The sequence below is a fragment of the Hyaena hyaena genome, unplaced genomic scaffold, assembly GCF_003009895.1.
Source record: "Hyaena hyaena isolate Hyena2069 unplaced genomic scaffold, ASM300989v1 scaffold_401, whole genome shotgun sequence".
Lineage (NCBI taxonomy): Eukaryota > Metazoa > Chordata > Mammalia > Carnivora > Hyaenidae > Hyaena > Hyaena hyaena.
The window spans coordinates 239,546-383,724 of NW_024081030.1; the positions used below are offsets into that span (position 1 = coordinate 239,546).

A 144,179-nucleotide genomic window follows, 5' to 3' on the forward strand; every position below is an offset into this window, starting at 1 on the left:
TCCATCTTGCACTCTCATTGTCTCTCCCCACACAGCTATCTTCTGAATCCTTCAATTAATTGCTCTGAGGTAAACCATGACATGAACAACCTCATGAAGAGGCCAGCCAACATGACAAGAAATCGAAACCTGTCAACAGTCACATGGGTGAGGTTAAAGAAGATCCTCCAGCCCCATTCAAGTCTTTGGAGACTGCAGCTCGGATTGACACCTTGACCACAGCCTCATGAGAGACCATGAGCCAGAACCATGCAGCTAAGCCATCTCCACAGTCTGAGAATTCAAGAATTCAGTGAGGTTCCAATATTCTTCCAAAAATACTGCTTTTCTGCATGACAGAACTCAAGTCCATCCAGTGCTTGCAGCCAAGAACTTTAACTGATACACAGACTGATGCCATGAGTGGAATACAGGAGACAGATACGCAGGGAAATGCTCATAACAGGAAAATTTAGGATATTTATTTAGCTCATATATGGTGAATAGCATAAAAGCCCATTGAATTCCATAATGAAAATCCAGCAACTATGACACTCAGTAAAAAAACTGATTACCTGGGATCAAGTTCCCATAAAGTGTGAGGATTTAGAGAATCCAAGGATCTCAGGGTGGCGGTGGATGCTTATGTCTCTAAAAATCCCCAAATTCTCAAGCTCAGGTCTTTCTATGATAATGCTAAAGAATCTTCTCAGTTGTAGGGCCACAACAATAAATATTCAAACTTCAAGTTTGAACCTGCCTTTATGGAATTATATCAAATGATCACCAGGTGTCTTATATGAAATTAAGACATTAATCAGGAGTGAAGATAATCCTGAGATTTTTGAAAGGAAATATTTGAATAGATTCAGGAGGATTTAAAATAGTTTAAATCCCTACTCCTCTACTGAGGCTCTTATATCTCAGAAATAAGCCTCCTGTATCCAGTTCAGAAGGCTGTTTTGCCTTGCTTGAAGATACTTTTATTTTGTAAGAGAAGGCCTGTTTCCCTCATATCTACTATATATGATTGTAGGTAGGTAGGTAGGTAGGTAGGCATGTAGGCAGGCAGATAGATAGATGATAGACAGATAGTCTCCTATATATAGGATACAATGCTATCCTTTAATGATTATATGTGTTGCAAATACCTCTACTAGTTTGCCAATTGTTTTTTCACTCTCTTTATTGAATCCTTTAAAAAAGATAAAAGTTTTTAACTTATTGACTTTTTCTTCTATGGTTAACACTGTTGAGGCTGTTTAAGATGGCTTCTTTACTCTTATATTTTCTCCTAAAAGTTCTAAATATCAGCATTTCACAGAAGAATTTTTAACCCATCTTGAATTGATATTTTTCAATGTGTGAGATAGGATCCAAGTTCATTTCCTCTCCTCACAGGTATAACCAACCTCCCAAACACCATTTTTTGAGTAGTTCCTCTGTCATAGGCCAAAATTTTATATATGTATGGTTCTATTTCTGGGATCTTGATGATTTTCAACTGGCTAATTGCTAAATCAATACCTCTTTATCTTAATTACTATAGGTTTATAGGACAAGCAACCCTCAAAACACTTTATTATTTTTCGGGAGCATTTGCCTGTTCTTAACCATTTTCTTTTCTTTCTGCTTATATTGAGAGAAAAAGAGAGTACACGTGTGGGTGGGGAAGAGAGGTGGGTGGGGGGAATCTCAAGTAGACTCCATGCTCAGGGAGGAGCCAAATGCAGGGCTTGATTCCACAACACTGGATTATGACTGGAGCCAAAATCAAGAGTCAGATGCTCAACCGACTGAGCCACCCAGGTGCCCCAACATTTTCTTTTCTATATAATTTTGGTATCACTTGCCAGATTCTAAGGAAAACCCTACCGAGATACATATTGAGTTTGCATTGAATTTAATTATGAAATATTTGACATTTTTAAGATACTGAGTTTTTTCAACCATGTATGTAGCATGTTTCTACTATTATTTAGCTACTTTTTAGTGTCTCTCAGTAAAAGTCTGATGATTTCTCAACACATATTTTGTTTAATTTATTCCTAGAGATTCTTTATATATTTTTTAGTTTATTTATTTAGAGAGAAAATAAGCAGGAAGGGGAAGAGAGAGAGGGGACAGAGGATCCAGTGCAGGTTCTGTGTTGACAGCAGAGGGCCCAATGTGGAGCTTGAACTCACAAACTGTCAGATCATGACCTGAGGTGAAGTCAGACACTTAACCGACTGAGCCACCCAGGCACCCCTTTATATATATATATGGCTTATATACATATATATATATGGTTATTGTTGTTGTCATATATATATATATGGCTATTGTCATTGTTGTCTCTTACTATGTTTTCAAATACATTTACTATAAATCAGCCTACTTAAGGTTTAATGATCTCATAGAGCCATTTCCTAAATATTCTTATTTAATTCTAATAATTTTATTTGTATACTCTTTGGGGAATTCATTATGTAAAATTATGAAAACTTTTCCCCCTTATCTTTAAACCTTCTTTTCTCTTTCTTGTTTTAGTGAATTAACTAGAACCTGGTGTAAATTGCTGAATAGAAGCAGTGATAGTTGGCTTCTTTACTTTTTACCTAATTATAAAGGGGTTGTTTCTAATGTTTATTCACTAAGATTGATAATTGTTGCAGATTTTGGTTGATACTTATAATCAGGATAAGAATGTTCCTTTCCAGGGGCTTCTGGTTAGCTCAGTTGGCTTAGTGTCTGTCTAACTCTTGATTTTGGCTCAGGTCATGATATCACAGTTTGTGGGTTCAAGCCCCATGTAGGACTCAGCAATTGGTAGTGCAGAGCCTTCTTGGGATTGTGTCTGTCTGTCTGTCTGTCTCTCTCACTCTTTCTCTGCTCCTCCCCCAGTTGTACTCTTTCTCTCTCAAAATAAATAAATAAAACTAAGAAAAAAAAAAGGATGTTCCTTTCCGTTCCATGATTACTCTGAGGTTTTCTCAGACCACTTTATCTACTGAGCTAATCATAATATTACTAAATTTATTAATTTTTTATGGATTAATGGATTTTCTTTTTTTTTAATTTTTTTTAATGTTTTATTTATTTCTAGGAGAGAGAGAGAGAGAGACAGCGTGAGCAGGGGAGCGTCAGAGAGAGAGGGAGTTACAGACTGAAACAGGCTTCAGGCTCTGAGCTGGCAGTCAGCACAGAGCCCGACGCGGGGCCCGAACCCACGAACCGCGAGATCAGGACCTAAGCGAAAGTCGGACGCTTAACCGACTAAGCCACCCAGGCGCCCCGGATTAATGGATTTTCAAATGTCAAAACCACTCTTATGTTTGAGGAGCAAGTCATTACTAGTCATGATGCATTGTTTATGTGTACTGTTATATTTTGTTTGCCATCATGTTGTCTAGGATATTTGCATCTATGTTCATGAGTAAAACTGAACTAAATTTTTTCTTTCAAATTAACTTATTTTCTGGCCTTATTATGTTTGTCACACTAGCCTCTTAAAATGAATTAAGTAGTATTTCCTGACTTTTTCTATTTTGGGAGAAATTCAAGTAGAATTGGTTCCTTGAATATTTGGAAGAATTTATCTATAACTCCAACAATTCTATACTGTCATTGTGATAAGATTTTACAAAACTGGTTCAATATATTCTAATTATATACCTATTCAGGATTTCCACTCCTACTCAAGTGAGTTTTAGGAGCTTTATGTTTTCTAGAAATTTATCCATTCCATCTACATTATAAAACTTACTGGCATATAGTTGTAGTATTCTTTTACTATTATTTCATCTCTGCTGTATCTATAGGCGTGTTCTTTTTTTTATTCTTGATATTCTTTGTATCTGCTCTCTTTTTTTCCTGATCAACCTCACTAGAGGTTTGTCAATTTCATTATTCTTCAAATAACAAACTTTTGCCTTTGTTGATCCTCTTTGTTCAATCCTCCTCTTATAGTTAATTAACTTCTGTTTTATTATCTCCTTTTCATATTCTTTGAGTTTTCTCCATTTCTCTTTTCTAATTTCTCAAGTTGAACACCTCAATCTAAGTGTTCAATTGAAAATTTAAAATTTAGTTCATTACAAAAACAACCAAAAACAAGTAATAAAATGGCAATAAACACATATCTATCAATAATTACTTTGAATGTAAATGGACTAAATACTCCAATCAAAAGGTGTAGGGTGAAAGATTGGATAAAAATACAAGAGCCATCTATATTCTGCCTACAAGAGATTCACTTCAGACCTAAAGACACCTGCAGATTAAAAGTGAGGGGGTGAAGAAATTTTCATAATGCAAATGGATGTCAAAAGAGTTGGAGTGGCAATACTTATACCGGACAAAATAGACTTTAAAATACAGACTGTAACAAGAAACAAAGAAATATAATCATAAAGGGGACAATCCATCAAGATGACAAAGCAATTATAAATATGTATGCACCCAACATGGAAGCAAGCAAATACATAAAACAATTAATAACAAACATAAAGGAACTAATTGACAGTAATACAATAATAGTATGGGAAAAGGGAAAAGCCAAGATGGTGGAAAAGCATGGAAGTTTTTTCCATCTCGCATCCATGAAATACAGTTAGATCAACACTAAACCATCCTGCACACCTAGAAAACTGATTTGAGGATCAACACAACAATTGGCACACCTGAACCACAGAACTCAGCAGGTAAGTGGTGCAGAGAGGTGAACTGGGAGAGAGAGAAGCCATGGAGGTCAGGGAGCTGTTGTTGCTTGCGGAGAGACAATGGAAACAGGGAGAGTACAGGAAAAGTACCCCCTCCCAAAGCAGCTGGAGAGAAAGTGGAAGAGTGAAAATAGCGGTGAGGGACTGAACAAAAAAAAAAGGGAGAAAGGAGAAAGCAGAGGGTTTAAATTCCATTAAGACTCTATAAACAGGGGGAGCACAGAGTCTGAAACTCCACAGCTCAGTACCTGGTGGTGCTCTGATGGGAAGGGTGAATCCCTAGAAGCAGAGTGAGGTCCAGAGCATCCTTGGGCCACATGGGGAGAAGTGGTTCCCCTGATGGAAAGACGTTAGGTAGAGGCAGTGCAGTCACCCCACAGGCAAAGTCCCAGTGGATCCTGGAGAACAACCACATTCGCTGGTGCTGGAACAAGGTTGTTAAGGGTGAAGGATGGTGCCAGATGTGTGCAGTGATTTTCCATAATCCCTGAAACACTGCTGCTACATGATGGCATGAACTTTTTCTGGGGAGAGCTGTCACCCAGCCACAGTCTCTGCATCAGCAGCAACACAGTTTCCCAAACGTTTCTGGTTGTGGCTGGCACCCAGCTATTGCTCAGTGAGACCCTCCCCCAGAAGGTCTGAGCAGGTCAAAGATGCAGTCTCTCAGAAGTGAGGAGTTGGGAAACACAGCTGCATCAGAGATAAAACTCAGAAGGGAGGTGCTGCCTGGCAACCTGACAGCTTGGTCACAGACAGTGTAAAAGCGGGGAGTGGACGGAAGCTGGAGACAAAGGACAGGTGTGTGATTGCTGATGGGGGAGAACAGAGTTCCTATACTATAGACAGGGTAGCTGGGTGATGCCATTGTCACCCCGCCCGCACATACGCAAACACCCCTACAAGCACCACAACAATCCACCCCAGTAGGCTAAGCAGCACCATCTAGAAGAGAACGAAGCCATTACACTCAGCTCCACCCAATGGGACCAATTTTACTCTTTAGGAACGAGTCTCTCCACTTGCTTAGTTTACAGACTATAAAGTACCTCGTAGTTTGACTTCTAGGGGGAAAAGATGTAATTTCAATCATATTTCCATCTGTTCGCTGGCCCATTTATTCCATTTTCTTTTTGTTTCTTTTTTGTTTCTTTTCTTTTTCTTAAATAGAGAAAAAATTTATTTGTATTTTCAATTTTTATTAAAAATATTTTTCTTTAATTTTTTCTACTATATTTTTTACTTTTGTGTAAATTTTTCAAATTCTATTTACTTCCATCATTTCATTTTGTTCTATTTCATTGTATTCATTTTTTCAAATTTTCAAATGTTTTTTTCCTCCCCCTCCCTTTTTTCTCTAATCTATGAAGCTTCTTTCAACAACCAGACCAAAACACAGCTAGGATCTAGCATCATTTATTTGATATGCGCACGTGTGTGTGTATGTGTGTGTGTGTGTGTGTGTGTGGTTGTTGTTTTTAATTTCTTAATTTTAATTTTTTTTACCTTATTAATTCATTTTCTTCCTTCAAAATAATGAAACTAAGGAATTCACCCCAAAAGAAAGGGCAGGAAGAAATGACACTCAGGGACTTAACACAGATACAAGCAAGATGTCTGAACTAGAATTTAGAGTCACAATAATAAGAATACTAGCTGGGGTTGAAAATAGATTAGAATCCCTTTCTACAGAGATAAAAGAAGTAAAAGCTAGTCAGGATGAAATAAAAATGCTAGAACTGAGCTGCAGTCTCTAATGGGTGCCACAGAGGCAAGGATGGGTGAGGTAGAGCAGTGAATCAGTGATATAGAGGACAATTATGGAGAATAATGAAGTAGAAGAAAAGAGGGAGACTAAGGCAAAAGAGCATGATTTAAGAATTAGAGAAATCAGTGACTCATTTAAAAGGAACATCAGAACCATAGGGACTCCATAAGATGAAGAGAGAGAAAAAGGGGCAGAAGGGTTATGTGAGCAAATTTATTATTTTTGTTATCTTAATTTCATTATGGTCAATAAATTGGGGGCCAAGATGGAGTAAGCCACTACAAGGTGCCTCTCACACCTATTAAAACTAAAACCTCCAGACAGAATACAAAAAGAATCTACCTGAGAGATCTTAAAAGTAGTAAGTGGCAAGAGCACCTGGGTGGCTCAATCGGTTAAATGTCTGACTCTTGGTTTTGGCTCAGGTCATGATCTCACAGTTTGTGCATTCAAGCCCCACATTGGGCTTTGTGCCTACAGCGTAGAGCCTGCCTATGATTCTCTCTCTCCCTCTTTCTCTACCCCTCCCCTGTTCGCTCACTCTCTCTCTGTCTCAAAATAAATAAATAAACTTGAAAAACATTTTTTTAAAGTAGTCAGTGGCAGGTACATTATTAGGGAGAGGGGAAAAAGAATGGCAAAAATGCCAGTAAATTTTCTGGGGTTTCCCCTCTTCTTTTCTCTTTTACATTTAACCCAAGGATTGTCTCCATCATGAAATTGTGCAGCAAGCACAGACAACAAAACTCTGAGAGAATCTCCCTCTTTCTGGCCAGAGGAAGGACAGGAGCCCCTTCAATCTAGATTTACCATTATTTTTTCTTTTCCTTTTCACTCCTGGGCCCTGTTCCAATGTCAGCGCTACCCACCCAGGGTGAAGTGGAAGTGCAGGCAGCTAAAACCTATATCTTTGACAAAGGGCACTGTAAAAGTGGATCTTTGAAGGCCAAAGTCTGTGTGTGGGGGTTTCTTTTTCCTCTTCCTCTCTTGTCTCTTGATACTTTGCCCAAGAGTAACTTAAGTTCCACCAACCCAGCCAGTGCAACAGCATTTTCTATGAGGTAATAGCAAACACTCTTAAAATCAATGAAAAGATAGCTATGAGTGGCAGAGAAATAAAAACTATTTAAAAACCGGGTGAATGAATAAACTGTCAAATGGAATATTATTCCATGCTAAAAGCAAATGAAAAAAAATGGAGGAGCCTTAAATGCATATTACTAAGTGAAAAAAGCCAATCTGAAAAGGCTACATACTGTATGATTCCAACTTTGTGACATTCTGGAAAAGGTGAAGCCATGGAAACAATAAGAAGATCAGCGGTTGTCAAAGGAATGATGAACAGACAGAGCATGGAAGATCTTTAGGGCAGTGAAATACTCCTCATGATTATAATGATGGTTATGAGTCATTATGCTCTTCTCCAAACCTATAAATGTGTGACACCAGAATAAACTCTGAGATCAACTATGGACTTTGGGTGATTATGATAGGTCAGTGTAGGTTCATCCTTGGCAATACATACATAAATACTATTCTGGTGACTGATGTTGATAATGGGAGAAGGTATGCATGTGGGGGGGGCATGAGGGTATATGGAAATCTCTGTCCCTTCCTCTCAATTTTGTTGTAAACCTAAAACTGCTCTAAAAAAATGAAGTCTTTATTTCAAAACTACAGGCATAATATATACAGTACAGAGCTATGCAAAATATACATATAAAAAAAGCAATGAAAATCACAGTGGTTGAATAAAACTTATTGAAATCTTTTATCATGTCTTGATTTTTCAGAGTTTCTGTAATTTGTTTTTCTTACTTTACCTGATTAGGCAATATCATTATGTTTACTACAGCATACATAATAACAAGCAGAATGGTATGTGTAGATTATTTGGTAATAATAATCAATAATGTAGATGCATATGGACAGAAATGAGAAGGTAATTATAAAAATAAAAGACCACCAAGTAATATTCCATTGTATATATATTGCATATTACTAAGTTATAAAAAAAAAAAAGAATCTGGCCATTTCCAATGACATAGATGGAACTAGAGTGTATTATACTAAGTGAAATAAGTCAGTCAGAGAAAGACAAATATATTTCACTCCTATGTGGAATTTAAGAAACACAACATACAAACACAGTGGGAGGGAAGGAAAGGTAAGATAAAAACAGAGAAGAAAGCAAAACATAAGAGACTCTTGAATACAGAAAATAAACTGAAGGTCACTGGAGGGGTGTTGGATGGGGGGATGGGCTAAATACGTGATGGGCATTAAGGAGGGCACTTGTTGTGATGAGCATTGGGCGTTATATGTAAGTGATGAATCACTGGGTTCTACTCCTGAAACCAATACTATAGTGTATGTTAACTAACTTGAATTTAAATTAAAAAATATAATAAATTGAAAATAAAATACTTTTTAAGGAAAAAAAAATATATATATACTTGCCAAATGACATTCCATTCCAAGCAATCCCATTCCAAGGTATTAACCTGAAAGAAATAAAAAATCATTAGTTTCCTAGAGATACCATAACAAATTGCCACAAAGTTGGTAGCTTAAAACAGCAGAAACTTATCCTCTCATTCTGGAGGCCAGAAATACAAAAATCTATGTGACAGCAGGGCTCTACTCCCTCCAGACACCGTAGGGGAATATCCACCCCCTGCCTCTTATAGCTTCTGATGGTTGCTGGCTAACTTGGCTTCCTCAGCTTGTGACTCTATGCCTCTTGTCTTCACATCACCTTCTGCTCTGTATGTGTATCTTCTCTGTTTATCTCTTATAAGAACATATCAGTGGATTTAACACCCACTTATATGATCCAAGATGACCTCATTTTCAGATCCTTATAAATTACATCACCGAAGACCTTTGTCCCAAATAAGGTAACATTCACATGTTTTGGGGATCAGAACATGGACATATTTGGGGAGGAGGAGGGCATCCAGCTCACTACACTTATTTTCACTCAAAAATCTATACACAGAGATTTATAGCAGCTGAATTCATAAATGCCAAATACTGGAAATAATCCAAATATCCTTCAAGGGATAAATGAAGCAACTATAGTACATGCCTACAATGTAATACTGCCCAGCAATAAAAGAAAACTCATTATTCATACATGCAACAACATGGATAAATCCCAAATGCATTATGCTAAGTAAAAGACTCAGAGCTATATACTGACTTCATTTATTTGATATTCTGGAGAAGGCAAAGGGATCTGAGTAGACATTTTCCAAAGAAGACATACAAATGGCCAACAGGAACATGAAAAGGTGCTCAACATCACTAATCATCAGGGAAGTATAATTCACAATCACAATGAGATATTATATCATAACTCTTAGAATGGCTGTTATCAAAAAGATAAGAAATAGGGGCGCCTGGGTGGCTTAGTCGGTTAAGCGTCCGACTTTCGCTTGGGTCATGATCTCACGGTTCGTGGGTTCGAGCCCCGCATCGGGCTCTGTGCTGACTGCCAGTTCAGAGCCTGGAGCCTGTTTCAGTCTGTGACTCCCTCTCTCTCTGACCCTCCCCTGCTCACGCTGTCTCTCTCTCTCCTAAAAATAAATAAAACATTTTAAAAAAAAAAGATAAGAAATAGAAAATATTGGTAATGATGTGGAGAAAAGGAAACCCTTGTGCACTGTTTTGGGGAATGTAAACTGGTATAGCCAGAATGGAAAACAGTATAGAGGTTCCTCAAAAAAATTAAAAATAGAACTACCATATGATCTAGCAACTCCACTTTTGAATATTTATCTGAAGGAAATGAAATCATTATCTCAAAATGGCATCTGCACCCCCATCTGCTGCATTATTTACAATACACAAGACATGGAAAAGAAATGTGTCCATGGAGAGATACAGAGAAAAGAAAATGTGATACCCACACACATTATTTATATATACAGAGAGAGAAATATATAGATATAGGTGTAATGGAATCTTATTCACCAAAAGAAGAAGAAGAAGAAGAAGAAGAAGAAGAAGAAGAAGAAGAAGAAGAAGAAAATTCTGCCACTTGTTACAACATGGGTAGACCAAATAACTAGATGATCTCACTTATATGTGGAATCAAGAACAAAAACAACAACAACACCAAACTCATAGAAACAGTAGACTGGCAGTTGGCAGAGGTGGGGGGTAGGGGAGGTTGGCGAAATTAATGAAGGGTATCAAAAGGCATTAACTTCCAGTTATAAGTTAAGTAAGTCCTGGGGATGTAATGTACAACATGACTACTACAGTTAATAACACGGTATTGCATATTTGAAAGTGGCTAAGAGAGTAGATCTTAAAAGGTCTCACTCATCACAAGACAAAATAATTGTAGCAATGTGGTGGTGATGGATGTTAACTAGACTTTGAGTGGTAATCATTTCATAATATCTACAAATATCAGATTATTATGTTGTGCACATAAAACTAATGCAATGTTATGTGTCAATTATATCTCAACTTTAAAAGATAAATATAATAAATACACTATAAAGACAGAGACATAACAGTTGTTCCCAGGGCTTGAGGGTTCAGGGTGCAATTGACTGCAAAGGAGAGGCATGGTAGACTTGTGAGGACTGATGAATTTTGTAACTTTATTGTGGTGATGATGCAAGTCAATGTATTTGTCAAAGTTCACAGAGTTGTACACCGAAAAGAGTGCAAATTTAAAATGATGTGCTTAAAAAGAGATTTTGGAGCTGGGACTCTGCAAGCTGCATTTTCCTTCATCAGGTGGTCTGGCAGAGAAGTTGTTTCCAAATTTCCAATTTGGTTCTGTTTTCCTAAGTTGGTCCGAAAGTTGTGGGTTATCGTGAAGCTGGTTCTGTTTTCCTATACTCCTCCAACAGTTTTGTTGCACCTTTTCAAAGATCCCGCATCAGCCCACCTCCCATTTCAGTGGTCTGGGCATCCTTCTCCAAGGTTCTAGATTGTCAGTGCCCCACCTACCATCTTTGTTCCTCAAGCCCTGAGGATAGTAGCTGTCTTCTTCACTTTCTATTTCTGCACTAACTGTGGTTCTCTTTCATCTTTTCTGAACCCAGTTTCTTTTTTTTAATTTTTCAAAATTTATTTATTTATTTTGAGAGAGACAGAGACAATGTAAGCAGGGGATGGTTACAGTGAGAGGGAGAGAGAGAATCCCAAGCAGGCTCTGCACTGTAAGTGCAGAGCTGGATACGGGGCTCAAACTCACAGAACCATGAAATGATAACCTGAGAGGAAACCAAGAATCGGACACTTAACCATCTGAACCACCCAGATGCCCCTATTTAGTCAGTTTCTATATTCTTTCCATTAAAATTATTTTTTACTGTTTTATTTATTTCTGAGAGAGAGAGAGAGAGAAAGAGAGAGAGAGAGACAGCGTGATCAGGGGAGCGTCAGAGAGAGAGGGAGACACAGAATCTGAAGCAGGCTCCAGGCTCTGAGCTGGCCGTCAGCACAGAGCCCGACACGGGGCTCAAGCTCACAAACCGTGAGATCATGACCTGAGCCGAAGTTGGATGCTTAACTGACTGAGCCACCCAGGCGCCCCTCCATTAAAATTATTGATGTGGTTTCTGTTTTACTGACTAAAAGTTGATAGGAAGCCAAAGTCTTTCTTATGCCGTACAAAGTCCTACATGATCTTCCCACCTCATTACTTCTCAGACCTCGCCTCCAACTTCTCTTTCTCCTCCCTCACTGCTTCACAAAAAATAAAGCAGATAAGGGAACATGTTAAACCTCACCATAGAAATGTGGTCATCACCAATGTGGTGATTGGGTGGCTCAGTCCATTAAGTGTCAAACTCTTAATTTCAGCTCAGCTCATGATCTTGTAGATAGTAGGATCAAGTCCCACATTGGACTTTACACTGACAGCACAAAGCCTGCTTGGGATTCCCTCTCTCCTTCTTTCTGCCCCTCCCCTGCTCTCTCTCTCTCTCTCTCTCAAAATAAATAAACTATAAAAAGAAAAGAAATGTAGTCATCAAAATTCAAAGCATGGAAAACTCCAGTGGACAAATAATTTCTTTCCAATAAAGAAATTGCAAAAGGGGGAAAAAATTAAGGAGGGCGACGTCTAGATTAGAAGAGCCTTAAAACATATAAAGCCAGCAAAAATAAAAGACATATAAACCAGCAGTAATGTGAAAACCTAATTCAAACCCTGATTTTATACAGACACCATACATACACATATATAATGGAGGAATTTGAACCATGACTGGATGTGAGATATAGGAATTAAGAAATTAATGTTAATTTATTTTAGTTGTTAAAGGGGACTGTGGTTATGTTTAAAAGTCCTTCCCATATATGGGGAAATAATTACGGGCACATTGATGTTATAATACACGCAGGCCGTGTAAGAGATGGTGCATAGATGTAGCAACATGGACCATTAAAGGATTATGGTTGAAGCCAAGTGTCTTTTTTTTTTAATGTTTTATTTATTTCTGAAACAGAGAGAGAGACAGCGTGAGCAGGGGAGGGTCAGAGAGAGAGGGGGTACAGAATCTGAAATAGGCTCCAAGCTCTGAGCTAGCTGTCAGCACAGAGCCGGACGTGGGGCTCGGACGTACAAACCATGAGATCATGACCTGAGCTGAAGTCAGAAACTTAACCGACTGAGCCACCCAGGGGCCCCTGAAGACAAGTGTCTTAATTAGTACGCTGGGACTGCTGTAACAAAATGCCACAGACCAGGTGGCTTATAAACAGCAAATATTTATTTCTCAGTTCTGAAGGCTGGGAAATCTAAGATCAAGGCCACAGCAGATTCTGCATCTGGTGGGAGCCCCTTTCCTCAACTCACAGCAAGTCTTCTCACTGTGGCCTCACATGGCTAAAAAAGCAAGGGAATTCTCTCCACCCTCACTTCTAAGGGCATTGGTCCCATTCAGGAGGGGATGGCCCTTGTGACCTGACCGCCTCCCCAAGGCCCCACCTCAAAAGACCATCACTTTGAGGTTAGGTTTTGATATACAATTTTCTGGCAAGGCAGGGTTGGGGGGTGGTACGGAGGGCACACAAACTTTCCAACATGTAGCACCAAGCAATGGGTAGAAGGGATCCATTTTATTACATAAAGACTAGGTTGTTTGTATGTTTTAACATTATCCATTTGTCTTCAAAATCTGAGGGTCCCTATGTGAGGCAGTTAGGTCAAAGAAGGGCTCACAGGTGTCTGGAACTCATCAGAGCCATTGTGAAGAAACATAATGCAGTGGTTTCAACTGCAGGCTTTGGAAACCAACACCTGAGTCTACTACTATCTCTATGACCTTGGACTTCACTTCTCCATGCCTTTGTTTCTTCAGAGGCAAAGTGGAGATACTAATGGCATCTCTTTCATGGAGTTGTCATAATGACTAAATGAATTAGTAGATATAAAGCACTGTCTTAGAATGTCATCTGTCCCAGTTTGAATAAGCACTCAAAACATGTCAACTGTTATTGTTATTATTATTACATAGGGAAACAAGTTGAAATGAATCACCAGGGTCTTGAAACACATGTATCCAAAATATGTTTTTAATCTTGATGAAGTTCACAAATGGTACAACATTGAGATCTCCTTAAACAAATTATACAGTCATGTTCTTAGACAACAAGGCAAAGCATCACCATTATCATGTGTCCCCAGAGGCCACAGAGGCAATGAATAATTGTCCCCCTAAGGTTTGGCAGAGCTGCCATGATCAACAGGATAGCTCTCAAAGAACCAGTCTGCTACCAGATAAGCCAATGATCGACGCCACCACCACACTTACTGCACACAGAGTCAAATATAAAAAGAATACACGATACATATGGAATTAGCTTATTTTGCATTCACTTTCATTCCTTGTAAGTGACAAAGGTGCTTTTTTTCAGTATCTATTGGGATGCAAACGTGTATCTTCCATGGAGCCTTCTCACCAACTGTTGTCAACAGAAATTAATAGAAGTGGTGAGTTCAGCTTCATGGTGACCTGAGATGGGAAAAAATAAAATAAAAAAGAAGAGGAAGGAGGAAGAGGAAGTAGAGAAGGAGAAGAAAGAGGGTAGGAGAATAAGGACAAGAAGGGAATAATCGCAATTATTATAAAAAGAACACAAAACGTACAGGAAAACAGCATTACAGCCTATGGGTATGAGATGTAGACAGACTTTTAAGGCAAATGACGGAAAAAAAAAGCAGTTATCCATCAGCAGGCATATTATTTCTCATTTCTCTTCTCAGAGAGATGACGCTGCGTGTCTGAAGCCTGTGTCAGTGCTCTGACTTCAGGCTGAGTTGTAGAAGAATCTCACTACTGAAAAAGGAAGCGTGTAATTGGAAAGAGGGGATCTAAAGACCTTACCCAGGTCCAGTGGGTTTCATAATGTGGATCATAACCCCCAAATCCCTTCCTCTCGCACTCGACAGTATAAGGGCAGTCACCTTCTTCCTGGAGTCAACTGAGCTGCTCAGGCATGAAGGTCCCTGCGGCGACGGCCAAAGGCTTCAGAGCCCACGTTGGTGGGCACGAAGTTGTTCTTCACCACACCCCCAGATCTGCTCAGCAAGCCTGCCAGCCGATGGGTCACACAGGTGGCAGTGTTGCAGGATCTCTTCTGGGTGCTGATGCTGATTTGCAAGATAGAGAAAGAAGAGAAGGCTTGTGGGTGAGAGGCTAGGGGCAGGAGCCTGCCCCCCTGAGGCCCTCATAAAGAGAATTTCAGCTCTTTGGCACACCACTTAAGAATAAGTGTTTCTCCTAAATGTAATTATCAAAGCTGTTAGGAGAAATGGCCTGGCAGCTTTTGCTAGAAGCCCTGCCCAAAGACTTTCGTGAAAAAAAAAAAACCCAGTGCCAATGTGATGAGCGCCGGCTGTCGTATGGAAGTGTTGAATCACCATACCAGACATGTGAAACTAATATTACACTGTATGTCAACTAAATAAAAACTTTAAAAAAGAAAAAAAGAAAAAAAAAAAAACCCAGTGCATGCTATGAGGCATGTACTGAAACCCGCACTTACTGTCACTTACATACAATCCCTTTAGAACCAGGAAAAGTGGTCACCAAAGGCCCAGCCCTACTGCAAGACATGCAAGGAGCATATTGAAAACATACAGAAGCCACAGGCACCATCAAAACTGCTTTCCACGGGACACGAAAGTTCCCTGATGTCTTACCTGAAAGAGGCTGAGAGAAGAGGCATGCAGCATCCTCCCCAGAGGTGTTTACCTGCTCTTCAGCACACCTGTTCTTGATGGCGGAACTGGTTCACAGAGACCCCTCCCCAAGCCCTGTATCCAGCTACCCTGAAGCTAAAGCTTCTTTTAAGCATCTGGGTACTCTCAAGCCTCTGACAGGGACCAGAGTAATGACCACCACAGTGCAAATCCTTTTAGAAAATAGGTTTATTCATCAATGAGGGAGCATGAAGGATGAAGCAGAAATTGGAGGACTCTACCATGAAATCCTCTGGGATCTCAAGAAGCTTCCCTCACTCTTACCTCTAACCTGGCCTATGAGTCCTGCTCTCTTCCCTTTCGTCCTGAGGTCCCCCATATTTTCTGTCATAAGCAAAGCTACCAATACCAGCTTGAAGAGCAATCAAAGTGGAATCTGCATGCATTTAGTTGATCAGCGGGAGCAGAAGGGAAATCGGGAAGGGGTGGAAGGAGTTTGGTTGGCATCCTGGGGCACCCCAAAGTGGGGTTACCGGCCCCTCTCCAAGCCGCTGGCTATGTCCCTTTTCTTGCCAGGTGTTTCAGCCCCGAAGCCGATGCCAGAGAATGTATGAAAGTTGTTCAGGTCCTTCGAGTATGCGCCCAGCACACAGGTACTCAGATTACTGCACCGCTTAGCTCGGAAGCTGTCCAGGCTGCAGGGAAAAGACATGCTGGACAACACCATGCACCAAGCCTGCCCCTGAGGGCAGTCATGCAGAAGGTTAGACCAGGGAGGGGGCACTCTGACTGGGGGCGGGGGAGGGCGGGCAGGAGGGCAGCTCACACATCCTCCATTAGGAGAACTCAGGAGTTTGCTGAGCCAGGGCAGCGTGGGGAAGGGCAGCGTGGGGAAGGGCTGCGGCAGGGAAGGGGTGCCCTTTTCTAGCCTTCCACGTGCTGCTCAGTCCTTCATGCTCTGCAGAGAGGTCCTTAGGGTAGATGCAGGTGCAGCACAAGCCAGGCAGTGTCAGGACCAGGCCAGGGGCTAGAGCGAGCTCCAAGCTCAGGGGACACAGGGAGATGGGGCTGGGGAAGGGTGTCTGGCCCTGCAACAACATGCATGTCTCCACAGATCCTACACATCTCAAGACCCCAGACCTACCTCAGATACTGCGCTACCTGACCCCACCCTCTGCAAGGCCTTTGGCTTCACCTTGCAAATGTGCAGTGAAGGCTCCTTGTGGGTGTGAAAGAACAACACACACAGGTTAAATTTCTAAAATATCCTGAGATATGCTGAGTCCAACCCCTGGCTTCACACTTACCAGTCCCGTCAGCTGATGCTGGGAGTTCACCTTAGGGCAAGAGCAATTCCCTGAGTAAGTGCTTCTGTACCTCCCCATTTCATTTCCTAACAGCTTTCAGGAATGGATCTTTTTAAAAGTGTCTAACCACAGTCTCTTCAGCTACACCTGGACCTCTGTCTTCCTCGGAGCTTGAGAGTGACTGGGCCGCAGGGCCTGATGAACAACCACAGCCTCCTGGTGCCCTGGCCAGACGTTGTACTTCCTGGGATAGGTCCTTCTGGATATGCCAGGGCAGGGTGGGCAGGCTTACCTGGAGCCCTCTGTCTCCTGCTCCTGCTCCTGCTCCAGTTCATTTGTCTTCCCCTGCACATAGGCCTTGACCAGGGCGGCCAGCAGGAGGCGCCCTTCCTTCTCACTGAGTTCCGTGGGGTCTGGGAGGCTCTCCAAAGCAGACCTTGAGCAGGGAAGCAAACCCAATAGAGGCTCTGAGCCCCTGACTGCCTCCACCCCATGACAAGTAGCAAGGCTTCCCGGTCCCTGTGATCTACCCTGAGGATGTACCCCCTGCCCCCGACTCCCAACCCGCAAGACTGAACCTAGTGTCCACCTGAGGGTCTTAATTCACCAGAAGCCTTGCCACCATGGCCTTCAGAGGCACAGAACTGCCTCAGCCCAGAGGCAGTAGAAGGGGAGTGCTCTGTGGCTTCAGGCTGTCTCACCTGAATGGTGCCGCCTGGAGGCTGCCTGCCTGGCAGAGGACCAGGATGCTGAAAGCCAGAAAGGGGGAGGATTTCCCGAAGCCCATGATGCCTCTCTGTAAAGAGAGAATGATATTACCACTGCACCAAAACCAAGCAAGGCCTGGAGCCTACGGACCTAAGCGACTGCTCTGCCACGCCTATTTTGCCGCCTCAGGCAGGGTATCCCATGCCTCCATTCATTTGCCAGCTGGGCTGCTGTGAATCGCAAAAGATACAGTGTAATGAATGGCTTTGTAGAGCAGAAACAAGGGTCTTAGGGTGTGGTGGAGTACTGTGGAAATCAGGGAGAAGCCACACATGACTGCATGCATGCACACAAACCCACACCTTCTTCCCTATACAGAAACCAAGTGGGGACCCCCCAAATGTCGATTTGTTCTCCCATTGCTCCTGTCTTCTCAGGAACTTAGACATCCAGGACCACCTTCCCCTTTGGCGGCTGGACTTGCTCTAACGCATGGGAGAGGAAAGCAGGAAGGGTACCTTGGAAAGGAGCACTGATCTCTCAGTAACTGGGTTTGGATTTGGGGAAAATTTTTAAGTGCCAGTTACTGGTGCCTCTGGGCCCTGCCCGCCCAGTCCGGCTACGCTGGAGAGCAGTTTAGCAGGGGATGGTGGGCGCCAGCATCCAGAGGTGAACCCCCTGTCCTGCGCTAATGACTTCACAGCCCCAGGTCCCCGCCCGTGCTGCCGGCGCCTCACAGGAAAGCTCAAGGCTGCACCGTCCTGAGAATCCAACATGATCCCTCAGGACACAGACCGCGCAGGGCACTCCCAGACCAAACTCCAGCAGGATCCAGCGCGCCCAGAGGCTCTAACGCAGGGGCCGCAGACCCGCCTACCTGGGCTCCGGAGCTGCCAGCGCCCAGGCGAAGCCCTGGGAATGCTTGCAGTTCCACCTGCGCTAATTAGAAGAAAATGCTCCGAAAGTCCCCATCGCCCTCCTTCCCCCGAGAGGGACACTGAGTTGGGAGCTCGTGCCATAGGTGGGCCGCAGTGCCCCTGAGAGGCAAAAGAAAGGCAGGTAGACGGAGCAAACTAGATGAACTAATCCAGAAGCAAGTTATTAGAGTGAGCGGAGGGGGAAGTTCCTCACCTGGAGACTGGAGTTTCTGGAGAGCGAGAGTGGCCGGTCCACCCCGTTGGACACAACGCCTGCTGCGGGCGTCTTCCCCGCGGAGCTCTCGGCTCTTATTCCAGCGACAGTGGGAGGGGGGTCCCCACGAGTCCGCGCGGCCAATCCAAAGTGGCCAGGACCGACCCAGCTCCAGTGTCGTCATTGCTCGCGCTCCCTGCACTGGTTCTCTAGGGAGGGGAGCCATCCGCTCCGGCTGTCTTTTGCAATGAGGTCATTGCTTGGAGAGCGGGAGGGCAGGGAGGGGTGGAGAGCTTTCCACGACTTCCAGAAAGTGAGAGCCGATGGAGGGGTTTGAAGTCAGCCACAGTGAGGGGCTGGAGCTTCTCACTCACTTTCTTGGTGCCTGAACTCCGGTCTTGAAGCACCCCCTGCCACTCCAGCACGGACCCCATCTGGCCACCTGGACCCCCAGGAGTCCTGGGTTCTAAACGGGATCTTAGCTAAAATAGTCCATTGTGAAGGAGTTGGATGGGGCAGAGGTGGGAGGAGGGAGGGAAGAGGGGCCCTGAAAGATTGATCTCTGGACCATCTCGGGTGCTCCTGAGGTATCCTCTGCACTCCCCCCGACCCCCCAGGCCACCTGAGCCTTGGCACCCTGTGCCACGCAAAGTTGTTTTGCTTCTAGTCTGGGAGCCTCACTCTTCTGAGACCAGTAGGAGTGATGGGAAGGACTGGGGAAGGGGCTAAGCTGGCACTGGCTACACAGTGCTAGGCATTTCCCTCCAACTCCAGAAACCTCGACTGTGGGTTCAGCATCCTCTCCTCTAACCCAGGACCCTCCACCGCGGGAGTTGGTTTACACAGCTGTCCTGTGCTTCTGGCTTCTGTTTGCTAAGCTGCTGGGCTGGCACAGCCTGTGCCCGGGTTTCTACCTGTCTCGCTCCATACCCCTTGCCCCACTTCTCTGAAGCGCGTCATTGCCGAGCAGGCGGGGGTCCTGAGCGGTTCCCGAAAAGGAGAGCCTAGGCTGCAAGCCATAAGGGGACACATCAGACTTTCATACTCGCGCCCCTCTCAGCTACAGGCCGGCTTGTGAGCGCACTCACGCTGCTCTCGGGTTGCACGTCCCGGGCTCACACACTTGGTCCCCAACCACCAACTCTGCCTTTCGCATCCACACACGGACACTCCTGTCAATAGCCGGCACTTGCTGCAACAGACGCGCCTTCTCGAGTTGTTTGCAATCGAGCGCGCGCGCAACAACCCAAACCAACTTCTTGCAGACCTGAAAGCAACCCCGCGACTTTCTGCTTTAGGAAACAGACATGTTTTACCTACACAGGGGTGCACATTGTTGCTCGAGCACGCACATCCGGGCGCATGGACTCAGCCTCTACCTTCTTTCCTGAGGAAAGGCAGTTTCTGGGGGTCGGCGCTGCGGGCGCTCACAGCACCTGGGCGGGGGAGATCCCAAGCTCTTACAGGAAGGGGCGCAGAATGGGCTGGCGGGTAGACGCAGTGGGGAAGAAGTGAAGTATCACCCACCCTCGGGACCTTAGGCTAGCCCTTTCTTGGGATGGGGACTGTGCCCCCCGAAGCGCCCTCTGGCCCCTCCTAACTTCGGGTAGCCTTTAGAGAAGCCTAGCCCGGGGGTGCAGGGCAGAAGGCGGAACCAGAGGCTCGCGGCATCCCACCCGCCGGTGCTTCCCGCTTCTGCAGATCAGAAAGGCGCTCAGAAGCTGCCCTGTGGGTCTGTCGTTTGCTGTTGCAGGACCCTGCCTTCGGAGCGACGACGGGTTGCCCTCTAGCACCTGGGCAATAGAAACTCCAGATAACATCCCAAAGAATCGTGCCCATCAAAGCCAGCGACTCTCGCCGGACCTCCTTGCTACCCCAGCAGGCAGGGTTCACAGTGGCTTCATGATCCAGAGTGGCCCCTAGGCCCCGAACGCAGCGTGGCACCTATAAAGTGGCTCAGGGCCTTAGCGGAGGCGAAGCGGGACTCTTTCCAAAGCCCTGCAATTAAGACAGACTTCTGCGTCCTTCTCTTGCGGATTTTGGCAGGAGTGGAAAGGCACGGCTGGGAGGCACTACCTGACAAACGCCTCTGCCCTCTACACTGCCTCTTGGACCACTGTGGCAGTCTCTGAGATCTGGTAGAGCCTGTGGTCCGCTCTAGCAGTTCGGGGTTTATCATACCCCCACCCCCACGCCTGAGCTCTGGCGACAGAGACATAGCTAGGCCTGCGATGGGGACGAAGATGAAGGGGGAGGGGTCGGAGAGAATATCCGTAAAGCCCCAGACCCTAGAGCCCCAAGCTGCCAAGCCTGGCCGAAGTTAGTGGCACGCTGAGCCTGGGAAGCAGGCGGGGCGGGGCCTCCCCCGAGGAGCACAAATATGAACTTGGGGGAAACTGAATCCTAGGGGTTGAGGGCTGAATTGGGATCCGCTGCGCTGCCACCGAGACGGGTCCCCAGCTGTGTCCTCTGCTGCAAAGGGGCGGTGGATGCCCCACCATCCTGCAAAGAGCTGCTATGCTGGGTACCATAGGCTGGAGTATCTTTAAAAGACTGTGGGATTCCGCTGCCTGCACTTTAACAAGAGTGTGCACCCGACCCAGAGGCAGATCTTAACATCGATATACCTGGATCCCCGCTTTGAATGTCTTCTTGCTAGCTCCAACAGGGCCGGCTATTTTAGCTCCAAGCACCCAGAATTATTTGACATAATCTTCTTCCTCCTGTCTCCGCACAGTATCTGGCGCTTAGTAGGTGTACAGCAAATGCTCAGTGAAGGGGGAGTGAGCGAGAGGATGAATGAATGAAGAGTTCCATGAATTCATTACAGTAAGAGTCAGCAAGAGTCAGCAGTAAAAGTCAGCAGCCAGGTTGAACTAAATAGACCCAATTTAGATCCATTAGATAGCAAAACAGATCGTTGATCCAAAGACGCACCTCTTTATTGAATGGAAGGAATCAGTGTCCTGGAATCTGTTAGGAGAGGAAGTACTGAGGGATTCTCTTCAGATGCTCATCAACTCAAAAAGCATACAAGGCAGTTTTCCTCACCCCATCCTTGTCTTATATCAGTGAGTGAATGGAAGAAAAAGTCAATACAATAACTTGCTTTCTAAATTGAGAAAATTACATTTTGATTTCCCTGGAACTGTTCTGAGCTCCAAGGCATCTCCAATCAAACCAGCTAGCATAAAGATTTATAAAGAATAGTTTCTTGGGAATATCTTGTGCTTTTAAATTTTCTCAAGTATTTTGATGTTCACTTTAACTATCTTATGTAATTTCTTTTAAATTTTGAAACTGCTAGTCTTACAGTTTTAGAGAGAAACAGGTTCCATGTACTAAACTTTTTGAAGTTTATTTTCATTTATTTTAACCTACCCTCTGTTTTCTTTATAATTTCCCAGGAGAAATATTCCTTAGAAAAAAGTTTCATTCATACTGCAAATATTTATTGAGGGCCTACTATGTGCCAGACATTGTTCTAGGTACTAGCAATTCATGGTGGACAAAACAAAAACTCATGCCCTCCTGATGCTTGTATTAAAATGATGTATTTAATAGAAATCCTTGTATATCATCTTGTATATCACATTCTCCCAATGTGATAATATCAGATATGTGTTTGTCAGAAGGATATTCAGGGTTTACATTATTAAACAATGTAATATTATTATTCCCAGCTAAGGCACATAGTGTACTTTGATTATATTTCCTTCTACATTTCTTTCACTTTTAGTCAGTAATTTCATCACTTTCCATTTGTTTAATTTTCTTTATGTTCATCCCAGCTTATTCTTTTTTCCATGATCCCATTTGTTCCTCATTCTCTCACTTTGGTGGAGCACATTCACCATTATATGACAGATAGATTTTCTGGAGATGGAATAGGAGGTTGGAAATCATTTTCGTTCAGATTTTGAAAATATTCTCCATTGGTTTCTATTTCCAGTGTGGAAATTCATTTCTTTCTTTCTTTTATTCTTTTTGACATAGGCATTCGAGTTCTCTCTCCCCTCCCCCCCCAGAAACTTCTCATCAATGTTTTAAAATATCATGATGATGTGCCTTGGTGTAGATCATTTTTATTTATTAGTAGTACTAACAGAACATTCATAATATGAAAATTCATGTCTTTCACATCAAGAAAAGTTTCTTGCTTTATTTCTTTGATAATTTCTTTTCATTTTGTTTGTTTGTTTCTTTTTTGTTGTGGTTGTTCAACATTCTGGAAGTATTTTTTCAAATTTTCATTGTTTTTTAAATTCTCTTGATAATATTTTTAATTTCCAAGAGGTTTTTCATTTTTATTTTGGGACAGTTACTTTTTACACCCTTCTGCTTTTATTTAATGGATACAACATCTTCTCCTAGGTGTCTGAAGCTGCTGAACATAGGTTTTGTTTTTCCCTAGGGGAAATATGCCCTAAGGAATATTTCCCTTAGGAAATTTGTAAAGAAAACAGAGAGAAAGTTCAAACCTGTTTGGTACTTCTCACATTAGAGGGTAACTTACATTTTTAGTTCTCCTTGACTGCTGATTTCTATTTATGAGGAAAGTTCTAAACTGTTAATCAGAATATGGAGATGGTGGGGTTGGCCATCAGTGGGCCTGAATATAGAGTGATTAGATGGAAACAAGCTCCCCATTTTATTGGAGGAGGGGCTAAACTATGAGTAAGTATAAGACTTTTCTCTTGGCTTTTGGTATACCCTAAGAGTCTTCCAATCTCCTGCATGGGTCAGTGGGATGGAGGTTGAGGTAGAGTATAAGCCAATGAGTAGGAAAGGAGGCTGAGTTTTACCATTCATTATGGTAATCATTCTTCTCTGGGACCCGGAAGGGATAGTCATCTCATTGCATAGGATATAGAAAGAAGTCCTGGGTCTAAGTACTCCTTCTAAAGGCTTCCAAGCACTCCAATCTTCAGCCCATCTTGTATCTCCAACAACAGAGGCAACCAACTGATTATAATCCTAAGTTTGTCCTGGGTCCTTTCTTCTTGATGGACTTCCCTACCCTACTAGAGTTTATACTAGAAATATATGCCTTTACAATGCTTTCTCTTCTACTAAGGCAGTTAAGAAGCCTGGTTGAAGAATGGGAAATCCAGACATCTTTGCAGAGCCTTCAAATTAGACTCAATTCATTGGGTACTTGACCTCAGCTGAGTCCCACTCCCCATCACAGGCCACCTGCCTAGAGGCTTTCCCCCCCCCCCCAAACCCCAGAGAAATAGAGATGCCAACATTTAACTCACAGAAGTCCCTTCTAGAGAATATTTTTAGAGTTGCCTGTCCCTGCCAGAGAATGAGCAAAGCATGGTGGCCCGGACCCAAGCTGGTCACTCTGAGAGATGGACAGACTCAGTGAATGACGTCAAGGAATTACTCAGGTTGGGTTCCTCTGATGATTAAAATTCTCTCTTGGCTCAGACTTGCAGGACCAAAATTGACTCTCTCCTTCCTGTCTGAGAGCATTGTTCCACACTACAAAGGAAGTAGAAATACAGGTCCTTAAAACTTTCTCGTAAAGCTAATTAGAGTAAAATCTCCTGCATTCAACACTTTCAGAAAAATGAGAATTTTGGTAAATTCTCAGGTAAATGAAACATACTTTAAATGAAAAATGCACCTATTTAAAAGTCATTTTGGATGGAAACCCTTTTTAATGCGTACATTCTCCTCTTAACCTTCTCTGGATGACTCACAGCCATCGTCAAAAGAACCTCGGTCACAGTGCTGCATCCTGAGGAAGGGCCTGAGTTAGGGAGGCCATTTACCTCCATACCTGCTGACCCCAAATGCTGTGGATTTTAACTCTTGGTCCATCATTTTTAGTTATTCTATATTCATCTTAGCATGTTAGTTATTCATAGCTGCCTATGAGATCTTCTTAGTCACCATCTCAGGATCATGTTTTTGATTTTTGATAGTTTCTTCTAGTCACTATTAATATATCTGCCCCACGACCCAGGCCCCGTCTACCCAAATTTTCACCACCTGAATTTTTACCCAAACTCAACACCATCAAGAAAACAAAAGGGACATACTCAGTAGAACTGGCTGTAGCAAATCAAAAGGAGGATTAAGGGAAAGATCTGAGTATCTCTCGTAGGAGTAATGCTAGAGAGCTCTAATGCATTTCCCTAACTTTTCTGGCCTTCAGTTATGTCCTATACAGAGAATGTTTCCGGGTAAGTGTTTCTATGGTGTTAAAGAAATATAAGATAGGCCATAGGTCCAAAAAGAGGGTCTTGCATAACAGTGCTGTCCAACAGAACTTTCCAAAGTAATGGAAATGTTCCATATCTGTGCCGTCCAATGCAATAGCCACTAGCCACATGTGGCTCTTGAGCACATGAAATGTAGCTAGTATAAACAAAGAGCTGAATTTTTAATTTAACTTAGCTTCAATTAATTTAAATGTAAATAGCCATATTTAGCTAGTACTGGACACCACAGTCTACAGGATCGAGTAGGGGTTAAATGCACAGATTCTACAGCCAGACTGCCTGTTGTTCGAATTCTGGTGCTCACACTTCCCAGCTGTTTGACCACAAAGAAGCCTCTTGAATCTTCTGTGGTCCTCCTTTGTGAAACGGGGATAGTAATATTGCCTATTTCATAGGGCTCCCAGAACTCTGTAGAAAGAATGCCTCGGAATTGTCCCACCCAACAAATGGTAAGTTATCTATCCACCAACTCCAGTCCATCATCAGTTGAAGGGTGCTTCCCAGAGTGCAAACTCCGCAGCACATCTAGCCAGTGCTGCATGGCCAGGCTTTCACAGCCAGGGAAAATTCCCAGGCAGAGTGTCACAGGGGCTTGCAGTGGAAACCTACAGGTGTAAATGGAACAGGTAAACAGTGGCAGGGCACAAAGACAGTCTGCTATAATCATAATAATAGTATAAAGAGTCTGCACTCCTTAATGACCCTCCCTAGAAACAGGCAGGAATAAGTTTCTCATCCATAATATGTTGTGAAAGATTAGCAAAACAGGTTGTTATATGCTGATGTCACCTCCACCCGTCTGATTTTTAAGGTCTTTTCTCCGAGTATCTAGAAAGCCCTTCGGTAGCCCCTGAGTCCTAGGACCAGTTAACTTCAGTGCCCCTTTCATCAGTAGACAAACACACAGAAAAAAGATCAGTGCTCTCTCTTCTCTTGCAGCAATAGATCAAACCCATACAGAAGCCTGCCATTCAAAGGAAAATATAAAGGACATGCTGTTAGAGACTTATTAGTTCTGGGTAAAGGCCAGCAGTGGCAGTGGGGGGAGTGGAGGTTGGGGGGACTCTCAGTCATGATTTATTAGTTTTCATGGATCAATTGGTTGTTTCTTGTTGAATAGACTGTATTTTCTCAAACCTCACATCTTAAAAATTTCCTTGGCCAGGAAATTACTGGAGTTTCTTCTGCTTATTATTAAAGATAATGATATCAGGCTTTTTTTTTTTTTTTTTTTTTTTTTGTAAATAAGTGTTTTCATCTCTCAACCTTGGTGGGTTAAAATTAAATTTTCATACTCATTCCTGAAAGGAAGGAGGGCTATGGGAGATGGTAGAATGACTCTTAGCAAAAATGTTAATTGTTAACATTTGATACTGTATTTGTCAGAGTGCATTGTGTCATATAATAGAATCCTCTAGGCTAATTTAAACAGGTTGGCATTTGTTACAGGGTAGTGAGTAGCTTACAGAATTTTTTAAATGGCCAGGAAATCAGGTCTGGATGCCACACAGCCAGGAATACACAGCCAGGAGAAACCAACCACACCATGGAAATGTTCCAGTAGGAAGTCCATTGCTGTTCACCTATAGCAGTTTTGACTCCAGGTGACTACTCTGTGACTGCCCCCAGAATATCCTGTCCCTCTTACACAGCAATCATCTTAAAATGCTCATGCTTGCCTTCTCAGTGTTCAAGAATGTCCACTTGTTCATGAATGACTGCCAGAACCTACATTTTGTGTGAGACTCTAGCTGTAAGAAGACTTGAGAGGAAATGTTTTTAATTTTCTAATCTCTAAAAGAAGCCTTGCAAGAAGGGGGTTGGGTAGATATTGAGTAAGCCACATTCAGCTTCACTTGGGTGTTTAATAATCCCCTCTAACTCCAACTCCAAAAAGAAATTTTAGGGTTTATTTTTCCTATCGAAACCTATTTGTCCCCTACCTTTACCCAGAATAGTTAGCTTAGTGTATTCAGCTCACAATCTAGGTATAATCCTTAATTCCTCCTTTCCCTTCATCTATGTCCAGTCCATCAGCAAGTCCTATTTAGTCAATTCTCCCCACCCCAAACACATCCCAAATCCACCCATTTCCCTCCATCTCCACTAGAGTCTTAGTCCATTTGAGTTACTATGACAGTATAACACAGACTAGGTAGTTTATAAAACACAGAAATTTATTTTCAGTTTTGAAAGCTGTAAATCCAAGATAAAGGTACTAACATGACCAGAGGAGAGCCCTTTTCTGGGTTGCAGACTTCTCATTGTATCCTCACATGGCAGAAGGGGACAAAAGAGCTCTCTGAGGTCTCTTTTCCATGGGTATTAATCTTATTCATGAGGGCTCATGACTTAACCACCTCCCAAAGGCCCCGTCTTCTAATACCAGCACACTGAGTGTTGGGATTTCAACATTTGAACTCTGGTAGGATGCAACAATTCAGACCATAGCTACTAGGAACCCTTGTCCAAGACACCATCATCTCTTGCCTGTACAATCTGAGGAATCTCTGAACTAGTCTCCTGGATTTGACTGTTGCCTCTGTAACCCCTTCTCCACACAACTCTCACAGTGATCTTTTAAAAACATAGATTGTACTGAGTCATTTCTCTCCTTACAACTCCCCAATATAATTAGGATAAAATGTAGATACTTTTATATAGCTTTTAAAAGCGATGTGATCTACCTTCTATCTGTCTCTCAATATCCTCTGATGGCAGTCTCCCCTCACCCACATACCCACACTGGCTTCCTGAAAAGTCCTAAGCTGACAAACCAAGACCTTTCTCACCCCAGAGCCTTTGCATTTGCTGGTTCCTGTGCCTAGAAAACTCTTTCTTATCTGTCAATCTTACCCTTCTATGACAACACCTCCACCTAATACACACACACACACACACACACACACACACACCACTCTTTTGATGTGCAGCTTCTTATCATTCCTTGGTTTTCAACTTAAAAATTTGGGGTGCATGAGAGGCTCAGTTGGTTAAACATCTGACTTCAGCTCAGGTCATGATCTCACAGTTCAAGCCCCGCATCAGGCTCTATGCTGTCAGCTCAGAGCCTGGAGCCTCCTTCTGATTCTGTGTCTCCCTCTCTCTCTGCCCGTCCCCACCATGCTGTTTCTCTCCCAAAAATAAATGTTAAAAAAAAAAATCAAATGTCATCCAATTAAAAGACCTCCCCTGATCCCCCATCTAAAGAAATCCCTTCAGTCTCTCTGTGATATTAATCTGTTTTACCTCCTTTCAGAACTTACCCTTCTTTGAAATTATCCCTGAAATCTACTTATTTGTATATTAACTTGTCTTCTTTCACTAGAATGTTAGCTCCTTGAGAGCAGCCTTCTTGCATATCTTGTTTACCAGTATCTCTGGTACCTGAAAGTGCTCAGCACAAATTCTGGCCTGATAAACATCTAAAGAATCATGGAAGCACCTGAATGCTGATTCTGCAAAACTTAGCAGTGTGCTAAGGGCTCTACTTAGATCATTTTACATAATGTGTATGTATTAGTCTGTGTTTTCCAGATAAACAGAACCAATAGTAAATATTATAGCCAATTACTATAAGGAATTGGCTCGCATGATTATGGAATCTGAGAAGTCCAAGATCTGTAGTCAGCAAGCTGGACACCCAGGAGAGTAGATAGTATAGTTGCAGTCTAAATCCAAGCTTGAAGGCAAGAAAATACTTGGATCAAAACCACCCAAGCAGAGAGAAAGAATTCTTTCTTTGTTTTTTAAAAAATTTTAATATTTATTTTTGAGAGTGACAGAGAGACAGTGTGAGCAGGGGAGTAGCAGAGAGAGAGGAAGACACAGAATCTGAAGTGGGCTCTAGGCTCTGAGCTGTCAGCACAGAGCCTGATATGGGGCTCAAACTCACAAACTGTGAGATCATGACCTGAGCCAAAGTCAAACGCTTAACCAACTGAGCCACCCAGGCACCCTGAAAGAATTCTTTCTTATTCAGCCTTTATTATATTCAGGTTTCAATGGATTAGATGAAGCCCACCCACACTGGGGAGGGCAATCTGCTTTACTCAGTCAACCAATTCAAATGTTAACCTCATCCAGGAACACCCCCATATACACACCAGGAATAATGTATGACAAACATCTGGGAAGCCTGTGGCCCAGTCAAAATTAGACATATAAAATCAGCAATCACACCTCACAACAACTCTATGAAGTAGATACTGTTATCCTTGCTTTCCATTTGCGAAAACCAAGGGTAGCCCAATGTCACTCACATCTAATAAGCTTAAGAGCAGGATTTAAGCATAGACAGCCTGACTCCAGAGCCCGCACTTTAAATATTTATGTTTATTTCCCTCTTTCATAGCAATTGTAGATATTTATGGAGAAGCAGAATGCTCCAGATAAATGGTTTCCTGAGCTCAACCAATTCAAATAGGGATGGAAAGTAGAGCAAACTCTAGGCAGACCCACCTATCTCCCCAAGTACCCAGACATAATTATTATAGAAGGCTCTTAGGGGATCACATTCACTCTATTATAGACCATCATATTCCTTTGGGCATCTCTTTTTATCTTGTCAGTATATCTGAATACCATGGCAGCACCTTTGAACTTTTCAGAGAGAGAGCCTCTAGTCCCAAGACCAGAGACTCTGCTCTCCTTAGTTGACTACCTCTCCGCTGTGAATGGATTGTGTGGGTCAGAGATGATGTTCATTTTCCAGAATGGAATCAATAAATGAGCTGTCAGGTACAGGAGTCAGAATTTACCAAAAATCTTGACCCAAGGACAACAAATGTGATATTCCAATTGAAACTAGGTTCTAATCCTGAGAAAGTAAAAATGCTATGCAAATTTCTGTTCAGAGATGGACACTGTTTAGAACAGTGCCTGGCACACAGTAGTCAGTAACTATATATTTGTTAAAATGAAAAATAGTGATGTAACAATTTTTTTTATTGTTTGTTAATTTGTTTTGTTTATTCATGATCACCAGTGCCTTGTTGGATCATTGATGTGTTTGTGATCTGAACTTAGGAAAAACTGCATTGTTTTGTACAATAGAGGGATAAAAAAAAAAAAAAAAGTTGACGTTCCCTTCGGGCAGCCTGGAAGGAATACGTGAAAGTAAGAAACAACTCAAGCCTCAGTACTCACAGGGGTCAAGAGCTAGTGAGAAAGATTTCTTGATAGTTAGGGGATGAAATGAAGGACAAAACAGGGGACCAAAAAAAGGGAAAAGAACAAAAATCCCTCATATGAAAATTTACTTTGCTTATTTGGCAAGCTATGATGTGACTTCTCCCTTTACCCCTATATCTTTAGTACAATTGATTATAATTTTTTTCTGCTTGGTTGAACTGAATATTTTTGAGAAAATCCAGGAAGAGTGTGAGCTTTATCCCAGACTCCACATGAGGAAGAATCAAAGAGAGCACACACAAAAACTTAAGCCTAGAGATGATGAGGCATGAAATCAGGGTTTGAGCTGACTCTATCATATAAAGCAGCTGGAATAGGTTGGTAGAGCTCACCTCACATCTGGGGCTACACCAGCATCAGGGAAGCCTTCAATGAAGAGATTTCTCAAGGTTATTGCCTTCCATTCGGTAGGAACAGGAGTCATCCCCCATCCTTCTCTCCTGTGAGATCCCACTGGGAGTTGTTCACTGGAAAATCTTCATGACATTGTATCAACCCCCTTGGACTCACCATGCCGTGGGGTGACGTATAGAAATCTGAGCACGGCAGTGACTTACAAGTACCTTATTGCAAAAGAAATCCAGTAGAAGGCAAAGCTCTCGCCTTCCCTTCCCTATTAAGAGCTTCAATGTTCTTGGGGCGCCTGGGTGGCTTAGTCGGTTAAGCGTCCCACTTTCGCTTAGGTCATGATCTCGCGGTTCATGGGTTCGAGCCCCGCGTCGGGCTCTGTGCTGACTGCCTGGAGCCTGTTTCGGTCTGTGACTCCCTCTCTCCCTGACCCTCTCCTGCTCACGCTGTCTCTCTCTCTCTCCAAGAAACAAAAAAAAAAAAAAAAGAAATGGCCTCTCCTTGTCCCTTCTAATTAAGACAGTTATTCTTTTCTTTTCATTGTTTATTTTTGAGAGAGAGAGAGAGAGAGCGTGAGCTGAGAAAGGGCAGAGAGAGAGGGAGACACAGAATCTGAAGCAGGCTCCAGGCTCTGAGCTGTCAGCNGTCTGTGACTCCCTCTCTCTCTGACCCTCCCCTGCTCACGCTGTCTCTCTCTCTCTCCTGGAAATAAATAAAACACATTAAAAAATTAAAAAAAAAAAAGAGCTTCAATGTTCTCATGTGTCATTTGGTAATTGAGATTGTCAATTAGTTGCCTCTTTTCTGGCCCTCATTTTCTTCCTCTCTTTCAGCTCACCTCAACCTTCAGCCCACACAATGGAAGTCAACAAAGTGAGGTAACAGCTTTCTATGTGAGTCACTCTGGGTGACACTGTGTTCAAAGAGCACTGTGGGGAGAGTAGACAGAGTCCTCCAGGCAAGTGTTTCAGCCGTCCAAGAACTGGCATGCAGCCCAAGAAACACTCTCACCTGATGACGAACTAGTAGGATGAGTCCTGGAGGAAATAGTTCCCAACAGCCAGAGAGACTCTTGGCTCATGCACAGCAATGCTCTTCACGATTAAAAATGTTGTCATCATTCACGCTGAAATGTAAAATCCTTTTACGCCGTGCTCAGATTTCTATAGGCTTCCATCTACTCTGCATATTAAAGATAGGACCCTTCCATGAAAAGGTGACATTGCTAAGTTACTATTCTGCCTGAACAGTCCTAAATAATGGACAGAAAATGCTTTGAGGCCCTCAAAGGGCAAATGCAAGGAGGGAGATTTCTATGAGCTATCTCTTTGCTGAGCACTCAGAGGAAAATTATAAGTGGTTGGAAGAAGGCTTTGTTTTCTAAAAGACTTTTAGTTATTCCTAAGAAATCCCTCTGCTTATTCCCGGAGAGAGGTCATCTCTTAGATGCTGTCAGTCAGACAGAGATCAGCAGCAAAGAGAGGTGCTCAGAGAGATTTCCAACTAATGCGGCCAGAGGAAAACTGCCAAAGAAGCAGGGCTCCTTAGGATAAGTAAATTGAAGGATATTTGGGGGATAAAAATAAATCCTTTTTGAAAATGAAAGACAGAAGGATGCTGTATATACAAATTGCCCTGAACATCAAATTCTGAACAACATCGCCATGGCTGGCCATGCAGAGCAATGACGCAAATAAAGATCTTCTCAGATATGGTTGCTAGACCTTTCCTCCAAAGGTATGTATCCTGTTTCCATCTCATTCTCACAGGACTTGCAATACAGTGCTCTTAAAGATTTCACTTTGGTCATAATCTCAGTGGATACAGGTTGGGAACTTTGGGGTAGGGACTTCTATAGAGAGACTGGGGAAATACAACCTAAATACAGAGAGGTAGGTCGTCTCGCCTATTCAGAGAGAACGCCGTGCCAGATTCTTATTTCCAGAAGTAATCAGCACTATCAGATCTCATTGGTGAAACAAGTGATAAGGAATCTACAAGGGTAGGAGGGACCACTCAAGAGTCTGAAGTTTTTCAAGTCACAGAATATGGATCACACCTCAACACCAAACCAGAAAATGGGTGAAACTGGAGCCAACCTCCCCCATCGCCACCCTGTGAAAGTGAAGCTGAAAATTAGAGTATCAGAGTTGTATCTTCATGATGGAGTAGACAGCTAGCCAGCTAATCAGTGAGGATCAACAAAGAAGTTCAGTACTGTGTAGGGTCATAAGAGAAGTAAGGAGAGTACTAATTGGCTGCTAGAGGATCCTGAAACACTGGCTCCTAGACATAACAGTAAATAAAATTAAATAAATAAATAAATAAATAAATAAGGCACTTGGGTGGCTCAGTTGGTCAAGTGAGCCCCGCTCACACTTTGTCTCTCTCGCTCTCAAAATTAAACAAAAATATTTAATAAACAAATGACCAAATACATAAAGGTGGTCTGGAAGCACCTGGTCTGCACAGTCAGTTAAGCATCCAACTTCAGCACAGGTCATGATCTCACAGTTCATGGGTTCAAGCCCTGCATCAGGCTCTGTGCTGATAGCTCAGAGCCTGGAGCCTGCTTCAGATTCTGTGTGTGTGTCTCTCTCTCTGCCCCTCCCTTGCTCATGCTCTGTCTCTCTCTGTCTCTCAAAAAGACATTTTAAATAAATGTTAAAAAAACTTTTTAAAATAAAAATAGAAAATAAAGGTGGTCTGAGGGAGAGGATCTACAAGGATCCAAATAGGAGGTGAGCAGCTGACAAGTAGTCTGAGGATCATGACAACTTCAGGCCCTCTAAGGTGGTAGGACAGACACTATTAGGATCTATTCTACCACAGTGAGACTATTCTACCGGAGAGGGTTCATAATTAAAATAGGCAAACAGGGGGGCGCCTGGGTGGCTCAGTCAGTTAAGCGTCCAACTTTGGCTCAGGTCATGATCTCGTGGCTTGTGAGTTCGAGCCCCACGTCAGGCTCTGTGCTGACAGCTCAGAGTCTGGAGCCTCCTTTGGATTCTGTGTCTCCCTCTCTCTGTCCCTCCCATGCTCATGCTCTGTCTCTCTCTGTCTCTCAATAATAAAAATGATAAAAAGTTTTAAATTGGGCAAACAGGAAATATAAGACAGAGGCTGACAATGGTTTTGTTGTAATTCTTAAAGAACTCAAGAACAAACCTCCAAAGACCCAAAATCTCCTGGTTGAGTTCTAGAGCACTAAACAAGCAGTAGGGAGTTCCTATGCATTTTATAAGTCTTGCCTACCCTTCCCTGTTACACCCCCAATCTCTACTATTCTGTCTACCAATTAGGTACCTGAGTCCCCAGGCTCAGCAAAGTAATGTGTATGTTCAGTACAAAAGTGGTTCAGCAGCAAAGCTCAAAAACAAACTGACTTCATTATTTCCCAGGGCACATAGTTCCTTTAAAGTAGGGCCACTTATAAAAGCAATAATAACAGCAATGGAAGACAATATTTACTTCATAACTTCCTACAACTAAGCTAAGGGCTAGTATTTGTTACCTATTATGTAAATCTTTTTTAAAAAATATTTATTTATTTTGAGAGAGAGAGAGAGAGAGAGAGAGAGAGAGAGAGAGAGACAGAAACAGAGCATGAGCAGGTAAGGGGCAGAGAGAGAGGGATGTGAAACATTTTACAGTTCACAGAAACTTAAGTCAATCTGAAGCAGGCTCCAAATTCCGTACTGAAAGCTCAGAGCCTGACATGGGGCTCAAACTCACGAACTGTGAGATCATAACCAAGTGAAGTCAGGCATTTAACCGACAGAGCCACCCAGGTGGCCCTGTAAATCTTTATGACAACCCAATGAGATATGTCCCATTACTGGTCCCATTTTACAGATGAGAAAAAACAGAGGCTCAGAAAAATTATGCAACTTTCCCAAAGTCACATGGCCAGTAGCTGCATGTGACATATAAAGAAAACTGGCTCATTCAATACTCCAACTTATTTCTGGTATAACACCCAGTATTATAGAGGCTGGAAAACTAGAAACTACATTACCAAGATCCCCTTGAAACTGGGCTCCATGTGCAGACTAGGTTCTCACAAGTAACACCTGGAGGCAGAAGCGATTAGGAGGAGCCTCCAGGTGTGGGAGATTGCATGTGGTTTCCTCATGTGTTTCTTCCAGAGCAGCTGTGTGGGACTAAGTTCTGGTCCCCAATGTCGTAACTACTGCACCAGCTGAAGCAATGCAATTCCCCTAAAACAGCACGTTGTGTGATGTGCTTCAGTGTTTCTCCAAACTGTTGTGTTCTTGACTATGTAGGAACCAGGCTTGGTTCCTTGGGCTCTCCAAAGTTCCTTTAACCTATATGATCTCCACTAACACTTTGTACTTAAATAGGAAAGAGTGAGTTTTCTCATCTACATCTCAAAACGCTGAATAATCACCATGAGAGCTAGGATTCAAACCCAGGCTCATCTGACTTAGAGCCCCAACACTTAACCTGAGAGACAAAGACAGTCTTACAAGAGGGGATTCTATCAAGCAACATTTAACTCGACTTTCTCTAATCACTTAAGTTTCTGGGAACTATACAATGTTCCACATCCAGCTGACCACACATGTTCTTCCTTCACATGTCAGAAGTCCCTCTACCAGGAAGCCTTCACGATGCCCCCACTCCTGTTATTTTAACCTAAGGCACCCTATGGTTTCCCTACTCCAGCATTTACCTATTGGACCTGCTCATTTCATTATAAACTGTAAGGTCTGCGAGGGCAGGGCCCAGACATATCTTACTCCCCTCTGTATTTCCAACACTTATCACAATGCCCGGCATAGAGTGGGCAGTCAATAAATATGTACGGAGTTCTCAACACCCACCTGCCACAGAAAAATAAATAAATATATCAATATGAGAAGTGGTGGGTGTGTTAATTAACTAGATGTGGAATCCCTTCACGATGTGTATGTATATCAAATCACCATGTTGTACACGTGAAACTCTAACAACTGTATTTGTCAATTATACCTCAAGCTGAAAAAGATAGATAGATAGATGATAGATAGATAGATAGATGATAGCTAGCTAGCTAGCTAGCTAGATATTGAATAAATTAATTGTGGAAACAACTCCCACCCAGTGGCACATAGCTAAGGGCTTTGTCAGGCATTGAAGGGGAGGACATCTGAATCACCACATCCTGTATTGCATACATCTGTTGCTGATAAACTCCTTGCATCAAGGATGGAACCTGGGGTAACTGCAGACAGATAGGGTGAGAGTTCTCAGTGAGAAGTGGGTTATCAACAATACCAAGAAGTATGCAGTTTGGGAGGATTGGTGTGAGTTGTAGAACATGGACTAGAAATCTCTAACTTGGTTAGTGAAACAAGAAAGGACTAGAAACAACCTGCAATTCTCACAATTCTGGTTAAGGGCTTCACTTATGCCCTATTGAGAAAGTATTGGGAGTTGGCCCCAAAACACACTGTAGGAGTGCCTAAGTAGTATTTGTAACACAAGCCAATATTTAAAATATACCTTATATATGTTGTTTATAATATAAACTACATATAGTATATATCACAAAGCTTATATGTGTAATAAACATGTAAGTAAATTCTCAAAATCTCCCATTTTCATATAGTCCACCCTTGCCAAATAAAAATTCGTTGTCTTTATTAAGAAAAAAATTTTAAAGACCTTTGAAATTGGTGTTAATGAGTAATACCTGAATGAGGTAGAACTTACTGTCTAATTGAGTAAACTAGGCAGGCAGCCCCTTCCATGTCCGTACATACCCTCACCTCTGAGAGAACAGTGAAGATCTTTATTTAATATGAGTTATTGCAGATGATTAGCACTATTAAAACAATCCCAATGACTGATTATTTTTATTTGTTATATTGATATATTAATTCTCAAAGGTTATAACTTACTGGTGTGGGCTGAATTTCACAAGATGATAGTTCAAGCACTTGAAATATTGACTGAGAAAACTGATTTATCAATGCTGGCAAGAAATGTTAATATCTTAATTGGTTGTAATATAGGATTCCCTAGTTAAAAAAAAAAAAAAGAACAAAAAGAAAGAACAAAAAAGCTTCCCCTGTTTCCAAATTCCAATCAGTATATTTCTAATGCTCCTTGGATTACCTCTTATCTTCTACCATGCCCCATTCCCCATTCTTCCCTACAAACTAAACACTAAATGTACCTACTAAACATATCTGAGTCAGTGGGTTTTCCTGCTTCTTTTAAATACAAAGATAACAGCTCTACATTATAAAAGGGCATAAGAATTTAAACACCTTAACTAGGAAACATGGCTTAAATTCCTGTATGTTAAAAGAGAAAAAAAAAACAGGGGCGCCTGGGTGGCTTAGTCGGTTAAGCGTCCGACTTTCTCTTAGGTCATGATCTCGCGGTNGGGGCGCCTGGGTGGCTTAGTCGGTTAAGCGTCTGACTTTCACTTAGGTCATGATCTCGTGGTTCGTGGGTTCGAGCCCCGCGTCGGGCTCTGTGCTGACTGCCAGCTCAGAGCCTGGAGCCTGTTTCAGTCTGTGACTCCCTCTCTCTCTGACCCTCCCCTGCTCGTGCTGTCTCTCTCTCTCTCTCTCTCCTAGAAATAAATAAAACATTTAAAAAAAAAATCCAGTAAAGTTGTTCAAGAAAGGATATAAAAATCAGTCAGTAGGTTGAGATTTAAGTTATAGAAATGAACCAGGTAATTAAATGTCTGAAATGGTGGGGTTTTTTTTCTTTCATTTTCTTGCCTGATATGTGCACTTTGTGAGAAGCCAATTCCATAGACCAGTGAGGTAATTTGTCCACTGAGTCCATCAGACACTGGAGATGGCTTCAAAAGAACAATAAGGCTTCTAAAGCCAAATTGCCCGGAGCCTTTTATGTGGCAGGCACTTTGCTAGGAGCCCTAGTGAAAGCAAGGAGTATAAATGTTTTACAAGAATTCATGCTGGAAATGTATCCTTAATTATTCCTGTGGAATTTTCCAGTCAGATAGCAGTCTAGCAGGGTGTAGGTCTGGGGCAGATTACTGTTTTCTAGTGTAAGAAGGTGCTTACACTAGACCCAGTTTATGCCTCACCCCAGATTGTTAAGGCCACACCTACTTTGCACTGTGTGTGTCCACCTCCACCCCAACCAAGCATGCTTAACACAGTTCCCAGGCTCACAAAACATGTCCCTGAAGCTTCACCTACGCCCCGCCCCACCACACACGCACAGACATGGGACTGATTGGGAGCGAGGGACCAGCAAAAGCTCTACATCCTCAACAGGCACGAGGAGAGGTAAGACAACACAACCCAGAAATGTAGAGGAAGTGATGCCTCCTGGAAGGCACTAGAAGGCAAGATGGGAGAGAGCAAATAAATTTACCCTGCATTCCCTTTCCTCCCCTTCCCCTGTACAATGCTCACACCATGGACTGTTTCAAAAGTTCAGCACAAGCTTCTTTGGCCTCTCTGAAGACATCCTATGAGGCTGCGCAATTAACTAAGTTTGTTATCCACGAGGTGGTGGCCAGCTCAGTAACATATCCCTGGGTTTGCCCTCCCTCCCTCCCCTGCATCACATTTCTTTTCCCCTCACTTTTACCTTCCTGGGATTAAACTCTTCTTTAAAATGTTAGGATGGAAATTTTGCCTCGGAGCCTGTTTTCAAAGAAACCCATGCTAAGAGAGTCCCCTGGGAAAACAACCTCACAACAGGATTTGAAGTTGGATTATTCACTGATCTGAGATCAACAGGGAGTCCAGGGAGGCAGTAAGCAGTGTGGTAGTGACCTCTGACATTTAGGCAATCACAAGTACTGACACTTTTTTCTGCCTGTGGTTAAATAGAAACAGAATAGCAGAAAATCTGGTATTGAGATTATCAAGTGGCTGTTTCACTTGACTGGTATAATATCATGGGGTTAATTTGTTTTAGGGTCTGGAGAATACTCCATATACTCTCGAGGAGGTAGCGATCTGTCCTTACAGCGATTGAGACCTACAATGGATAGGAGTCTGCCTTCTCCACTGAGCACCACTTCTCACGGACATAAGAATGCTAGATCTGGGGAGCCTGGGTGGCTCAGTTGGTTGAATATCTGACTTGGGCTCAGGCCATGATCTCAAGTTCTTGAGCTTAAGCCCCACGTCAGCCTCTCTGCTGTCAGCATGGAGCCCACTTCAAATCCTCTGTCCCCCCCCCCACACCTCCTCCACTTGTGCTCTCTCTCAAAAATAAATAAATCTTTATATATATTATATATAATATATATATAATATATATAATATAGACTGCTGGGTCTATTGATATTGTATCCCACATAATATTTCCTGGAACTAAGATATCCATGTTAACTCAAAGAAAATGCAGGATGGCTTCCCACATACCCATATCCAGAACTATTCAGTTTATGGAATGATGGAATAGCCTGTCAAAGGCTCAGATAAGGCACCAATTTCAAGGCCATTTTGCCAAGTTGGGTGCTTCCTTCCAGGATACAACATATGTATTAAACCAATAATTTACATGTTGTGCTGTGTCCTCTCAACCATTTCTCTTAGCGACGTACTTCTAGAATTTGTGCTTCCTGTCTCTGCAACCTGAGATTCTGCTGTGGATCTCAGGAAATCCTGATGAACAAAAAAGTAGATATTTGCAATGTCAGAATGACACTGCTTAAATGAGAAAAAAAAAAAAAAAGCAAAACTAAAGTGTACTGATCAATTGACATCAACCTGGAGAGAAATTTGTAGTTGCATGTCTAAGGCTACATGAGTGTTTGGATCAATGATTTGGATAGCTCTATTGAAAACCCTGCCTGACAGAGATACATAAGTATTCAGAGGGCTCTCTAGTGTTTGAAGAGATGAACACTAGATAACAGGGTTTGTCACCAGATAACAGGGTTAGTGCCAAAATGAACTTTAGCTTGATATTTTGGGGAGAGTATATTGAACTGTTTGTTTATTTTTGAGAGAGAGAAGAAGAAGGGGGGAGAGAGAGAGAGAGAGAGAGAGAGAGAGAGAGAATCCCAAGCAGACTCTACACTGTCAGCACAGAGCCCGACATGGGTCTCAAACCCATGAACCATGAAATCATGACCTGAGCCGAGATCAAGAGTCAGACACCTAACCAACTGAGCCACCCAGGTGCCCCAATATGCTTATATATAAGGACATTTTGAGCACCCTAATTTTTGTCTATTTGGAATATGTATTCTTGAATTCTCTTTTTTCATTTTATTTTTAATGTTCATTTTTTTATTTTGAGAGAGAGAGACAGAGAGAGCAAGCAGGGGAGGGGCAAAGAGAGAGAGGAAGAGTGAGAATCCCAAGCAGGTTCTGCCCTGTCAGCACAGAGCCTGACAAGGGGTTCAAACCTACAAACAATGAGATCATGATCTGAGACAAAACCAGATGCTTAACCAGCTGAGCCACCCAGGCACCCCAAACTATCTTTCTTCAGTTTAAATACTTCGCTGTTTTATTACCCAAGGAATCATTATTATTTTTGTAGTTATTTTAAGTGAATAATACATAGAAGGCCATTGACATCTTTACTTAGAGAAAATTTATGGGTTCCGTACCCATAAATTCCTAGAATATCTGAAAGACGGTCTCTGGCAAGAGTTTTCAGGAAAAAGATACATAAATCTAGTTACAAAGGAGAGCCAACAAAGTTGTTGAAAATAAAAGGGGAATTTGAAAAGTATTGCTAGTAAACATTCACTACTGAAATATTCATAGAGACAGCTGTTCTAAGGACAAAGGTCTCTTTAAAATTAAAGGATTATATTCATGCATGCAGTTCTATGGAACTTGTACTCTGAAGAATTACAGAAACCAAATATACAGCAAGATTCTGTTAATAGAATAGGGGAAAAAAATCCAAAGGACCCAGCACAAATTATGAGTCAAAAGTGTCCACACTAAATGAGTTAGTGGCCAGAGAACTACCTGGATGTCTAATCTGAAATATGAATGAATGAAAACACCTTCTGCTTAACTTGCCTTAAAGTTTCCAGCCAGAATCTTTTCCCAGAATACAGTTTCTAACTTCAGGTGCTAACTGTTCTTAGAGAGACAGGTCCTATTGGGTTCAGTGTATTGTATATAAACTCCCACTCAAAGGAGGAATTCACAAATGTATTCAAACTTTCTTAAAGCTTCTAAAAACTATTGATTCTTGGTATGAAAAGCATCTCCTTAAAATTAGGCTGTTATACAGGCTATTTTGGTAGGTGGAATGTTGCTTTTAAAGAAATTATGAATGATCCTGAAAAGACAACTTTATTTTATGTCCTGCTGCCAAATATTCTGTTCATGGGGGAGAGCTATGCTGTGGGTGTGGCGGGAGATAACCTGCTGTTTATATGAAGACAACACAATAAGTGGCAACTGATATGCCCATCCAGACCTGTCAAGTGAGAAGACACAGGACACATGGATATACTGGCTGGTGTTGCTTTCTATATCCAAGCTCTAATTCTAAGCTTTGGAGTCTAGAAATTCAATTATTTTTAGTGCACTCAGAGTCAACCACGCTTGGGGAATTGACACACTCCACTCCTGTGAATTTAACTCACCCAAGGCTGATGTATATAATTTACAATGAAAGATAGGCCTTTCTCTTCCCAAGGACCAAAGTTTCATGTCATTTTCTGGAGATTGATCTTCCTCATTAAGATACCTGAGCAGCTAAATTAGTTATTAGGCTCTTCCTTAGAAGAAAAAATTAAGGTGCAAGAAATTTGATGGCCAACAGGGATATTTCATTTAATCACTGGCAAAGCCTGGTAAGATCCTGCCTCCCAATAAAGGCCACTTCTTATTTGATCAGAGTCCTCTGCTAGATGTAGTCATATTACCCCTTGGATAATGCTGAACTAGTAATGACAAATGCTTATCTTCTAGTTTTCCTTTTTATAGACTTTCTGTACGATAATCCTACAAAACACAACTTCAAACAGATTGTAGAATTTATGTTTATGCAAATATTTAGTTTTTGCAAAAATTTGCAAGTCAAATACTCTGTTCCCTTCCTCCAAAAAAACAGGTTAATACTGTCAGTCAAAATGACAATATTTGGTGATGAGCAAGTGGTGGTTGAATGATAGGTAAATTCTAAAATAATTCTCTAGGTTGAGGTAGGACAGGTTTTTAAGTTGTTTGGGTGGGTTAGGGAGAGGAGAAAGTTAACACTCAGTTAACTTTGCAGTACAGGGATGAGCAGTGAGACTCAAGAAGTTATGTGTTGGGGCACCTGGGTGGCTCAGTCGGTTAAGCATCCGACTTCAGCTCAGGTCATGATCTCATGGTTTGTGGGTTCGAGCCCCGCATCAGGCTCTGGGCTGACAGCTAGCTCAGAGCCTGGAGCCTGCTTCAGATTCTGTGTCTCCATCTCTCTCTGATCCTCCCCTGCTCATGCTGTCTCTATCTCTCTCTCAAAAATAAGTAAAATATATATATATAAAAAAGAAGTTATGTGTCGTTTACATTTGTATCCATATTTCCCACATCTTTGACATTCTTAAATGTTAAGACTGAATGTTTGTTTCCCTCTCAAATTCATATGTTGAAGCCTTAAGCCCCAATATGATAGATAGTAGTTGGAGCATTAGGGAAGTAGTTAGTTTTAGGTGAGGCCATGAGGGTAGAGCCTCTAACATGGGATTGGTGTCCTTATGAAAGGAAAGGCCAGCGCTCTCTCACTCTCTTGCTCTCTCTCTCTCTCCATACATGAAGAAGAGGTCGTGTGAGCACACAGCAAGATGGTGGCAGATAAAAGCCAAGAGAAGAAGCCTAAGAATGAAACCTACCTTGCTAGCATCTGATCTTGGACTTCCTAGCCTCCAGGACTGTGGGAAACAAGCTTCTATTATTTAAGCCATTCAGTCTATGGTATTTTGTCATGACAATCTGAACAGACTAAGACAAATTCCACCTTCAATAACATCACACACATGGTTACATCTACCTTCCCAGAGTGGTTTTTGAAGTATTTTTTGCTGGCCCATTTGGAACAAACAGATTAATTCTTAACCACTATACCTTGGCATGGTGAGTTGGGGGAAGGTAATGCTTAAATCCACCAATAAGTCTCTTTAATGGCACGTTGGAAATCTTCCAAGAAGAAGCATAAATACCCTGGGTTCATTTATAGGTCATAATTTGTGATTTGTCTCCAGGGTTTTTAAAAAGAAGTATGTATTTATATTCAGATTGATGGCCCATCATTTTTAACCCTGATTAAATAGGTTTGGGGCAATGTACAAGCTAGTAAAATTCCTGTGCTGAGTATATTTCCTGAAAGCTGCTTTGAGCTTCCTACTCTCAGGGACCTCAGGTAGTAAATCACTGGCTCTATGGAAATTCATCAAAACAGACCAGGCTACAGATAGAACTGTGGAAATGTGTGGTACAGCTGAAATGTGAGATTATTGTTCTTATGATCCCATGAAAGATTTTGTCCGTGTTTGTTTCCTAAAATATGCCAGGCATTTGGCAAGGTTCTTTACCTACTTTAGTGTTCAAAGCCTCTGCAGTAGGTATTATTATATCTACTTTACAGTTTGGAATATCCAGGCTAAAAGACATTAATTAACTTTCCAAAGATATATATCTAGTATATGGTAAAACCAAGAAGGGAACTCTTAATGCTTCCATTCTGTTTCTCTTCTCACCAAATGCAGCTGCTTCTTAAAATCGACCAAGGGCTTAAAACATTATAGAAGTAGCCAAGTGGATATGTACCCAAAAGGATCCATTAGTTATCCAAGAGTTACCCCAGCACAACTAATTAAGAGAAAATCCTCCCAGAAAATAAGCTTCTCCCCCCACCGACTCACCTGGAACTGCTTGAAAAGACCCCGATAAATAGAGTCGAGGATATTTTAGTGAGAAAGTCAGTGCCCAAGAAAACCCAGGAAACAGAGTTAGAAGGGGTTGCTTGAGCCATCTTTAAGACCTTGAATTTGTAATTGATCTGAGAAAGAGATGGCAATCACTTCTATATCTATCTCAAAAGACTACTCCCAATTTTTTGAAAATTCCTAAAGTTTGGTTTTGTTTTGTTTTTGAAAATTCCTAAAGTTTTCTAAGTTATTCTGAAGCTATCAGTATGGTCTGTTTAACATATGGCGTGACTCATGCTGTTGACATCCTTTGTGGAAGTTTGGAAATTGGAGTTTTTGGTTTTCCTCATGGCCCTCAGTGATTTAGCTCTCAAGAATACCTTCATTTCATTCCATCCTCATGTTGACAGCAATGGCACATGATGCTTACTTGGGGTGCTTTTTCAAATGTGTGGAAACATTTTGGCCTATGGACAATAAATGGGGAAACTATTAAAGATGAACCAATAAACCAAAGACTAACATGTTTAAACTTTTCATTGCTGTGTAACATTCATTCATAAAAATTCATAAATCTCACATTTAAATCAGATCTAAATACACATCATTTCTCTTCTCTTCTCTCCAGCTCCCTTCCACACTCCCTCTTTGTCTTCCCCCACTAACTTGCCCCTCTCCACCATGAGAAATCAGTTTCCAAATTCCCAAAGAGCAGTATAAAAGTATAAAGGAAGCTTCACAAGACAGACCAACATTAAAAATGAAGCTTTTGACACGATTCCCCTGTAAGCCATATTATACAACGTCTGACTTTGGATCCCCACTTTGATTTTCATTTATGATTTCACCCTGTAACTCATGATTTACAGGCTCCTTATCTGTTAATGGACACCCACCCTTGCTTTCAACAATGTCCGTCTGAGCATGGTATTGCGGGGACTCTGGGTGGGGGGTTTCTCATGAATGTTCACAAATAAGAAATTTTAGTTACCATAGGGTATCTACTACTATTCCCCTCTGGCATCCACTTGATGATGTCTACCGCTGCTACCAATGCCCACAAATAACCTCATCCAATGGGAATCATCACCTTCTCTCTGGCCAGCATCTCTGCTCCATTTTCAGTCCACATATAGTTTGGAAAACTGACCTCACTGTGAGACCGAAACCTAACTGACTCAATTTTAGAAAAAGCCTCCATCTTGAGGGTGAACTAGGCCCGAACCCAGTTCCAGGAAAAACCGCAGGAAGTACTTAGGCAGCCTGCCCTTAGTTACTTCCCTAGCAACAGCAACAGCCAATCAGTTTAAAAGAGGCGCCTATGTCCCAAGACGTTCCTGTTGGCAGTTTGCGCCAGGCCGGATGGGCCGAGCCAATTGGGTACTGACAAGACAGCCTGTGCTAAAAACCAACCTATCAGGAGATTGCCAAGCTGGACAGCCGCGAATCCCACTGTAACCGCAATAAAAAGCCCTGCGACCCTGAGTTCGGGGCTCTATACCATCACCGCTGCATCGGGTGCGTTGGAGACCCTGCTCAAGCTTGAATAAAGACCCTCGTGTGTTTGCATCGGAATCGGCTCCTCCGTGGTCTTTAGGGTTCTCGTGATCTGGGCGTAACACTCACATCTTGATTGTGCAGTACATATATAATATATGCATAATCAATAGAAGCCTCCATCCTTCTTTAAACAGTGATTGCTTCAGAGAAGGACTTGAGACTTAACCAGTACAATGAAAGCCACACCCGACAGCTTGCCTGGAGACCCCGGGGAAAACAGCTCTTTTTGTTTGGGGAACATTAGCTGAAAGAATGTATCCTAGGACTACTGGCATACATCTTTGCCACCACACTGGGAAAAATCTGCTGAGAAAGCAGAGTCAAGTAGAGAAATAGAATCAGTCCAATGACTGTGCTTCAATCCTGGATCCAGCCATACCTGAATGCAGGGTTGCCTTCAACTTTCTAGTTAGTCAGTGAATCTTTCATTTGCCTTTTAACTATTCTGTCACTTTTAAAAGACTCCTGACAAATTTTTGGCTTGTAAAATCTGAAATCTAATATAAAACATGAACCTTTCTAATACTACAGCTCTTTAAGAAATGAAATTTATTATTACTTTAAGATCAAAATAACTTCCTTAATGTCTTTTTCACCCAAAAAGCTTCCCTCTATTTAAGGATCTGCCCAGATCGAGAATTATTTCTCCTTTCTGGGCCTAAACACACTTTGATTTGTTAAATTGCTTTGAGACAGAAATATCAGGACACTAAAAGAAAAATAAAACAGGGCAGAGGGTTTCACGTGCCTTTTATTCCATATTAAAGTTAATGTCCAATAATCCTTTTGTATCACCTTCTTAGCATTCAACACACTGCCTGGAGGCAGGAAATGTCAATTATTCAGGCAGTCTGAACCTCAAGCTAGGTGGGGGCAAATAACATTGGGTGGAATGTCTGAAGCCACAAGCCAAGCCTCTATAGGAAATTTCTGAGTCACTTCTACAGTACGGTAAAAGAGGTACTCTGACCTTTTATTACATTCTCTGAGATTGAAAACAGAAGATAAATTCTACCCATAAACTCTCCTAAAGTTAATCCCATCAAAACCTTATTTGGTTGAAGTCCTCATTAGGGGAATCCAATTTGATCTTACACAAAGGTACTCACTTCCCCTAAATATATTAAGGCAACCATTCTCAATCTGCCTCAGAATCACCTAGGGCATATTTTGTTGTTTTTAATACTTTCAAAAATAATTTTGTCTAATCGATAACTATTTGGGGAAAGGTAGGATTCTTTCAGGGTTTTGTTTGTATTTTTTAAATTTACTTTTTGTTTTTAAATCATTTTAGACTTCTTTAAAAATTTTTTTTAAATGTTTTATTTATTTCTGAGAGAGAGAGACAGTGTGAGCAGCGGAGGGTCAGAGAGAGAGAGGGAGACACAGAATCTGAAACAGGCTCCAGGCTCTGAGCTGGCTGGCAGCACAGAGCCGACACGGGGCTCGAACCCACGAACCGTGAGATCATGTCCTGAGCTGAAGTCAGACGCTTAACCAACTGAGCCACCCAGGCACATTTTAGGCTTCTTTTTTTTAAATTTTTTTTAATGTTTTATTTATTTCTAGGAGAGAGAGAGAGAGAGACAGCGTGAGCAGGAGAGGGTCAGAGAGAGAGGGAGTCACCGACTGAAGCAGGCTCCAGGCTCTATGCTGACTGCCAGCTCAGAGCCCGACGCGGGGCTCGAACCCATGAACCGCGAGATCATGACCTAAGCGAAAGTCGGACGCTTAACCGACTAAGCCACCCAGGCGCCCCAACATTTTAGACTTCTAAGACGCTGCAAAAAAAACAGTATAGAGAGTTCCTCTCACCCTTCACTGGCTTCCTCCCATGACTAAACCTAGAAACTGACATCAGTACAATACTGTTAACTAAACTATACACCTTATTCAATATCACCAGTTGTTACATGTAATCATTTCACCCAGGGCAATTTTTTTTAAAACATAGGTGTCTGTTAACCACCTCAGATTCTGATTCAAATGGACTGCGGTGGAGCCTGAGCATAAATATTTTATAAAAATTTCCCTAGGCAGCTCTGTAGTGAAGGTTGGGAACCACTGAAATCAAGAGAGACATATATTCAACAAGGTGAGCTAGCAAAATTCCTAAACAAATGAATAGAATCAAGATATCTTATTTATTTTTTCTCAGAGCAATCAGATATTTTACAAGTGTATAGTGATATTTATCCTGACTTTAGGCCCTCCATTATCTAAGAATAATGACAATAAGTTAATGACCTATATCCCCATGAAAAGAAAAAATCATTATGTGACAGTGAAATATGATGCTCAAATCCCCAACGTGAAGACTTTCACAACGATTCTGCTGTGACATCACTATGTGATATCACCAAGGCCACAGTGAATCAGACCAGGAATCAACAATAAATTGGACTCTTTCCTAAGAATCAAAAATAATGCAAAGAAGTGACTATATATTTTTTGTTATTTATTTATTTGTTTGTTTGTTTTCAAAAAGCAAAGCTCAGAAGATGTGGTGTGGTCATTTTTTTAGCCACACCTGGATACCAGGACCAAGCACATGGAACGAAGCTGTCTGGGTTTCTATCTGCTTTCCAGCTCTTGGTCCGGACCTTCCAGAAGCCTGGCTGCATTCTTGCCCTTTGGTTCCATTTGTCACACTCCATCCTTTTAAGAAAACCATTTTTGTTTAAACTCAATCAAGTTGGCATCTAAGGCTTTGTCCAAAGAGCACTAACTAATATACAGGATTTCCTGAATGCTAAATTGATCACCATTTCTTGCACACCATAACTTCATTATTCTGTGCCTTTGCTCATGCTCTTTCTCCTGGCCTGGAATTCAGCTATTTGGTGGGAATGGGGTGCGGGGGGGGGGGTGTCATTCATCTCTGATTTCCCAGAGCCCAATTTAGTGTTAGAAATAAAGCAAGTGCTTACATACTATGATACACAGAATAGAAGCTTCTCAAAAATGTCCACATCTTATTCCTCAGAACCTTACATGGAAAAAGGGACTTCGCAGGTGTGACTGAATTAATGATCTTAAGGTGAGAAGATTACCTGGGTTATCTGGGTGGGCCCAATGCAATCACAAGTGTCCTTTTAAGTAGGGAGCAAGGTGTTGAGAAAAAGTGAGAAAAGAGATGTGATCATGGAACCAGATGTTGGAGTGATGTTCTTTGAGGATGGAGGAAGAGGCCAAGGAATAGAGTGACCTCTAGAAGCTAGAAAGCTGGAAACTGATTCTTCCCTAAAGCCTCCAGAGGAAACACAGCCCTTCCAACACCCTTTTAGGTTTCTGACCCCAGCACTATAAAAGAATAAATCTATGTTGTTTTAAGCCATAAAGTTTATGGTCATTTGTTACAGCAGCAATAGGAAATTAACATGCTTGCTTTTCAATGACTGGCTGATCAAATGGTTGAATGAATAAATGCATATTGCAATGCTTTCTGTAGGGCATTTTCCCACTTTGATCCCTGGTATAAACTGAACTATCTGAGATCTACACAGCAGCAGGATCCATTGACTTCCCACTTGAGCCTCAGCGGCTGGAGCCCCATGGAGTTCAACTAACCCTTAGCTACCTGCAAAGAGCCAGTGTTTTTCCCTATGGTGGCCTATGGACAAGCTACCAATTATCCCTTACAAGAGGCTCCTCAACTACATCTGGACCAGAATTAGGTAGCCTTTCACAGGCTGAAAAATAAATATCAGTTCTTTCTCTTAAGCCACAAAATAAACTGATCAAATTGTGGTTACCTCAGAGAGGTGAGATTTTAGGTTGTTTTTATGTTCATATTAGGTTTCTCTGTGTTTTTATAAAATTTGACATTAAATGCATATTTTTATAATGAACAAAACAAGTAACACAATAGTTTTTACTCCAGAAAAAATATATATCCTCTTTTACCTAGGCTTTCAAAATGCAATTCCACATTCAAAGACAATTTTGTTTCTGGAAAACAAATCAACATTTTACAAGAACCATCTTATTTACAAAGAAATGCATATTAAGATAAGGATGGAGTGTTACATGGGAGTAGGCTGAATGTTTTTCTCTGTCTGCTCTGATTGTAATCAGCATCCACAGTCAAATGACAGTTCTGCATGTTATGAGTACAAGAGCAAACAGAACCTGATCAGATGATATAGGACTCTGCCCTTACTAAAGATGCCTGTGGCATTATTTTCTTATTAGTCTATTTGAGGGGTCAGCAGATATTTTCTGCAGAGGGAAGATAGTAAATATTTTAGGCTCTGCCATAAAATTTTTGTCAAACTATGCAACTGTGTCATTGTAGACTGAAGGTAGCCATGTACAGTATGTAAACAATGTGGCTGTGTTTCAATAAAACTTTATATATAGTGCAATTTGCATTGCATATAATTTTCATGTGTCACAAAATATCATTCATCTTTTGTTTTTTTCAACCACTTAGAAGTGAAAAAAATTCTTAGCTAACATAAGTAAATAGACAGCTGGTGAACTTGGCCCATCCACCACAGTTCATCAACCTCTGGTTTATATCATTTTTTACAAAGACTTTTACTCTCAATTAACTATGTAATATAGAATTTTATTTTGAAAAATATAGCTCTATATTTTAGAAACATGTATTAAAGCCAATGCTTGAAGTTGTTATTGTGTTTATACTATGATTATGCATAAATATTTAGAATCTTTACAGGATTAAAAGTTCCTGATTGTCACTTTCAGTTTCTGGTTCAGCATATAAGAAACTTGAAAGTTGCCACTCTATTGTAACAAGTAAAAAGCTAAACAGACTGAAAAATCAACAACTCTTCTAGGATCCATGAGACAAGTGAGGACACAGGGAAAGGTCTGCCTCCAAAACTGGAGAGACAGACAGGCAAATACAGGGAGTCACAACTTACCAAAACAGAGGCTTAGCAGGGGAAGCTACCTTGGGAATCAGTGCCAGGTGAGAAAAAAATCTGAACTATAATTGATGAATTGCTGGAGGTTCCATATTGTCAACTCTGAGTTAAAAACTCCAGGTAGACCCAGCCCCAGGAAAGGCACAATGTTGTGTGATTTAAATTCAGGAGCTTGACTAGGTTCTTAGAGTAAATATTGGGGTGGGGGGGGCGAGAACCTTTGTGCTTCTGTCAAGAGAAGGGGGAAAGAACCATTTTGAAATATATCAGATCATCCTGTTTTTCCTAACATGGACTGTCCTCAGGAGAAACTAGTTAACCAGAGCCTAACCTGCTGGGGTATTATAATAGCTTAACTGACCTAGAGGAAGAGAAATGCCCAACTATAGTCATCTCTAGCCTTCTTTTTTAAAAAAAATTTTTTTTTATGTTTTATTTATTTCTAGGAGAGAGAGAGAGACAGCGTGAGCAGGGGAGGGTCAGAGAGAGAGGGAGTCACAGACTGAAACAGGCTCCAGGCTCCAAGCTGGCAGTCAGCACAGAGCCCGACGCGGGGCTCGAACCCACGAACCGTGAGATCACGACCTAAGCGAAAGCTGGACGCCTAACCGACTAAGCCACCCAGGCGCCCCGAGTCATCTCTAGCCTTCTATTCTAGCCATCTTTTCCCACTAAGGAGGAGGAAAAAAACCCTAACAAACATTTTTGACATTCACAATCTAGAAGCACAACCTCACTAAAAGTCTGAGGCCTAATCATAAGACTATAAAACGCTTTGCTTACCCCACACCTTACCACCACATTACTAAATTTATAGCAATTACTTTTGCCTAGTACATCACATCAGGCTATCAAGGAAAAATTACAATGCATAGTAACATTCAAAAACAAACAAACAAAAAACCCATACAATATGAGTAGACCAAGCAAACATAATAAGCAGACACAGCAGGGGTGTTGGAAGTATCAGACTGGAAATGTAAATTTTTTTAATGTTTATATATTTTTGAGAGAGAGAGAGAGAGAGACAGTGTGCGAGTGGGGAGGGACAGAGAGAAAGAGGGAGACAGAATCCGAAGCAGGCTTCAGGCTCTGAGCTGTCAGCACAGAGCCTGATGCAGACCTCAATCTCATGAACCATGAGATCATGACCTTAGCCGAAGTCAGATGTTTAAGTGACTGAGTCACCCAGGTGCACCTTGACTGGAAATTTAAAACAACTATGATTAATATTCTAATGGATGCTCTAATGGATTAAGTAGACCGAATATAAGAACATATGGGCACTGTAAGCAGAGAGGTGAAAATTCTTAAGAACCAAAAAGAAATGCTAGAGATCCAAAACTCTGTTAACAAAATGAAGAATGCCTTTAATAAAGTTACTATTAGACTAAACATGGCTAAAGAATCTCTGGGCTTGAGGATATGTCAACAGAAACTTCCAAAACCAAAAAGCAAAGACTGGAAAGAAAAAGGAGAATATCCAAGGACTGTGGGGCAGCTACACAGGTGCAACATATGCATAATGGGAAGACTAGAAGGAGAAAAAAAGAAAGAGACAGAAAAAATTGAGACTTTTCCCAAATGAAGGTCAGATCCTAAACCACAGATCCAGGAATCCCAGAGAACACCAAGCAGGATAAAACAAAACAAAACCAAGAAACCACATCACCTAGGCATATCTTTTTCAAACTACAGAAAGTCAAAGATAAAGATTCTGAAAGAAGCCAGGGGTGGGGGCAGAAGAGGGGTTGGGGAGTAGGCTTTACCTTAGACTTTACTTTAGATATTAGACATTATGCCTTTTCTTTAGAAAGAACCAAGACAGGAATTACATCTGACTCCTCCTCAGAAACCATGCAAGCAAGAAGAGAGTGGAATGATATATTTAAAGTGTTGAGAGGAGGAAAAAGCAAACAAACAACTCTGGCACCTAGAATTCTGGACCTTGCAAAATTTTCCTCCAAAACCAAAGGAGAAATAAGACTTTCTTAGACAAAAATAAAATAAAATAAAAATTGAGAGTATTTGTTGCCAGTGGACCTGCCTTATGAGAAAAGTTAAAAGAAGTTCTTTAGAGGAAAGATAACTCAGCTCTACATAAAGGAAAAAGGAAAGAAAGGAGCACCAAAGAAAGAACATGTGAAGATAAAATCTGTTACCAGTTACCAAAAATATTATTTTAATTATTTAATTATTAGGTCATTTTTTTCCTTTAGTATTTTATTTTATTTTATTTACAAATAGTTTATTGTCAAATTAGTTTCCACATAACACCCAGTGCTCATCCCCACAAGTGCCCTCCTCCATGCCCATTCCCCCCTCCCCCCTACATCCATCAGTCCTCAGTTTTTGTCAGCATTCAAGAGTCTCTCATGGTTTGCCTCTCTCCCTTTCCCCCACCATTTTCCCCCTTCTTCTCCCCCTTGTTCCTCAGTTAAGTTCCTCCTAATCCTCCTATACGTGCAAACATATGATATTTGTCCTTCTCTGCCTGACTTATTTTGCTCAGCATAACACCCCAAGGTCCATCCATATTGCTACACATGGCCAGATTTCATTGTTTCCCATTGCCATGTAGTATTCCATGGTATAGATAAACCACATCTTCTTGATCCATTCATCCGTTGATGGACACTTAGGCTCTTTCCATGTTTTAGCTATTGTTGAGAGTGCTGCTATGAACATTGGGGTACATGTGCTCCTATGCCTCAGCATTTCTGTATCCCTTGGGTAAATTCCTAGCAGTGCTATTGCTGGGTCATAGGGGAGTTCTATTGTTAGTTTCCTGAGGAATCTCCACACTGTTTTCCAGAGGGGCTGTACCAGTTTACATTCCCACCAACAGTGTAGGAGGGTGCCCGTTTCTCCACATCCTCGCCAGCATCTAGAGTTCTCTGATTTGCTCATTTTAGCCACTCTGACTGGCGTGAAGTGGTATCTCAGTGTGGTTTTGATTTGTATTTCCCTGATGAGGAGGGATGCTGAGCATCGTTTCATGTGTCTGTTGGCCATCTGGATGTCCTCTGTGGAGAAGTGTCTGTTCATATCTTCTGCCCATTTCTTCACTGGGTTGTTTGTTTTTCGGGTGTGGAGTTTGGTGAGTTCCTTATAGATTTTGGATATTAACCCTTTATCCTAAAATTTGTATGGAACCACAAAAGACCCCAAATAGCCAAAGTAATACTGAAAAATAAAACCAAAACGGGAGGGATCACCATCCCAGACTTTAGCCTCTACTACAAAGCTGTCACCATCAAGACAGTATGGTATTGGCACAAAAACAGACACATAGACCAATGGAACAGAATTGAGAACTCAGAAGTGGACCCAAAAGTATACAGCCAACTAATCTTTGACAAAGCAAGAAAGAATATCCAATGGAAAAAAGACAACCTTTTTAACAGATGGTGTTGGGAGAAATGGACAGCAACATGCAGAAGAATGAAACTAGATCATTTTCTCACATCATGCACAAAAATAAACTCAAAATGGATAAAGACCTGAACGTGAGACAGGAAACTATCAACACCCTAGAGGAGAAAGCAGGAAACAACCTCCTTGACCTCCACTCCAGCAACTTCTTACTTGACACATCCCCCAAAGCAAGGGAATCAAGAGCAAAAATTAGAAGGTCATTTTATCTAGAAGATCCTAGATAGGTATCTTACAAATGCCTGTTTGAAATAACATACACTGTATATGATGTGGGTGATGTGACCTAAGTCAACCCAAGTGTTTGAGTTGCCATTTAGCTATGCAGCTATTGTCCACATGAGAATGGATATGAAATGGCAAAACAAGAATGCCCCCAAGTGGCAGCAGCCAGGGGAGATGGAATCTCAACCCGGAACCACACTTCCCAGTAAGGCGGGCAGAACTGAATCCCATAGTTGATCCTATGAAGGCAGAATGCTGATCACCCAGATACAGAAGACAGAGTACTCAAATTAGAGAAGGACAGGAAGCAAGGAAGCAACAAGACCTGGCAAGTGGAGAGATAGGTCATCCCTAGGGCAATTAGAAATTATACTTTGCAAAGTATACTGGCAGTAACAACACTCTTTAGAAGTACAATTGATAAATACCAGACTCTAATGAACTTTAAGCAGGTTCATAAACAGATTAAGAACAAATGTCCTAATACAAGGAAGGAACAACCCAGAGGAAAAATATACCCATAGACAATATGCATACGCAGAGAGTTCCAGAATGCATGGACTCTAAAGCCAGTTTTCCTGGAATTGGCCCCAATTCTGCCACCTGCTAGCTCTGTAACTTAAACATCTATGTCATCCGCATGACTGAGGTAAGAGTATCTATCTCCGAGGGTTTTGTGAATGAAAAACAAGGTAAAATATAAAAATTTCTTAGAAGAGTGAAGAATGCCTAGCAACTAAAGTAAGGGCTACTTAAGTGTTAGCTATTACTGTTAGGGCTTTAAAAATTTTTTGTTTTGAATATTTATTTAATATCAGGCACACTGCCAGTGTTGTGAGAGAGACTAACTCATTTCATTATCAGAATAATCCCATGAGTTACACAATTATTTCCCATTTTTCTGGTGACAAAACTGACCCATAGAGGTTAAATAATTGCCCAGAAGCATAGAGCTAGTAAGTCTTAGAACCAGACCTGAGCCCAGATAGTCAAGCTATAGACCCAATGCTTTGTATTGCTTCCCAGTGAGAAAGTATGCCTCAAGATAACCATGACCTGAAAAGGAAAAATCCATGCTAACTTTTCTTTTCTTTCTTTCTTTTTTTTTTTCTTAAGTAGGCTTCATGTCCAGCACGGAGCCCAACGTGGGGCTTGAATTCACAACCCTGAAATCAAGATCTGAGCTGAGATCAAGAGTCTGATGATGCTTCACTGACTGAGCCACCCATAACTTTTCTATATTAACTCCAGACTGCTCCCCCCCCCAACATCTCTGCATGGATGTCTAATAGGCCTTGTAAATTTAACAGGTTCAAAGTGAGTTCTCAAAGTTTCCCTAAACCTGCTGCTCCCATAGTCTTCCCCATCTTGGTTAATGACAACACCATCCTTCTAGTTGCTCAGCAAAAAACCCCTGGAGTTATCCTTGAATTCTCTGCCATACCACATTTCCAATCTATCAAAATATTCTGATTGGCTCCACCTTCTAATTATGTTCTGAATCTGCCATGTCCCACCACCACCACCACCCCCCCCCTACTCCCACCGCCTCCTGCCTTGATTATTGCAAGAACCTCTAATTGTATCCACTGTCCAGGACTCCCCAGCAGTCTATTCTTAATGCCACAGCCAGAATGGCCTCTTTCCCTGCCTTATTCTCTCTCAGTAACACTTATGATCTTTCATTCCATAGATTCCACTTATTTTTTTAAGTTTATTTATTTATTTTGGAGAGAGAGAGAGAGAAAGCAAGGGGAGGAGTAGAGAGAGGGGGGGAGAGAGAGAGAGAGAGAGAGAATATCCCAGGCAGGCTGCATGGCTCAATCCCAGGATGGCAAAATCATGGCTTAAGTTGATATCAAGAGTTGGACGCTTAACTGACTTAGCCACCAAGGCATTCCCACTTATTTAGTTTTTAATTTCCTCCTCTACTAGAATATAATTTCACAAGGGCAGGAATATTGTCTGTTCTATGCACTTTTAACATGCAGGTATATCAAATTACTCCTCTGCTTAAAACCTTCCCCAAATCTCCCGGTGTACTCATAGTGTTTAACTTCTTACTAGTCACACAAGCCATTACTGCACACTCCTACCTCTGCTCTCTATATCTGGGTCCTTCCTCCTCAAACCCTTCCCCAGGGAGCCTAAGGCCTTGCCTTTTCTTTTCCTTCAGTCCTTTACCATTTAAGTGACATCTTCCCTGGCAACCCCAATTTAAAATTCAACTCCATTCAACTCACATTTCCTAGCCCTTTTTTTAATCCTTTATTTTCTTTCTCGGTTGCATTTTGTATTTTGTATATTTTGTATTTACTACACTTCTATTCTTTTATTTATTTATATTGTTTATGGCCTGACTTCCCTACTAGAATACAGGTTTCATGGAGGGAGGGATTTTCGTCTGTTTTGTGCACTTTGCAGTTGCAAATGCCTACAAGAGTCTCTGGCACATCATGGGCACTCAATAAATATTGATTGATAAATATCCACAATTCATGTATGAATGAATGAGTGGGTGAATAAATTAATGACTGATCAATCAATGGCTAAAGAAATCAAAATGAATATCAGAATCTCATTTTATAGTAACCATGGTTATAGATTAACATTAGAATTAAATCAAAATATCAATCAGGTGGCTTTTTTTTTTAAGACTGGAGAAAGTGGTTTACACTAAAGGCCAAAATGGACCTCCTGAATTAGAGATTAACTTGACTCAACCATCTAGGTAAGATGAAGAAGCCAAAACCCAGAGAGCAGTAACCTGATCTTCCTTCCTCTGGCAGAGCTCAGCACCCTTTCTACAAGCTGACTCATTATCAGCAAAGAGCCAAAGAGAGGAAGAGAGACAAATCCACTTTTTATTACAGTGCTATTGCCCCTACGGAAGTAGTCTGACCACTGTTATATTCTCTTAAGTTACATTTATCAGATAATTCACTCCTTCTGCTTATGGGAAAGAGTAAGTAAAAACAAAGAGAGAGAGAGAGAGAGAGAGATCTAGGCTCCATCCTTCCTGAGAAAAGGCATGGTTAATAATAAATTGAATTAAAAATAATAAGAGATGATAAAAATAAATTATCCTAAAGTCATCTATATAATTAAGCTCACTCCAGTTTCCCATTTCATAATGTGGGCTCACATATTTTCAGCTTACCCATTTTTTATTATTCTATAAAACTGACTTAAAGAATGCTCCTAGACATTATTTTAAATAGATTTCTGAACTGGATAGACCCACATAACAATTGCAGTCAAGATTCTAGTCCCTAAACAGAGTAATAATGATAAGAAGTTCATGTACATTAAACATTTCCTATGTGCCAGATGCCATTCTAAGATCTTCATAAAATGAATCATTTAAAACTAACTTGGACTTAGAAGGTTAAAGAGAGTATTCAAAGATGCACATCTAGGAAATAATCGGACATGAATTCAAGCCAATTCTGTCTGATGCCACAGTCTCTGTGAGATCATGATACCTTACAGACTTAACCATTGTGGCAAGCCCCTGAGTGTTTATGGAGTTTTATCTCCCAAGTCGGGAGCACATATGTCGTCTATTATTACTTCCTGCTCATCAGGGCCCAAAATGTGATGTCATTGATATATCAAACTAATATGATATCCCGCAGAATGTCTAGATGATCCAAGTACCTTTGGACTACTATATTGTGACAGAGGGCGGCCACAGATCAAAGAGCAAGTTCATAAATGTGAACCATTACTCATCCCAAATGAATGAAAACTGCTTCTGATGCTCTTTACTTATGGGCATTGAAAAGAATGTATTTGCTAAATCAATAGGCACATAATAAGTATCAGAACCACATCGCTTAATCCTTGATAGTCATTATATAAGATTTATTTTGAAGAAAAAAAATCCACGGCCTTAAAAAATGTTTATAAATGACTATAGTAGACTTAGCTTGTTAATTATATGATTAAGATCTTCTATGGGCTTTGCTTATTTATGTAATGTGTTAAGGACTAAGATCTGTTGAAATCTGTCACTGCTATGGTGTTATTAACTTCTATTATTTTCTCACAGGCCCTAATTGAATAGATATGAGATGGAATCTTCTGTATTTTAAAATACCTTCCCGCATCATTCAAATGGTCACTGCCTACCACTATGCCATACCACTGCGGGTGAAATTGATTCATTTATTCAACAAATGCTTATCTAGTACCTACTATACCTCAATCTTCTAGACACATTGTTTATAAGTGATAGATATGTTAAAAACTTACATTAACATAGTATAACAAAAGCAAGAAATTAACATTGTTATAATATTATTATGTCTAGAAGGAGATTTTTTTTCTTACCTTACTTTTTCTAATGGCTTTTTCATTCTACTCTATGATAAAATCTTCTGCTTGAATCCCTTTTCTTTAATTTCCTTGAAAGCACAAAATTGTTATAGCTGAAATTTTCTCTGCTTCCTACAGTCAATGTTCCCAAACATTGTGCAAACATTATTTTCAACCATCTTTTTTCATTAAACATCCCTATGATGCTTTTAGCTCTAAAATGGGTGTTTTTGTTGTCAGTGGCAGTAGTGGTGGGTTGTTCGTTTTTGGGGTTTTTCGGTTGTTGTTTTTGTTTTTGCTTTTTTGCTTACTGGTGTTTTCTTGCATATTTCTCTTATAGTGTAAATCTAATACTTGTCCCAGATTAGTATGGATAGAATTTCCTTGATTCTTCTTCCTATTTATTTATTTATTTTATAGTTTACTGTCAAGTTGGTCTTCTTATTTAATCAAGCATTATTTTCATCTTTTTATTGGCACTAGAGCTAAAGAGATGGAGTTTGCAGTAAATATTCTATTTTACTACTTAGCTGCCTATGGTCAATGGGCGTATGGGTGGATAGAAAACTGTATCTATGAACAACTATAGTCTGTAAATTTTTTTTCAAAAAATTTTTTTATGTTTTATTTATTTCTGAGAGAGAGAGAGAGACAGCATGAGCAGGGGAGGGTCAGAGAGAGAGGGAGACACAGAATCTGAAACAGGCTCCAGGCTCTGAGCTAGCTGTCAGCACAGAGCCCGACGGAGACCTCGAACCCACAAACCGTGAGATTATGACCTGAGCCGAAGTCGGACGCTCAACCGACTGAGCCACCCAGGCGCCCCGTAGTCTGTAAAATTTGACTCTGCATTTTCTTTCTAAATTTATTGAAAATCTTTCATTATCTTCCTTTTTGTGTTTTCCCCTCTTCAGGGCGGGGGAGGCACTCCTTAAATTGGCACCTACTTTACTACTTCTGATATAGTCTATTTTCAATATCGAAACTTTGTTTTAAAGGGTTAGTTCACACATAATTTATGAGTCAGTACTATTATTCCTGGTCCACAGTTCCAATAAAAGTTCATCTATAATAGATCTCTACTGATTTAAGAAATTACGTCAGAGAAAAAGAACTGTACTATTTAGTCGTACTGCTTTTCCTCCATGACCTCCTACCCTCCCCAAAGGTTTTTTTCCCTCCTTCCTGCAGCCCACTCATATCACCTTTATCTGCTCCTCTAGGTGAGAAGTACTACTGAGGTTTTTCTGCACATCTCCACTCACTTCCTATAGCCCAGCCCACTGTGTTCATGAGCAAGAGAATCATGGGTCTGACCTTGGCATCCTTTATCTAAATGTTGTATTATGAAAATAAAGCCTGCTCTAGTTTCGGCATTAATGAAGTTTTCTTTATTTTGTGCTTCCTTTCAGTAAATATTAGGCAATTAGGCACAGATAAATGTGCACTTTTACTGTCATATTCCCCATTAATCCATTACTTTTATAATCATAAACAAACAAAAAGCCTTTTTCATTTTTGAAAATAAAATCCATTAAAAAAGATATTTTACAGTCATTCCAAGAAATAGAATTTTCTTTTTTCTTTATTTCTAGGAGAGAGAGAGAGAGAGGGAGACAGCGTGAGCAGGGGAGGGTCAGAGAGAGAGGGAGTCACAGACTGAAACAGGCTTCAGGCTCTGAGCTGGCAGTCAGCACAGAGCCCGATGCGGGGCTCGAACCCACGAACCGCGAGATCATGACCTAAGCGAAAGTCGGACACTTAACCGACTAAGCCACCCAGGCGCCCCAAGAAATAGAATTTTCTAATGAAGAATCTAGTTTCCTTCTGAACATGTAATGGGGGTGATTATCATTTTTATCCCACTGGGATATAGTGAGATACTTGAAGTTTCTCTCTGACATGAATTTTCTGTTGCCTTTAACTCCTCCTCACATCAAATGCCAAGCATTCAATAAATAGAACTTCCCTAGGCTTCCTGATCCAGGCAACACCCCCATCCCCGAACCGGACCCCTCACCCTGTTTATTAACTGTTTAAGATTAAAAGTTATTTACAGATGTCTCATTAGATCTAACATATTTTGTTATAGCCAGAGGTAAATTTATAGATAACCTGCTATGATCAGTGCAATGTAAACCAGACTTGCAACTGAGTTAAGCCTAGAAAAACTCTCCAAAAAAAAGTTTTTTACTAATTGTTTCTAATTCCCGTAAACAGACCATTTAGAGTGTTAATTAACAACAACCAGGGGCGCCTGGGTGGCTTAGTCGGTTAAGCGTCCGACTTTCGCTTAGGTCATGATCTCGCGGTTTGTGGGTTCGAGCCCCGCGTCGGGCTCTGTGCTGCCTGCCAGCTCAGAGCCTGGAGCCTGTTTCAGTCTGTGACTCCCTCTCTCTCTGACCCTCCCCTGCTCACGCTGTCTCTCTCTCTCTCAGAAATAAATTTTTTTAAAAAATTAAAAAAAAAGAAATATAGGTCTAAATACTAATTTAGAGTAAAAATCCTGGTTATAAAACATTAATCAGATCTTCTAACCCCATGAAAATATGTTAATTGACAATGGAAGGGATATCTCCACAATGAATAGTATACTTGTGTTTCTTTCTTGGCAGCTTGTTAATTGATACGTAAATTTAGAAATGAAAAATTACTTGGCAAGCACAGAAACTATATAAATCAGAGAGAGATTTCATTCAAGTCATAATAAAACCTAATTTAAAACAATTTCTACCATACAATAGAGATATATAACTACCATTTTGGTAGTTCCTCCAGATTCAGTGTTTCTCCTTCAGATTCAGTTTCTCTCCACTTCCTGGATAGCACTCAAAAAATGCTGCCCAAATCTTCCTCTTCGAATCCATGTTTACCATATTTCATGCTGATCCTCTTGATTCTTTTGACATACTCTTCTTTTAAGTATATAAATACTGTCAAGTCCTCCTTTATCTGTCCATAGCCTAGAAGACATCCTGTCTTTAAAGTGACTTGCATAGGCATAATCTGTTAGATTTATTTTATCAGTACACCTGGGAATGCTGGAAGAAGGCACTGCTATTTTGTCCATTCTATAGCACTAAGATAGTCAGCACCATTCACTAGTTTTAACATCTTGTTTCTAGGATATGAGGTTAATGAGTCTTGCCTTCACATATAGCATTGTGTAAAAGAAGGGACAAGGAATGGAGCTCAATCTTTGCTTTTCTCATGCTGATGCCATATGTCGTAGGATTTTGTGGTATTCCTGATATTATTATCAACCACAGAATTCTGAGGTCAGGTTATGGGAGCTTTTGAAATCTTCTTTTCTGTTCTTGTACTACTACCATGGAAACAGAGATCTTATTATTTCTGAACAGCTCTGTTTCACTTTAACTGCCATAAAAGGAAGAAGTGTGTGTGTGTGTGTGTGTGTGTGTGTGTGTGTGAAATAGCAAAATAATGTAGCTTTCAGTCAAATTAAATTTTATTCATAACCACAGTTCAGGATAAAATTCTTAAAAATTTTAAGATTGTCTTGGATCACATAGCTTGTAGAGTATCATTTATATCTTAATAACTTGTACATCATTTTGTATGTGAAAGGCAGACTCCTCCAACTCCAACAAAAACAGAAACAACATAACTATGTTTTTGCCATCTGTTCTTTTGATATAGTAAATAAAGCTGAGTATTGCAAGTAACACAAAGCAGTGTTTCCCAATCTTTCCAAATATGTTTTGTTCTGTTATTTTTTTCTCTCTCCGCCTTTATATCAGTCCCTGGAACCTAGTGGGTCATCAGTACATATTGAATGGATGAATGAATAAAATTTTCAGTGGCTACTACATGATAGCAGTGACAATATTATTTGTTTAATTTAAACAATTATTGAAGCATATATGGATTCCTGAGCTCTCTGAAATACTTCCTTGGATCCCTTGGGGTCTGCAGCTTAAAGATTAGAAATCATTGGTAGTGGGGTGCCTGGGTGGCTCAGTCAGTTAAGCGTCCAACTCTTGATTTCAGCTAAGGTTATGCTCTGTTGTTCTTGAGATGGAAACCTGAGTTGGCCTCTTCACTGACAGCAGAGAGCCTGCTTGGGATTCTCTTTCATCTCTCTCTCTCTCTCTTTCTTCCCCTCCCTCATGAGCTCACTCCCTCTCTCTCTGTTTCTCTTTTTTTTTCTTACTTTTTTTCTTAAATAGTTTATTGCCAAGTTGGTTTACATATATAACACCCAATGCTCATCCCAACATAAAACTTTAAAAAGAAGAAGTCGCTGGTGTCAAGGGTATTCTTATTCTCATATAATCTCAGGACTGGAAAGTTACCCAAATGTATCTAATTATCCACTCCCATTCAGATCTAACCATTTTCAAACAACTCAAAGAAATCACATATTTCCACAATTTATTTCCATTGGCCTCAGAAAGAATTTTCTGAATTGTCTGAATATGGAATGTTTCAAGTGGTTGCTAAATTCTTAGTGAGACCCTAGTTGTCATGAAAGCAGAGACATCTCTCCTCGTTGCTAAAACATGAGTATCTTGAGTGAGACATAGTGGGTACTTAATGGCTATTTGTTGAATAATTGTTAAATCCATGGATATGTCAAGAATATGTCACATTTTTATTAGGTAGATACCTATTCTAGAGATTTAGTCACTGAAAGCATGTTGAACTTTCCAATAAATTTTAGGGCCTTTGAAACAGTACAAAACAAATCTAACAGCCCTATATCAGGCTATCATTGTCCCAGTGGAGTCTCTTTCTCTCTAAATTAAATTCCCAGAGTTCCTGGGTGGCTCAGTCAGTTAAGCATCTAACTCCTGGTTTCAGCTGAGATCATTATTTCATGATTATGGGATTGAGCCCCATGCCAGAGTCTGTGTTGACAGCATGGATCCTGCTTGGGATTCTCTCTCTCCCTCTCTCTCTTCTGCCGCCCCCCCTACTTTCTCTTTCTCTCTCTCAAAATAAATAAACTTTAAAAATTAAGTAATTAATTAAATTCCCAATTCCTTCAACCTCCGTTTTAAAAAAATTTTTTTAATGTTTATTTATTTTTGAGAGTGAGAAAGACTGAGTGTGAGTGGGAGAGAGTCAGAGAGAGAGAGAGTATGAGAAAGAGATATTGACAGAATCTGAAGTAGGCTCCAGACTCCAAGCTGTCAACACAGAGCCCAACTCGGGGCTCAAACTCACAAACAATGAGGTCATGACTAGAGCCAAAGTCAGAAGTTTACCCAACTGAGCCACCCAGGTGCCCCTCCTTCAATCTCCTTTTATATGATGTGACTTTGAATCTCTTCACCATCCAGAATTAGTATAATGCTACAGTTTATCTTGTCCTATATAATGACAATATTATAGACTAAGTGCACCAGTTCCTTTTTTAAATTTTATTTTAATGTTTATTTGTTTTTGAAGGAGAGAAACACAGAGCATGGGGAGGGAAGGGGCACAGAGAGAGAGACACACACAGAATCCAAAGCGAAGCAGTCTTCAGGCTCTTTACTGTGAGCACAAAGCCCAATGTGGGGCTTGAACTCACAAACCAGTAGATCATGACCTGACCAGAAGTTAATGGCTGACTGGCTGAGCCACCCAGGCGTCCTGCTCTAGTTTCTTTGACAACAACACATATTCTCAACTTGGGTTGCAAACGGTAGAAACCCAAATTAAATGAACTTAAGCAAAAAGAAATGTATTGAGGGGTATCTGCGTGGCTCAGTGGGTTGAGCATCTCACTTTGGCTCAGGCCATGATCTCATGGTTCCTGAGTTTGAGCCCCTACATGGGGCTCCCTGGTGCTTCAGATCCTCTGTCTCCCTCTCTCTCTGCCCTTCCCCCACTTGCATTCTCTCCCTCCCTCTCTCTCTCCCTCAAAAATAAATAAAAATTAAAAACAATCATTAAAAAAAGAAATTTGTTGAAAAGATGAGGGATTTTAAAGGATGAAGGGTAAAGGAAAGGATTTTAAAAGAAGTTTGAACAGAGGACAAATAACTGTGATTAAAAATCTTATTTAATGCACAGAAAGAGAGAGAGAAAAAAAAGGCTGAAAAACAAGTAGAACAAACACTAGCTCCTTGCAGGAGTGAATCTTTCCAGGGCTCTCATCCCAGGAAAGATAGGGACTTGACAGGTACCATGTCTCATATCAATAACAGAAACTACCAAGTCTCTTCCCATACTTCTTAGGTGACAAATCCTGAAAACAGACTGTGGTTGGCCAGTCTTTATCAGATGCCAGCCAGGAGGGCCAGTTGCCTTAGGGTAATTTATTTTAGACATAACCTACATTGGTCTAACTCTATACATTAATGTTGTTCTCAAAGAGAAGAAGGGACAGTCAGACAGTCATCCTAGCTGGTATCTACTACATGGTCACATTGCCAATGTATCTTAAAATCGTGAAGCACAACTCTAAGTATTTTTCACAACTGCATCGGTAGAGCCACGTTACCCCCAACTTTTCTGCACATACATAAGGGTAGCTTTCAGACACCAGATTGCAGTGTTATATTTATTTGTCTTCCATTAGATTTATTAGAGATAACTTCTCTTCTATTTATGTTCATTTTCCCAAAGGCCTGATCAAGAAATGCCAGTTCTCAAAGTGCTGGTCCAGAGGAAATATATTGTACTAAAATAGGAGGAAATTGTTAGGCTAATGAAGGCATGAAGAAAAGACATTTTGTAAAAGATTTAGTATGTAGAGTATATAATTACGTGGTTATACATTGTTGTGAATATTTTGCATGCTGTGTTTTATGGAACAAATAGCATGAAGCAACTCAGTGGAAAGAAGCAATTTAACTTAATAAGCATGAAAAATATATTTTGGCCAACAAGATGCCTAAAAGCAAAAGCATAAAAAACAGAAATTATACATTTAATATTTTTCTATTACAAGAGAGAGGGCATGTTTGAGGGGGATTTTGAAAGAAGTGTGTACAAAGGATGGTGAGTGGGATTTTAAAAAGAATTGTTATAATAGTATGTACAAAAGGATTTTAATTGACGAGAATTTCTGAGACATGGTGCCTACTTGTTTCTTCCTGTGGTATGGTCATGGCCAGCATGAAAAAGACAAATTGGGTTATTTTTTGCTACCACTTGTGCAGGGGAAATGCCACGGATTGTATATGACATAACAAGCTTCGTAAATGGTTTTAGTGAATAACTCAGACTCCCAGAAATAAAAGACTGAAATCTCAGTAACTCATTCATACTCCTTGCTGTCATGAGCAAAGGTAGAGTTCACCCAGAATGGGCTAGGATGGGGAATATACAGAGGATAAAAATATACTACTTCAAGACAAAATTCTTTTTAAAAACCTTTAATTATTATTAATGGGGGTAGATTTTCTATTCTTTTAATAAAATAGTAAGTCTGTTTATGCTAAAAACTATACTTATAATACTTTTGTTTATTTAAAGTTAAAATGTTTGGATTTGTGATTTTCTGAAACTGACTACTTGTTGAGAGATATTTAAAAGATTGAAAAGTTGGACAACAGAGTAAATCATTTATTCCTGGTAAAAATCACAATTACATGTATTTTAGTGGTTTGGAAATTTTAGTTGGCTATGACAACAGACTTAAGGCATGTCAGCCAGTTGGCTCAGAGTTAGCGGTATAGCTTATAGTTCATGTTCAATGACGGAAATCTTCTGTATTTGTGCTATCCAATACAGTTGCCATTTAGCCACATGTATCTGTTGAGCACTTCAAATATGGCTGTTGGAAATGAGAAACGGAATTTTTAATTTTACTTAATTTATAGGAAATTAAAATTAAATAGCCACAGTGGCTAGTGAAAGATGGAGGTACAGTGCTTTGACACCAAGGAGGGTATTTTTGTTTTAATTTCCACTAGAGGGCACTATCTGCTTCAGGAGCAGTGGGAACAATGTATATTTCACCATTTTCCATCTGGTACTAGAAAACAGAATGAACAGGCACTGTATTTCCAATTGTCTAGAGATGTTTTAGCCACCTTATAAATTAGTGCTCCAAGCAACCATCCTGATGATCTATCCCTTCACTTATGACTTCTGCAACCTCATTTCATATACTAATGTAATTAGTAATACTTTTATTTTTTTCCATCTTTATTGAAGTAGGATTCAACAAATAAACTTATATTTATATATAGTATTTATGTATTATATAAATTATAATATATTTATGTGTATATAAATTATATATTTATAAATTGTATACTGTATAGTTTAGCCAATATTTATATTATATTAAAACTGTATTTTTAAAAGTTTTATTTATTTACTTTTGAGAGAGAGAGAATACAAGCAGGGAAGGAGCAGAGAGAGAGGGAGAAAGAATCCCAAGGAGGTTCCACATTGTCAGTGCAGAGCCCGATGCAGGACTCAAACCCACAAACTGTGAGACCATGACCTGAGCCAAAGTCAGACACAACCGACTGAGCCACCCAGACACCCCTAAAAACTGTATTTTTATGTATACTATATTGAAAATGTACCACTTGGAGATTTGATATATATTTACATGGTAAAATGATTAGCACAATCAAGTTAATTAAGTCATCTATCACTTTACATAGTTACCCTTTTTTTTTGGTGAGAATTGTTAAGATCTATGCTTAACAAATTTCAAGTATACAATACGGTATTATTATCTATCATCACCATGTATACATTAGGTCTACAGAACTTATTCATCTTATAATTGAAAATATGTACCCTTTGGCCAACATCTCTCATTTCCCTCAGTCCCTAGGCCCTAGCAACCACCAGTCTATTCTGTTTCTACAGATTTGGCTTTTTTATATTCCACATGTAAGTGAGGTCATACAGTATTTTTCTTTCTCTTTCTGACTTACTTCACTTAGCACAACGACCTTCAGATTCATCTCTGCTGTCGCAAATTGCAGGATTTCCTTCTTAATATCCCATTGTGTATGTGGGGTTGGGTGGGTGGGTGTACACAGATGTACATATGAGATATTTATATGTCACATATTCTTTATCCATTCATCCATAGATGGACACTTAGGTTGTTTCCATATCGTGGCTACTATGGATAATGCTACAATGAACATGGGAGTGCAGTTGTCTCTTTGAGAGTGATTTCATTTCCTCTGCATGTACGTGAAGGAACAGGATTGCTGGATCTTACGGTAGTTCTATTTTTAATTGTTCAGGGATCTTCATACTATTTTCCATAATGGCTGTACCAATTTTCATTCCCACAAACAGTTTACAAAGATTCCATTTTCTCTGCATCTTTGCCAACATTTTATCTCTTGTCTTTTTAACAATAGACATCTTAAAAGTGTAAGGTGATATTTTTAAAAAAAATTTTTTTTTTAATGTTTTATTTATTTCTAGGAGAGGGAGAGAGACAGCGTGAGCAGGGGAGGGTCATAGAGAGAGGGAGTCACAGAATCCGAAACAGGCTCCAGGCTCTGAGCTGGCAGTCAGCACAGAGCCCGATGCGGGGCTCGAACCCACGAACCGCGAGATCATGACCTAAGCGAAAGTCGGACGCTCAACCGACTAAGCCACCCAGGCACCCCAGTGTAAGGTGATATTTCACTGTATATGTTTTCCTGATAATAATGATGTTGAGGATCTGTTCATATCATATACTTGTTGGTTATTTGCATATCTTTTTTGGAAAAATGTCTATTCAGGTCTTTTGCCAATTTTTAAATCAGGGTATTCATGCTTTGTTTTGTTTTGTTTTGCTATTAAGTTGTAAGGGTATTTCATTTATTTTGGAAATTAATCCCTTCTCAGAATTATAGTTTGCAAATATTTTTCTCCTCTTCCATAATTTGCTTTTTCATTTTGTTGATTGTTTCATTTGCTGAGCAAAACCTTTTTAGTTTGATGCGTTCCCACTTGTTTACTTTTGCTTTTGTTTCTTGTGCTTTGGGTGTCAGATGTAAAAATTCATTGCCAAGATGGGTGTTAGGGAGGTTTACCCTTATGTTTTCTTCTAGGAGTTTTATGGTCTTTCATTAAAATCTTAAACCCATTTGAGTTGATATTTTGTGTTAGGGTAAAATAGAGATTCAATTTCATTATTTTGGATGTTAATATCCTGTTTTCCTGACATCATTTATTGAAAAGATTATGTTTTTCTCTTTCTGTATTCTTGCACCTTTGTCAAAAATTAGTTGACCATATATGGGTTTATTCATGGGCTCTCTATTCTGTTCCACTGATCTTTGTGTTTATTTTTATACCAATACCATAATATTTTGATTACTGTAGTTTTGTAATACAGTTTGAAAGCAAAAAGTGATGCCTCCATCTTTGTTCTTCTTGCTCAAGATTACCTTAGCTATTCAAGGTCTCTTGTGTTTCCAAATGAACTTTAGATTGTTTTTTCAATTTCTGTGAAAAACAGCATTAGAATTTTGAAAAGGATTGTATTGAATCTGTAGATAACTTTGGGTACTGTGGATATTTTAACAGTATTAATTCTTCTGATTCACAAACATAGGATAGCTTTCAGATTATTTGTGACCTCTTCAATTTCTTTCACTGATGTTTTATGGTTTTCAATATATAAATTCTTTCCCCTTCTATGTTAAACTTATTCTTAAGTATTTTGGGGTTTCACAACGCTATTTTAAATTGGTTTGGTTTCCCAATTTCTCTAATAGTTCATTGTTAATGTGTAGAAACACAATTGATTTTTGAACATTAATTTTGTATCCTACAACTTTACTGAATTTACTTATAAGTCTAACAGTTTTGTGGGTAGAGTCTTGGGGTTTTTTATATATAAGATTATGTCATCTGGAAACAGGCAATTCTCTTTCTTCCTTTGCATTTTGAGGTCTTTTATTTCTTTTTCTTCCCTAATTGCTATGGCTAGAGTTTCCAGTACTCTATTGAATAGAAGTGATAAAAGTGGATATCATTGTCTTGTTCCTGATTTTAGATGAAAAGCTTGTAGCTTTTCACCAATGCGGATGGTATCAACTGTGGGCATGTCATATATGACCTTTATTATGTTGAAGTACATTCCTTCTATTCCTAGTTTGTTGACAATTTTAATCATGAAAAGATGTTGAATTTTGTGAAATACTTTTTATGTATCTATTGATAATATGCTTTTTATTTTTTATTTTTTTAATGTAGTGCACACATTTATTGACTTGACTTACATATGTTGAATCATCTTTGCATCTAGGGATAAATCCCACTTGATCATGGTGTATAATCCTTTTGATATGTTGTTGAATATGATTTGCTAGTGTTTTGTTGAGAATTTTTGCATCTATGTTCATCAGAAATATTGTCCTATAATTTTCCTCTCTTACAGTGTACTTGTCTGGCCTTGGTATTGGGGTAATGGTGGCCCTGTAAAGTGTGTTAGGAAATGTCCCCCATCTCTTTAGCTTTTCAGATGAATTTGAAGAATTGGTACTAATTCTTCATTAAATGTTTGGTGTTATTTACCGGGGAAGCCACCTGGCCCTGGAAATTTCTTTCTTGGGAGATTTTTGATTGCTGACTCACTCTCCTTACTTATTATTGGTTTGTTCAGATCTTTTATTTATTCATGATTCAGTCTTGGTAAGTTGTATGTTTGTAGGAATTTATCTTTTTCTTCTAGGTGAAACTTATTGGCATATAATTGTTTACAGTAGTCTCTTATGTTCCTTTGTATTTCTATGATTTAAGTTGTAATGTCTCCTCTTTCATTTGTGATTGTATTTTTTTTAGTCATTTTGTGATTGTATGTTTTTGAGTTTCTTTTTTTCTTAGTCTAGCTAAACGTTTGTCATTGTTACCTATTTTTAAAAGTTTTTAGTTTTATTGATATTTTATATTGCGTTTCTAGTCTCTATTTCATTTCTTTCTCCTATGATCTGTGTTACCTTCCCTCCATCTATAAATATTGGATTTAGTTTGTTCTTTTTTTACTTGCTTGAGTTATAAAGTTAGATTGCTTATTTGATCTTTCCTTTTTCTAATGTAGGCATTTATTGCTATGAACTTCTCTCTTAGAACTGTTTTTGCTCATCTCATAAGTTTGGTATGTTCTGTTTCCAATTTTATTTGTCTTGGGATTTTTTTAAAGATTCTATTTTCAAGCAATTTCCACACCCAAAGCAGGGCTCAAACACACAACCCCTCAATCAAAAGTCGCATACCCTACCAACTGAGCCAGCCAGGTACCCCTCTGGATATATATTTTTTTATATCCCTTTTGATTTATTCTTTCAACCATTGGTTGTCCAGAAGCATACTGCTTAATCTCCATACATTTACAAGTTTTCCAGTTTTCTTCCAAAGAAATCTTTCTTTGATTTCTAGTTTCATAATATTGTGGTTGGAAAAGATGCTGGATATGATTTCAGTCTTTTTAAATTTGTTAAGACTACTTTAGTGGCATAACATATTTTGTATCCTGGAGAATGTTTCTTGTGTACTTCAGAAGAATGTGTATTCTGCTGCTGCTGTTGGATAGAACAGGTCTTTTTGGTGTAACTTATAGTTCAAGTCCAGTGAACCTGAACTACTGATTTTCTGTCGAAATGATCTACTCATTGATGAAAGTGAAATACTGAAGTCCCCTATTATTACTTTATTACTGTCTATTTTTCCCTTCATATCTGTTAATATTTGCTTCATGTATTTTATGTGCTCTGATGTTGAGTACACAACTATTTATAATTGTTATATCTTCCTGATCAATTAACCACTTGAATAATAAATCTTCTTGATTAATTGATCCCCTTATCATTATATAATGATCTCTTTTGTTTCTTATTACATTTTTTACTTGAAGTTTAGTTTTTCTAATATAAGTATGTGTACTCACGCTTTATAAAAAAATTTCCATTTGAATGGAATATCTTTTCCCATAGCATCCTATCCTATGTGTATCTTTAAAGCTGAAATGTTTTGTAGGTAGCATATAGATGACTCTTGTTTTTTTTTAATCTATTCAGCCACTCTATGTTTTTTGATTGGAGAATTTAGTCCATTTACATTTAAAATGATAATTGAGAGATAAGGCTTAATATTGTCATTTTGTTATTATTTTTCTGGGTGTTTTGTAGGTACTCTGTTTCTTTCTTTCTCCCCTGCTGTTTTCCTTTGTGATTTGCTATATATTCTGCTTTGATTACCTTCTCTTTATCTTTTGTGTATCTACTATAGTTTTTTGGTTTGTAGTTACCAAAAGGCTTACAGAAAACATCTTATAGTTATAGCAGTCTACTTTAAGTTAATAACAATTCAATTGCATACAAAACTTCTGCACTTTTACTCCATCTCCACACTTTGTTTTTGATGTCACAATTTACATCTTTTCCTATGGTATATCAATTAACAAATTATCATAGATATATTTATTTTAAATATTTTTGTCTTTTAAGCTTTTTCATAGAGTTATAAGTGACTTACACACCACTATTATAGTATTAAAGCGTTCGGAATTTAACTATATAGTTACCTGTACCAGTGAGTTTTATATTTTCATATGATCACATGTTTCCTACTAGTGTTCTTTTATTTCAGATGGGAGCACTCCTTTTAGCATTTTTGTAAGTCTAGTCTTATGGTGATGAACTCCTTCAATTTTTTTGTCTGGGAATATTTTCATCTCTCCCTCAACTCTAAAGGACAACTTTGTCAGGCAGAGTATTGTTGGTTGGCAGGTTTTCTCTATTAGTATTTAAATATGTGATCCCACTGATTTCTGACCTGCAATGGTTTTACTGAAATTTTCACTGATAGTCTTATGAATTCCCTTATATGTAACACTTTGCTTTCTCTTGCTGCTGTCAAGATTCTCTCTTTGTTTTAAACTTTTGACAATTTGATTATAATGTGTCTTAGTATGGCAGGGGAAGTATTCACAGCTCTTCCACGCTCTAGGGAGGATCTCAGTCAGTTCCCACATGCAAGCAGACTGGAGGTCCAATCACTGGGCAGCAGTTCAGAGAGTATGAAGTCTAACTCCTTTCAGGGAGAAACTGAGAGCTTTGCATTTTTGCCCATTGCCTCCTGGGAAGGCAGGCAATACCTGCTGAGCCTGGGAAGATAGCCTTGGAAGTGTTCATGTGCACTTTTAAAATCACCTCTGTTGAATGTGGTCTCTGGGAACTTGTGAACACTGAGCCCCTTTGGCTCTCAGAGCTAAAAGTTGAAGGAGTAGATGTGTGATCCAAACCCTCCACTCTTCACGAAGGAGCTAAGATTTAGAGGTTCCCTACCTACTCTAAAGATATCCCTATAGATAAATAAAAAAGTAAAACATGGAATGCCAGATGCTAAGGAATATTATGGGAAAAAATAAAGTGAGGAATGGAAATATACTTGCAATTTAAATATAATGGATCAGGGAAGGTCTCACTGAAAAGGTTTCATTTCAGTAGCGACTAAAGAAGGTGATGGAGGAAGCCAGGCATATATTTGGTAGAAGAAGCTTCTGGGCAGAGATAAAAGTAGAAACAACTGAAATGAGACTACATCTGGCATGCTTGAGAAGCCAAAGATGGCTGAGCACAGTGACCAAAAGAGTGGGTCCTGAGAGAAGTTAAAGAGATATCAGGAATCAAACATGAAGGGCCTTCAAGATGCCTTTTTAAGGATTTTAACTTTTATTCTGAAGAATATGGAAAATCATTCAAAGATTTATATAGAAAAACATGATCTTATTTATACTTTTATAGAACCACCCTGTGTTGCAAATAGACTGTGGAATGAGGTGAGGGATATGAGTGAAATCAGGAAACCCAACTAGAAAGCTATTGTCATTATCTCATTATGAGAGAGAAGTGGCTCAGACCAGGATGGTACCAGAAGATGTGAAGAGAGATAATCCTGGGTTTATTTTTTTATAGCTGTCAGAACTCCTGATTAATTACATGTAATATCTTTTGCTCCCCTTCACTAGATTTTATTCTGTTTTAGAAATTATGGACATATTTCTCTAACATGGTAGAGGGCAAAATAATTTATCTTTTTAACCCCTACTCCATCTTAAAAAAAAAGATTAAATCTACATTTTAATATTTTCCCTTCTCCTCTCCAGTGTAAAGTCAGGTTCCCTAGAATCAGAGCCTGTGGCAGGGCATGTGGGGAAATGATTCCCTGAAGGAATGCTCTCAGGAGAACAGATGTGAGGAAAGCAGGATGGGGCAGGAGAGGAAGCTAAGCTAGCATGCTGTCTCAGCTGGACAGTAGCTTCAGCTTGGTCCCATAGGAGTTTTAGAGAAAGAAATATACCATGGAGTTGTTTCTACTTTGAGTAAAGGTGGTTGGCCTCTTTTACCCACTGAGAGTTGGAGGGGGACACAAGGAATAACCTCCAATGAAAATACCCATCCCCCATCTTTTCCCCTAGAACAACTTGTTTATATCTAGATCATCCGTTCCTTATTTAACAATTGTATAATAGAATCATTTCCATCTCTCTAAACTATATACTTGTGGTGCTTTATCCAGATTCCCCTCACCAGCTGCTCTGAGTGTTGACTCTAATATCTTACAGCCACAGCCCTCTCCAGAGGATTTCTCTAAGCTGATGACTGCTACCTTCCCAGGAAGATGCCTTATTTACCCCCTTGCTCAGCAGTGGCAGTCTTCAGCCAATGACTCACTGATTACAAAATACAAAACCCAGGCCTTTCACCTCAAGGTAGGGAAACCGTGTGGAGCCATTTATACTGACAATGCTCCTCATGTGACCAGACTTAGACTAGACTTTAGCTAAATTCACATCTTTGACTTCCTCCCCTGTCCTATCTTGCTTGCCTCATTTTCTTACGGGCTTTTCTTGAGAGCAGTTTCTCAATAAATCACATGTAGAAGAATCCCCATCTCAGGCTCTGCTTCTGAGAACCCTTACTTAAGGAATGGTCCCCTTTAATTTAATGAGGTGGGAAGACACCATAACAATGCATAATGACAGCATCTATTTAAAAAGTAAAAGAACAAGCTCTTCTTTAAGTGATCAGAAACTTTACTTGTTCTACTTCCTTTGAATTTTATCATAATGCATTATGTTTTATGCCCAAGAGTCTTTTAGTTGTCTATCATGTTCTTCTCTGAAAAATAACAAACAAACAGATGAATATATTTACAAGAGATAAAGAAGGGCATTATATCATGATAAAGGGGACTATAGAACAAGAGGATCTAACAATAAATATTTATTCCCCAAACATGAAGCACCCAAATATATAAAACAGTTAAAAACAAAGATAAAGAATCTCATTGATAATAATATAATAATAGCATGGGACTTTAACACCCCACTCACATCAATGGAAAGATCATCTAAGCAGAAAATCGACAAGGAAATAATTGCTTCAGATGACACACTGGAATAGATGGATTTAACAGATATATTCAGAACATTTCATCCTAAAGCTGCAGAATACACATTCTTTTCAAGTGGACATGTCACATTCTCCAGAAAAAGTCACATACTAGGTCCCAAATCAGGCCTCAACAAGTAGAAAAAGGTTGAGATCATACCATGAATATTTTCTGACCACAACACTGTGAAACTTGAAGTCAACCACAAGAAAAAATTGGAAAGACCACAAATACATGGAAGTTAAACAACATGATACTAGAGAAGAATGGGCCAACCAGGAAATCAAAGAAGAAATTTTAAAATACATGAAAACAAATGAAAATGAAAATATGATGGTCTAAAACCTTTTGGATGCAGAAAAAGTGGTCCTAAGAGGGAAGTATATAGCAATACAGGTTTGCCTCAAGAAGCAAGAAAAATCTCAAATAAACAACCTAATTTTATATCTAAAGGAGCTGGAAAAAGAACAACAAGTGAAGCCTAAAGCCAGCAGAAGAAAGGAAATAATAAAATTAGAGCAGAAGTAAATGATACAGAAACAACAACAACAACAAAAAAGGCAAACAAGACAAAACAAAGAACATATCAATGAAACCAGGAGCTGGCTGAGAAAATTAATCCCTAAAATTTGACATCCCTAAAAATACCTAAAAATTGACATCCCTAGCCAGACTTATCAAAAAGAGAAGAGAGAGGCACTGGGGTGGCTCAGTCATTTGAGCTTTCAACTTTGGCTCAGGCGACAATCTCACAGTTCATGGGTTTGAGCCCCACATCAGCCTAGCTGCTGTCAGCCTATCAGTGCAGAGCCCGCTTCAGATCCTTTCTCCTTCTCTCTCTACCTCTTCCTCACTTGCACTTCTCCAAAAGTAAATAAATATTTAAAAAAAAGAAGAGAAGAGAAAGGACCCAAATAAATAAAATCACAAATAACAGAGGAGAAACAACAACCAACATCACAAAAATACAAACAATTATAAGAGAATATTATGAAATGTTATATGCCAACAAACTGGATAATCTGGAAGAAAGGAATAAATTGCTAGGAAATTTATTTCTAGCTACCAAAACCTGAACAGGAACAAATAGAAAAGTTGAATAGACAGATAAGCAAACAAACTGAATCAGTTATCAAAAATCTCCCAGCAAACAAAAGTTCAGGGCCACATAACTTCACAGGCAAATTCTACTAAATATTTAAAGAATAGTTAATACCTATTCTTCTCAAACTGTCCCAAAAAGTAGAAATGGGAGGAAACTTCCAAACTCATTCTACAAGGCCAGCATTACTTTGATTCCAAAACCAGACAAAGACTCCACTAAAAAAAGAGAATTACAATCCAATATACCTGATGAACATTGGTGCAAAAATTCTCAACAAAATGCCAGCAAAATAACTTCAACACTATATTAAAAGAATCACTTCCCATGATCAATTGGGACTGATTACTGAACTACAGGTGTGGTTCAATATTCATAAATTAATCAAGTGATACCCCACATTATTAAAAGGAATAATAAAAACCATATGATCCTCTCAATAAATGGAGAAAAAGCATTTGACAAAGTATAGCATGGCTTCTTGATAAAAACCCTCAACAAAGTAGGATTGGAAGGAATATACCTCAACATAATACAGGCCATATATGAAAGACCCACAGCTAATATCATCCTCGATGGGGAAAAATTGAAGCAATCAGACAACAAAAAAGAAATAAAAGGCATCAAAATCAGCAAGGAAGAAGTCAAACTTTCGCTATTCACAGATGACATGCTACTCCATGTAGAAAACGCAAAAGACTCACAAAAAGATTTGCTAGAACTGATACACAAATTCAATTAAGATTATGGGATACAAAATCAATGTACAGAAATCTGTTGCATTTCTACACACTAAAAATGAAGCAGCAGAAAGAGAAATCAGGGAATTGATCCCATTTACAACTGCACCATAAACCTTAAGACACCTAGGAATAAATCTAACCAAGGAGGGAAAAGATCTGTACTATAGAACATTTATGAAAGTGAAGATGACACAAAGAAATGGAAAAGCATTCTTATCAAAATACCACCAAAATTTTTCACAGAGCTGGAACAAACAATCCTAAAATTTGTATGGAATCACAAACCACCATGAATAGTCAAAGCAATGTTGAAAAAGAAGAGCAAAGCTGGGGGTGTCACAATTCTGGACTTCAAGATATATTACAAAGCTGTAGTCACCAAGACAGTATGGTACTGGCACAAAAATAGACACATAGATCAACAGAACAGAATAGGAAACCCAGAAATGGAAAAACAAACAAACAAGAAAATCCAAAAATTAACTCACAACTAGGTAGTCAACTCATCTCTGACAAAGTAGGAAAGAATACCCAGTTGGAAAAAGACAGTCTCTTCAACAAATGGTGTTGGGAAAACTGGACAGCAACATGTAAAAGAATGAAACTGGACCACTTTATTACACCATATACAAAAACAAACTCAAACTGGATGAAAGACCTAAGTGTGAGACATGAAATTATAAAATCCTAGAGGAGGTCAGTAATCTCTTTGACATTGGCCATTGTAACTTCTTACTAGATATGGATCCTGAGGCAAAGGAAACAAAAGCACAAATAAACTATTGGGATTTCATCTAGATAATAAGCTTTTAAACAGTGAAGGAAATAACCAACAAAAGTAAAAGGGAACCAATAGCATGGGGAAAATATTTGCAAATGACATATCTGATAAAGGTTTAATATCCACAATCAGTGAAGAACTTAAAAAACTCAACATCCAAAAAACAAATAATCCAGTTAAAAATAAATAGACATTTTTCCAAAGAAGACATACAGAGGGCTAATAAACACATGAAAAGATGCTTATCATTGGGGAAATCCAAATCAAAACTACAGTGAGATATCGCTTCACATCTGTCAGAATGGCTAAAATTAACAACGGGTGTTGGTAAGGATGTGAGGAAAGGAGAACCCTGTTACCCTGTTGCTGGGAATTCAAACTGGTGCAGCCTCTCTAGAAAACAGTATGGCGTTTCCTCATAAAGTTAAAAATAGAATTACCCTATGATCCAGCAATTGCACTACTAGGTATTTACCCAAAGGATACAAAAATACTGATTTGAAGGGATAAATGCACCCCAATGTTTATAGCAACATTATCTACACTAGACGAATTACAGAAAGAACCCAAATGTTCATCGACTGATGAATGGATAAGGAAAATGTGATATTATATATAAAACAGAATATTACTTAACCTTAAAAAGAATGAAATCTTGCCATGTGCAATAACATGGATATAGTTAGAGAGCATTATGCTAAGCAAAATAAGTCAGTCAGTCAGAGAAACACAAATACATATGATTTCACTCATATATGGAATTAAAGAAACAAACAAACAAAAATGAACACAGGGGAACAAAAAAGAGGCAAACCCAGAAGCAGACTCCTTATTATTTTTCCAAGAAACAGACTCTTAACCATAGAGAACAAATTAGTGGTTACAGAGAAGAGGTGGGGGGATGGGTTAAATAGGTGATGGGGACTAAGGAGGGCATTTGTGATGAGAGCTTGGTGTTGTATGTAAGTGATGAATCACTAAATTCTACACCTGAAACTAATATTACATTGTATGTTAACTAACTGGAATTTAAATAAAAACTTGGAGGAAAAAATGAATAAAAGATTGATATTAGATATGAAAATTTTTTGCATTGTTCTACTTCCTTTGAACTTTAGCATAATGCATTATGTTAATAGTCTCTTACTTGTTCATTACATCCTTTTCTGAAAATAAAAAGATGAATATCTTTTTATTTCCTATGTCTATATTACTCTGAGCATAAAATTTCCTTGTGAAATAAATTATAATTACAAATAATATTAATAATAGAATTGATTAAACACTATAAATTTTTTACAGATTTTAAAAAATCAATATTAAATATAAAAAGAAATTTTTTGCTGGAAATGCATTTTAAGAAGATGAATAAGCTATTTTTTAATCAGTTCCAGTATCTGTGGATAATTCTTACTACTAAAATGAAAAAAATATGCTCAGCAGCAATTCTATTTTTATTTTTGTAGTTGTTGCTGTTAATAAGATGTGAGAGCTAAGACATCTCATTTAGATAAAAAAAATGAGAATGGGATTGGAACGATCTTTTTTTATTGAAGTCTAATTAACATTTGGTGTTATATTAGTTTCAGGTGTACAATATGTTTCAGCAATTCTATACATTTCTCAGTGTTCACCAAGATTAAGTGTACTCTTGATCCTCTTTATCGATATCCTCCCCCCCGCCCCTGGCAACCACCCACCTGTTCTCTGTATTCAAAACTCTGTTCTTTTGTTTGTCTCTTTTTTCTTTGTTTGTTCATTAGTTTTGTTTCTTAAATCCACATGAATGAAATCACAGAATATTTGTCTTTCTCTGTCTGACTTCACTTAGCATTATACCCTCTAGGTCCACTCATGTTCCTGCAAATGGTAAGATTTCATTCTTTTTTTATGGCTGAGTCATAGTCCATTGTCTATATATACTACATTTTTCTTTATCCATTCATCTATCAATGGACACTGGGTTGTTCCATAAATTGGCTATTGCAAATAATACTGCAATAAATACAGAAGTGCATATCTTTTCTGAATTAGCGTTTTTGGTTTCTTTGGGTAGATAGCCAGTAGTGGAATTACTGGACCATAAGGTAATTCTATTTCTTAACTTTTTGAAAAAGCTCCATACTGTTTTCCATAGCAGCTGTACTAAATAACATTCCTACCAACAGTGCATGAGAGTTCCTTTTTCTCCACATTCTCATCAACACTTATTTGTCCTTTGAGTCTAGCCATTCTGATAGGTGTAAGGTGATATCTCATTGTGGTTTGACTTTTCATTTCACTGATGATGAGTGATGGTGAGCATCTTTTCATGTATCTGTTGGTCAGCTGTAGGTCTTCTTTGGGAAAAAAAAGGTCTATCCAGGTCCTTGGTCCAGTTTTTAATTTATTATTTTGGTGTTGAGTTGCATAAGTTCTTTATATATTTTGGATACTAACCCCTTATCAGATATATCATTTGCAAATATCCTCTCCCATTTAGTAGGTTACTTTTTGTTTTGTTGATGCTTTACAAAAGCTTTTTATTTTAAGGTAGTCTCAGGAGTTGAATTTTGCTTTTGTTTTTCTTTCCCTTGCCTGAGGAGAAATATCTAGAGAAATGTTGCTATGGATGATATCAAAGAAATTACTTACTCTCTTTTCTTCTAGGAGTTTTGTGGTTTCAGGTGTCACAGTTAGATCTTTAATCCACTTTGAGTTTCTTTTTGTTTATGGTGTATGAATGTGGTCCAGTTTCATTCTTTTGCATGTATCTGTCCAGTATCCCAACACCATTTATTGAAGAGTAAATGGAAGAAAATCTATCATAGCAATACCACAGTTCTTTGAACTGCTTCTGAGTTAAATGCCAGAAAGCACCTAGTGACCTAGTTTCAATAATACATTTTAATAATTTGTAAGATAGCATTTTGATAAGGTCCTTTTTCAATTTTGTTGAAAACAAATCATTAGAAACCACTTGACCTACCACAGATTTTTTAAATACAATATCTAGAGATTTACTTCCTCAACACTAGCAACAAAAATTCCAAATAACTCTTTTGGCATCCGAAAGCCTTTTAGACTCTAAAAGGAATAAACCACAGTAAATAAAAGATATTGCTTCCCAAATGACTCTCTCTTTTCTTGGTTATGCTTGTTTTTTTTTTACCATTAGTCGATTTGGGTAGATGATTTTCTGAAACACTTTATCCAGGTTAGAGTCAACTCATCACTTTTCCACCTAACTGAGTCTTGTGTTTATCAAATTCTTTCAGTTGGCTCTAAATATAACTCTAAAGATATTTTAATGTCTTTTCCTCAAACACGTAAGTCCTTCTCATGCTTTATCTCACTCTTAAAATGCCTTAATGACAGATAGCACACACAAAAAAGTAATTATATAACTACATATAGCTGTGTGAAAAGATGAAGTCAGCAAGTTTCAGAATTTGGAGGATTTGCATGGAGCAGATTTAAAAGATAGAGTAAAATAAGTACCTATTGTCAGAGAGGACCACAAAAGGGTTTTTGATTTTTGTTTTATCCATTATTCTTTGTCCTTTTGATCATCTTTTTTGTTTTATCATGGTATTGAGGTGATCATTTAGTGCTTGGTAAAGGCTTTAAGGAAAGGAATCACACAAAGTAACCATGAAAATCAATAGCCTTCCAGTGACCTTTAGACATTTAATCCCAATTAGTCCCAACAAAGCTGTATCATCTGTGTGATTTATAAAGCAGTTCTTTTTCTTTAAGATTATTTGAAAATCTCCAGTAATTATTTTTTATTCACCAGGTGACCATCTAATAACATGACCAAAACTCCAAATGGTTTAAAAACAAACAAACAAAAAAAACCTTGATGGTAATAATAGCCCTTTTGAGGAAGAGTAGAAATTACTTTGAAGTATAAGGAGATTTCATGTTCAAATTATGATCAAAATCACACATTCCAATAAATGCTGTAAGGAAAAAGACCAGAGTTCTGGGAGAAAGAATAACAGTGGAACCCTAGTTTAGATTGAGAAATAAGAAAAGTCCTCTCTAAGTGACTAACATTTAAGTCAAGACCCAAGAGAGAAATTGGTTTCATTAAAGTGATGGAAAGAAATATGTAAATCTCAAACCAAAGAGAAACAATTCTCAGATAAAGTGAAAAAGAAACCAAGGAGAGTTCATTAAAAGAAAACAAACAACCCAGAAAGTAAGATGGAATTGACAAAGAACTCCATTTGAAATTAACATGTGATGAGATAAAGCAAGTGCTGGGCTTTATAGAACTTTACAGAACATGTTTTAGTAAACATGAATGCAATAAAACAAGAGTTTAAAGACTAAATGAAAAATAAATTAACAGAATAGAAAGAAAAATAGACATTTTAATGCTAAGGAAATAAAAGAAGATCCAAATATAGCCTATAAATTAGAAATTGCATAGGCAAGACAGATACAGCTAAAATTCAAATGAAGGCAGAAGAAAAATTTAATGTAATAATGGTGAATGAATAGAAAAAAATATAGAGAATAAAACAAATGGTGTAACAATAAAAGCATAGAGATCAGAGAAACAATCTCATATTAGGATATTAAGATATTTAGGGCTACCTGGGTGACTCAGTCTGTTACGTGTCTGACTTTAGCTCAGGTCATGATCTCATAATTGAGGAGTTCAAGCCCCATATCAGGCTCTGAACTGACAGTGCAGAGCCTGCCTGGGATTCTGTCTCTCTTCCCTTCCCTCTCTCTCTCTGTCTCAAAATAAATAAATAAATTTAAAAAAATATATATTAGGATATTTAGATATCCCTAAAATACTGAACCCAACAAGGAAAACCAAATGCATACAAATACACACATATTTATTTTTATATATTTTATATACTATGATTATATATTATAAATATGAAATCGTATTTTAAATATTACTTTATTATGTATATTTATGTATTTTATGTATTATGTATATTTAAATATATATTTAAATATATTTAAAAATATAATACAGGAAAATTTCTTGAAATAAATAAATCTGAAAATCAAAATCTGCACATAAGAATGGTACACCACACACAAACTAATAATAATAATATAATGGGTATAAATGACAGATCCTGCTTATTGTTGAACTTTAAGAATATAAACCAAAGTCCTCAGACATGTCAGCAAAAAATAAAAATAAAATCACTTAAAAGTTGAGTTGAGAATCAGACTGGCTTCTCACAGTAATATTCAATGCCCGAAGACAATGGAGAAAGGTCTATAAATTATAAGGGGAAAATGGGTATGACTTACAAATATTAAGCTCAAGTTGTCAATCAAATAAAAAGGTTAGGAGATGTTTTCAAACATGGAATCTCTCTGGACTCATAGCACCCATGAGTTCCTCAATGAAAAGCACTTCACACTGATAAAATCAGTTACCCAAAATCTGATTCACAATTAAGACCTCTAAGACATTCAATGGTAAGTGATGATCATCATATAAACAAAGAACTAAGATCAAACAACTAGGAAAAAATTATTCCAGAAGATAACTAAAATACTATAGTTTGTGCTCACAACCATGAGGGAGTAAATGGGTTGGAACTTACTTTTCAACCATAAACAAATATAAAACTGGCCAAATATATATGAAATAAATGTTTTTGGACATTGGGCAACATCCAGAAAAGGGCTGTGAGCTTGAGAGGAAATAAACTACCCAAATCATACAATAGCCCCAGTTTTCAGACAGTAGGCAAGTTCTGTTCCTTGGGTGCAGGTAGGGGAAATCTGAACAAAGTTCGAGTAGTTCTAAGTTGAAGAGACAGATGTTAGAATTTAGAGCAGCCCTGGAAACTACAATTTTCAGAGTAGAAATACTACAGAGAAGAAATTCTTTAGCAAAAGGCTCCAGATATTTGAAGGATCACTGTGAGTCTTTGACTGAATACTAATCTCTCTCTGCACAGCATGAAATTCAATAAGATTGCACAAAGACATGTAAAGTAAGAAAAACTCCCACAGAATGGAAGCCAAATAATGTCTGTAGTTTATACAGGGCTAGGGCTATTCAAATTTCTACAGCCAAAGCAGAAAGACATTGTTAAATGCACATGACATTTAAAAATAAGCCTAAAAATAGTCACATCTGGGGTTAAACTGGTACCACAGGAACGCCTACCCTATATGTTTTCAAAAAGAAAAGCCTACAAAATATCAAACTGAATCGAGTCATTTAATTATCAGAACAAAATCCACACCACTTAAAGAAACAACAAAATATAGCAGTTAATGATGATTAACAATGATTAACAAAGAAAGATTTTGTCTGGCATTCAATTAAAAACTGCCAGGAATTTAAAGGTAGGAAAAAGTGTCCAAAAGAAAAAAGAATTTCATAGAAAGAGAGGCAAAAATGATAAAGTTTAAGGAATTATAATGAGAATGATAAAATGACTCTTAAAAAATGCTCAATGTGCTTAAGAACTTAAAGAAAAACATGAACATAATATGGATAAAAATCAAAAATTAAAAAAAAAAAGAATCAAATGGGAGTGTTAGAAAAGAAAAATAAAATACCTAAAGTAGAAATTACATTGCATGGTATTAACCACAGATTAGACATAAAAGGTCAATGAACTTGGAAACTAAGCAATACAAAATATCCAAAATGAAGAACACAGAGTAAAGATAAAAATGAATGAAACCCTAAGTAATGTGTAAAACAATAACAAGCAGTCTAGCATATATGTAACTGGGATCTCAGAAAGAGAGAAAAAGGAGGAGACAAAAATACACTTGAAGGAATAATAGTAGAGGTTTAAAATACACAATGCTAAAATATGATAATATTGAAAGAAAAGAAAAAAATAGATAAATCTAACATTATAGGGATTCCTGAGTGGCTCAGTGGGTTAAGCCTCGGACATCAGCTAAAGTCATTCCAATTCCAGCTCAGGTCATGATCTCATGGTTGGTGAGTTTGAGGTCTGCGTCAGGCTCTATGTTGACAGCTCAGAGCCTGGAGCCTGCTTCAAATTTTGTGTACCCCTTTCCCTCTGCCCCTCCCCTGCTCACTCTCTTTCTCTCTCTCTCTCTCTCAAAAATAAATAAACATTAAAAATTTTTACAAAAATCTAGCAGCATAGTGGTAGATCGAAAACTCTTCTCTCAATAATGGATATAAAAAAGTACAGAAATTACTACGGATATAGGAGACCTGAATGACACTATCAAAGAATTTGAATGTCAGACATTTCTGGAAAACTCCACCAATCAAAAACAGAATATACATCCTTTTCAAGTACACATGGAGCATTTATCAAGACAGAATAGATGCTAGGCTATTAGCCAAGTCTCAATAAGTTTCAAAAGACTGAAATCATAAGAAAATTTAATTAGAAATTACTAAATAAAAAATATCTGGAAATATCCAAAGTATTTGGGAATTCAATTTCATAATTTCATAAGAATTCATATCCCAAAAATAAAAACAGAGAAAATAAGAAAAAAAATCTAAACTAAGTATTTTTTTTAAAATTTTTAAAAATGTTTTATTTATTTCTAGGAGAGAGAGAGAGAGACAGCGTGAGCAGGGGAGGGTCAGAGAGAGAGGGAGTCACAGACAGAAACAGGCTCCAGGCTCTGAGCTGGCCGTCAGCACAGAGCCCGACGCGGGGCTGGAACCTACAAACCGCGAGATCATGACCTAAGCGAAAGTCAGATGCTTAACCGACTAAGTCACCTAGGCGCCCCAAAAAATCTAAACTAGGTCTTAATTAAAAATGCAGCATATAAAAATTAGAGGATGCATATAAATCATTCCTTAGGAAATTATGGCTTAAAATGTTTATACTAGAAAAGAAAAAATAGTTAAAATCAATAAAATAGAAAACTGAGAAGCAAGAGAGAAAAATAGATAGCACAAAAAGATGGTTCTTTGAAAAAAAATCAATGAAATTGACAAAACTTTAGGTAGAATGATCAAGAAAATGAGACATAAAATATGGGTAACAAGAATAAAATAAAGAACCTCACTATAGATCCCACAGGTATTAAAAGAACAGTAAGTGAATATTATAAACTGACTTAACAAGCAACAAAAAACCTGAATGGCCCTAAAAGCAGGATATTAAATTTGTAAATCAAATTATTCCTTAAAAATATTCAAGATCAAAATGATCTTATTAATAACTCTTGTCAAAAAATTTTAAAGGTATGATACTAATCCTACACAAATTCTTTCAGAAGATTAAAAAGAAAATACTATATCCATACTCGTTTTCTTAGGCCAACATTACCTTGATACCAAAACCAGATGAACACATTATGAGAAAAGGAGGCTACAAACCAATATTATTATTTACATAGACAAAACAATTTCTTCATAAAATAATAGCAGCAAATTAGACCAAGTAATATATATAAAAAATAACATCTTGACAAAGTGGAATTTACCCCCAGTTTGCTAAATTGGTTTAGTATTTGGAAATCAATGTAGTTTAACATGTTCACAAAATTGTTAAAAATATAGAATCATCTTAATAGATGTAGAAAATGCACTTAACAGATGTTCATCATTAAAAAAAATAAAAACCTCTCACCTCTTATACAACAGAAGGAATTTGATCACACTTGTGAAAAAATAAATGCTTTCTCCTTGGTTGTGAACAAAGAAAGGGTGTCCACTCCCACCATTTCAAATTTTTTCTAGGAGTCATAGCAGTCCAATAAGGTAACAAACATAAATGAAAACAATATACATTGGAAAAAGTGTGATAGTGTGATTTTCAAAAGAAATATATTATTTATTCTTGTTTCTGTTCCTAGAACAGAGCTCTAAAAACACCTTGCAATTTCCTGTGCAAAAAGCAATGAAGTTGTCTTTTGTTATGTTAATGAGGTGACTTTGGAAAGATCCAAAGATTGTTCACCAGAGGAGCCAATCATATGGTTATAGGGTTTTAAGTTCCAGTCCCACCCCCTGACCTCTGAAGAGGGGATAGGAGCCAGAAATGGGGCTGAAGTTAATCACCAATGGCAATTAGACCTATGTATTAAAGCATCTATCAAAACCCAAAAGGAAGGAGTTTGGAGAGCTTCTTATACACATTCGTGTATAGGGAGGGTGATGGACCTCAACTATACAGAGAGAGAAGCTCTTCTATTCAGGATACTCCCAGACCTCACCCTATCTATCTCTTCATCTGGATGCTCATCTGTATCCTTTATCATATCCTTTAACAAACTAGTAAACATAAGTGATTTCCCTGAGTTCTGTGAACCTCTGTAGCAAATAATCAAATCCAAGGAGAGAAGGTCATGGAGACTTCCAATTTAGAGCCAAGTCAGAGGAAAGTTGAAAGTCGTGGATAACCTGAGGACCTCCTACTTGCAACTGGCATCTGAATTGGGGGGGAGGAGCAGTCTTGTGGGACTGAGTCCTTAACCTGTAGGATCTGATGCTGTTTCTAGGTAGATGGTGTCAGAACTGAGTAAAATTACAGGACACCCAGCTGGTGTCATAGAGAATGTTTTGGTGTGGAAAAAAAAATCACACGCCTTTGGAGGCCAGGAGAGTCAGAAGTGTTGTAAGTGTGGCAGCAGTATGAGGTAAGGAGATTCACAAGAGGAGAATTGGGTTTTTTCCTAACACAAAAAGTAAAATTGCTTGTAATTATAGATGGCAGGGCAATCAATATATGTTGTAGAAAATCCTGAGGAACCTAAAAAAGAACCTGTGAGAACTAGTAAATGAGTTAAGCAAGGTCATAGGACACAAGGTCAGTACATAAAACAAATTGTTTCAAGGGTGCCTGGGTGGCTCAGTCAGTTAAGTGTCTGACTCTTGATTTGGGTTCAGGTCATGATCTCACAGTTCCTGAGTTTGAGCCCCCCACTGACAGACAGTTCGAAGCCTGCTTGGGATTCTCTCTCTCCCTCTCTCTCTGCCCCTTCCACACTTGTGCTCTCTCTCTCTCAAAATAAATAAATAAACTTAAAAATTAAAAAAAATAAATTGCTTTTATATTCAAATAATGAACAACCGAGACTGAAGTTTATGATAATGTCAACAAATATGAAACACTTAGGGACAAACTTAAAATTTGTTTTTTTCTGCTTGGGTCATGAATTCACAGTTCCTGCGTTTGAGCCCAACATCAGGCTCTGTGCTGAAAGCTTTAGAGCCTGGAGTCTGCTTTGGATTCTGTGTTTCCCCCTCTCTCTGCCCCTCTTCTCTCTTTCTCTCTCTCGCTAAAATAAATAAACATTAAAAATTAAAAAAATAATATATGTGTATTCCAAACTTTTTATTAATTAAATCCTTTCAATTGAAAAACACACTGTATGTTCTGAAAATACAAAAATAATGTAACAAAAAGAAGAAGGTATGAAGTATTTTTATAGTAGGGAGAAAACCCATATTATGTAAAAACAAAATATACACACACAAAAAGAATGAAAAGTATGGCTTTAAATTTTTAGGACAGTGAAAATACTCTGTATGGGATTAGGGTGACAGATATGTAGCATTATACTTTTGTCCAAACCCATACAATGCAAACACCAGGAGTCAACCCTCAAATAAACTACGGACTTTGGGTGATCACAATGTGTCAATGTAGGTTCAACCTTGGTTAAAAAATGTACCATCCGTGAGAGTGATGTTGATAATAGGAGAAGCTGTGTGTGTGTGTGTGTGTGTGTGTGTGTGTGTGTGTGATGGCAAGAGGCATCTGAGAGGTCTCTGTACCTTCCTCTCAATTTTCTATAACCTTTAAACTACTCTAACAATTAAAGCCTTTTAAAAAATTAATAGAACTCTTCATCTAAAAAGGATAAATTTTTCTTTATGCAAATTATACATCAATAAAAGAAATTAATGGGGAAAAAGCATAGCTTCAATTCATAGTAATTTTTATGATTGTGTTGTTGAATAAAAATATTATTTTTAAAAAAATTTTAATAAACTTTATTGCAATGTAATTTACATGCAATTAAATGCACTCATTTAAATATATGCCTGGTCCTTTTCCTGTAATGACTTTGATTTTGGTGTCAGGGTACTCCTGCCCTGAAAATGACTTGGCTCGAAATCAGTTTGTATAAGACTGGTATTATTTTTTCCTTAAATGTTTGGTAAAGTTTGCCAGAGAAGCCATCTACATCTTGAGTTCTTTTTCTAAGGAAAATTTTAGTTATGTATTTAATTTTCTTGGTTGTTAGTTTTGTCAGTTTGGTAACTTCTATCTTTCAAGGAATGTATGTATTTAATTTAAATATTTTATTTACTGACATGAATTTGGTCATGACAATATTTCTTAATATCCTTTCTTTAATGTTTATTAATTTTGAGAGAGCAAGCAAGTGATAGAGTATGAGCAGAGGAGGGGTAGAGAGAGAGGGAGAGAGAGAATCCTAAGCAGGATCCCTGCTGTCAGCACAGAGCTTGTCATCCATGAACCATAAGATCATGACCTGAGTTGAATTCAAGAGTCAGACACTTAACCGACTAAGCCACCCAGGCACCCTTCCTTACTATCCCTTTAATATTGAATATCTGTAGTAATGACGTGCTAACATTCCTGATATTGGTAATTTGTGACTTCTCCTTTTATTGATCAGTTTCACTAGAGCTTTCTCAACTTTATATATCTTTAAAAAGAACCAGTTTGTAATTTACTGACTTTCTCTATCATTTGTTCATTTGCTATTATACTAGTCTCTGCTCTTATCTTTATAATTTCCTTCCTTTTATTTACTTTGAGCTCAATTTGCTCCTCTTATTCTAACTTCTTAAGATGCAAGCTTAGCTCATTGATTTTAGAACTGCTTTATTTTCTTTCCTTTTTTATTTCTTTTTTTTTTGAACTGTTTTCTTTTCTAACAAAAGCATGTAAGCCTATGAATTTCTCAGGAAGTGGTTCTTTAGCTCTTTCTTACAAAGTGTGGTACATTTTCTTTTCATTTTCATTCAGTTCAAAGTATTTTCTAATTCCCCTATGATTCTCTTTTTGACCCATGGGTTATTAAAAATGTATTATTAGCTTCAAGTATTTGGCAATTTGTCAAAATCTTTCTCATGTGGATTTGTGATTTAACTCCACTGTAGCATAGAACTCCTTTATCATTTCAGTCATTTTAAGGCACAAAAGAGTATACAGTCTATGATTTTTAATTCGTTGGGAATGGTGTCACGGCCTAGCACTCAGTCTTTCCTGTTTAATGTTATGTGCACATTTGTAGAGAATATATATTCTGCTGTTGATGGTGAAGCACTACTGTTAGTGTTGTTCCAGTGTTTTTTCTTTTCCTTCAAAGTTTATTTATTTATTTTGAAAGAGACAGAGACAGAACAAGTGGGGCAAGGGCATAGAGAGGGAGAGAATCCGAAGCAGGCTCTGCACTTCCAGCAAAGAGCCCTGTCTGGGGCTTGACCCCACTAAGCCACAAGATCATGACCTGGGCAGAAACCAAGAGTTGGACACTTACCCATCTGAGCCAGTCAGGTGCTCAGTTCCAGAGTTTTTTGGCCCTGCTTATTTTCTGTGTACTTCTTCCATCAACTACTGAAGAGGGAGTGCTGAAAACTTGTACTAGGATTATAGATTTGTCTGTTTTTCTTTCCAGTACTGTCAGGTATGGCTTTATAGATTTTCAAGCTCTCATTTGGAATAAACAAATGGGATGATTATGTTGCCTTTACTGATTAAATCTTGTTGTTATAATAGAAACGCTTTTTTTCATCCCAGGTAATAATCTCTGTTCTAAAATGTTTGTCTGACATTCAAACGTTTGGGTGTTTAAAATTTGTGTGGAATATCTTTTTTTCAGTCTTTTACTTTTAAGGTAACTCATTTATATGCAGTGGCAATCTCTGTCTTTTAATTAAAGTTCTTAGATGATTTATGCTATTACTAATTCTGTTGGGTCTTAACCTACTACCTTGCTATTTGTACTATCTGAACTTAGTTCTTTTTTTCCTGTTTTCTTTGGATTAATTGAGTATTATCATTCCATTTTATCTCTACCATTTGTGGTATTTTATTGGTTCTTCTAAGATGTGCAATATACATGTTTAATGTATCACAGTCTATCTTCAAATAACATACCTTTCCCCATATAACACTGAACCTTCACAACAGTATACTTCCATTACCCAACTCCAATTTTCCTTTCTGTGCCAAGGTGTCAAGTTTTAATTCTACATACGTTATAAGCCCCATAACACATTGTTATTATTTTTGCTTTAAGTGTTTAACTATCTTTTTAGGGTTAAAAATATTATAAACATCCATACCACAGACCCATGTTTCCCCAGCTGTCCACTGAGGGGCCCTATGACACTATAGCAAACTCACAGGGTCACCTTAAGTATGTAAAATTTTCTAGGACAGGCTAATATTTGATATCTGCTAGACAAGGCAAGAACTACTAATAGCGTGAGATAGTTGATAGCTTCGATATTCAATTATGCTTCCTTCCTTTTGTGGATGTCATATTTTAAGAAGCTGGCAGCTTCTGTAATATACAGCAAGTATCACACAAAAAAATCAATGTGAAATAGGCAATGAAGGGAGTAGTCTGTGATCTGATTCCAAAGTTTGAAAAAATGCAATACTTAACACGTGCATGCATGTGATTAGTAAGTAATTGTGGTTGTTTGATTTAAATTAAAATGTTAGATTTTCTTCCAAATTACATGTATTATTATTTCAAATGGCTACTAGGTTGTCCAAACACAAATACTTTAAGTTGTGTGGCTCTCATTATTTATTAAACAGAAAGACTAAGCATTTCTTTTGGCCTTTGGATGCTGTGGGTTCTGGAAAAAAAAAAATTACTGAACCAGAAAAGATGTCATGAATGGAGAAACTCTGAGAACTTTTGCCATTGAATATTATCCAGACAGTAAAAATAATTAACTAGATGGCTTTATAGATGACTTGGAAGAACTTCTATTAAGTACCATCAAGTGAGAAGAGCTAGATTAAAAAAATATACATATAATGGGCTCATTTTTACAAAAACTAACAAAATCCTCCAAGATGGGTGAATTTGTATTTGATATGCTTGCATCTTTCCTCTTTTCTAACTATTTAAAGGAAATTGAGCATGGTTTACAAAAAAATGGAATAACCGAAGTTTGACTAAAGAGGCATGTTAAAACCAGAACTTGTTGTTTTGTACAGAATGAGCGCTTAGGTCATTTTTATTTAAATATTAAATAAAAGAATGACCCATAGAAGCTGGAGGACTTTGAAATACTTGGGTTACATGAAAGAGAGAAAGAAAGAAAGAAGAAAGAAAAAAAAGAAAGAAAGAAAGGAAGAAAGGAAGAAAGAAAGAAAGAAAGAATAACAAGAACAAAAACCCTCTTTATTTAAAAGAATAACCGCCAAAGAGAATAACCACCTTCACCAAAAAGGTGAAGATATGTAAATTATCCTATCTAAACACATTTACCACGTTTGATGGCTCCAGAGGGCAGATTGTTGGACCAGGAATATTGCTACATCTTCTTACAAAGTATGAATATTAGAAAATAAAAAGATGGAAATCCTGTCATATTCTTAATTTTTTTTTACTTATTTCTGTAAATTATACCTCACCAGTGAGTTCATCTGCATGAGAAATATCTCTTACTCTCTCCAGTGTGGGCTTCTCAATATTTTTCTTTAATGGACAAGAAATTAAACACTCTATATTCTCAGCTACAGCAGGACATCAGAGTCCACTTTTTATAATCCAAAGATATTGCCTGACCTCTGTTTATTTTAAGACATAAGCAGCTAGAAGCTTCTGATACATCAGATTTGGTGTCTGGGAAAGGGAAGAAAGAGAATAGAAAAAAATATTCCAATACAGACACTAAATGATACCCATTACCAGTACTGATGAATTAATTATCCTAAGGCCCCATGATTTCTCAGGGGTAAGTCCACATGTATCACATCCTATCACTGTGCCCAGTACAAAGTAATGCTCCATAAATCTCTTGATTGAGTGAATAAATACATTTCCCCCATACATGGACATTATGGAATTGTCATTCTCTGTGATTTACTCACTTTCATTTAGAACATATGGTATATCCCCACAGTGCTTAAACATCCAAACAAAAAGAACAAAAATCAGCTCCAAATCACTCCAAAACAGTGCTGACCAGTCATGTGGCAATTTATATTTAAGTTTAACAAAATTTAAAATTGGTTTCTTGAGGCACCTGGATGGCTCAGTTGGTTACAGCTCATGTCATGATCTCACAATTCATGAGTTTCAGTCCTGCATGGGGCTTCACACTGACAGTGGGGAGCCTGCTTGGGATTCTCTGTCTCCCTCTCTCTCTGCCCCTCCCTTCCCTCTCTCAAAATAAGTAAATAAGCTTTAAATAAAATAAGTTTCTCCGTTACTCTAGCTAATGTCAAATGTTCAATAATTACATGTGGCTATTGGCTATGGCATCAGCCAAGTCCAGTATAAAACATTTACATCAATAAAGAAAAATTCAAAGTTCTGTAGCATGAAAAGTTCTAGATGATTCCCTGAAATTTTTCCATTTAATCTGGATGTTCTTTTACTTTTATAAACATATCAGAGATGCAAGACCTTTTCTAAATATATGGTAGAATTTCTTAAGAAAAATGATTTGGAGAGTCAGTTTTTCCTGTGATTGGGGCCTGCGAAAATTACTACAAGATTGAGGAGGGCCTGTTAATACATACTGAAGTAGACCTAGTATTCTCTGAAAGCAGAATCCTTTTCTTTGTTCAGATATCTATTCCCAAATGCCAAGAAATGGCACTTAGTAAAGGCTGAATAATGTTAAATATGTATAAAGCCTAAAGAAAATTACACACTCACATTCAAACATTTCACATATATGACACATTTAGTTCAGATGTCAGAAATGTAGTAGTTCTCACTGCATAGGGCTTGCCTATCAGCAGCTTTGTCTTCTTATGGGGTCTGCCTTCCTCCTTCCAGCTCCAGTACAGCCTATCTTTTCTGTCTTCTATAATACTAGATCTCAGCTAATGATGGCACCTCCAAAGTTCATGATGATTGACTGCATGCCCTAGACTGATGATGAAGGTACTAGGCAACAACAGAATTTATTATCAGCTACGGCATGAAATGATTGTCTCCCACCCCATTTATATGTTGAAATCCTAATCTAATATGATGATATTAGTAGGTGGCACCTATGGAAGACAGTTAAGTCATGAAGGTGGAGCCCTCATGAATGGGATTAGTGCCTTATAATAGAAACTGCAGAAAGATCCCTAGCCCCTTCCACCATCTGAGGACACAGGAAGAAGATAGTCATATGTTATCCAGGAAATAAGTCCCCACTTGGCCATGTGTAATACCTTGATCTTGGATTTCCAGACTCCAGAAATGTGAGAAATAAATTTCTGTTAATTAAAAGCTACCCAGTCTGTGTATTTTGTTATAGAAGCCCAAATGGACTAAGACATTTTCCATACTGGTAACCTTCTGAGAGTAAAAAGGGTAGTATAATAGTTATACTGGGATACTAGACAAAACCTAAAGTCACCCAACTGGCCTTACTCTTATCTTTCAGGAGATTTATGCTGCTGTAGACAGAATGCTTGTGCACTCCAAAAATTCTTATGTTGAAACCCAATCTCTAATGTGTTAGTATTTGAAGGTAAAGCTTAAGGGAGGTGATTAGGTCATGAGGGTTGAGCTCTCATGAATAGGATTAATGACCATGAGAGCTCTCTCACCCCTTCTGCCACAAGAAAAGACAGCCATCTATGAACCAGCACCAGATATCAAATCTGCCAATGCCTTGATCTTGGATTTCCTAGTCTCCAGAACAGTGAGAAATAAATTTCTGTTGTTTATAAGTTACCCAGTCCATGGCATTCTGTTATAGCAGCCTGAACCGATCTAAGCTATATACCTACCTTCATCTTTAATCATTAATCACTAAGAAATGACAACTTTTCCTGGGTTTGTGGACCATGGATTCAATGACATTCAGACATCTTCAGCAAAACATTTCTACACATATAGCCAGATTTGTGAACATTCGTCAAGCTCATTGAGCTCATATTATTTTGCTTATTGATTAATCTAGTCCATATTTTACTATTGTTTTGGCAGCAATTAATTACAGACACTTATATAACAGAGGTCTATACAATAGCACCACATGAGGATTTCTCACTGTCCATCAAGATGCCTGATATCCTAAGATAAAGCCTTTGGTCAGGACTTTGTTAAAATACCAAATAACAGCCTAGAGCAAGGCCTTTAGGAAGTTCCCATGAGAACGTAATTCAAATTGGACCTTAGGTAAAAAGGAGGCAGCAGGAGGAGGAAGTTGATCCAAAAAGATGATCCTGAGGTCATCCTTGCCTGAAATCCATGTCACAAGACTCTAGTCCAGCCAGTCATTGATCAGGAGGGGATCCTTGGACAGATCATTTTTTTAATTTAAAAAAAAATTGATTTCCATCCTGTAAATATCTTCCTGTTCATTTAAATTAAAGAGCATTTCTTCTTTGGCATTCTTCCCCTGGCTACATTAGCAAAGGAGAGCTCAATCCATGACTCAGCCAGCCTGACTAAGAGCACTGATGTGATGCCTCCTCGCCCACCTGTACCTTCCCTTAAGGGACAGTTAGGAGGGGGTGGTTGTCAGGAATCACTAAAAGTCTGTCAGAACACATAGCCTTCCCTGTAACCACTTTTCATGTTCTCTCAGAGCTCAGCAGAGAAATACTCCCTGAATTTGCTCTTAGAGTGATAAAAATTGGTCAGTAATGTTTATCTATGGATTGAGCATACCAGGGATGTTCAGTACAACAGGAAATGAAGGATTTTATTGTTTCAGATAAAGGATTCTAGTATGCAGTGTGGAATGGGTGTCTGGAGAAATGTGAATACCCAGTCCAGGACTTTGACATTTCTGTATGCAGAATGTCAGTACTTTCAGTAGAGCAGAGTGCTACAGTGTTCGAATGAGACCTTCTTTCTTGCCCTTTGGGAAATGTTCCTCCAGGATTCATCCTTAAGAGCAGCACCAGATGAGAGTGTCTGGTAGGCTCTAAACAAGCTCTAAAACATGGGGAGACATCAAGGATCAAAAGAAATCCAGTCCCATTTTATAACTGCCTGAAAGATGGCTTCTCTGAAAAGTGCTTCTTTGAAAAAAGGTTATCAGCAGGCCAGGCAGGACTTTCTCACAAAAATACAATACAGTCATCATCAGTGTCTTCCAACTAATCTCCAGGTAAGTCTCATTGCTCCCATATATGTCCTTCATTTAATCTTTGTTCTTCTATATCATCTTCAACACTCACCATTTTAATAAATAAAAGAATAAGATTAGGGGCACCTGGGTGGCTTAGTTGATTGAGCTCCAGACTCTTGACCTCAGCTCAGGTCATGGTCTCAGCATTCATGTGATTGATTGAGTCCCGTGTTGGGCTCTGTGCTGACCGTGCAGAGCCTATTTGAGATTCTCTCTCTTCCCTTCTTTCTGCCCCTCCCCTCCTTGTGTGCTCTGTCTCTCTTTCTCTCAAAATAAATAAATAAACATTTTTTAAAAAAGAATAAGATTAGATTACAGCTATTTTAGTTAAAGGTTGTTCTTTCTAGACATACAAAGAAGCCAAATCAATACAATGATTTTCTTAATATGGTCTATCTGCAATCTAATGACTACACATGATGTAACTTTTAGTCCCTAGTGGGACTGCAGAAGAAAAAAAATTAATGCCACAAGTCAATTCTAGACACTTAATAGTCAACATACATGGCAATGTAGGAATAAAGTTTCTCAGTAAAGTTTCTCAATGACCTCCCCTTATGCTGCCTCATCACTTGGAAAAAACTTAGAATGTCTATCTGCCTGCAGAGACAGCAGACAGGATTTCTTAGTAGCAATTTAGCCAGTGAAAACTCCTGACCTTCTGAGACAAAAGGAACAAGCCCTTCCCAGCTTTATCACAAGGCAAAGCAATGACAAGGAGAACCCAACCATTCTCTAACCAGTGGTCCTTGCTCAGCTCTAGGGCTCCTTGGGGAGCCTATCCTACATTATCATTTTAACTGGAGGTTTTCTGTGGATGGCAATGGGGCTGAAGAGAAGGTAGGCACTGGCTGCTTAAGTGTGTTTGACTACTGCTGAAAGGTGTGCTGAAGACAACTGGCCCAGGGCTGGGGGTTTCCAAAGGCCTTTAATGTCCTCAGGGAGCTTTGGCTTTGACACCAAACACTGACTTTGATCAGAACATTTGAAAGCTGATCGAACTCTCACCAGCCTCAAAAACTGACTACATACTTGCCTGGAAATGAAAATGATTTCTACTTGTGTCCTCGGAGCCCAATTATCCAGGGACACACCCCTCATAAGATTGCAGCCTGGATGCCTGGGCTCATCCCACATGGTGGACTTGGGTCTTCACTATGATTGTGTCTCAAGAAAGAAATGGAAAAAACACCCACTCATCAGGTGTCCCTTGTCTGCAGACCTCCCGTAAATCAGACAAAGCTGAGAAGCGACCAAGAAGATCACCTCTGGATAACTGAAATAGATGTCACAACAATTCATGACTGCCACCTTGACCATGACCAAGTTCTCACTCAACGTCTAAGCTCTTTATTCACACATACCTCTAACCTGTGTGGCTACTTTCTGTTGTTTCCCTGAGCACATGTTAGTTGAAGCTGTTGTTACAGAAAGACATGAAGTTCCTGATCATTATTTGTAAATGCTCACTATCTATTTGCTCTGTGTTTACACATAATTCTGGCAAGCTCTGTTTCTTTTTCTTCAGTACAGATTAACTGTGTCAATGTCCAACCCCCCCTTTTTAATGTTTATTTATTTGTTTTGAGAGAAAGAGAGAGAGAGCAAATGGGGGAGGGCCAGAGTAGAGGGAGAGAAAGAAAATCCCAAGCAAGCTCCACGCTGTTAGTACAGAGTCCAATGCAGGGCTTGAACTCAGGAACTGTGAGATCATGACCTGATCCAAAATCAAGAGTCAGACACTTAATTGACTGAGCCACCCAAGCACCCCAAAAAAATCCTTTTTATACTTATTGACTGGTATTTACAAGTTCTTATTTAATGCCTATAGGCTCTCTTTGTTCCTATAGAATTCAGCAAATTCAGTTTTTGTTATTTTGCTGTTTATTTCACTGCATACCAAGGAACATAGGAGTGAGTGGGTTTTGAAAAAGACAGTTACATTGCCATGAGCAAGAAGTGACTGTTGACAACTTAATGTGAAAAGGTCAAATTTAACAGCCATAAAATTATATAGATATTAAACCTCAAAAAAGAAAGACAGCATGATATCATCTAGTTTGAGGTAACTGACCCCACATATCTAATAGTCCCTGAGAGCAGACAGTTTAGTGCCCAATACATTAAGTGATATTTTTGTGATGGTGTCAATAAATCCTCAGAAAGGATTCAGCTTATTTTATTAAAGGTACAGGGGCATACAATGCATTTTATCCAATTTTCCATGGAAGCTGATATAATTTGGCACATGAAGGGGTAAGTTTTTCTTAGAATGATAACAACAGCCACTACTCTTGAGAGCCTCTTCCATGCCAGGCAATGTGCCAGGTGTTTAAGACAAATTGTCATTAATCCTGCTGGACAGTGAGCCTGCAACATGTTCAGACATGGATCTTAATGGTTTAGTAAGGTAGACTCATTCTGTTGCTGCCTTGGCAACTGATTTTCCTTTAGAATTAAAGACTTAAAGATTTTTTCTTTCTTTCTTTCTTTCTTTCTTTCTTTCTTTCTTTCTTTCTTTCTTTCTTTCTTCCTTTCTTTCTTATGAAAGGAGAGGAATGTGTCATGATTTTGTTCAATTTACAATATTAAGCTCATATAATTTGGAACTTGAAGGAATACAGTTTGGTAATACTGCTACTACTACTACCACTAGCTACCATTCTTACGTACCTGCTCCATGTCAGGCAATGTGTTTGGTCATTAACGTAAAATATCTTTACTCCTGACAGGTAGTTATTACTATCCCCATTTTACATGGAGAAAAGCACTAGCTCTGGGGGAGTATCATCTGCTCAAGGACAATAGGTGAGTGATAAGGCCAAGACTCCAGTTGCATAAGAGCCCAAAGCCAGACTCTTCCCAATCCTAGAGAACTCCATTTAGAGACAAAATTCCCTTAAGTGCACTTTATGGTTCCTGAACAGGGCCCTAAGGGAGTCACCTCTAAAAGGAGATTTCTGGTACAGTAAGAAGGTTCCTATTTCTATCCCTTTTCTCCATGGAACAGTGTTTTCAGCCAAAGACACAAGAGCCATTCTGTATCCTGTGAGTCTGAGCCAAGGGAGAATTTTAATCATTGAAGAGAAACCCAGCAGGAGTAATTCTTTGACGTCACCAGCTGAGTCCATCCACCTCTCACAGTGACCTGGTCCTCCTCCACCATACTCAGTTCTTTCTCTGGCAGCTGAGGATGCCATAAACACTGTCTCTGGACCTTGGAAAGAACCTCTCTTGGTGCCCAGAGCAAAGAAGGTGCCTGTGGGGTTGGGAGAGCAGCCTCTGGTGCAAGTTGACTCCACTCTGCAGGAAAGTCAGCTGGGTTTCTTATTTTCCTACTCGGAGAGTCCAAGAAGATCCATGAACACAAAATCCCATTCCTTCCTCTGCCATAAATGTCTTTCTCATTCTTTGTGTATTCTAAAATCCACTGACATCATCTCCTTGATTCTAGGCTCTTAACGGCAGTTGATATGTCCCAATGAAAGGACAGGGGATCATACAGGAAAGCTCTGCAAGCCCTGATAGCAGAGTGTGAATAATTATCACATTCTCTCCTAGGAGCAGGGACACATTGGAGAGCTTCCTTAAGCTTGGATGGTGGAAAGTCTTGGGGTTCCTGTGCACCCCACATATTTTTTTAAATTTATTTTTATTATAGTTTTTTTTGTCAAGTTGGTTTCCATATAACACCCAGTGCTCATCTCAACAAGTGCCTTCTTTCACCCCACATATTTTAACACTTCCCTATTGCCTGCCCGACCTCAATGAAGTCTCTAAATACTGAACACAGGTTTAAAAAATGTGTTTGTTTGTTTTTCTGCTGGGTTTTAATCCAGTGCTCAGTTAACAGTCTTGCTGTTTGGTTATTGTCAAAAAAGTCTAGTAGAGGTAACTAAAGCACGAGGCTCAAAGTTCATGTCACAATTTATTTAACAGCATCATAATGACCTATCAAGGCCTAGAGTTGTATAATGGCAAAGCTTTCCATTTCCCACCTCTACTGGAGTTGTACCAATTTGGCACCAATTTCCTCTATAGCTCCCTTTTCTCAGTAGCACATATGAACAGGAATATTGCAGGACAAATAATACAATGGAAGTTGCTAAGGGAGAACATTTTATACTTGACATTTCATGATATCTAGGCACAATCTCGCTGGGGAATGAATGCAGACAGCCATACAGGTCATGTTCAGGATGGCTCCCTTTCCTTTTTTTTTTTTTTTAAATTTTTTTTAATGTTTTATTTATTTCTAGGAGAGAGAGAGAGAGAGAGAGAGAGAGTATGAGCAGGGGAGGGTCAGAGAGAGAGGGAGTCACAGACTCTGAAACAGGCTCCAGGCTCCGAGCTGGCAGTCGGCACAGAGCCCGACGCGGGGCTCGAACCCACAAACCGCGAGATCATGACCTAAGCGAAAGCCAGACACTTAACAGACTAAGCCACCCAGGCGCCCCAGGATGGCTCCCTTTCCAAAAGTGGAGGAACAAACGAAAGCCCATGATATAAAGAAGAGTTGTCTTTTCTCCTCACTCCTTGCCCCACACCCTAATAAATGCACACACTTACTTATCAGGGACTCTGTAACTTCCCCTCTATTTAGCTCCAGCCCACAATAACCTCTTTCTCCAAATATCTAAATTTTATAGTCCTTGCCCATCAGCCCAGTCTTCTCTTACGGTGGCAGGCAGAATAATGACCCACTCACCCTTCACACACAGATGTCCTCATCCTAATCCCTGGAAATGGAGACTATATTACTTTATATACCAGAAGGGACTGTGAAGATGTGATTTCATTAAGGACCTTGAGATGGAGAGATTGTCCTGGATAATATGTGGAGTAAGCCAAATACTGAGTGACCTAGTATTATAAAAAAGTTTTTTGAAGATGGCATAAAGTTTAAAGCATATTTGTAGAATATCAGAATTAGAAATTCCTGAATCTCTTGAGCCAATATCCTTTTTGACAAATGTAGAAATAAGGGCCTCAGCGGATTTTCTCAAAGTCACACCCTTTGTGTTAGGGTAGTAATTAGAACCTTATCTCTTTACTCCCAACATTCTTTCCATACCCGCTCCCTGATTGCACTCACTGGCAAAGTGAGACTCTACAAAGTCAACCACAATTTCAGAAAAGAAGAAACAACGAATAATGCAAAATTCAAAAAGTTCAGTCGTTTATGTTTGTGTTTAAACACTGAAGCATCTTAAATTTTTATTTTATGAACGTTGCTATGAATTGATTTTGGTCTTATTCTTTAGCAATTTACCTATCTGAAATGGCAGCATCAACATTTATTTTCCTGCTGCAAAACTGTCAATCTCCCAAATGTTCTTCCAGGAATCTTAAATGATTTATGCCTTGTCATTGAGCCAGTCGCTACAAATCACATCAGCCCTGAAGCAGAGAGACATGCCCAGACTTTCTCTGAGTCAGTGTAGGGACCAGACCTCTTACCGGATATGGCCAGAGAGATAAGCCATGTTCAGGTATTTCAGAGCCTCAGTAGCAACTGGAAAATATAATTAAGTCAAGCCAAATACTCTTACCATCACTTTGCCCATAAACAGAGATAATATCCATTCTATTAAACTTTTGAGACTATGAAAGATATTGAGTACATAGTGCCTCATACACAACTAAAACTCAAGTGATAGTAGCTGTAATATTTTTATTTTTGCTTTGTTTTATATATAGCTTTTCATACTAATTGCACATATACCACTTTTAGATAATCTTATATCTAGATCATTAACAAAACATTTTGTCCCCATCCTCCAATGTTCACAGATCTAGGAAAATCCCCACTAGGGTTCACTTCTTGCCTCTTTGGCAACCGGTTCTACCCTTCTTCCCCCAGGAAGGGTATCATTGACCTCTAAACATGTTTTAGGAAAATGATTCATAGGCTTTGTATCTCTTCCCATGTTTATAAGTAAAATCACTGATGGAAAGCTTTGGTTTCTACCCTTCTTTTTTTTTTTATATAGTTTAGTTTTGAAACAGTGAGAGACAGAACATGAGTGGGGAAGCGGCAGAGAGAGGGAGACACAAAATCTGAAGCAGGCTCCAGGCTAGCTGACAGCACAGAGCCTGATGCAGGGCTCGAACCCATGAACCACGAGATCATGACCTGAGCCGAAGTCGGAGGCTTAACCAATTGAGCCACCCAGGTGCTCCTGGTTTCTACCCTTCTTAACATAATACAATAAATTTCTAAAGACTTTAATTTTTTGGAAAAGTTTTAAATTCACTGCAAAATTGAGAGAAAGGTACTGAGTTTTCCCATATTCTCCTTGCACTCACACTTTGCATTGAAGGACACACTCCAATAATAACATCTCCCGCTAAAATGGTAAGTTTGTCACAACTGATGAACCTAGGTTGACAGTTGCCCAAAATTTGTATTTTACTTTGGGGTTCGCTTTTGCTATTGTATATGCTATAGGTTAGGACAAATATGTAATGACATGTAATGACAAATACGTATCCATCACTAGAGTATCATATGGTATCTGATATTGATTTGGAGAAATTCTTAATCATCATTGTTTCAAATATTTCTTCTGTTCTTCTCTTTCTGATATTCCCATTATGTATATGTTAGACTTGTGTTGTCCCACAATGCTTGGCTATTTGGTTTTTCAGTCTATGTTTTCTTTGCTTTTTGCTTTTGAGAAATGCTCAAGCTTATAGATTCTTTCCTCAGCTATGTCCAGATTACTAATATGCTCATCAAAAATATTCTTCATTTCTGTTATGATGTTTTTGATAGTTAGCATTTCTTTTTGGTTCTTTCTTAGGATTTCCACCTCTCTGTTCACATTGTCCATCTGTTCTTATATATGGTCTACTTTATCCATCAGAACTCTTAAAGGATAAAATGGTTGACATTCCCTGTATGATAATTCCAACATCTCTGCCATGACTGCTTCTTATGCTTTCTCTGTATATGTATTTTTTACCTTTTAGTATGCCTTATAAGTTTTTCTTGATAGCCAGACATGATGTACCAGGTAAAAGGATCTGCTCTAAATAAGACTTTAGTAATGTGGTGGTGAGGTGGGGAGAGGGGGAAGAGAAGCATTATATAGTTTCAGTCTTTCGGTGAGTCTATGCCTCTGTACTGTGAACTTCACCAGTGTTTCTATTTTTCCCCCCCTTAGATGGTAGAGGTGGATAGAATGGGTTGAAATTGGGTATTTCCCTTCTCCCAAGTGGGAGGCTAGAACTGAATATAGTAAGGAATTTCTCTTCTCCTAGGTCAGTTAGGCTTTGAAAATGCCCCAGCAAATTAGGTTCTGGTTAACTAGTTTCTCCTGAGGCAGGTCTTATTAAGAAAAACAGAAGGCTCTGATGTATTTCAAAATGGTGCCTCTTCTCCCACTGCTGGAAGCACCTGGGGATTTTTCTCCCCTATTTTACTGTGAGAGTCTGGACCAGCTCCTGGAGGTAAAACTCACAGCCTGGTGAAAAGGATGTATCACTGAGTGCCTTGGGAGTTTTTAAATGTTCAGAGTTGTTCACACTCAGCCCCCAATAATTCCTCAGTGGCCGTTCAGGTTTTCCTCCTCAGCAGTTCTTCCTAGTTGAGGTCTGACCTTGTGAATGTCTTCTCCGGTAAGCCATTATTCCCTGTAATCACCTGCACGTCTCTCCATTCTTAGTGACAGTCATTTGCCCTTTAAGTACTCACCTCTCTTAGGGATTGTGTAAGAGTTGTTGATTTTTTTTTAGTCCATTCAGCATTCTACTTGTTATTGTCTTCTAACAACTTATACGTCGAACAGAGTACAATTAATTTTCAGTTGAGATTCTTCAGGTAATTTGACAGCTCTGAATTCCTCCAGGCCGAAGAGAATGAATTTGCGGTGTTGTTGCTACCACTGCTACAGTTGTTACTGTGGTTTGCTTTTGTTGTTGAGCCTCTGCCATACAAACAAATTGTATAGGTTAAAGGGGCAGCTCTATAGGTATGGCCCTTTTAAATGCCCAGAAATTCATATAACAGGTTTTAACTGGATACAGGACTTTGGCACACCCTAATAAATCATAATTTAAAAATATTTTTAGGTTCATTTAGTTTTTGAGACAGAGACAGCATAAGGACTGGGGGGCACAGAGACAGAGAGAGAGAGGGAGACAGAGAATCCCAAGCAGGCTCCACACTGTCAGTACAGAGTCCTGTTGGGCTCAAACTCACAAACAATGAGATCATGACCTGAGCTGAAAACAAGAGTCAGACACTTTAATCAACTGAGCCACCCAGGTGCCGCTCACCCCCTACCTTAAAAATTTTAAATCAAGTGGTGCCTGGAAATTTTTAAATCAAGGGGCACTTTCACTGCTCTAAAAATCCTCAGATATTTTTGCTATCTCCATTGTCTTACTGTTTCCTGAATGTCCTATTGATGGAACCATACAATATGTAGCCTTTTCAGACTGGCTTCTTTCATTTAGGAGTATGCACTTAAGTTTCCTCCATCTCTTTTCATGGCTTCATAGCTCATTTCTTTTTACCAATGAATAATATTCCGTTGTCTGGATATATCACAGTTTATTTATCCATTCACCTTCCAAAGACATCTTGGTTGCTTCCAAATGTTGGCCATTAGGAACAGAGGGGGAGAGGAAGCATTCTACAGTCCTACGTAAGAGCTCACACTTCTAGTGGGCCTGTGCTTCTCACTATAAACTTCACGTGTTCTCAGTGTTTTGGTTTTGGTTTTTAAAATCAACTAAAGCTGGAGATTTCCCTTCTACCACATAGAAGGCTTGAGCTGACTGGACTTGGGTATTTTTCTTCCTCTGGTCATTTAGGCTCCTATAATAGCCCAACAGTTTAGACTCTAGTTAATTAGTCTCTGCTGAGGACACATCTTATTAAGAAATAAGCATGTTTCAAAAGGGTTCCTTTCTCCTCCTCCATAGAATCGCAAGGGGATTTTCTTTGGTACTTACTGTGAGAACCTGGTGGAGCTCTGAGAGGGAAATTTCACAGGACCGTGGAACACCCCTCCCCCCACAGGGACTAGGTCCCCCTGGAAGTTTTAGCTCTCACAACTGTCCAGCCATTTGTCACAATTCAGGTTATCCTACCCCATCTCCAGTTCCTGGCACTGGTTCTTCTGAGTTTCCCCTTGTGACTCTCTACCTGGTAAGCCCTTACTTCTGGTATTTGTCTCTCTGTCTCTCCAGTCTTGGGGGCAGGGTTTTCACCTCTGTCCTCACCCCTCTTTAAGGTCCTAGAATAGTTGATGATTTTTCACTCTGTTCACCTTTTTTATTTGTTACTATGACTTTCCAAACTCCTTACATGTGGAACCCAGTACAATCAATTTTCAGTGGAAACAGTCCACCTAATTGGACAGCTCTGAATCTCACCCAGGCTGACAAGAACAGATTATATTGGTGGTGATACTGCTATTTTTTACAGTTGTTGTCATGGCATTGGTGTTGTGGTTATTGTTGAGTCTATATCGTGCACAAATTATACAGAAGCAATAAAGTTAACTGCTTTTTAAAATTTTTTTAAGTATTTATTTTTGAGAGAGAGAGAGACAGAAAGACAGAGTGTTAGCAGGGGAGGGGCAAAGAGAGAGAGGGAGACACAATCTGGAGCCGGCTCTAGGCTCCGAGCTGTCAGCACAGAGCCTGATGCAGGGCTCAAACCCACGGACTGGGCCATGAGATGATGATGTGAACTGAAGTCTGACCCCTAACTGCCTGAGCCACCCTGGTGACCCTGCTTTTATTCTTTAACTTTTAAGATCTATTCTCTTATTAAATAGAATCTCCAGGATAACCACAGAGAAAATAGCTACAGATTAAAAAAAAAAGGAAATGAGAAAGGTAATTAAATATATATTACAAAAATCAACTAAAATAAACTAAAGGAAGACACTAATGCAGGGAATGAAAGAAAAGCTATAAGGCATATAGGAAAAAAATAGCAAAATGACATATGTAAGTCTGTTCTTATCAAACTTATATATTAAATATAAATGGACTGAATTCTCCAATCAAAAGCTGAGATTAGCAAAATGGATAAAAACACATGATTAACCTATATGCTAGCTATCGGAGACTCACTTTAGATCCAAAGACACAATTGTCTTAAAAGTAAAAGGATGGAAAAGACATTCCATGCAAATAGTAAGCAAGAAGGAGTAGGGGTGGCTACACTAATATTAGATAAAGTGGACTTTAAATTTAAAAAGTTATGAGACATTATAGGTAATAAAAAGTTCCATGCAGCAAGAAGATGTAATAATTATTTATATACAAAATAATAGATTAGAAAAATATAGAAGCAAAAACTGGTAGAATTAATGGTAGAAATAGACAGTTCCATGATAATAGTTGGAAACTTCAATTTCACACTGAGAAGAATGGTTAATGCCTATTGGCTGTTTGTTTCCTTACCATCATACCAAGCTTTTGTTGTTTCTGTTTTGTTTGTTTTACTGCATACCCAATGAAAATGCAAGTGGAGAGAATGTTGCTAAAGACAGTTACAATGACATCTGCAAGAAGAGATGGTTGACAACCCGATGGGAAGAAATTAAAATAAATAAACATAAAAGTATATAGTTGTTAGACATCAAAAAAGAAACGACAGCATGATATCTGGTTTGGGGTAATCAGACCTACATGTGTTATTCCTTTGAGGACAGCACTGTATTCAGGTCAACACATTAAGTGACATTTTTTATGATGGTATCAATGAACCCTCAAGAAAGGATTTAATTATATTCTCTTTATTGTATTTAAGAAGGTAGAGGAGTGTGCAATGCATTTTACCTACTTTTTGATTCAAGTTGATATAATTTGGCTCTTGAAAGGGTTAGTTTTTGTTACAATGATAACAACAGCCACTACTCTTGAGTGCCTCTTCCATGCCAGGCAATGTGCAGGTGTTAAAGATAAATTGTCATTAATTCTGCTGGACAGTGAGCCTGCAACATGGCCAGGCATGCATCTGAGAGGTTTCAGAAAGAGGCTCCCTCTGCTGTGGCTTTGGCAGGAGGTTTTATTTTGAGAATTAAACATACATTGCGTGCCTCTTAAGAAGGCAGAGTATGTACTGATTTCCTTTAATTTAACATATTGAGCTGATGTAGTTAGGTAAGCTTGAATAACAACAATAATAGCCACTACTTTTAAGTATCTGCTCTGTGCCAAGCAATGTGTTTGGTTTTTAACATAAAATATCTTTACTCCTGCTACCTAGTTATTACATATCCCATTTTATATGATGAGAAACACTGGCTCCAGGGGAATGTCATCTGCTCAAGGACAATAGGGAATGATAGAGCTAAGACTCAACCCCAGTTGCAATAAGATCCCGAAGCCATGCTCTTACCAATCCCAGACAACTCTGGTTAGAAAGGAAATTCACTTGACTGCATCTTATGGTTCCTGAACAGTGCCTTAAAGGAGTCACCTCTGCAAGGAGCTTTCTGGTACAGTAAAAAGGTTCCTATTTCTATCCCTCTTCTCCAGGGATACTGTTTTTGGCCAAAGAGACAAGAGCCATTCTGTATCCTGTGAGTCTGAGCCAAGAGAGAATTTTAATGGTCGAAGAAGAACCCAGCCAGAATAATTCCTTGACGTCACCAGCTGAGTCCATCCACCTCTCAGAGTGACCTGGTCCTCCTCCACCACACTCAGTTCTTTCCCATGCAGCAGAGAAAACCCTAAACATGGTCCTTGGAAGGACTCTCTCCTGCTGCCCAGAGCAAAGGTGCTTGTGGGGTTAGGAGAGCAGCCCCTGGCACAAGTCAACTCCACTCTGCAGGTAAGGCAGCTGAGTTTCTTATTTTCCTAATATGAGAGTCCAGGAAAGTCCCATGAACACAACATCCCACTCCTTCCTTCTACCATAAATGGCTCTCTCATTCCTCGTGTATCCTAAAATCCACTGATATCATCCCTTTGGTTCAAGGGTCTTCTGGCTGCTGGAAGGCTAGAGCTGATTATAGCTGGGTATTTCCCTTCCCTCTGGGCAATTAGGCCATGATAATATTTCAGCCTATTAGTCTCTGGTTAACTGGTTTCTCCTTGGGGAAGGCTTTCGTAAGAAGCAGCTCTGGAATATTAAAAAAAAAAAAAAAAAAGGTGCCTTTCCCTCCCTCTCTAGGAACACTAGGGGATTTTTCAGTTATTTATTCTGAGAACTGGGTATAGCTCCAGGAAACAAATCCCACCAGTGGATTTTTCTCTCATATGTACTGTGAGAACCTGGTCAAGTCGGTAAAATGCACCCTTGTGGGAGTCTCCTATGAATGAGTGTCTGTCCCTGGAGTTTTTAACTCTCAGGGTCGTCCACACTGAGGCTCTAACAGCTCGCCAGTGACCTACCCCAGCACTGGCTCCAAGCACTGAGCTTTGCCCTTCTTCAGTGTTTGCTCTGGTAAGACATTCTTCCTGTATTCATCTCCCTCTCCAATCTTGGGGGCAATGGTTTGCCCTGTGTTCACCTCTCTTAAGGATCCTAGAAGAGTTGTACTTTTCCCCACAGTCTCTGCAGCTTTTCACTTATTGTTAGGACACGTGAGAACTTCAAATGTCCCTCCATGGGGGAACCCAGTGCAATCCATTTTCAGCTGAGATTCTCCACGTAATTTGTCTGCTCTGAGCCTCCCCCAGGTTAGAGAGAATGAATTTGTGGTGTTGTTGCTACCACCCTGCAGTTGTTGTGGTGGTTTTGGTGTCTCTGCTGAGTCTATCACACACAACTGTGTACAATTAAAGGAGGAACCCATTAGCTGTAATCCTTTTAAGTGCATAAAAACTCACATAAGAATTTTCATCCAGGTACAAGACTCTGTCACCCCTGATAAATCATCTTTTAAAAAACCTTAAATAAAAAAGTGTAGGAATCTGATTTAAAAGAATGGAAATAAATATTACAGGTAGAGTTTATCAGCTTGCTGTAAAATTGTTTTTCCAAACTAGATTGTTTCTAATGTACCCTGATTTCCAGGTATAAAGTTATGAAATAAGATCACAATATCAAAGGTCAAATAGCTATTTTATTTTGTTTTAAAACAACTGTATTATTTTTAAAACTCTTGTATAATGAACATACAGTTTACATATTAGTTTCAGGGATATATATATATAGTGATTCAACAATTCTATTCATTACTCATCACAATAAGAACCTATTCATCCATCTCCCCACCCACCTCCCCTCTGGCAAGCACCATTTATTTCTTTAAAGTTTAGAGTCTATGTTTTGGTTTCTCCCATTTTCTTTGTTTGCTCTGATTTTTAAATTACTCATAGGAGCGAAAGTGTATGGCACTTATCTTTCTCTGAATGACTTTTTTCACTTAGCATTATACCATCTAGACCCACTCATGTTGTTGTAAATGGCAGGATCTCATTCTTTTTTTTATGGCTGAGTCATATTCCATTGTATCTATATACCACATCTTGTGTATCCATTCACCTATCAATGGACACTTGGGTTACCTGTATATTTGGCTATTGTAAAGAATGCTGCAATAAACACAGGGGTGCATTTATCTTTTCAAATTAATGTCTTCATGTTCTTTGGGTAAATACTGGGTAGTGGAATTACTGGATCATATGGTAATTCTATTTTTAATGTTTTGAGGAACCTCGATACTGTTTTCCACAGTGACATTTTGCATTCCCTCCAAGAGTGAAGGTTTTCTTGACAATCTCACTAACATGTGTTGTTTCTTGGGTTTGTGATTTTAGCTATTCTGACAGGTATGAGGTGGTATCTCAGTGTGGTTTTGATTTGTATTTCTCTGGTGATTAGTGATGTTGCGCATCTTTTCACGTGTCTATTTGCCATATGTATATCTTCTTTGGAGAACTTTTTTTAATGTCTGCTCATTTTTTAATTGGATTCTTTGCTCTCTGGTGTTGAGTTGTATAAGTTCTTTCTATATTTTGGATACTAATTTGCAAATATCTTCTCCCATGCAGTAGGTTGTCTTTTAGTTTTGTGGATTGTTTCCTTCACTGTCCATATTTTTCCTCTGGTGTAGTCCTAATAGTTTATTTTTGTTTTCATTTCCCTTGCCTGAAGACTCATATCTAGAAAAATATTTCTATGGCTGATGTCAGTGGAAGTACTACCTGTCCTCCCTCAAAGGATTTTTATGGTTTCAGGTCTCACATTTAGGCATTTATTTCATTTTGAATTTATTTTTGTGTATGGTGTAAGAAAGTGCTCCAGGGACATTCTTTTGCGTGCAGCTGTCCAGTTTTCCCAACACTTTTTGTTGAAAAGATTGTTTTTTCCCATTGCATATACTTGCTTCCTTTGTCATAGATTAATTAACCATATAATTGTGGTCTTATTTCTGGGCTCTCTACTCTGTTCAATTGATCTATCTGCAGAGAGACAAACCTTTAAAATAAAGCTTGAGAGCTTTAAAATAAAGCCAAGGTCCTAGATGGGGTCAGCAGGGGTGGTCTGTGTGTAGCACTGGCACGCACTCGCGGAGCCTGAGATCCACCCTGTCCCTTGTTCTGCTCACCTTTCTTTACTCTGTGCCTAAGCACACTTGCATCCTATTAACGATTCCCGGGTTTCCCCGCAGCCTTGCCAGTATTCCCTGCACAGAGTTCTCCAGCCCCAAGCTTCTATTCCCTCAAGGCAGAGCAAACTAAGAGTTAAAAAGGAGGACCTCCATACAAAGACATCTTAGAAGCAAGGTGTCCCTGACCACAGAGGCCACCAACCTGGAAGAGGATGAAATGTGGCTCAAGGCAGATGTGTCCTAAAACATTGAGGCTTTTGGGGATTGAGGAGAGCGGTACACTGTGGCTCGGGTCACTCACGGCATACTCTCGGCATACACGGGTTGGTTTCTGCCTGGCTGGGGTCTCTGCCTGCTAGCACAGCCCCGTGATACAAGCCCACCAAACACGTTCACAGCCCGCACTGTGGGCGGGGTATCTGCAGCCCCTGGCTTCTGAGGCACCTGCAGTGGTGCTAGGAGAGAGTGTAGAGCCTGAGGATCATGCACTGTGCTCTCAGAGGGGAGATTCTGGCAACAGGGAGCAGCCTCTTTCTAGGCACTCTACCAGCTGAGGGCAGCAAGTCAGAACCTCCCACCTTCTCGGCAAGCTTGGAGTAGAAAGATCAGGTGGAGGGGTCCTAAAGCCCTCCAGGTGGGTTGGGTCCTGGAGAGGGTCGAGGTGCTGCATAATTGTGTTCTGGGAGTGCGCTTAAAATTGAGAGTTAGTGCCGGTATGGTGAGAGCTGATCGATGTCATGCTGTGTGTGCATGAGATCCCAAGAGAAGCCCAGAGAAGTATCAAGGATTGCCTGTCTCCGTTTAAGCGATCCGTGCAGAGAGAGGTCTGAACTTGTTACTTGGTTTTGCTTGATAATCAGGCATGAGCTCAGCAGAAAATGGTTTAGGATTTATTTTTTCTCTCTAAATTATTTTGTTCAAGGAGAATGAGAGGATATTCAGCGGGACTGAGTTATCCCTGACTCGCTGAGATTCCCAGCGCAGCTAACACAGCAGGACAGGACAAAAGTTAGTGGGGACTCCAGCCCCACCTAGACAAAGTTGGTCACACACAGGACCCAGGAATACCAACGGACTGTCCTTCAATCGGTCCTCCGCGAGGGCATCCGTCCGATCGCTAGGGGCACAGCCTGCAGACTACTAGACTGGAGAGTACTAGGGGTGCCACGGTCCTTCTTGAGCGGGGTGAGGGGGTCTTACTCTGCTAGAGGTGCCCCTATGCTGAGGCATCACTACGCTCACAGACACGGTCTTGTCAGGGATCTGAGTGACGCCTCTGTGAGGCACCTGTAGTCCTAGCTGTACCGGTAGAGACCTTCCACCATGGCGGTGATGGCGGTAGGGGTCCCCTGACCGCCGCGTGTAGCGGACTGGAACTGCCTCAGAAGATGATCAGGAAGTTGTTGGCTGTTGATCTTCTGAACTGCCTTGAGAGTGCACTTCTGTGGTTTGTTCACTTTGCCTGCCAGGCAGCAATGTTCAGGGCTTTGTTGCGAGATGATCTTGTGGGACCTGGTGCTGGGCTCTGTGTCCAGCCATGAACCAGGGGACTTAGACACTGACAGCCGGGAGGAGACATTGCTACCATCACCCCAGTTGAGGTTGTGGCTATGAGGCAAAACCCTGGGGGACACGAGTTCCGATGCGGATGGTGCCCAACACATGGGATTCTATTGCCAAGTTAAGACATAAGATTACAAAATCAAGAGCAAAATAGTCACATTGCTAGTTTAAAATCAGTATTTTCCTTGGTGATTTATTTTTAAGTTTATTTTTTTATTGAGAGAGAGAGAGAGAGAGAGAGAGAATGTGCAGGGGAGGGGCAGAGAGAGATGGAATGTAAGAGACTCCCTAGCAATCTTGGCACTGTCAGCCCAGAGTCCAATGGGGGGCTCCAACCCAGGAACCGTGAGATCGTGACCTGAGCCAAAACCAGGAGTCAAGAGTCTGCACGAAACCAACTAAGCCACCCAGGTGCCCCTTCCTTGGCGATTTACATGTTAGCCTTAAGTTGGGTGATAGCTGGACATAATCTAAACAATCTGCACACACAAACGTCTAAATTTTCTTGAATATTTGGTAAATCAGGGATAGACTCAGAGGAGAATAGTTTTCTAGTTTACACGAGAAGAAAGAACTCACCGCCATGCCAGTCTGCCATGAGGAGAGCGACTTTATTTATTTATTTTCGGAAAGAGAGAGATGAACGGGGTAGCGGCAGAAAGTGAGAGAGACACACACACATACAGTACCACAAACCACAGGCAGGCACCAGGATCCAAGCTGTCAGGACAGAGCCCCACCCCAGCTCCAACTCACCAACCTGGAGAACATGACCTGAGCTGAAATGGGACGCTTAACTGACTGAGCCACCCAGGTGCCCCAGAGAACGAATGTTAAGACCCCAATTCCTGAGTCCCGAACTTACTCCCTCAAGGTGAAGGCAGCACCAGGAGTTAAGCGAGAGGAAACCTGATTAGAGGCATCTTGGAAGCTAGGAGTCCCCAACACAGAGGCACAAAAGTGGATGAGAAAGAGATGTGGAAGAAGGCAGGTGTGTTCTCTGAAACGCAAAGGCTTCTGGGGACTGAGGAGAGGGATGCACTGTTGCCCGGGTACGTTGCTCGGATTATATACAACGTACCAGGGCAGGCTTTCTGCTCTGCCTGGGAGAACCACCTAACTGGGGTCTCTGCCCACCAGCCACAGCCCGTGATGGGGTCCCCACCCACTGTGGCTGGAATACCAGACTTGCCGCCACGGGCACGCTTGCCGCGCTGGGACGCGCTGGGAAAGTGCGTAGAGGCTGAGGCTCAGATGCTGCTCGCTCAGACCCGGAGATCCTGGGAACTGTGAGAAGCTTTGCACACTCCGTGCTGAGGGCAGCAATCAGGACCTTGGACCTCGGGGCAGGAGAGGAGCGAAAGATCCGTGGAGAGGTCCTAAAACCCTCCAGTTGCGATGGGACTTAGAGAGGGTCGAGGTGCTGCATAATTACATGTTAGGGAGCACGCTTAAAATTGAGAGTGAGTGCTGTGGCACTGAGAAGCTGAGTTGGTTGAGCATCTGACTTTGGCTCAGATCACGATCTCCCGATTTGTGAGTTCGAGCCACGTATCGGACTCAATGCTGTCAGCCTATTAGCGCGTAGTCCGCCTCAGATCCTCTGTCCCCATCTCTCTGCCCTGTCCCTGCCTGTGTTCTCCCCAAAAAAATTTTTTTGAAAGATTAGAGTGAGTGCAGATATGATAAGAGCAGAACAGCATCATGTGTGCACTCGATCTTAGGAGACAGACTTGGAGGCAGAGTTGGGCTGCGATTCGGAGTAAACCTACATGGATGGTCCATATATTAGACCCTCTGTGCCTGTCTGTGCTCTGGGGACTGGGTACGGGGCACATGATATGGAGACAGAAATGAGTTTGTGTGTGTGAAAGCTTTGAATGTGAGCATTAGTGTTTGCAGGGACTCTTCAGTACCTTTAAGCGTGTCTGCTCTCTAGAGGAGGGCTGAAGTGTGGGGATGCGGGTGCAGGGCTGGGGCTGCAGTCATTGGACAACTTGGCAAACAGTAGCCGGAAGCAAGGGGCAGCTGGGCAAATGGCTCCAGCAGGCTGATGACCCAGAGGTGATGGATGGCACCATAGGAAGAGGGAAGGGCTAGAGGTTTGTTTGGAGACTTGGGAAGCATTGACGCCCTGCACCCTCAGGCAGAGGTGGGCGCGGCTCTCTGCTCCTCCTCACCCAGGTAACGGACCACTCAGCCCGAGTCTAGGAAGCCACACACGGTGGAAATAAGAAAAACAGATCGCGATTTCACAGAATCCTCCGTTTAGGCCTGAGCATTCTTCTAAATCTCTACCTTGTTAGGGGACAGGTACATGGTTACTAAAGACACCACATTGTCAAAATGGGAATAAGGTCCCCATTTTAAAGATGAGTACATTGAGGTGTTGCGAAGTTATTTACCCAGATTCTCCTGCCTGGAATTGGCAGAGCTGGAACTGAGTTCTGACAAAGTTCTTGCTGTCATTTCTATCTCTTACTTCCCGGGAGCTCTGGGTTACAGCCCAGAATCCATACTGTTGCATGTTAACCCTCCAAGCCTCACTTGGATGGGGCGGTGGCGGGAGTGTGGGGGTAGGTGGTTAGGGTCAGATTTGAGAAGCCAGGATTCCCTGCATCCCGGATCTTGCCCATAGACCACGTAGTTAAAGACAGAGTGGGCACACGTTCAAAGCCTAGCGGAACCGCACAGGTGAAATTTACCATGACATCAAACTGCCCTCAACTTCCTGCTCACTTTATAAGGATCTTCCTTCTTGGTCCCATCCCTCACCCTCTCTCCATTTGCATTAATGACCTCAATGCAAATACAAGTGGGATGGTCCTGCCGAATGTTCTAGGTTCCAGACGCAAATGGGTGACACAATCCATCTGGGGTATGTGATCTTTTCCCTCATTGGTTGCTCAGAGCTCCTGGACCACCCCAGACCCAGAGAGGCGGGAATAAGAGCAGCTGCTGGTGCTGGGAGGCATCAGAGCCACTGCTCTGCTCAAGTGTCCCCGACACTTCCACAGAGCCATCGCCTGACGCCAGCACTGCCGCAGCTGCCACCACCGGTCCTCCGATCTACCTGCTTCCTGCTGCCAGGTGAGCCCCGATATTCCTGCCTTAGCTGTATGATTCTCTCTCTTTCTTTTCTTCTCTCCCTCTTCTGCATCGGTTGTTCTTGTATCTGCTCTTCCTCCCCATCTCAGACTCACTGGGCACTCTGTCTGGGTCTCTTCATCACAAAATCTCTTACTCGCTATTCATGCCACAGGTAACGCTGAACTGTCTCAGTTCAGAAACTTCCTACTTTATTCTTTCCACCAGTTTCGCTGTCTCTTGCTGCAGTTGCACTCAAGACGCTGGGACTCTGCAGGCACCGCATACACAGTAGGATGCAAGGGTGCTCACGGGTCATGTTTTGTGCCTCATGGTCCCTGGGAAATTGGTTCGGAACCTGGACCAGTGCCAGTGGGTGGCAAGTAGGTGCAATGACTAGGGGCTGGTAGTCTGGAAAGGCAAGCTCCAGTAATGAGTCCTGGGAGCTTTTTTCCTGGTTTAAGTCCTGGCTCCAGTTGAAGACTCTGCTAAACTTGGTTCTTGCAGGGCATTCTCAGCTGGAGTGTGGAGCAGGTGGGCAATAGAAGCTGTTTCTTCAGTTTCTCTAAGATTCCAAAGGCAGAGATCTCCCTTTTTAGCCATACCTCCCGACCCTCCAGATAGCCAGGTATGATCAAAAGCCCTAACACGGAGTGCCATCCTGGGTAGGATAGAGGAGCAGCCTTAGTGACAGGGCGTTCCGAGATTGTCTTCAATGCAGACGTGGCCGGCAGGTAATGTAGAGTGTGTAAGGTGGTGGGGACGGGGCTAAGCACTGAGTCCTCTTCCCTCAGTGTCCTGCTAGGATAGCCTGCTACAGTCTCACTGGATCTTTCCACAGTCCACTTCCCCAGTGAGGAAACAATGGGGAAAGGAATGGCACTGCCAGCCTGAAACCACCATGCCAGGGAGTTACAGAAAGAAACAGGCTAGAGCCCAGGTTCTTGGGCTCATGGAACTTCAAACTGGTGCAGAAAATGACATTATTTTCCCTTGCAGAGAAGCGCCATGGGCTTCTGGAAGTTCTCTCCTTTCCTGATTCTTAGCATCTTGGCCATGTACCAGGTGGGCATGCTCCAGGCAGCACCAATCAGGTAAGCCAGCCCTGCCCGGAGGTCTCTCCTCTCCCACTGCTCCTGGGATCAAACAATTCCATTCTCAGAATTGTAGTGTGCTGAAAGGTCACTAACTGGTGAGGGGGCTGAGGGGGGTATATGTTTTCTGATAGAAGATGTGTAGCACATAATTAAAAAATAGCACTGATACACAATATTTTTTATTATAATTTTCAGGTAACTCATTGAATGTCACAGAATGCTTCTGTTGTTTTTACTAGGAAGCCTGGCTGCTTATCTTGGAGAGAGGCAGGCAGGGACTCAGAGCTCTTATTGTGTTTTCTTTCCCTCCCTAGGTCTGCTATGGAGAGTCCTCAGGACCCTGCTATGCTCAATGAGGAGGAATTGTGTCTCCTCCTGACTGCAATTGTGAAGGACTATGTGAAGATGAAGGCCAGTGAGCTGCAGCAGGAGGCCAAGGGTTCCAGGTGAGGACCCCCACTCCACTCAGCTCAGGGCATCCCCTCCCTCCTGTCACGGCCAGAAAGAGATATCCCAAGTGGTAACAGAGAACACAGCTGTACAGGAGGCCAGAACGCTGCCATAGCTCATTTCATCCTGGGTCCCAGCTATTCTCAGGCTCCACTGAAAACAGAGGTCACACAGACTGGTTAGACCACATGGAAAAAGATTCATTTCTAAAGGGCATTGTGGAAGGTATGAAATCCCTACCTCTGGAAATTGGTCTGACTGTACTGAGGAGACTTTGCAGCACTGGGGGAGTTAGGACTGGTACATGTGAGGCCAGCAGATGGACCCCATAGATCTCAGGAGGTTTTAGATATTGGCTTTTCCTTGTAAACCTGCACCTGATGGTCTCTCACACCCACAAGGAGGCTTCATTGCACATTTGCAAGGTGAAGCCAAAGGCCTCGCAGAGGGTGGGGTCAGGTGGTGCAGTATCTGAAGTAGGTCTGGGGTCTTGAGATGTGTAGGATCCGCAGAGACATGCATGTTATCATGGGGCCAGACACCCTTCCCCAGCCCCATCTCCTGTGTCCCCTGAGCTTGGAGCTCGCTCTAGCCCCTGGTCTGGCCCTGACACTGCCTGGCTTGTGCTGCACCTGCATCTACCCTAAGGACCTCTCTGCAGAGCATGAAGGACTGAGCAGCATGTGGAAGGCTAGAAAAGGAACCCCTTCCCCACCGCAGCCCTTCCCCAAGCTGCCCTGGCTCAGCAAACCACTGAGTTCTCCTAATGGAGGATGTGTGAGCTGCCCTCCTGCCCGCCCCTCCCGCCCCCAATGAGAGTGCCCCCTCCCTAGTCTAACCTTCTGTGCGATCACCACAGGGGCAGACCTGGTGCATGGTACCACCTGGCATGTCTTTTCCCTGCAGCCTGGACAGCTTCCGAAATAAACGGTGCAGTAATCTGAGCACCTGTGTGCTGGGCGCATACACACAGGACCTCAACAAGTTTCACACGTTCCCTCAGACTGCAGTTGGGGTCGGAGCCCCCGGCAAGAAAAGGGTCTTGGCCAGCAACTTGGAGAGAGACCACAACCCTCATGATGGCATGGCTCAGGATGCCTATTAAACCCCTCCCTCTTTTCTAATGTCCTTTCTTCCTTCCTTCCTATATCATGATATGTGTCATCCTCCCTGGTTGCTGGTATCAGTGGCTTTCCTTTGTGGCAGAGGATGTCTGGAACCTCAGATGGGAGACAGTAAGAGGAATAGGCTAGAAGAGAATCATGCAGGAACAGATAGGGGGGCAGCCCTGTGTACTCCCCTGAGGAATCACAGCACGACTTCTCAGTCCTGCTTATGAACGTGTTTGCCTTAGGGAATAAAAGTCAATTTCTAAGAAGACCTGAGTGGTGGTAGTTATTGTTCTGGCCACACTGATGGCTTCACAGAATCAGGGACCTGTGCTTAGAAGTAGCCTCAGCCCTGTGGTAGCTGGGTGCAGGGTGTAGTAGGCAGTCCCTGTGACCGACATCAAATAGGAAGAAAAGGAGCTGTAAGGAACAGGTAAGCACCTCTGAGATTCAATGCTATAAATTTCCCTCTTCTTCCAGGTAAGTCTGGGGAATTTTTATATGTCTAAGAAGGGGTATTTGATGCCTTTGAGGTGAAGGTGACTTCGAGACAATCCTTGGGTTAGGGTCAGTTTGGGGCCATGATTCTCTGTGTCTCATAAGACTTTCTTGATTTTTAGTTTGTTTATACAGTAAAGAGAGGCTGTTACAGCTCTGTATTCCACACTCACTCAGAGCCACCCTGGGTTTTCTGACACCCCTGGGAATGTCTGTGGGAGTGAGCATGGCATTTCCCCCGAGATCCTGTCTATTTCTGCAGTGGTAATTGTGATTAGGGGAAAGATGTAAAGTTAACTGGTGCCTTTCAGAGCAACAATTTTACCATGAGTAACCCAGGGGGCAGATGGGATCTCCCCTAGATAGCCTCACACACAGGCCTCTTTACCTCCATCCTGCAAATCAGCATTACTGCCCAGAAGAGCTCCTGCATCTCTGCCCCCTGTGTGACCCATCGGCTGGCAGGCTTGCTAGCCAGAACTGAGCACGTGGTGAAAAACACCTTCGGTCCCACCAGTATTGGCTCCGAAGCCTTTGGCCATCACCACAGGGAACTTAAGCCTGAGCAGTGAAATGACTTCAGGAAGAAGGTGACTGCCGTTTTACTGTCACATGGGAGAAGGAAAACTGGGTATTGCACTTTATAACTCTCTGTGGGCCTATATAGTAAATATATATATATATATATATATATAATATTCCCTTGTGGAGAACATGCCGCAAGGGAATGTGCCCCCTCCAGTGTCTGGAGAAAGAACGGACACCTAGTAGCTGAAATCCCTAGATCTGGGTTCATTTCTCTGCATTTCCAGTATCTCCCTGTGACACTGAGGTCATCTGCCAGGAAATGTAGATCTGTTTATTTAAATGACTTGCCCCTGAAATTATAACAGTGATTATTCTACCATTTGTTTGAAAGGTAATGACACCATCCTTTGGGTGTAAACACTACAATGTCATGTACATCTGAATTCAGAGCATACACTTGGGGTCAAGAACTGAGTTTGCTTTTATTAACTACATGACCATGGGACAGACACTTTCTCTAGCCTGTTTCCCCAACTGTGAAACAATACCAACAATAGTATTTACTTGCTAGTATTGATATAAAGAGTAAATGAGATAATAGATGTCAATATATTCACAATTAATAAGTTACTAAATTCTAACTGTTATTATTTTTCTAGGTTGCCATGAAGCGAACTCTACTTCTTCTAATTCGTAATGAAAGCAACTTATAGACTACGAAGCATGAAAGACATATATACATAAATATGTGCATGTTTAATATTAAGAACACTCGCTTTTGTTTGAAATAAACTAAAGCTAAGTATGAAATAAAATCATTGCAATTACCTACTATCTCTCTGTATTGATTGTTCAATAAATCTAATAGCATGTCTCACTGTCTTATCTGGTGGCAAAGGTGGGCCCTGTCAGCCAACCTATTGCTGTTGGCAATCCTGCTAAACTTCAGGGGGATGTGGCATTACTGCCGGGTTGATGTCTGGGGACACAAAATAATGCTGTGCCCACACAGAACCCTTTGTATGAAAAAATATAGTCACTGGTTAACTTCTCTAAGAAAAAAAAAAAGGTTTTCGAGACACTTAACAGGAGTCCCTACTGCTGTTCATGGTGTTTTCCCCAGGAAAGTCTAAAGAAAGACCTATGAACACTTTGTTGACCAGGCTGACCGCAAAGCAAAGGCAACATGCTTGGGATGGAACAGGTCTTCCACGTCTTGTACCTTTAGTTTTTAGGGAAACACCTTTAATAGAATTAGAACTCTAGACATCTCAAAAACAATTCACCTTTATTTTCAGAGCCCCCTGGTGCCGGGAGCCGCGCCGGCCTCTCTGGATGGCAATCACGGCAAGGAAGTGACAATGTTTGCAGCTCCTCCCATGAGAAATGAAAACTGGAATCTCCTTCTGCTACCATTAGCTCATGATGGAAATAAGACAGCTGGTATTGACCAGGCCTCCCAATATTCCATATCAGACCCATATTCTGAACACAGATACCCCATAGGGAAAAGCATATTTCTGCCTTTGCAAGAGAGATTTTAGATGAAAGCTCTATGGATGATTGTCAAAAGGCTCTTCCTATGGGCCTTGCAGATCCAAGACTTCAGGGGTTAAGAACACAAGAGTTACAATTGAGCCTGGCCCTGAGACAAAGAGCCTATTTTGGGGTTAAGAGCAAAACATAGCTACTACATATATCTTTGCTAATTGGTAAAGCATAGCAGTCCCTTCCTCAAGGCCTACATTCCACAAACACCCTCCCTTACACTGGCAACTGGGATGAGGATAGATAAGAGTAGCTAAAACATAAACCCAGGTGCAAAGACTGACAATTTAGGGCCCCCATGTTAGTTTCCACATATAAACCAATTCAGAAACATTTATCTTCTTAAGGGCCAGACAGAATAACTCCTAGCTTATCTATATACAATTTAACTTGTATGTTATGCTGTTTTTCACTATGAACATTCTGTTAATTGATATCACAAAAGGCCTCCCGTTGTAAGAAATTCCTTTCTATAACTTCATCTTGTTGCTGAACCTTAAAATACAGACACCAAAACCGACAGGACAGAGATGCCTGCCTGGTGATCAGAAAGAATCTCGGGGCTCTCTCATTCTCTTTCGCCGACACCGTCCATCCTTCAGGGACCCCTGGACCTGTCGGAGCCAGCGGAGCCAGCGCGCCTCCGACACCCTGGTCTCCAGCACCAGAGGTTATCTGTGCACTTCCCCTTGACTTAGGTTTGCCGTCGCCCATCCTGCTTTTCCTCCCCATAAGCACCCTTCATACATCCCACAGTCTGCAAAGCCCTTTAAAAACAATGGCTCAGGGGCACCTGGGTAGCTCAGTTGGTGAAGCATCTGACTTTGGCTCAGGTCATGATCTCACCATTTGTGGGTTTGAGCCCCGCATCAGGCTCTGTGCAGGCAGCTAGCTCAGAGCCAGGAGCATGCTTCGGATTCTGTTCTCCCTCTCTCTCTGACTCTCCCCTGCACACGCTGTCTCTCTCTCAGAAATGAATAAAACATTAAAAAATTAAAAAAAAAAAACACAATGGCTCAGAGTCTGAAATGCAATCACACAGACTGGCAGGCCTGGAAAAGCCATCAGGTACCATCCAACCAACTTTTATTGTTCTCTGAGGTGCTGAAAAGTATGATGCATAAAAACCTGCAATATGTTTTTTTTTTAAATTTTTTCTTTTGAGAGAGAGAAAGCACAAGTGGAGGAGGGGCAGAGAGAATCCCATTCAGTCTCTGCACCATCAGCATAGAGACCAATGTGGAGCTGAATTCCCAATACACAGAACAGTATGCCTGGCACAAGATAGGACTCAAATAATTATTTACTGAATGAATGACAGAAGTAATGAGGTTATGTCTTTTCTATGTTTGTGGTCAACTCCCAGGTCCCCTCTGGGCCTGATTTTCTTCAGGCCAAACTGGCCAAGGGCCTTCATCTTCAGTTAATTTGGTCACCTAGACAGTGACCCCTTCAAATGTGATCTTCAGCGATTTGGTCACCGAGACAGTGACCCTTCAAATGCTTGGAGGCTTCTGCAGTGGCCACCAGTTATCTGTGACTCTGCCTCCTGCCTCAAGGCCTCCACAAGGCCTATGTCTTTAGTTTGAGGACCCTTCTTGCTCTATGTTTCCCCTCTATGGATTAATCTGACCAGCTTTGCTTCCTCTCCATGCTGTAAACAGAGCAGACAGGCAGGGTGCTCTCTAGAAGTAATGCCTATGACAAGGAAGTCAAATCAGGAGGGGAAAGAGCTGAGAAACCATTGCAGTCTGGGGTCCAAGGCAACTTCACCAGTAATAATGTCAACACTGCATTGAATTCCCCCCAGAAGTCTGAATACTACTCAAGTGACTCAGAGCTCACAGAGTGAAAGAGTGTGACTAATGTGAACTCTCAAAACAAAAGCTGGGTGCGCTGACTCAGAACTTTATGAAGTGATGTAAGGAATGGCTGAGAAATCAAAGCACAACATGGACAGACAGAAGATTTTTGACGTATGGATGGTGTGGCTGCAGCATCAGTCTTTACTATACAAAACCCACAATGGTCATCATAGCAAAAGAATGTCTTCTAATGTCATTAAAACCCATGGAAACACTCAGAGCTTGAGAATATATGCTGTGCCTGTTGTTGAACTATTGCTCCCATGGTAGAAGTATATATATGCTTAGTCTTGCCATGGCCACAATGTAGGTGAAATGGACATCCCTGCTCCTTGATTTTGGGCTTAGCCAAGTAACTTGATTTGGCTGATGCGATGCTGGTAGATGTGGTACAAGCAGAGGTTTGAAATGTGTTTATGTGGTTGGGTTTTGTGCTCTTGTGATACTGCCATCACCCTGAAAAGTACATGGTTAGGTGTCTTTTGCCCGTTTAGCCTGGACTCCAAAATGAAGCCTGAGGACCGAAATCTGACCTGCAGTCTAGATCCACACTCAGCCAACAACAGCTGAGATCATCTTCATCCCTACTACGTGGCCATGACCAAGAAAAATAAATATTTGTTTTTGAAAAACCACTAAGATTTTAAGGTTGTTTTTATGTAACATTGTTGTGGTATATCTAAATGGTGTATCTGATTTGGGAGTTTCACAGAGTAAATATGTTCCCCATAATTCATGTGTTGAAATCCTAACTCTCAATATTATTGTATTTGGAGATAGAGCCTTTAGGGAGCAGTTAAGATTAAGTGAGGTCATAAGGGTGGGGTCCTGATCTGATAGGACTGGGGGCCTTATAAAAACAGAGAGAGAGATCAGATATCTCTCTTTCCCTCTCCATGCTCACACAGAGAAGAGGTCAGGTGGGAACACAGTGAGTGGATGGCCATTTGTAAGACAAAAGTGAGACTTCACCACACACCAATGCTGATAGGACTTTGATCTGGCACTTCCAGCATCCAGAACTGAGAGAAAATACATTTCTGTTGTTAATGCATTTAATCTGTGTTATTCTCTGATGACTGCCAGAGCAGACTCATACAGGAGTAATTGATTGGTAGAGTTATTTTTGGTACCATAGCTTTCTTCCTCTTCCTGAGATTCTGGGCCTTATGTCAATTTCCTAATGTCCAAATTAGCAATTTCACTCATTTCTTTTTATGAGTTCATTTTCATTTTGTCTCCCTAAAATTGACTTAAAGAATGTTCATTTTGTTTTGGTTCCAGTCTCCTGCTGCTAAGACTGGATAATCTGTACCACAGATAATGAAGTATGGTTTACTCATATTATGGATATATACAACACACTATAGAATAGGGAATATAGATATACATATCAACCTGGATAAATCTCACATATAATGTTGAGTGCAAAATAAAGCTAGTTTCTAAGGATACATATCAGAGGATACTAATTGTACTGAATTTAAAACATATATAACTTTACTATACAAAACCGAGGGATATATACAGTCATTCTTAGGGAGAATAACTATCACATTAAAAAACAAGTATCTGAACATGGCAATGAGAAAGAATGAAATCTGGCCATTTGTAGCAACAAGGATGGAACTCAAGGGTATTATGGTAAGTGAAATAAGTCAGGCAGAAAAAGACAGATACCATATGTTTTCACTCATATGCAGAACAGGAGAAACTTAACAGAGCACCATAGGGAAGGAGAAGGGGGAAAACAATTAAGGAGAGGGAGGGAGGCAAACCATGAGACTCTTAAAAACTGAGAACAAACTGAGGGTTGATGGGAGGTGGGGGAGAGGGGAAAATGGGTGATGGGCATGGAGGAGGGCACTTGTGATGAACACTGGGTGTTATGTGGAAACCAACTTGACAATAAACTATAATAAAAACAAAACAAACAAAACAAAAACCTCAAATAGTACAATTATGTTCAGAAAAAAAGTAAATAAAATGGTATTCGACTTAAAAAAAAAAGTAACTTAAAAATTTTAAAAAGGGGATCACCTGGGTGGCTCAGTTAAGTATCCGACTCTAGATTTTGGCTCAGGTCATGATCTCACAGTTGGTGAGACTGAGCCCCATACTTGGATCTGCCCTGACAGCACAGAGTCGGCTTGGGATTCTCTCTCTCCTTCCCCTTCCTCCACTCTCATGCTCACTCTCTCACTCTCTCTTTCTCTCTCAAAAGAAATATATAAGCCTAAAAAAAAGTAACTTTACAAGGTGGGAAGGAAATGTCAATAAGAGGGGTATATAGCCAGCACCTAGAAAGTTTTGTTTCGTTGTATAAGCTAGGTTGTTAGTATATATGGATGGTTATTATATGTGTGTTTACTAGGAAAAAATGCCCTAAATATAGGTATTTTGTTTTAAGGCAACTACTGTAGAATTTTTTAATGCATAAATTTTAAATACCAAAAGAGGATCTGTTCTGCTCAATGAAAAGTGGAAAAAAGATCCCCAAAATATATAGCTATGCACAACTGAGAAAAAGATGTTAGTAATAAATACTCATATAGAATAGTGATATATTAAATAGTGGTATATTTAACCAATTAAGAGCCAAGACTATCAGGCTGCATCATTTTAAAGGATCCAAAATGTTTTTTTACCATGAGAAAAACATTTAGAACAAAAAGAGTCAGAGTTAATTAAAACAAATGGGTAGTAAAAGATACGTGGCAAATATGAGCAAAAATAAGTTGAAATAAGTTCATGATATATGATTAGAATAGAATTCAAAGCAAAAACCCGCAACTTACTAGAAATAGAAAGGTGTTATAAGAAACAGAACCAAATGGCAAGAAGATATATTGATAATAGACACATGTATCCAACAACATGGCCTCAAATTATGTGGAACAAAAACTGACTAAAATGCAGGTGAAATATGTATATCAAGAATTCTTATTGTGAAATTAATGTACACCACTCAATTAGCCATTAGCTTTCAGAATAACCTCCAAAATGCATGGTGCAAAGTTGGCTCTGTAATTACCCCCTCACACTATGATGATTTGAAACAATGTACAGTGTTTACAACCACAAAGGGGTGATAGAGTTTATTAATAAGATTATGACTACTTTTCACAACACCATTTATTAAATAAACCAACATGTTTCACATTGATTTGTAACACTACTCTTATATGCTAATACTTTTCTTTCCTTCTTTTCTCCTGTATTGATAATTACTTATGTTAGTAATACACTTTCATTACTGGTAGAGCAAAGGCACTTCATACTTCTCCTTTTCAAATGCTCTTGGAGATTTTTAAACATTTATTTTCCCAGAATAAAGTTAGAATTTCCTGTTTGGATTTTTGATGGCATCAGGTTTTCCAGGTAGCCAATTGTGTCATCTGTAAATAATAGTACATCTTAGTTCACATTTTTGTTCTTTTTGTATCATGTAGAACTTTCCGACAATGTTGAGATAAAAATGATAATAGATATCCTTGATGATGAAGACAATTGATTTCAAATGGAACTTCTTTATCATCTTAAGAAAGTATCTTTCTTTGGGGTGCCTGGGTGGCTTAGTCGGTTAAGTGTCCACTTTCAGTTCAGGTCATGATCTCACAGCTTGCAGGTTTGAGCACCGCGTCGGGCTCTGTGCTGACAGCTCAGAGCCTGGAACCTGCTTCAGATTTTGTGTCTCCCCCTCTCTCTCTGCTTCTCCCCCACTTGTGCTCTGTCTCCATCTCTCTCAAAAAATGAATAAACATTTTTTAAAACTTTAAAAGAAAGTATCTTTCTTCTTATTGTATACTAAGAAAGTTTTTAATAATCATAAATGAATATTAAATTTTATCAAAATATCTTTTGGTGCTAACCAAAAGCTGTAATCTTATGGCTTTTCTCCTCTGACTTACTATTATGATAATACATTTCCAGGCACAGAAACTAATAATAACATTTAATATATTTGAGTGGTTACTACATTCTAGGCTGTAAAAAATGCCACACAGAATTAACTCCTATAATCTTTACCACTGCATAAAGTAAACAGTGTCATAGTTCCATTTTATGAAGAAACTGAGTTACAGAGAGATGAAGCAGGTTGCCCAAAGCCACACAGCTAACAGATCCATATCTGGTACAAACTTGTCCCTAGGCTATCTGGCTCCAGATTCAGGCATCTTAAATCATTACACTGCTTCTTGATAAACTCTACTAGGTCAGAGGATATGTATTAAAATATAGTTTCAGATTCAATGTGCTTGAGATTTATTAAGGATTTTGTACCACCATTATTAGGTTTAATATTGGAGCTATGCTAATGTCATCAAATAAATTAGCCAACTTTTGAACTTTTAATGCTTTTAGGTTAATGAAAGGAGCATGAAAACTATCTGAGCTTTAAGTTTTATATAATTCACCTCTAAAAACTTTCTTACAGAGTTCCTTTAGGTTTTAAGTTTTCTCAGAGTTCTTAAGGTTTTCAAATTCTGCTTTGGTTATTTTACTCTATTGTTATTCTATTTATTTTATTCTTGATTTACATATATCTTCATGAAATTTGTTATTTAAATTTCTTTGCATACATTAGCAAATTGTACTTTTTTATTATACTTTAAAATCTTCATATTTGACATTATATCTTTCTTTTCATTCTGGATGCGGTTTATCTGTATTTTCCCTTTTCCTTTCCATCACTTACTTTACCAGAAAGTTCTATGTAATTGAAATTTTCAAGACTGAGCTTTAATATTTTTCAATTCTACTATCTTTCTTGTTTTTAATTCACTAGTTTCTTTGCTGACCACTTAATTTCCTTCTCCCAGATAATTGTTGAAAAGTTTGTTGAGCAGGTCTCTTCCTAGATTTCTGAGTTGAATATTAAGTTAAATTGCATATATTTCCTTTGTATTGATTACTTGTATTTCACCACTTCTTCCATTCCCACTGACTTCTTCCTGATCAAGACTATCATGTTTTACATGAACTGTAATAACCAACAGATCTCCCTGTTTCTGTCCTTTTTATATAGAAAATTATGGAGTGATTTTTTTTTTTTAATATTTTTATTTATTTCTAGGAGAGAGAGAGACAGACAGCACGAGCAGGGGAAGGTCAGAGAGAGAGGGAGATACAGACTCTGAAATAGGCCCCAGGCTCTGAGCTGGCAGTCAGCACAGAGCCCGACGCGGGGCTCGAACCCACGAACCGCGAGATCATGACCTAAGCGAAAGTCGGACACATAACCGACTAAGCCACCCAGGCGCCCCTGGAGTGATCTTTTTAACATGTAAGTCACATTGCGTCTATCCTCTGCTCAAAACCTTCTGCAGTCTCCCCATCTCACTCAGAATAAAAGTCAGAGTCCTTATAGTAACCCAAGAGGTACTGCATGATCTGACCCCATATCACTTCTCTGATCTCCCTATCTACCAGCTAACCAACTACCTGCTCCACTCCCAGCTTCTTGAGGGCCTTTGAACTTACTGTTTTCTCTGCCTGGGATGCTATTCTCCCAATGTCTGCATGACTAAGTCTCTCCCTTCCTGCAGAACTCTGCTGAAACATCACCTTCTCAGAAAAGGCTTCCCTGAGCCCACTGTATATAAAATGGCATCCCTTCCTGAACACTCTCCGTCTACATTATTCAGCCTTATTTTACCCAAAGAACTTATCACTGTATGAGATATTATATATATATGGGGGGGAGGCTAGGTGACCAATTTACTTCCACTAGCAAGTAACTCTATGAAGGAAGTTAGATTTTTTAAAAATCTATACCCCTGGAACATAAAAAAAAAATTCTAGAACAGTACAGCCCTTCAAAAATATTATCTAGTGAGGAAATAAATAAAGAAACTCGGGGTGGGGGGGGAGCGCCTAGGTGGCTAAGTCGGTTAAGCATCTGACTTTTTTTTTAATTTACATTCAAGTTAGTTAGTGTATAGTGCAATGATTTCAGGAGTAGATTCCTTTTTTAATTTTTTTTACATATAGTTTATTGTCAAGTTGGTTTCCGTATAACACCCAGTGCTCATCCCCACAAGTGCCCTCCTCCATGCCCATCTCCCCCCTCTCCCCCACACCCATCAGTACTCAGTTTGTTCTCAGCATTCAAGAATCTCTCATGGTTTGCCTCTCTCCCTCTCCCCCACTATTTCCCCCTTCTTCTCCCCCATGGTCCTCCGTTAAGTTCCTCCTAATCCTCCTATACGTGCAAATATATATTTGTCCTTCTCTGTCTGACTTATTTCACTCAGCATAACACCCTCAAGGTCCATCCATGTTGCTACACATGCCAGATTTCCTTCTTTCTCATTGCCATGTAGTATTCCATCTTATAGATAAACCTCATCTTCTTGATCCATTCGTCCATTGATGGACACTTAGGCTCTTTCCATGTTTTGGCTATTGTTGAGAGTGCTGCTATGAACATTGGGGTACATGTGCTCCTGTGCATCAGCACTCAGGAGTAGATTCCTTAATGCTTCTTACCCATTTAGCCCATCCTCCCTCCCACAACCCCTCCAGCAACCTTCAGTTCTCCATATTTAAGAGCCTTTTATGTTCTGTCCCCCTCCCTGTTTTTATATTATTTTTGCTTTTCTTCCATCTGTTTTATATCTTAAAGTCCTCATATGAGTGAAGTCATATGATATTTGTCTTTCTCTGACTAATTTTTCTTAGCATAATACCCTCTAGCTCCATCCATGTAGTTGCAAATGACAAGATTTCATTCTTTTTGATTGACGAGTAATACTCCATTGTATATACATATTTATCATATCTTCTTTATCCATTCATCCATCAAAGGACATTTGGGCTCTTTCCATACTTTGGCTATTGTTAATAGTGCTGTTATAAACATTGAGGTGCATGTGTCCCTTTGAAACAGCATACCTGTGTCCCTTGGATAAATACCTAATAGTGCAATTGCTGAGTTGTAGGGTAGTTCAATTGTTAATATTTTGAGGAACCTCCATTACTGTTTTCCAGACTGGCTGCACCAGTTTGCATTCTCACCAACAGTGGAAAAGGGTTCTTCTTTCTCCACATCCTCACCAGCATCTGTTGCCTGAGTTGTTAATGTTAGCCATTCTGACAGGTGTGAGGTGGTATCTCATTGTGGTTTTGATTTGTATTTCCCTGATGATGAGTGATGTTGAACATTTTTTTCAGGTGTCAGATGGCCATCAGGATGTCTCCTTTGGAGAAGTGTCTATTCATGTCTTTTGCTCATTTCTTCACTGGATTATTTGTATGTTGGGTGTTGAGTTTGATAAGTTCTTTATAGATTTTGGATATTAACCCTTTATTTGATATGTCATTTGCAAATATCTTCTTCCATTCCATAGGTTGTCTTTTAGTTTTGCTGATTGTTTTCTTTGCTGTGAAGAGCTTTTTATCTTGATGAGACCCCAATAGTTCATTTTTGCTTTGGTTTCCCTTGCTTCCACAGGCGTGTTAAGTAAGAAGTTGCTGTGCCCAAGGTCAAAGAGGTTGTTACCTGCTTTCTCCTCAAGGATTTTGGTGGCTTCCTGTCTTACGTTTAGGTCTTTCATCCATTCTGACTTTATTTTTGTGTATGTTGTAAGAAAGTGATCCAGGTTCATTTTTCTGCATGTTGTTGTCCAGTTTTCCCAGCACCACTTGCTGCAGAGACTGTCTTGATTCTATTGGATATTCTTTCCTGCTTTGTCAAAGATTAATTGGCCATATGTTTGTGGGTCCATTTCTGGGTACTCTATTCCATTCCATTTAGCTGGTGTCTGTTTTTGTGCCAGTACCATACTGTCTTGATGATTACAGCTTTGTAATACGGCTTGAAGTCTGGGATTGTGATGTCTCCAGCTTTGGTTTTCTTTTTCAAGATTGCTTTGGCTATTTGGGGTCTTTTCTGGTTCCCAAATTTTAGGATTACTTGTTCTAGCTCTGTGAAGAATGCTAGTGTTATTTTGATAGGTATTGCATTGAATATGTAGATTGCTTTGGGTAGTATTGACATTTTAACAATATTTGTTCTTCATATCCAGGAGAATGGAAAATTTTTCCATTTTTTGTGTCTTCTTCAGTTTCTTTCATAAGCTTTCTATAATTTTCAGCATATAGATTTTTCATCTTTTTGGTAAGATTTATTCCTAGGTATTTTATGGGTTTTGGTGCAATTGTAAATGGGATCAATTCCTTGATTTCTCTTTTTGCTCCTTCATTATTGTTGTACAGAAATGCAACCAATTTCTGTGAATTGTTTTATATACTGCAGTGTTGCTGAATTCATGGATCAGTTCTAGAAGTTTTTTGATGGAATCTTTTGGGTTTTCCATATAGAGTAGCATGCCATCTGTGAAGAGTAAAAGTTTGACCTCTTGGCCTATTTGGATGCCAAGCATCTGACTCCTGATTTCAGCTCAGGCCATGATATCACAGACCCTGCTTGGGATTCTTTCTCTCTCTTTCCCTTCCCTGCTCTCTCACTTTCTTTCTCAAAATAAATAAACATTAAAAATTTTAAAAAGAAATAATGAAACTCTGTAAGGTTTTTCTATGACTTCATCTTTAATCACTTATCATGTTCTTAGATGTGAGGTTGCCATTTTTAAAATTATCCTTAATTTTTCTTTTGATATCTACTTTAACTCAAAAGTAATTTAGTAGAGAAATTTCAAATTTAAAAAAGCTCTTAAAATTATCCTTCACGTATGTAGTTCCAGGGTTTTTACACTGAGGTTTGATACAGAGTGATCTTTATAATTTTTTTGCCTAGGAAATTTTAAGATTTTCTATCAGGTTTAGTATGTGATTCTTTATCACAAATGTTTTAAATAACAGAAAATACAGTACATTCCTTGAGGTAACAACTTTTGTATCAATATTTAGTTAGCTAATTATGGATATGTAATTAAAGCAAATAATTATAATAGTATTATATATTTTTTTGCCTGAGTAGTTGATCTTACAAAGACAAAGAGAGGGCAATAAAGTTTCCAAGTATTATCTAATTTCTGTTAATCATCACTTGTATTCCTAGAAATATTTAGTTTGTGTATAATAATTTTTTTCTTACTTTTAAAATCCACTTTCATAAGGTGAAAACTATATAATATAAAGTTATATACATGAATTATATTTCCATAAGTTTTATCTAAAGTATTCTATAAAACCTATGTAATTATTACCACAACAAAAGGTATATTTCCATCATCCCAGAATGTTTCTCATGCCACTTTGCAGTCAATATTCCCCAAGTCCCTATGCTTAACACAGTCACTGATGTGATTTCTATCTCTCTGGATTCATTTCTCTACAGATAGAGGTGTATATACTCTCTTATACCTAGGTTCTTTTACTCAGCATAATATTTGGGAGATTTATTTACATTGCTGCATATATCAGATATAACTATTTGAAAAAAATAATTATTTGCGGGCATTAATTGTTTATTAATTGGCTCAAGGATTGGAGGGGGAGAGAGTTAAGTAGTATTCCATTATATACCAGAATTTGTTGGGTGGACACATGTATTATTTCCAGTGTCAGCTGTTGTGTATGACATCCTGATGAATATTCAAGTACAAGAATTTCTGTGAACTGTTGAAGTCATTTCTCTTGGACAAATAGCTAGAAATTATTTGGTAAATCCCTGTTGTAACAAATGGACAAATGGCTATGCCATTTTACTCTCCCAGCAGAAACTTATGAACATTTTCCTTGCTCCCCACATCCTTGACAAGTCTTGATGTTTTCAGCCTTTTCAATTTTAACCATTCTCATTATAGCAGTACCGCATTATAGATTTTAATTCCTCCCCCCAATGACTGGTGATAATTGAGGAGCTTCTTATGTATGTATTAGCCAGTTCCACTGGCTTTTGTGAAGTTCCAGTTCCACTATTTTGCCCATTTTTAATTGAGTACATTATCTTATAGAGTTATAAGAGATCTTAATGTGTTCTAGATAGAAGTCCTGCTTCCTTTCAGAGCACCATTTCACTCACCTGCTCACACTTCTCTCCCTCTTGAATCTTTCCTTCTGCAGGAAGCCAGATGCCATGAAATGAGGCCACTCAAGCAGGCTGTGGAGAGGTCCATGCGTCAAGAAATGGAGGCCTGTCAGTAACCAAGTGAGAGAGCTTAGACATGGTTTCTTCAGCCCCATGGGAGCCTAGAGATGACTCTAGATCCAGAGTCATCTGAGGACAGAGGGCTGGACTGCAACCTCAAGAGAGACCCTGAACCCGAACTACCCAGCTGGGCCTCTCCCAGATAGCATACCCTCAGAATCTGTGTGAGATAATACATATTTGTTCTTCTGAGCTGCTAAGTTCTTAGGTAATTTGCTACACAGCTGTGGATTAACTAATATCCATTCAAACCCCAATAACGATACATCAATCCCCAAATCTGGATGTCATATTCAGTGCATGCAGCTAGATGTACAAGTTGGAAGCCACAGTTCCCAGAAAGGATGCAATGCCAGAATTCTTTCCCCTGGTTCCCAAGTCCAGGTAAGAATAGGTGTAATGTCATAAGCTACTTCTACTCCAAACAAACCTAAGTCCTTCTGTTCTTTCTCATGATTGAATGATTTTTACCAACATCTCTTATCTCTCCCTGAGTTCTCAATGCTCTCCATCCTATAGCTACTTGTTCACATTATTTTTTCTGTCTCTAAGATTCTCATGGTGGGAAGAAGTCCATGTAAACCAACCCACATGTGTGAATCTCCTCTATAACACTCCAAATGGTCTTCTAGCTTATTTTTGAAATTTAGATATCACTATCTTCTGAGGTAGCTCATTCTATCTTTGGATCACTCTAACTCTTAGAAAATTCCTCCAGAGAATTCACTTGCTTGGCTCTCCTGCTTCTCTTATTTGTCAAGAAATTCATCCTTGGGCCAACTCTCCAGGAAGAATTTTCTGTGACTGAGAACACCTCTGAAGGAAGGACTGGTTAGTAATTGTTGGGATGTAAAGCAAATCACATTTTCTTTACTCTGAAGTTTCTAGACTGACTTGACTTTCTAAGAGCCATCTCTTTACCTGGATCCATCCTAGGTGATTAACTTTAATTCTCAAGAATGTCTCGGGGGTCGGGGGTAATAAGCCTCTTCAATTATTTGGCTCCTCAGAGATTTTATTTTAAGTTTATTTATTTATCTTGAGGGAGATGAGACGGAAGGGCAGAGAAAGACAGAGAGATGTAGAGAGAGGGAGAATCACAAGCCAGGCTCTATACCACCAGCTCAGAGCCCCACACAGGGCTTAAACTCATGAACCATGGGATCATGACCCGGGCTGGTCAAGTGTCAGATGCTTAACCAGCTGAGCCACCCAGGCACCCCAGATCCTCAGATAATTGTTCTTGGTGAAACTTTTCTGGATATTCCTGTAGCAGCTGCTATATGTAAGTGATGGGTAGAGCTAACAAAGGTCCTGTGCTTGACTTTGGCAGGGCCTGGAGCCAAGCACTATAAATCTGGGCTTCCTCTCTCCTACTCAGGCTTGCCAGGATGATAAGATTAATTGTTTCCATAAAGAGGTACTTTTAGACTTCCTGGAGAGCTTGACTGATCTGTAGATCTAGGAAGATTACAGGTGTAGTTTTTTGCCTTCGTAAAGATAGTCAACAAAACCCTTAATATAGTCTACACAGTTACTATTGTTCTAGCCTCATTTCTCACTACGCTCTCCTTTTCACTCTAAGTTCTAGTTACATTGGCATTCTTCTAATTTGTTAGAATGTGCACCTTCTTCATACCATGGAACTTTTCCACCTACTGTTTCCATGTTCCAGAGTCCCTATGTTTCCCTTCTTTTCAATTACTCTAACTCTTCTCTCAGTTTAGCTAAGCATTGCTTCCTCAAGGAAGCATTTCCAGATGACCACCTTTTGAGTCTAGGTTATATTTATTTTATTTCAAAGAGTAAATACACCTTTCTCTTAGATAACCCTTTCAGTTGTAGTTTACACATTTATTTATATGATTATTTGATTAATGTCTATACCCCCTTAGACTAAAAGTTTCATTCACACAGTCACTGCATCCATTTTGCTCTCTATTGTAACACTTAACATAGAGTCGGGTACATTAAGTGTTTGTGGAATGTAGGAAAAAAGCAATTATAACCTGTTGTGATAAGTGCTATCCTTAGAGTAGGCACAGGAGGGCTATGGTCTAACATTATCCAGATTAAAAAATTTTTTTCCTTGTAATATAATATCACATCTCTAAAAATAAACAAGACTCTGTGAGATTAACAAAGGAACCGGGGAAGTAAGAGGTAACATAAACCTGAATGAGCTGATTACATTGGATCCAGGTCAAGTCAACTATTTCCATTTTGCAAATGAGAATTATTGGTCTTTTATCCAGATACAGAAAGTTATTGAAAGTCTCATTAGTGATGTCAGGAGATTTAAAACTGGAAGAAAAATGAGCTTATAAGGTGGCAGTTGGATGCCAAACAGATCCTGTTGGATAGCCAGATGCCATCTCAGAGACTCACAAGTAAAACCAGCTCTACTAGAGAGTTATGTCCCTGACCATTGATGACTGGATTTCTAGAGATGGTAGAATATTTGGGACCAGAACTAGGGACTCAAAAAGAATAGCTGATGCCAGGTCAAGCAGCATTACTAAGACTATTCATCTTTTAGTTTACTGAAGGTTGGGCTCAGGACATGACTCAGGAATGCAAAGGAAAACCCACACAACCCTAGGGAAACCAGAAATAGTGTCACATACACCAGACCTGGGGAGCTGCCAAAGAATACCAGGTCTGTCTACAGGGCATATGGAATCTAGGAGGTGGTGCTGAGCTCCCAAGAGTAATAAATAATTCAGCCTTCTGCAAATTCATATGTTAAAACCCTAATCCCAAGGTGATGGTATTTATGGATAAGGCCTTTGAGCAGTAATTAGATTTAGATGAGATCATGAGAGTAGGACCATCCTAGTGCCATAGAGTCTCTACAGAGTTTGCTCCTTCTCTTTCTTTCTCTACCATGGGAACACACAGGAGAAGGGATGGCCATCTGCAAGCCAGCATGAGAGACCTCAAAAACCTGGCCATGCTAGCAACTTGAGCTCAGATTTCCAGCCTACAGACTATAAGAAAATAAACATCTATTATTTAAGGAACCCAGTCCATGTGTTATGCTATGGCAGGGTGTAACTAATAAAGTGATGATACAGAGATAAACAGGAAAGACATGGCCTCTACACTCACTGATGGATGAATAGGGAAGATTGATATCAAACCTCAACATAAAATATGATTATTAACAGTAAAGTACAGTACAGCATAGATATACAGAAAGAAGATAAAGCCTAGCCAAGAACTAGAGAAAGAACCTCTTAAGAGAGAAACTTTAATTAGAGATCTTAAGATTTAAGGGTTGTGGTGGGAGGTAGGGGAATTAAGGGATATTTAGACGTAGAGACCAGGAGCACAAGCACACTATCAGTGACATGATGGAGCCTACTCATATCAGCTCATGCAAGCCATTGTTAGCATCTCTTCCCAACTCTGTGTTCAGGGATAGCTCATTGGTAGCTGGAAACCAGACATATTGGGAGTATTCACACAGTGGAAATTTTGCAAATTTTGGGATTATTCTTCCTAGAGAGCCACCATTTGCAAAATATTTACCATACCCAGCACAAAACATGTTCAAGAAATAGGGAGAATATTAACGTTGGAGCACAGAGAGTAAAAGATAAAATGGGAAGATATGAGGCTGGAATTCAACTCTTGGGGATGGCGTCTGATCATCAGTATTTTAAGATATATTCAGTTCTTGCAACCAATAGTGAAAATTACTGGATTAGGTTTAGAGGGCTTTGTAACCTGTGGTAAGAGGTTGGTATTTATATTAAGTCAAAGAGGAAGAGAGGTTTCTGGAAAGATGGCAGAATAGAAAGCATTGTCCATTACTAGGGAACCGGCTAAATAATTTATAATACATAAATATAACTGAATATAATAATGAAAATAATAAGGAAGATTTATACAGAAAATGACATGGAGAATATGCCAAAAGAATGTATGAGAATTAAATACATTCTTACAAAAGAATGTAAGGAATTAGAAAAGATAAAAAGGTAATGATCCAATAAATTGATTCGATTTACAATCTCATACAAAAGAATGTATGAGAATTAAATACATTCTTACAAAAGAATGTAAGGAATTAAAAAAGATAAAAAGGCAATGATCCAATAAATTGATTCGATTGCTCCTTAATATGTCATACTGTGTAATTCAAAGAAAAACCCTTGGATTTAGGATATTCTTTACAGAGGTTCTATCTTTGATAAATGTTCTGTTTTCTTTATATTTTGAAATATTTTTACTTTGTCCTCTTTGAACACCCGTGCATGCACATGTGCACAGGTTGATATTTTATTTTCCTCTTAACACTTTAAAGGTACTATTCTACCATCTGTCTAATTGGTGTTTCCAAGTAATCCATCTTTTCTCTCTGGTTACTTTTAAGATACCTTTTCTTTGTCTTTGGTCTTAACAATTTTGTTACAGTGTGTCTAGGTTAATTTCTTTTTTACTGATTCTCTTTGGGATTCCTAGGACTTCTTGAATTTAAAGTTTCAAGAACTTTTATGAGTTCTGGAAAATTTACATCTGTTAGCATCCTAATATTTCTCCTCATCCATTCTCTCTATTCTCCCCTTCTGGTACTTGATTAGTTACCTATTAAACTTCACTCCATCTCCCAAGCTTCTTAACCTTTATAGTATTTTCTATTTCTTTCTTATCCTACCGAGTCTAGGGAATTTCTTTAAATCTGTCTTTCAGATAACTAATTCTGTCCTCATCTTTAGTACTCTATTTTACCCATCTATTGATTTTTTTCTTTTTAGTTTTAATTATTGTGGTTTTTTGCTGCTGGAAATTCACATGCTGAACCTAGAACCTCCAATAGCATTCTATATGGAGAGAGAGCCTATGAAGAGGTGATAAAGGTTAAACTGAGGTCATGAGGTGGAGGTCCTAATCTTGATAGGTCTTCTGCCCTTAAAGAGAAAGAAATACCAGAGTTCACTCACCCTCTTTGCCACATGAAGACACAGCAAGAAGGTGACTGTCTGCAAGCCAGGAAGAGAGCTTTCACCAGGAACCAAATTAGCAGACACTTTGAAGTTCCCAGCAACCAGAACTCTGAGAAAATAAATTTCTGTTCTTAAAACAACCAGCCTATGGTGTTTTGTTATGGTATCCCAAGGTGACTAATAAAACAGTTAACATCATTTAAAATTTTTATTTTAAAATATTAGAGAAATTTGTTTTGAAATAATAATTTCTGGATCTGCATTCTTTGTGGGACTGATTCTTTAGTTTCTTATTTCTGATGATTCTTACTTATGATGGCTTCTTCCATGTGTATTTTGTGATTCTTAAAAATTTTAGTTTGTGTCCACTGTACTTAACCAACAGGAATTTTTATTGGCCTGGGTTTAAATCTCCAAGAGACAGTTTACATTTACTCCTATTTGACATCTGGGGCCATGACCAGTTCACGGTAAGTTTAAACTGAATTTCCTATTTCATTAAGGGAAATTTTCTGTGTTTAGTCAGCTTGACCACTCTTTTTAAATTTGCTGAGCTCCCACAAATACTGGATGAGTTTGTTGTTGACATGCATATACTACACAACAATAAATAGTGCTGGATTCATGTGTTATCCCTCAGTAAAAATATAGGTCATTATTTGAGTTATTTGAATTGGGACAGTTTCTCTGAGTAAATAAAGGTAATTTTGTACTTCCGGGTGTGAAGAGTAGGCAAGCATAGAGCCGTAGGGAGATTTTCCAACAAGGTGCTCCAATCTGCCTCATAACATTAAAGTGGAAGTAAAACACTGTCCTTGAGATTCTGAAAGTTTGAAGTTTCAGATCATATATCTTTCATCTTTTTCGTGGAGGCACAGAAATCTTCCTAGCCTAGGTCCTTTTCATGATTCATAAAGGGAAACAGCTTGCCAAGTGCAACTTCTGTATTTGATTTATTAAACACGGTATACAACCAAATTTTCTTTACTCTAAAGTTATTCAATTTACTCTAATAGCCCTTGTATTAGAGTTATGTCTATTCATTGCGGACAACAGATGTAAGCCATTAGTCTGAATTATAGTGCTTATTAATTTTCCATCATTAAAGACTTGGACTTAGAGAGGAGGACTCCAAATTTTGCAAATCTATCCTAAAATGGCTGTCTTTCATATTAGAAAACAATAAATATAAAAAAGTATAAGGATATGTAAAATAAGAGAAAAGGAAGAGAAGTTAGCTGATCCATTTGGTTTCATATTGGTCAGCGTTCACCACCTGATCTCTTTTCCCTATTACAATCACTATTTATTGTTCCCAAGGATAACTGCATAAAACTGTTTTTGTTTTTGTTTAAACTCATTCATAAGTAATAAGATACTGAGGGCTACCATAGCCACTTTAGAATGTTACACTGGGAGAAGGAAGGTTTGGCCAAAGGTTGGTCTTAGTTTCTCTGGCCAAGGGCATTCCTGTTCCCCTAAGGTGAAAAATACATTTGCACTTGTTCTATACTGCTAGTTTACGACCTTCTTCTAAGACTATGTTGACTCACAGGAGTTTGTGTCTCAGACTCTAAACACCTCTAGTTGGGAGCTCACCCTAACAAGACTGCAAGTTCTTCTTTATCCTATTTCATGCCTCTCCCTTGATTCCTTTTGAACCCTCTCTGTAACGTAATCATGGATTCTGCAAGAGAATAGCAAATTGTTGTACCTTTATAAAGATGTCATAAATCTTTGCAATAACTTACAAACACAATGCAACTTTAAAAGGGTTTTTTGTTGGCTTGGTATGATAAACGGGAGAGTTCTAAAGCTCATTTTGGAAATAAGGTTTAGGTTAAGAGACCTAAAAAGAACTCTGGGGTATAAATCAACTCTAACAGATATTTGAACATATTAAAAAAATATAATTGTTAAAATACTGTAATTCTGATATACACAGAAATGTAAATCCGAGGAACTGAATGCAAAGGCAAGAAGTAGACTCAATTATTTGGATAGATAGATAGATAGATAGATAGATAGATAGATAGATAGACAGATAGGTAGAAAGTTAAAAACTGCTAAAGGATGACTTTGGGACAAGATTGATTCATGCATTTGACACAATAAGCCAGATTCATGGTGCAAAAAAATGTGTTCATTAAGGTATTTTAAAATAAGAAAAAGAATCATTTAAAAATGAATCCAGCCAAAGTTATATTTACCCTTATAAACAAATAGATATAAAATACAATTTCTAATATTTTTATGGGGGAGAAGCCCATGAATGCAAAAGTGCCTTAAGCCAAAATAATCACAACGGGTCCTGGTCTGGAGAGCATTAGCCTTTCCTCTAGCCATAATCTCCATTATAATCACCACCATCATAAAGCTACTAAACTACGAGCACTGCCATGAAGAACTGTGTGCTTGCTGTAGAAACGCAGCTTCAGGATAAGCAGCCTGCCCCTCCTTTCTTTTTTGTTTTTTGTTTTGTTTTTTGTTTTTTTACAAATAGTTTATTGTCAAGTTGGTTTCCATATAACACCCAGTGCTCATCCCCACAAGTGCCCTCCTCCATGCCAATCTCTCCCCTCCCCCCCCCACCCATCAGTCCTCAGTTTGTTCTCAGCATTCAAGAGTCTCTCATGGTTGCTTCTCTCCCTTTCCCCCACAATTTCCACCCTTCTTCTCCCAATTGATCATCAATAAAGTTCCTCCTAATCATCCTATACGTGCAAACATATGATATTTGTCCTTCTCTGCCTGACTTATTTCGCTCAGCATAACACCCTCAAGGTCCAACCATGTTGCTACACATGGCCAGATTTCCTTCTTTCTCATTGCCATGTAGTATTCCACCGTATAGATAAACCACATCTTCTTGATCCATTCGTCCATTGATGGACACTTAGGCTCTTTCCATGTTTGGCTATTGTTGAGAGTACTGCTATGTGCTCCCATGCATCAGCATTTCTATATCCCTTGGGTAAATTCCTAGCAGTGCTATTGCTGGGTCATAGGGGAGTTCTATTGTGAATTTTTTGAGGAGCCTCCACACTGTTTTCCAGAGGGGCTGTACCAGTTTACATTCCCACCAACAGTGTAGGAGGGTGCCCGTTTCTCCACATCCTCACCGGCATCTAGAGTTCTCTGATTTGCTCCTTTTAGCCACTCTGACTGGGGTGAGGTGGTATCTCAGTGGGGTTTTGTTTGTATTTCCCTGATGAGAAGGGATGCTGAGCATCATTTCATATGTCTGTTAGCCATCTGGATGTCCTCTTTGGAGAAGTGTCTGTTCAGATCTTCTGCCCATTTCTTCACTGGGTTGTTTGTTTTTCAGGTGTGGAGTTTGGTGAGTTCCTTATAGATTTTGGATATTAACCCTTTGTCTGATATGTCATTTGCAACTATCTTTTCCCATTCTGTTGGTTGCCTATTAGTTTTATTGATTGTTTCCTTTGCTGTGCAGAAGCTTTTAATCTTGATGAGGTCCAAATAGTTTATTTTTGCTCTTGACTCCCTTGCTTTTGGGGATGTGTCAAGTAACAGATTGCTGCGGTAGACTGCCCCCCCTTTGAACAAGACTATTCCCGAAGTCATATATAGACTCTAAACTTCCATGGGATTCCATTTAGGGAAATATCAAATTATATTTAAAGTACATATTTAAAATTACAAATTTATTAAATAACTTAATGATCATAAATTGTACATAATAGAATTGAGAGCTTTTATATGTTTACTTAGATAATAGTTTCTGACTTTTGAAAGGATTCTGCAAGGAAAAGATGGATATATGAACTTCAGAATAAGAAATAACTGATCACAGTGAAAAAGTAAATAGTAGGAAACATATTTTGCTAAAATGTGAAATGGATTATTAGTTATAATATATGAAAAGTTTAATTCTAATATATGTAAATATCATAACTGCCCCCTTGGTGATATAACATAAATATTATAAGGTATACATAGTAGGCAAACAGGGAGAGAGTTTGGCCTGTAACAAAATCAAATTAAACAACAAGGTATGTTTTTATATTCTTAACTTGGCAAGAAAGATGTAATAATAACACTAGCACCATTGTTGACAGTGAAATGGATGAGAGTTTCTGACCAGGGATATAAAACAGGAACATGGTGATATGTATTGAAAACCATAAGAGGTTCATGCCCTTCGGCCCAGTAATTTCACTCCCTGTAATTTAGATGAGGACCTAATTCAGAAGGAGGACAATCACTATGTGTGCTGCTCTTCCCTGAAGCATTCTCTATAATAGCAGAAATTGAAAACAACCTAAATGTCCAACAGGGACAGTGAAGACAGTGACGTAAATTGCAGTACATTAACTGGATAAAATATTCTGCAGCTCTCAGAATAATTATGAAGAATATGAGACAGCACAAGGTGTTGTTCAAAACACTGTTTGGTAAAACGAAATGTCCAATTATGGAGATGTTTGATTAGAGCTCTGTAAAAATACTAGTATGTAGACAAGGACTATGAGGGAGCAGAGAAAAATAGACTGTGTTTGCTCCTGCTCCTTCTCTCCCAATCATGAAGCTTGTGAAATTTCTTTCAACATCGACACACTCCTCTGCCTGCCTTGTTCCCTCTCTTTTCCATTGCTCCTTCCTTCCATTCCATCCATTCTTCCAGTGCTTCTCTAGGGCACCCATGTCACTCAGCATTCTATGTATTCAGTACTGTGATACAACAATGAGGAAGACCTATCCCCTCTGCTCACTCAGCTCACAGTTCACACACAGATGGATAAGGAAATACCTGCAATGCAGTATAGAGATCCATAAAGTGATAGGTTACAAAGGAAGCTAAATGAGAACCAGATTCCTTAGGAGTCACATGTTTTATCTCTTCAAAGGGATTTTGCATGTAGAAGGTGCTCAGGGAATTGGCTCCCTTAGTTACCTCACTTTCCCCCACATGACAAGTTTCCCTCCTGCAGGCATCTCCCCCTGAAGTAAAAATACTCAAGTCTCTCCTCCAAGGCAAAAATCAAGTTTTCACCTCCACATTCCCCACTCATTACCTTTTCTATAAACTCTCCTTCCTTTTTAGAAACAATCTGTTTTTGAGAGAGACAAAGTGAGCACACATGTGCAGGAGTAGGGGAGGGGGCAAAGGAAGAGGGAAAGAGGGAATCCCAAGCAGGTTTTACTCTCACCTGTGACATGACCTGAGCCAAAGTCAAGAGTCCAATGCTTAACCAAATGACCACCTGGTGCCCCTCCATACTTCTTTCTAATTCCATACAGAGCAGTCACTGCTTATCTTGCCGCTACACTCAAGTTCATTATGATAACTACAACCACAACCAGAAAAGATGAGGTTACACAGGAAGATGTTGGGCTCTTGCAATCCAAATGGAGACAGAAACTGCAGAAAGAAGGATGTATTCAGTGTTCCAGAGCAGGGACAAGCCGGTGTGTCTAGAACATGTGAACACAGAGGGGAATGGCAAGAGTGGAACCTGGAGGTGCAGGTAAGAGCCTACCATGTGGGGTCTGTGGGTCTGAGTAGAGTTTGAAAGTTCATTCTAAGCTCAATGGAAGCCATGGAGTGGAGACACAGCTCTGCTGTTTCTTCCCTCCTCACCTAGACTGTTTGTACAGCAGCCTCATGAATGCTGATTTTTATGGCAATAATAGGAAATAAATAGATTAGGTGACAATACTCAGTTTACAGGTGAGGAAATGACACCTGACCAAGGTCACATGACTGGTAAGGGAAAGAAGAGTGGTAAACGGGAATATTAATTATGCTGGGAACTCAAGAGATCAAAGTTATGGCCCTTTGTCACTAGTCCACGTAGGTATCTTTCCCTCTTGTACTGTGCTTCACCTGAGAAGCTGTGCTTTGTAGGGGTCCTTCCAGCTCTTCAGTAAGAAATGATAAAATTTCTCTATTCCCTTTCAGCCTCCTCACCTGGAGCATCCTAACCCTGATGTCCAGGCCACAAACTAGACCAATTTAATCAGAATCTGGAGGAGGTGGTTAAACCCAGGTTCCAGCATTTCATAAAGTCCCAGGAGATTCCAATGGGCATTCAAGGTTGAAAAGCAATGGGTAGAAGTCGCCTGAGAGGCAGGTTGAGGGCCAACCTGGTCTACCTTGCTCTGCACTTCCCTCCTCATCTTCTATTACCTGTCCCCCAGGTGCCTCCTCTCTATCCTAGGGCTCCTGTTGAAGCTGCAGTCAGGCCACAACCCTTAACCACTTTCCACAATATTTATTGTCATCTGCCTCCCTGTCCCCCACCTTCCCCTCCTCATTCTGGCCCTGTTCCTCCCACTGAGAGGCTAATGGATTCTGCATATTATATATTCCCAGTCCTCTGGAGCTGTCCTGAGGTTAGCCTGCCAGACAATGGCACAAGTGGCCCTTCTTCCTGCTTATAATTAAATAATTCACTGTAAATAGCCTCCCTTTCCTCCAGTGCCCAGTCTCCTTTAGCCAAATGGAGATGAGCAAGGGCTGTCTCCAATGGAATGCAGGAGCAGAAATGAGCTGCTCATATGGAATAATGTTGCAAGGAGCCACAGCATTAAGGAGGAGACACATAAATTTTATTTATTTATTTAGAGAGAAAGAGTAGGGGTATGGTAGAGAGAAAGAATCTCAAGGAGGCTCTACACTGTCAGTGCTGAGCCCATTGCAGGGCTCAGACCCATGAACCATGAGATCATGACCTGAGCCAAAGTCAGAAACTTAGCCACCTGAGCCACCCACAAGCCCCTTCAAGTCCTTCTTGTAGACTAGCCACTCCTGGTCAGAGAGGCACAGCCAGGAACACTGTAGAAAATGTTGCAGGCACCAGGGTGGGACTTTCAATTTGGCGAGGCCCAAGGAAAGTAATGGAGGGCTTCCCTCTTCCCTGTTCACTTCCTCCATCCCCTCTCTCCAACTCCTCATCCTTGGCTCTGTCCAAGTCTCCCAAAGGACTCCTCATAATCTTAATCTTACTCGGTTTAAGAGAGAAGTTCTCACTCTTTCAAATTCTTCCTCTGGGCTCAGCTGTCTTCCTGCAGTGGAGGGGAGGATCCAAGTTTCAGGTACCTGTTACCACCTCTCACTGGTACCTTCCTGGGATCCAGGACTCTAGAATGAAGGAAGCTTATTCACCAGGGAACATTATCCATGTCCTGAAACATTTCTATTCTCAGGTATGTTGCACAGGGTTATCCTATCTATTTATACATTATTAATTCACTTATCCAATAGATACTTATTTTCACCATTAAAAGATGAATCCCATATTTCTTGGATAAACTGCATACAGCCCAGGAGCAGAGATAAATACGGCATTTAGTGAGATGTTCACTCTAGCTGCATCTCAGATACCATAGATACGTTGTCCTTCCCTTGTCAGTATGTTCATGTTTGTTTTCATTTAGTCATTGGAGATTGTATGGATTATAATATGCTTGGAAGGGAATTCAGACGGAAAGAGAACTGAATTGTTGCCATTCCCCTGGTTGATGTACAAATATATTTGATGGACTGGGCTGTCCTGTTCAAGGTCAGAAAGCAAGAAAAGGCCATGACAATGACAATAGTGTGTGAGCCCCCAGGGGTGTCTGGGCCCCATGGATGAGGCCAATAGGAAGAAAAATTGCTTCTGGCCATAGTGTGCTGCTGGAAACTGGAAAATCACAAACTAGCAGCATATGTGCACACTGGGGGACGTGAAGGAGGGTGCGAGTATATTTCAGAACTGTTACAGGGGCATCTTAAGATTGAATCTCAGAACAGAAAATCTGCCCTGCAGATGGGAACAAGACATTAGTGGCTC

The 144,179-nt window shown here is 39.7% G+C and overlaps 2 protein-coding genes and 1 long non-coding RNA gene across 3 annotated transcripts in view; 1 reads left to right on the forward strand and 2 right to left on the reverse strand.

Moving 5' to 3' along the window:
• Window positions 1-15,879: 15,879 nt before the first annotated feature.
• On the reverse strand, window positions 15,880-100,527 carry LOC120244985 (calcitonin). The gene is made up of 4 exons (XM_039251825.1): window positions 100,493-100,527; window positions 17,637-17,731; window positions 17,228-17,371; window positions 15,880-16,323 (listed from the first exon to the last, which is right to left on the reverse strand). The coding sequence occupies exons 2-4, from the start codon at window positions 17,720-17,722 to the stop codon at window positions 16,158-16,160; spliced, it is 396 nt and encodes a 131-aa protein (XP_039107756.1). The 5' UTR covers window positions 17,723-17,731; window positions 100,493-100,527; the 3' UTR covers window positions 15,880-16,157.
• An 11,599-nt stretch (window positions 100,528-112,126) lies between these two features.
• On the forward strand, window positions 112,127-116,865 carry LOC120244984 (calcitonin-like). Its single transcript, XM_039251824.1, has 5 exons — window positions 112,127-112,178; window positions 114,144-114,216; window positions 115,213-115,307; window positions 115,625-115,756; window positions 116,667-116,865. The coding sequence occupies exons 3-5, from the start codon at window positions 115,222-115,224 to the stop codon at window positions 116,863-116,865; spliced, it is 417 nt and encodes a 138-aa protein (XP_039107755.1). The 5' UTR covers window positions 112,127-112,178; window positions 114,144-114,216; window positions 115,213-115,221.
• LOC120244987 overlaps window positions 115,709-144,179 on the reverse strand; it is a 63,363-nt gene continuing 34,892 nt past the window's right edge. Inside the window, exons 3-4 of the long non-coding RNA XR_005531676.1 lie at window positions 131,300-131,411; window positions 115,709-115,913 (exon numbers count right to left, since the gene is read on the reverse strand). This is a non-coding gene — a long non-coding RNA (uncharacterized LOC120244987). The remainder of the gene's footprint in view (window positions 115,914-131,299; window positions 131,412-144,179) is intronic.

Excerpts from the sequence above, each read along its gene's own strand:
- LOC120244985 (XM_039251825.1), bottom strand. The coding sequence starts at position 17,722 with ATGGGCTTCGGGAAATCCTCCCCCTTTCTGGCTTTCAGCATCCTGGTC. Across the intron at positions 17,372-17,636 it reads CTCCAGGCGGCACCATTCAG|GTCTGCTTTGGAGAGCCTCC; the intron begins GTGAGACAGCCT and ends TCCCTGCTCAAG. Across the intron at positions 16,324-17,227 it reads CAGGAGACAGAGGGCTCCAG|CCTGGACAGCTTCCGAGCTA; the intron begins GTAAGCCTGCCC and ends TTTTCCCTGCAG.
- LOC120244984 (XM_039251824.1), top strand. The coding sequence starts at position 115,222 with ATGGGCTTCTGGAAGTTCTCTCCTTTCCTGATTCTTAGCATCTTGGCC. Across the intron at positions 115,308-115,624 it reads CTCCAGGCAGCACCAATCAG|GTCTGCTATGGAGAGTCCTC; the intron begins GTAAGCCAGCCC and ends TTCCCTCCCTAG. Across the intron at positions 115,757-116,666 it reads CAGGAGGCCAAGGGTTCCAG|CCTGGACAGCTTCCGAAATA; the intron begins GTGAGGACCCCC and ends TTTTCCCTGCAG.